At 38.7% G+C, this 113,926-nt stretch overlaps 4 protein-coding genes across 5 annotated transcripts; 3 read left to right on the top strand and 1 right to left on the bottom strand.

The window, feature by feature from the left end:
- Positions 1-22,055: 22,055 nt before the first annotated feature.
- hnf4a (hepatocyte nuclear factor 4, alpha) lies at positions 22,056-33,671 on the top strand. Its single transcript, XM_017694309.2, has 10 exons — positions 22,056-22,219; positions 24,951-25,125; positions 25,238-25,332; positions 26,631-26,737; positions 27,014-27,169; positions 29,071-29,158; positions 29,313-29,465; positions 29,603-29,839; positions 31,647-31,769; positions 32,131-33,671. The coding sequence occupies exons 1-10, from the start codon at positions 22,105-22,107 to the stop codon at positions 32,271-32,273; spliced, it is 1,392 nt and encodes a 463-aa protein (XP_017549798.2). The 5' UTR covers positions 22,056-22,104; the 3' UTR covers positions 32,274-33,671.
- Positions 33,672-36,465: 2,794 nt separating this feature from the next.
- On the top strand, positions 36,466-39,838 carry ttpal (tocopherol (alpha) transfer protein-like). Of its 2 annotated transcripts, none has more exons than XM_017694179.2 (5): positions 36,466-36,567; positions 36,959-37,415; positions 37,888-38,081; positions 38,203-38,313; positions 38,465-39,838. In XM_017694179.2, exons 1-5 carry the CDS (start codon positions 36,514-36,516, stop codon positions 38,729-38,731), a joined length of 1,083 nt encoding a protein of 360 aa, XP_017549668.1. In that variant the 5' UTR covers positions 36,466-36,513; the 3' UTR covers positions 38,732-39,838. The 2 variants fall into 2 exon arrangements, with proteins under 2 accessions (XP_017549668.1, XP_017549669.1); XM_017694180.2 differs by lacking the exon at positions 36,466-36,567 and adding an exon at positions 36,595-36,665.
- Positions 39,839-41,466: 1,628 nt separating this feature from the next.
- On the top strand, positions 41,467-64,917 carry pkig (protein kinase (cAMP-dependent, catalytic) inhibitor gamma). Its single transcript, XM_017694310.2, has 3 exons — positions 41,467-41,714; positions 58,733-58,911; positions 63,686-64,917. Exons 2-3 carry the CDS (start codon positions 58,761-58,763, stop codon positions 63,769-63,771), a joined length of 237 nt encoding a protein of 78 aa, XP_017549799.1. The 5' UTR covers positions 41,467-41,714; positions 58,733-58,760; the 3' UTR covers positions 63,772-64,917.
- Positions 64,918-66,796: 1,879 nt separating this feature from the next.
- ada (adenosine deaminase) lies at positions 66,797-108,897 on the bottom strand. Its single transcript, XM_017694312.2, has 11 exons — positions 108,461-108,897; positions 96,347-96,408; positions 94,489-94,611; positions 90,116-90,259; positions 89,497-89,612; positions 85,199-85,323; positions 79,017-79,088; positions 73,266-73,367; positions 71,081-71,148; positions 69,947-70,076; positions 66,797-68,836 (listed from the first exon to the last, which is right to left on the bottom strand). Exons 1-11 carry the CDS (start codon positions 108,506-108,508, stop codon positions 68,732-68,734), a joined length of 1,095 nt encoding a protein of 364 aa, XP_017549801.1. The 5' UTR covers positions 108,509-108,897; the 3' UTR covers positions 66,797-68,731.
- Positions 108,898-113,926: the final 5,029 nt, after the last annotated feature.

Here is a 113,926-nt window from a genome sequence, read left to right as displayed (position 1 = left end):
CATGGTATAAGTAACCTTAGTATTCTTCACAGGACATTTTCCCTAATCATACTAAACTCAATTGTTGGACAACAGTGAATCAATGTCAGCTTCTAATATTTTGCCAAATGTTTACTGCAATATTGTTTTTCATTCTGAAAAACACTGGAGCAAATGCCAGATGATGATAGATGTAAAGACCTACTTTGTCCACATGATGGAGCTGCTCTACATGAACAACAGATGGCAGATGCTTCCACCAATTCTGTGTGAGATGCTAACCAAGACAGAGTTACGTCAGTTTCCATTTTAATTAGCTGTATGTCCCATAGGATTTTTCCAAAAAATAACCTCCTTCTTTTCCATTGCTTGAAAAAATGACAAACAGCTGAAGTATATTTGTTACAGTCAGATTTAAGGATAAGTTAAGTAAGCTCTTTTTGATGAATATGCTACGTCAAACATTTGGAAAGCTCAGTAAAAAACTTAAGGTTACAGGTTATAATTAACCTTGCTAATCATTATCATTTTGGCTGTGTAAACACATTGTGGCTAACAATGAACATTTTGGATGACATATGTGGACAATTTGGATGACAAAGTATGCACAATTTGGCTGAGCAAAGTAGATTGTGGCTAAGTAAAAACATTATAAACATTTTAGTAAAGTATGAACAATTTGACTAAGACTATTTTGGATAAGTATACACATTTTAGCTAACTGAGGATATTTTGGCTATTGTGGCTACTATATTGTGTGCATTACCTTGTAGCTAAGTATGAACATTTTAGCTGAGTAAAAACATTGTGAGTAAGTATGTGTTACGGGACGGCGGGAAGGCAGACCCAAGTGCAGAACTGAAACCCAGTAAAAAGAGTGAGGAGACAATGGAGGATGCGCCTAACGCAGTAAAAAACATGGGGTAATCCTGAACCAGGTTCAAACCGCTGCTGTACGGATCAGTTACCGCTGTGCCACTGGGCCACACAGGCAGCTTCGGATGAAGCCTTTCAAGGAAAGGACAAAAAATAGTTGGGAACAAGCGACAAACAAAGGAATCGCCATAACTGGCGTGCTCAAACAAAGGCTTAGCTAGAAAAGGGCAAAATAAACGGAAAACTTGACACTTCCTCTGCGATTTTGAGAGGAAGGTCAACTTTAGGTTTTGCAGGTTTGCTTCTCAAGCAGCAAACACTTTACCATGGCTTGGAGCATTCTTTTGACCTCTTAGTAGTTTTGGGGCAGTTTCCCTCTTTTGTCTTTCCAACTCTATTATTTTCTTTTTCATGTCTTTTCACTGAGTACCGTACCAGTTAACCCTCTACAGTGGCGTTTGCTGCCACTTTAAATAGGGGAGTTCCCAGGTGTATCAGGTCAAGCATGATTAGTCCATGGCCCTTGCTGCCGCCACCCACTGCAAGCAGCAGGCAATGCAGGCTGGGCGCCTTGCTGCTGACGCCCTCTGCTGGCTGCAGGCAGTGCAGGCTGGGCGCCTTGCTGCTGACACCCTCTGCTGGCTGCAGGCAGTGCAGGCTGAACCCTTACAGTATGAACATTATGGCTGAGTAAAAACACAGTGGCTAAGTATGAATATTATGGTTGAGTAAAAACATTGTGTCAAGTATGAATATTATAGTTGAGTAAAAACATTGTGGCTAAGTATGAGAATTTTAGCTGAGTAAAAGGATTGTGGAAAAGCATGAACATTTTAGCTGAGTACAAACATTGTAGCTAAGTCTGAACATTTAGCTGAGTAAAAACATTGTGGCTAAGTCTGAACATTTTAGCTGAGTAAAAACATTGTGGCTAAGTCTGAACATTTAGCTGAGTAAAAACATTGTGGCTAAGTTTGAACATTTTAGCTGAGTAAAAACATTGTGGCTAAGTCTGAACATTTTAGCTGGGTAAAAACATTGTGGCTAAGTATGAACATTTTAGCTGAGTAAAAACATTGTGGCTAAGTCTGAACATTTTAGCTGAGTAAAAACATTGTGGCTAAGTCTGAACATTTTAGCTGGGTAAAAACATTGTGGCTAAGTTTGAGCATTTTAGCTGAGTAAAAACATTGTGGCTAAGTCTGAACATTTTAGCCAAGTAAAAACATTGTGGCTATGTATGAACGTTTAGCTGAGTAAAAACATTGTGGCTAAGTCTGAACATTTTAGCTGAGTAAAAACATTGTGGCTAAGTCTGAACATTTTAGCCAAGTAAAAACATTGTGGCTATGTATGAACATTTAGCTGAGTAAAAACATTGTGGCTAAGTCTGAACATTTAGCTGAGTAAAAACATTGTGGCTAAGTCTGAACATTTTAGCCGAGCAAAAACATTGTGGCTAAGTCTGAACATTTTAGCCAAGTAAAAACATTGTGGCTATGTATGAACATTTAGCTGAGTAAAAACATTGTGGCTAAGTCTGAACATTTTAGCTGAGTAAAAACATTGTGGCTAAGTCTGAACATTTTAGCTGAGTAAAAACATTGTGGCTAAGTCTGAACATTTTAGCCAAGTAAAAACATTGTGGCTATGTATGAACATTTAGCTGAGTAAAAACATTGTGGCTAAGTCTGAACATTTTAGCCAAGTAAAAACATTGTGGCTAAGTCTGAACATTTTAGCCGAGCAAAAACATTGTGGCTAAGTCTGAACATTTAGCTGAATAAAAACTTTGTGGCTAAGTCTGAACCTTTTAGCCAAGTAAAAATATTGTGGCTAAGTATGAACATTTTAGCTGGGTAAAAACATTATGGCTAAGTATGAACATTTTAAATGAGTAAAACACTGTAACTAACTATGAGCATTTTATCTGAGTAAAAACATTGTGGCTAAGTCTGAACATTTTAGCCAAGTAAAAACATTGTGGCTAAGTATGAACATTTAGCTGAGTAAAAACATTGTAGCTAAGTATGAACATTTTAGCTGAGTAAAAACATTGTGGCTAAGTTTGAACATTTTAGCTGAGTAAAAACATTATGGCTAAGTTTGAACATTTTAGCTGAGTAAAAACATTGTGGCTAAGTATGAACATTTTAGCTGAGTAAAAACATTGTGGCTAAGTATGAGCATTTTAGCTGGGTAAAAACATTGTGGCTAAGTTTGAACATTTTAGCTGAGTAAAAACATTGTGGCTAAGTCTGAACATTTTAGCTGGGTAAAAACATTGTGGCTAAGTATGAACATTATAGCTGAGTAAAAACATTGTGGCTAAGTCTGAACATTTTAGCCGAGTAAAAACATTGTGGCTAAATCTGAACATTTTAGCTGAGTAAAAACATTGTGGCTAATCATGAGCATTTTAGCTGAGTAAAAACATTGTAGCTAAGTATGAGCATTTTAGCTGAGTAAAAACATTGTGGAGAAGTTTGAACATTTTAAATGAGTAAAACACTGTAACTAACTATGAGCATTTTATCTGAGTAAAAACATTGTGGCTAAGTTTGAACATTTTAGCTGAGTAAAAACATTGTGGCTAAGTATGAACATTTTAGTTGAGTAAAAACATTGTAGCTAAGTATGAACATTTTAGTTGAGTAAAAACATTGTAGCTAAGTATGAACATTTTAGCTGAGTAAAAACATTGTGGCTAAGTTTGAACATTTTAGCTGAGTAAAAACATTGTGGTGAAGTATGAACATTTTAGCTGAGTAAAAACATTGTAGCTAAGTATGAACATTTTAGCTGAGTAAAAACATTGTGGCTAAGTTTGAACATTTTAGTTGAGTAAAAACATTGTAGCTAAGTATGAACATTTTAGTTGAGTAAAAACATTGTAGCTAAGTATGAACATTATAGCTGAGTAACAACTGAGTAACAACTCATTTTACCTGAGTAAACCTGGCTCTCAGACATCACGCCAGACTCAGCAATCCAGTTAGAAATGCACCCTGTCCACCATAGGGACCGCACGGCAGTGTGAACAAAGGTGGCCGTGTCTGCATCTACATGAACAACAGGTGATGTTCCAATGTAAAGACTATTGAAAAACATTGTTCAGCTGACTTAGAGCTGCTGGTGGTGAAGTGCATCCTTCTGTGTGCCCAGAGAATTCAGCGCTGTGTTTATTCCGGCTGTTTACATCCCGCCACATGCAAACTCGGCCATGGCGCTAGGGCTGCTGCATGACGCCATTAGTAAACAAGAGACCGCGCACCTGGATGCTGTGTTCATTGTTGCCGGCAACTTCAACCACTGCAACCTGAGGACTGTCCTCCCCAAGTATCATCAGCACGTGAGCTTTCCGATGAGGGAGAGTAACATATTTGACCAAGTCTACAGCAACATGAGGGGGGCCTACAGGGTTGTGCCTCGGCTGCGCTTTGGACAGTCTGACCACATCTCCGTTGTCCTCTACCCAGCATACAGGCAACTCCTCAAGCAAGCACTTCCAGTGAGTAAAACTATCAAAGTGTGGAATGAAGAAACTGACCTAGTGCTTCGGGACTGCTTTGACAGTACAGACTGGGATGCTTTCAGAACTGCTGCTGTGAGAGAGGACATTACTGTTGATCCAGAGGACTATGCTTCTGGGCTAATGGGCTACATCAGCAGCTGCATTGAAAGCATTGTTCCTACAAAGTGCTGCAGAAAATACCCCAACCAGAAACCCTGGATAAACGGTGAAGTTCGGTCCATGCTACATGCTCGCCATGCTGCATTTCTCTCAGGCAACACTGAAGATTACAAAAGGTCCAGATATGACGTGCGTCGATCTATCAGAGAGGCCAAGAGACAGTACAGGCTGAAGCTGGTGGACTGCTACATCACCGCAGACTCCCAGCACATGTACTGCAGCACATCACCAACTACCTGCAGATGAGCAGGGTGGTCACAACCAGCCACACTACACTACTTGATGAGCTGAATGAGTTCTATACTTGCTTCGAGGCCCTTAACCCTGGCTGACTGAGAGATATTATGTCCACACAGAACATATCACTCACTGTGACATCAATGGAAATGTGCAGGACCTTGAAGAGAATAAACCCATGGAGTGCAGTCGGCCCAGACAACATCCCCAGGTGTTCACTCAGGGTTTGCTCATCAGAAATGGCTGATGTGTGTGTGTGGACATATTCAGTCTGTCCCTCGCCCAAGCTTTTGTGCCAGCCTGCTTCAAGACCACCACCATCGTGCCCCTCCCAAAGAAAAGCATTGTGACTTGCCTAAATGACTATCGCCTTGTTGCACTCACCCCAATCATGATGAAGTGCTTCGAGAGAATAGTCATGACTCATATCCAGGAGACCATTCCAAACAGTATAGACCCACTCTAGTTTGCATACCATGGGAATCGGTCCACAGAAGACACAGTGAACACTGCCCTTCACACAGCCCTCACACACCTGGAGAGAAAGGACACATATTTCAGAATTCGTATTTTCGTCGTCACAATTCATATATTGAAGTCGTATTTTCATCGACTTCAGCTCAGCATTTAACACGGTCATCCCATATAAATCCTCAGAAAATCTCCTCACCCTCGGACTGACCCCCACCCTCTGCAACTGGGTGCTGAACTTTTTAACAGACAGACCTGAGTCAGTCAGAGTCTGCGGCCGCACATCCAGTACAAGAACAGTGAGAACAGGCATCCCACAGCCCCCTTGTGTATATGCACTTCACTTATGACTGCGTGGCCTCCCAGAACAACACCAGCGTCATCAAGTTTGCTGATGATACTACAGTCATTGGGTTTGGGTTGATCACTGGTGGGGACGACAGCATACAGGAAGGAGGTGGCTGAGCTGGTGACCTGGTGTCATGACAACAATCTTTCCTTGAATGCAGACAAGACCAAGGAAATGATTGTTGATCCGGGAAGCGGGAGCTGCACTACATAGGTGATACAGAGGTGGAGAGGGTGAAAATCTTCAAATTGCTTGGCATCCACAACAGTGACAATCTCACCTGGTCTCACAACACACACCACAGGAGTGTGAAGTCCAGGACTACAAGACTGATGAACAATTTCTATTCACAGGCAATCAGGCTGGTGAATACCTCACTCACTACCTCTTTCCCCCTCCCATTCTGAACTGGTATAACTTTGGCCAACGTTGCACTCAATAACTGCACCTTAAATACGCTGTACTGCTGCTGTCAGAACACTACTGTTTACATCTGTTACTTGCAACATGCACTTTATGAACAGCTGCTCTACATACTTGCACATATGCACATGTAACTTTAATTTTTCTTTAAACGTTGCACTTAAAACAAAAAAAAAATTACTGTTGTTTTAGTGTTATTCTTATATTGTTTATTTTTTCTATTTTCTTCTAAGATTATATTAAGATCACATTGGGTGAATGGAGGAACAGCAAAGTAAGAATTTTATTGTACAGTGTAACTGCCTGTTCTGCTGTGCACATGACAATAAAACTTGTGAATCTTGAATTTTGACTGAGTAAAGACATTGTGGCTAAGTATGAACATTTTAGCTGAGTAAAAACATTGTGGCTAAGCATGAACATTATGTATGAAATAAAAACATTGCAGCTTAGCATGAGCAATTTGACTGACTAAAAACATTGTAGTTACATATGAACATTATGGCTAAGACCGTTTTGGCTAAGCACAAACATTTTGGCTGGGGAAAAAAACATTGTAGGTAAGTATGAGCAATATGGCTGACTAAAAACATTGTAACTAAGTATGAACATTTTGGCTGCGTACAAACATTGTAACTCAGTATGAGCAATATAGCTGAGTACAAATATTGTAGCTAAGTATGAACGTTATGGCTAAGGAAAAATATTGTAGCTAAGTATGAACGTTATGGCTAAGGAAAAATATTGTAGCTAAGTATGAACGTTATGGCTAAGGAAAAATATTGTAGCTAGGTATGAACGTTATGGCGAAGGAAAAATATTGTAGCTAAGTATGAGCCATGTGGCTGAGTAAAAACATTACGGCTAAGTAAAAACATTGTAGCTAAGTATCAACATTATGGCTAAGACTATTTTGGCTAAGCACCAACATTTTGGCTGAATAAAAACTTTGTACCTTAGTATGTGCAATTGGACTGAGCTAAAACATTGAAGCTAAGTGTGAAAATTATGGCTAAGACCGTTTTGGCTCAGCACAAACATTATGGCTGAGTAAAAACATTGTGTCTGAGTATGAACCATCCAGCTGAGTAAAGACATTGTGGCTAAGTATGAACATTATGGCTGAGTAAAAAGATTGTTGCTAAGTATGAACATTATGGCAGAGTAAACACATTGTGTCTGAGTATGAACCATCCAGCTGAGTAAAGACATTGTGGCTAAGTATGAACCATCTGGCTGAGTAAAAACATTCTGGGTCAGCATGAACATTATGGCTGAGTAAAAGCATTGCGGCTAAGTACAACCCCAATTCTAATGAAGTTGGGACGTTGTGTAAAACCTAAATAAAAACAGAATACGATGATTTGCAAATCCTTTTCAACCTATATTCAATTGAATACACTACAAAAACTAGATATTTAATTTTGGATAAATGGATAAACTTTATTGTTTTTTGCAAATATTCACTCATTTTGAATTTGAAGCCTGCAACACATTCCAAAGAAGTTGGGACAGGGGCATGTTTACCACTGTGTTACATCACCTTTCCTTTTAACAACACTCAATAAGCGTTTGGGAACTGAGGACACTAATTGTTGAAGCTTTGTAGGTGGAATTCTTTCCCATTCTTGCTTGATGCACAACTTCAGTTGCTCAACAGTCCAGGGTCTCCTTTGTCGTATTTTGTGCTTGATAATGCGCCTCACATTTTCAATGGGAGACAGGTCTGGACTGCAGGCAGGCCAGTCTAGTACCCGCACTCTTTTACCATGAAGCCACGCTGTTGTAATATGTGCAGAATGTGGCTTGGCATTGTCTTGCTGAAATAAGCAGGACGTCCCTGAAAAAGACGTTGCTTGGATGGCAGCATATGTTGCTCCAAAACCTGTATGTACCTTTCAGCATTAATGGTGCCTTCACAGATGTGCAAGTTACCCATGTCATGGGCACTAACACACCCCCACACCATCAGAGATGCTGGCTTTTGAACTTTGCGCTGATAACAATCCAGACGGTCCTCCTTTGGCTCTTTGGCCCGGAGGACACGACGTCCATGATTTCCAAAAACAATTTGAAATGTGGACTCGTCAGACCACACTTTTCGACTTTGTGTCAGTCCATCTCAGATGAGCTCAGGCCCAGAGAAGCCAGCGGCATTTCTGGGTGTTGTTGATATATGGCTTTCGCTTTGCATGGAGCGACAAACTGTGTTCACTGACAGTGGTTTTCTGAAGTGTTCCTGACCCCATGTGGTAATATCCGTTACAGAATGATGTCAGTTTTTAATGCGGTGCTGCCTGAGGGATCGAAGGTCACGGGCATTCAATGTTGGTTTTCTGCCTTGCCACTTACTTGCAGAGATTTCTCCAGATTCTCTGAATCTTTTAAAGATATTATGGACTGTAGATGATGAAATCCCAAAATTCCTTGCAATTGCACATTGAGAAACGTTCTTAAAGTGTTGGACTATTTGCTTACACAGTTGGGTAACTGTGTGTGAACACTGCATGTGAATGACTGAGCCTTTCAGGGACGCTCTCTTTATATCCAATCATGGCACTCACCTGTTTCCAATTAACCTGTTCACCTGTGGAATGTTCCAAACAGGTGTTGTTTGAGCATTCCTCAACTTTCCCAGTTTTTGTTGCCCCTGTCCCAACTTCTTTGGAACATGTTGCAGGCAGCAAATTAAAAATGAGAGAATATTTGACAAAAACAATAAAGTTTATCCATTTCAACATTAAATATCTAGTTTTTGTAGTGTATTCAATTGAATATAGGTTGAAAAGGATTTGCAAATCATCGTATTCTGTTTTTATTTATGTTTTACACAATGTCCCAACTTCATTGGAATTGGGGTTGTATGAACATCATGGCTGGCGACCTGTCCAGGGTGTATCCTGCCTTCCACCCGATGACCGCTGGGATAGGCTCCAGCAACCCCCGTGACCCTGAGGAAGAAGCGGCTTCGAAAATGGATGGATGGATGGAAGAACATCATGGCTAAGACCATGTTGGCTAAGTATGAACATTTTGGCTGACTAAAAGCATTTTAGCAAAGTATAAACATTTTAGCTCAGTAAAAACATTGTGCAAAGTATGAATGATTTAGCTGAATAAAAATTTGTGGCAAACTATGAACATTTTGGCTGAGTAAAAACATCGTGTCTAAGTAGAAGCATTGTGGCTAAGTATGAACATTATGGCTGAATACAAACATTGTGGCTAAGTCTGAACATTTTAGCTGAGTAAAAACATTGTGGCTAAGTATGAACATTTTAGCTGAGTAAAAACATTGTGGCTAAGTCTGAACATTTTAGCTGAGTAAAAACATTGTGGCTAAATCTGAACATTTTAGCTGAGCAAAAACATTGTGGCTAAGTATGAACATTTTAGCTGAGTAAAAACATTGTGGCTAAGTCTGAACATTTTAGCTGAGTAAAAACATTGTGGCTAAATCTGAACATTTTAGCTGAGTAAAAACATTGTGGCTAAGTATGAACCTTTTAGTTGAGTAAAAACATTGCGGCTAAGTATGAACATTTTAGTTGAGTAAAAACATTGTGGCTAAATCTGAACATTTTAGCTGAGTAAAAACATTGTGGCTAAGTCTGAACATTTTAGCTGAGTAAAAACATTGTGGCTAAGTATGAACCTTTTAGTTGAGTAAAAACATTGCGGCTAAGTATGAACATTTTAGTTGAGTAAAAACATTGTGGCTAAATCTGAACATTTTAGCTGAGTAAAAACATTGTGGCTAAGTCTGAACATTATAGCTTAGTAAAAATGTTGTGACTAAGTATCAACATTTTAGCTGAGTAAAAACATTGTGGCTAAGTATGAACATTTTAGCTGAGTAAAAACTTTGTGGCTAAGTCTGAACATTTTAGCTGAATAAAAACATTGTGGCTAAGTCTGAACATTTTAGCTGAGCAAAAACATTGTGGCAGTGCATGAACATTTTGGCTAAAATAATTTTGGGTACATAAGAAGAATACTAAAATGTTGGCCATAAACATTTTGGCTAATTTGATTAAATAGTAATGTTTTGGCTAAGTAAGAACATCTTAACTATGCATGAACATATTGACTACGTAAGAAAGTTTTGCGTAAGATCATTTTATGTTATCTTCAGTATCTTCAGTCATTGCTATGTAAATGCAATAATTCATTTAATATCATTTGCATAACTTGATTTATTCTCTAAATCCAAAATGGCAAAGATACATTTTGAAATGACCAGTGGTTGAGTTAGCATAACCTAGCCTAGCCTTTCACATACAGAACTGTGAAGGATTTAGCCAACTTCAACACTCAGATAAATAAATAAGAATCACTCTTATTCATGTAAAACTAAAAAACATTACATTCAATACAATGAGCTAAGGTTGAATGAGTCTGTGTAGATTTTTCCTAAGCTTGCGTGTTTCTGATGTAAGGGTTATCATCTCATTAATGGCTGAAAGCAGTGATAAGTGTTCACTCAGTATCCCTGAGCCAGCAAACTGAACATTGTGGCTAAGTATGAACATTATGGCTGAGTAACAACATTGTGTCTGAGTAAAAACATTGCGGCTAAGTATGAACATTTTAGCTGAGTAAAAACATTGTGGTGAAGTCTGAACATTTTAGCTGAGTAAAAACATTGTGGCTAAGTTTGAACATTTTAGCTGAGCAAAAACATTGTGGCAGTGCATGAACATTTTGGCTAAAAAAATTTTGGGTACATAAGAAGAATATTAAAATGTTGGCCATAAACATTTTGGCTAATTTGATTAAATAGTAATGTTTTGGCTAAGTAAGAACATCTTAACTATGCATGAACATATTGACTAAGTAAGAAAGTTTTGCGTAAGATCATTTTATGTTATCTTCAGTATCTTCAGTCATTGCTATGTAAATGCAATAATTCATTTAATATCATTTGCATAACTTGATTTATTCTCTAAATCCAAAATGGCAAAGATACATTTTCAAATGAGTCTGTGTAGATTTTTCCTAAGCTTGCGTGTTTCTGATGTAAGGGTTATCATCTCATTAATGGCTGAAAGCAGTGATAAGTGTTCACTCAGTATCCCTGAGCCAGCAAATTGAACTGGGCCAGTAGTCAAGCCAGAACTCTCTGCAAAACAACAGTTAATGATTGAAAGAACCTTATCACAGACCATGATTGATTTACGCAGAGCATTGCGCTAGATGTTTATTGATGCAATTGTTTACTTATTTGATGTACAGACAACTTCTTTGGCTTTTATGATTTCATGACAAAAGTAAAAAAGATTCTTTTTTTTTCTTGCTCCTATTTCAGTGGCCGTTAAAACGCAGGAAAAGTTCAGCTCTCTGATTACTCTTGAGCCATCACGCGGAGTGAAGAGAACTTGACATTGGACATTCTTTATCATGGCTTAGATGTTAAAAAACGATCCGTGCTGAAATCAGCACACAGTTAACCTGGGAAGGGTGATCCTGACAATGCCTTCTGACCTCTTTTTCCCCCTCCTGAAAATGCCTTTACTACCCAATGATGTTGAGTTTTAAACAGAAATACTTTATGGGCACTGTGCAATATTAGGCCCTAGAAGTTTATGATTACCCAGACTCCAAATAGCGAGATGGGTGAGGACTTCACAGATAACTGTCCCTGTTAATCGTTATGGAAGGACCTGGCTCTGTCTTGGAATCTCCTTTGGGAAGAAGCATTGCAAAGTATTCTGTCACACTCTTAAACAGAAAGGTTCCTAAATGGTTTGTGGCTTGGGTGTTCAGTTCTATGGAAAAAAAAACTTTCACATTATGTGGCTATTCATTAAACTTTAAAATGGTTCTTCACACATGTGCATTTCATTGACAAACACAGATCTTCAAAGAAAACGAAAGGTCCTGTATAGAACTTGAATGCTGTTCTTAGAGGAAATTGCTTCAAAAAACTCAACTTTAAACTTAAAAATACATACTTCACACTGTATCAAGCAATTTCACTACTTTTATTCAACTCAAATCATGTGAAACAATGAAAAACAAAAAAAAATTTTGATGAATAGCATTGTTTTACATCAAATTAAGTCACAAAACACTTTTTATCTTTTTACAGTGTACTTACAATGTATTTGGTCATTGGTTTGGAGACCATGGATTTTAAACAAGGGCAACTAATATAAATTATGTATAAGCTGTAGTCAAAATACTAACATTATATAAAATGTTTGAATGTTACAATTTTCTTAGAACAAGCAACAGATGTCTTTCGTTCATGCTAATTTCAGCCAAATCAGCGTACAGTGAGTGTGTAAGAAGGCCCGAGTGGAATGAAACCCAGTATAAGACTTTGTTTGGTTATCCAGTCACAGAGAGCTGAGCTGTTCTAAAGTAAATCACACTTTAGACTGGTAATACATTTTTGCCCTGCTTAAATAATGGTTATTTAATGGGTCTTGGTTTCAATAGGAACCATCTTATTGAAAGGTTCTTTGGGCACAGTGGCTCTTCTATGACCCTTAGAACTCTTTGTTTTTAAGGGTGTTGGTCTTACAAACTTACAAAAGTGCAACAACACTGACTTACACTTGTCAGTGTTGTTGCAAAGTGATAATCTACTCCGTGGAGTCTTTGACAAGAATGCTTTGCGAGTCATCTTGTCTCTAGGAATCAGCTGACTAAGAGGCTTTTCTTTGAAACAGGGAATTCTGACATCCCTAATCAACATAGACAACCTAATCAAGCGAAGGGATGGGATTAGACACAAGAAGTCCATGCCTTTTGACTTATCTGTGACACCTATTCTGACGCAAATACTCAAAGTATTTTTTGCTTTCTTTTCATCCCAACAATCGATTTGGCTTCAGAAGGCCTCTCAAAAGAATGACTGCTTTAAAGAGCTCAAAACTAGTTATGATAGAAAGGAGGGGCATAGACCACGCTTATCAGTCTTTGTGAGCATACACAAAGATATGAAAGATATAAATATAAATAGATATAAATATCTGTTCAATTTTGTGTTTCTGCAAGTCTCATAAGATAACAGTAACATGTTAAAGCTAACTTAGGCTAATACAAAGCAGTTAAACTCTATCTTCCAAAAAAGTAGTGTTCTACCCCCACAGCCAGTTCAAGGGAAGCTTGCACAAGCTGTGTGGTTTGCAGATAGCAATCTGTTGACAAGGTCTTCGCCATGTCACTATACTTACGTACCTGTGCCATCTCCCCCCATCAGTCCATGCTGCCTTTTTCACTGGCCTCACAGATGTGCTACAGCATGCAAATGGCCACTCACCCTCTCTCATTTCTGGCCTGAGGTGCCAAGCATTGCAAAACGTTTCCCCGTTTTTTCCTGTGCCATTGTAGTCAGCACCAAAATAAACCAAACCATATATTCCCAATGTCGTTCCACAAGTATTCCAAGTGTGTGTTATTCCGCTTGAGCCCCGTTGTTCTTCGCTGCCGGCCGTCGGGCCCTTGGCATTACTGCCGTGTCCCATTTGGTCAGACGGTGGAAATGAAAAAGACTCATTCAAGAGAAGGTACAAATAGGCAGTGGTTACAAATGGAGTTTGGTCAGTGGTCGGAGATCCCTATTGTGAAGATAGACAGGACTTTGTTCACAAACTGGAGTTTGAAGTTTCAAAGGGGGAAATAGGCAGCAGAGTTACATCAGTTCGGAGCAGTCCTTTGACTTTTAGCCCCGGGCGGCACGGGTGACTGATTATAGGACACAGACATGACATGGCAGCCTCGTATCAGGCGTAGGAGACAATCAAGGAAGGACAGTAGATCCTCTCCCAGACATGCATAATTCGATTCAGAGTGCATGTCTCTGTGCTGCTGATGCATGTAAACGTCCTGTTTTATGTGCATCTCATAATTCTTTACTATATCAGTGGTGAAACTTGTTATAGTTGTGGTTATTTCTTGACTGAGTGACATGGTAGTTATGAAATAGTGACTCTAATCATGTACACTCTTAAAAATAAAGGTTCTTAAATGGTTCTTGGTGTGGATGTACAGCTCTCGAACAAACTATTCTGGTATAGAAACTTTATGTTATCTTAAGTTTGTTAAAACTTTTTCCTCACACTTTCTCATATCATAGACAAACATGGTTTAAAAGACCATCTATTGAAAGGTTCTTTTGGGAACTAAAAGTAATTCTTCTACACCCTTTAAAGGGGCGTTTCAAGGCTTTTTTAGGAAAGGCAATGGTTACATAGAGAACCATCCAGAACCAAAAGAACCATTTGAATGCTTAAATGGTTCTGTGCCTTGTTAAATAGTTGTTATTGTATATTGTGGGTGCCCAAAAAAACATAAACAAACCAAAAACAAAGGAAAAGACCCATTTTGGTACCCTCAAGGGTACATCTCAGTATCTTCCGTCAGGGAACATGACTGTACCATAATTCACTGAAATTATATTTTCTTGTTGTGTATGTATTGACTCCACACTCCCCTTCTTGTCTCAAGCCTTATTTTACTGTACTGTTTTATAACATTATGTTGTGAAAAGGTGCAAAAACATACTTTTCACCTGGGAAAAACTTAAGGCACAGAATTGGACCTTAAAACCACTGCTGTACCTTTGAGGTACATGTATATTGTTTGTAACTTGATGAACAAAAAATGTACCTGCACAGTACCTTTATTTCTGACAGTGTACTTCATTTGAGCGCAGCAGCTGTCCTTTAAATTGTGTGATCATTTTAGTATGAATAGACCAGTGAAAATGTTCCAGTATTACTTGGAATAATAAGATCAACTCTTAACGTTAAGGTTAATGTTAGTTAAGTTAAAATGGCTGGTTAGTAAAGTTAAGAGCATTCTCCTTAGAAATGACTTTTTTGGAGATACATGTTTTTTTGCCACAGCAATGTTGTAGTTCTTATAAAACTGGTTCTATATAGCACCAAAAAGGGGTTCACTGCTAGGTAAAAGAACCCTTTTTTAATACTACATAGAATCCTTACTGGTGACTTTATTATAAAGTGTAATTTTAGCACATTGTTGGAGGTTACTAATTCCATACATTTTGAGTTGTCTCATTGATATCTTTAAACTGATCATAAGGCCTTTGCAAGACTTTTTTAGATTAGATATGAGTCCATTTAGTGGAACCAGATGTTCACTCAGGTGACAGTGATGTGATCAGTGAAGAATAAAGCGACAGAGTTAAATCAGTTACAATCATTACAAAATCTTCACTGTTGATTAAAAAGCTACATGAGAATGAGAAAGGCATGATTGATTGATTGATTGTTTTATGAAAGAGTGGCTAATTCACCTGCTAACTGGGAGGCGTTAAATGGACCATTAATTAATGGCCCACATGCAACCAGTGTAGATCAGAATAAATACAGCAACAAAAAAAAATATTGTTTTCAAAAAAGTATCTTATATTCATATTTGACAGTGATCAAATGACATGTTTTGTTGATTTTCTAAGTGAAAATAAGATGGTGTATGTGCATATTTTAGTGCACTGGTTCTAATTATTTGTTTAAAATACTGGAAAAAAATATAAAATATGCAAAACTTTTCTGTAGGACTAAATGTTATGTTTTGTTATTTCCCTGAAATGTTAAATTCAAAGCAAATAAGCAGTAATTGTGTATTAACGTGCAGAAATGTGCTCTCTGTAGAGGATGTGTTAACTTATTTTCTTTTAGAACTCAACAAAGTGTGTCATTTGAGCAGGGCCAAAATTTAAAACTCCAGCATCACTGTTGTGTTTGATCCACTCATACCAGCACAACATACACACCACCAGCACATCAGTGTCACTGCAGTGTTGAGAACGATCCACCACCCAAATAATTCCTGACCCGTGGTGGTCCTATGGGGGTCCTGATTATTGAAGAACAGGGTAAAAGGGGGCTAACAGAGTATACAGAGAAACAGTCTGTAATTGTAGAACTGCAAAGTGCACCTAGTCCGTGTGTATCTGGCAAAAGGCTATATATTCCCATTCCTCTAGACTAACTACACTGATCTACAGGGCCATAATGAACTAATTAGGCAGTTTTCAGAAGCTGGAAATGAAAACCATAAGTATAAAAGGGTTAGCTTAGTTCACCAAGAGACTGTTCCCATGTGAGGTGTGCAGCTAATGATCACTCATAGTTATCTGGATCTGCCTGGGTTGAACACTTTGACTTTCCATGTGATGGGAAGAGCCATAACCTTGTGGATTAGACTTTATAGAGCAGTCCAGGGCCGTTGTGAGGAGATCACAGAGTCCTGGAGATTTAAGCTACAATAAAGACTTTAATGGTAAGCAAGATAAGATTTGCTGAGCGTGAGTCACCCCTCTCTCTCACAGATTCGCAGCGTTATTCATCCGCCTCAGCTTAATTGTTGCTAGGCCAAATCTCATGAGCAAATAAGGAGATGTGGAGGAGATTCCCAAAGACATGTTTAGTTTCACTCAGCACACAGAGACAAGAGAACCAGGCACACATGGGTGGATGGACATTTTGCAAAATTACGAAATAATGTTTAACTCTTAGTCTCGAAATATGTGCATGATTATTATTGCCATTTTTACATATACATTCGATATCCAATTTAATAATATACCCTCAAGGGAACATCTTCAGTATGTTCAGTTATGGAACATAATTGTACCATATGTTATTTCAGTTATATTTTTAAATTGTTTACATCTTAACTCCTTACACCCTGTCTTTACTCCAGGCTGTTCATATTATTTTACTAAAACGTACACACTTCTACCCTAAGACCTTAAAACTATTGTTGAGGACACGTTTATATCGGTCAAGAACAACAGGGTACGTAATTACATAGTAACTACATAGTTGCATAATGAGTTGTAGCTGTACTGATGTGTTTAGTGTCTTCATTTCCTGATTTTTTCAGTTTTTTTTTTTTTATGGTAAACTCTTTGTATTATCTGAAGGTTCTTTAAACTTTTTCCCTCACACTTTCCTATATAATTTACAAAAATGATTCTTTAAAAGATTTATCAGGGACTCCAAAGTGGTTTGTTGGCACCATTTAAAAGTTCTTTTCAAGGCTTCTTTAGTAAAAGCAGGTTTGGAGATATAGATTATTATTTGAATGCTTAAATGGTTCTTTGCTTAGATAAATGGTTGTTCTCTATTATGGAGAAATTTTGTATGTTGTTGATGCCCCCCCCGCACCCCCCAACCCTGCACCCCAAGAATATTTTGCCAGAATATTTTGCCATTCTTCTGTTATAAGTCACCTGCTCAACAGTCTTTGTTGTCGTATATTGTGCTTCATTATGCAGTTCATGTTTTCAGTGGAAGACAGCTCTAGACTGCAGGCAGACCACTCTAGAACCCACACTCTGCCATTATGCAGCAATGCTTGTCATACGGAAATAAGCATGGAAGTGCTTGAAAAAGACATCATCTTAAAGGCATCATATTGCTCCAAAATGTGTATATATCTTTCAGTGTTAATGGTGCATTCACAGATGTGTAGGTTACCCTCTAATACCATGCAGACCCTGGCTCTGTTTTAAAGATCTTGTGCACCATGTAGTATGACATGCATAAAATCTTTGTAATTGTTGTTTGAGGAATGTTGTTTTAAAACTGCTGGATTATTAACTGATGCATGTTTGCAAAGTAACAAGCCTTGACCTAACCTTGCTCATAAAGACCTCAGCCTTTCTGGATAAGCTTTTTATGCCCAAATATGATTGCACCACTTTACGTCACATTTAGAATGTTTTTGAGTATTTCACAATGTTAGTAGTCTTAAATTGCCCCTGTATCAACTTTTATAGAACATATTGGAGGAATCAGTTTCAGAATATTGAGCTATATTTAAGATAAAGTATTACAAATTTTGTAATTTCTTTGCTCTGTTTTGTTTAAATACAGGTCCAAGCAGATTTCTAAATCACTGCTTTTTTTTTTTTTGTCTGCGTTGCACATACTGTCCCAAATTTTCTGGACTTGAGGTTGAGATGTATATAATGGAGTACTTAGGTGGATTAAAATCTAAAAAGAACTGATGACAACCTAACAAAAAATTTATTAATGTCCTGTTGTCACTTGGCCCAAATCAATACTAAGAGTTCCAACAAACTCTACTGCTAACCTAAATACAAATCACTAATAGTATGATAAATAATTACACATGTTTCAGCCTATGTTGCTATATCAGCACATATATCACTATATATGTGGGTAGGAGTGTACTTCAGAATGTGTTCCTTGTCCATATCTAAATTACCTGTTATCCAGTGAGTAAGTTTAGGTGTTTTCCAGGCAATTACAAACAATACAGCAAATATAGTGTGGATAACGGCCAGGGGGATCTGCAGGGCCACGTAAACCATGATGTTATTGGGGTTGTCTTTGCAAGCTAACCAAAACTCCACAATTCATTATTATTCACCCTGTATAGCATTTAAATTTAATTCTCTCCAATAACCAGCTCGATTAAAAACAATACAGAGCTTCACTATACACCCCTTTCATTGGGACAGTAACCAAACAATGCGTCCTGTCTGTAATTGCCAGTTGAATGTGGCACGTAGTAAAATCAACACTCCTCCAGTGAGGTTTTGGCCTATGGGTGATGAAACGTTTACTGTATATTTGGGTAGCTTACTCGGTCACCATGTCAGCCAGCTCTTCACTGCGTGCATGCATGTGGGTGGATGCGTGGTTTGTGTGCTTTTACTGCCCTCATGGTTCTCTGAACTGGGGAACATTGACCCTTTGCTTTGTACTCTTACTTTCCCTTCTTCAAATATATCCTCTTGCATGTTTGTCTTGGCTCTTATACTGCTGTGCTTGTCGAGGTTGTTTATGCAAATGCACAACCTATGTTTTCCATAACAAATACACTTGCATGCCAGCATGTTAATGAATATGTGATGATGTGTACTGTGTTTCAAATGTATGAGTTCAATTATGGGCTGGGTTATGGATAATAAGGGAAATCTGAGGTGATTTTTGTGAGTGAGTTTCACTTTTTACACTCCGGTAACTGAAAACACATTTCAGACTTTTTAAGTTAAAAGTTAAAAATGTTAATGACAAAAACATTTACTGGAAGACAAAAATATGTGTTTCGGTAGTGAGAATATTTAATGTTACACACTGATTTTCAGATTTTAGGACACATTTACTTTAAAAGAATGGGATCTAACTGCTCACTATGTGGTCCAGAGGGACAGGGATGCAGTCTTACTTCCTGCAGGGTGTGGCTAAAATAAGGCTCCACCTATGGACCATAACTCTGTGTTTCAGTAGTGACATCAAAACAGGCGCATTCTTTATAAATGAAGCTTTTTTTCCTTTATTGTAAAAATTAAGCCATAAAAGAATGATAAATTGAAATCTTTCAACTTCACCTCAAAAAATCTAAAATCTCAAAAGAAAAAAAATAGATAGCCTCCAGCTCCCCCCACTACCCAGAAGGAGAAGCAACTTAGATGTGCATGTGTATGTGAGTGTATGTGTGTGTGTGTGTGTGTGTGTGTGTGTGTGGATAGCCATCTCCCAATATAACCCTTTAAATAATTATTCTTCTCTGTTAATGACTTCAGCTTAAATAGGTCTTAATATAATCCTTGTAAATATCTAAGGTGTGAATACTTCATTGTTTGGGGACTGCAGTTTAAACTAGTATGGTAGAATGGTCCATATAGTAAATAGCTATTTTATTTACAATGCAAGAAACATCAGTTAACCTACACGTGTCTTCTGAATGTTTATACACAATGTTGATGATAGTAAACAATAAATTGCAAAAAGTTTTCTTTGACTATTTCATCTAATAATTCCTTACATGTACATTTCCATAATGGATGTGCATATTATATATTTTTTCAACAAAGAGGACACTGGTGATGGGAGGATGGCACAGGGCAAGCTATAGAAAGCAAATGTCAACATAAAAGCAAAACCAAATCACAGACATTTTTGGGAACTTAGAAATCCTGACTGGGCATGTTTTAGGTCCAAAAAAGGCCAAACATTTTCTCAAAAATTGGGATGAATGATTCATTGTTTTCATGTGAAAAAATTTGACAGAGTGCAATTTTATCCTACATTAAATCAACATTGTCTAAACATTCAGCATTTAAACCTCAAACCCTCCCAAAATTTTCTCAGAGGAGGTTAATTTATCAAAAATAATTGCATTTAAATCACAATCACACTATTGGTTAGAAAAATCACAATTAAATATTTTCCCCAAATGGTTCAGCCCTACCCAGAACTATCATAGAACAATGGCTTGGGGCAGTAAAGGTGCCTTAACAATTTGAAGTGATTAATGTTTATGCAGAAGCTTTTAAAGTCATTAAACATTTTGGACACTCTGGTTCCTACCACCGCCACTGTGAACAATTCTGACTTGGTAAGTTTCTCTAGAATGGAGCACTTCTCATCAAATCACGATGAATGACTTTGTTTAGATGTGAACTCTTAATTATGCAGAAATTTTGAAAAATCGGTGGAATTCTCCTTTAAGACTTTAATGGTGCTTCATGAAAACTAGGTCTTGTCTATATTATGTTTTTACTAAAGCAGTTATTATAGGCTGTTTAAGCCTTTTGTACATTGCATGAAAAATGTTCATTAGTCACTTTCTTGTCTTCAAGCTTCCTTTGTCCTCTTTAATTCTCACTACCAGCACCGTGACTAGCAAACACATATACACTCCAGCACGTGCCGCCAGCGCTTTCCCATTGACTTGCTGCGGTTATTAGTTATGATAGAGTTTGGCATAAGGTAGATGTCAAGCATTCTGTTCTCTATAATTGGAACAGGAACTGTGCTGCACGTGCATATGAGTTTTCTGTAGAACAATGAGTTCTTTTACATAAAGGTCACAATTTCCTAGCTAGTGAGAGTCATTGCTGTTTATTGTTTATTGTGCAAGAATTAACAGAGACTTAGCAAACACATAATTTAAGCATGGAAATGAGCCTGGCTGCTTCTCAATCTGATTCCGTGAGTGCATAATATAATACAACCTGGGAAACATTTCTGTCACTCCCTCAATAAGAACATTAGTCATTAGACTAAGTAATTTAAAGGGGAATTCCGTTAATGTTTCTAATTATCAGCATAATCCAATGGATGTGTGAAATTGTACTTGATGATGTGAAATTGTACTTGCACTCAGATTGCTTTACAGTGATGGTGATGGGAACCAGGGGTCGCAATGTTTGCAGTGCAAATTCTCTGCTTCTGAGTATATATATATATATATATATATATATATATATATATATATATATATATATATATATATATATTATATGTAGTGTGATAATGTTAAGATAATGGTAAACCTGAAAAAAATATGTTTTCTTTGGAGATTATTATGCCTTATACCACCTTGCAAGGACCTCTCCACCATGAATATGTTTAAAGAACTGTTATAAAACAGTGTCTCAGGTATCAAGCAGCATATTCATAACAATATCATGTTATAACTTTCTGTGAAGAAGCTTTTAAAGGAATTAGTCTTTAGACGTCTGGTTTCTATCACCACCACTAAGAGCAATTCTGACCATTTCATCAAGCCACTCTGAATGACTGTGAACAACTATGCAGACATAACTATGCAGGCTTTTGATGAGGATCACAGAGAAGATATAAGATCAGCCAGCTAACAAACTAGCTTGGGCTGGTGTGACAGGCAGCAAAATCCAACTAGAGCAACATGGCAAGAACTCAATGTGTTTGCTCCAGTCATGAAGTTGCTGCAGCTTTACTGACAGATATTGAGAGAGAGAGAGAGAGAGAGAGAGAGAGACATTGAGAGATACATAGAGAGGGAGAGAGAGAGAGGGGCCTTCTTCTATATCTTAGAAACAATCCTGATTTAGCACTAAAAAATCCAGACAATGATTAACCCAAGGGCCACCCCACTCCAGAACTGAGCCGTGGCCTAGCGGGAGGGGCCAGCCTGTCAGTCAAAGTCAGCCTCATCTTTGCCCTAGAGGACATGTCCTGTGTCACTCTGAGGTGTCTACCTCTCTGAGGGGCGGGACTTGCTCTAAGAGAGGTGGGGGTCCGAACTCCACCAAGAGGACAAGTCTTTGCCCCCAGTGTCAGGTTAGCTGAGAATGCGTTTGTCCAAAGCCCTAGCAGACATGGAGATGGCAGACTATAGTGAGGCCCTGGACCCAGCCTACACCACCCTGGAGTTTGAGAACATGCAAGTGCTCGCCATGAGCACAGGTGAGTCATCCCTTACGTTCAGGCCCCGTGCTGAACTTTGAGTCCTCCAACTTTATATTGGCAACTGAATGTTTGGTCAAGTGTGGGATGATCAGGTTTAATAGGTTTTCGTGCTCTTTTATAGACTTTTGGGGCCATTCCTTTGGGATGCCTCTGTGTGATGCATGTTAGGTAACAGCTGGTCTTGAACCTACATGAGTTGTGACAATAGAGAAACACTTAGGATATGGATTTTAAGGTTTTGGGAAAGATGAACATTGCAAGCTCTGTCTTGTAGGATAGCGGGGGTCATGTTTCATTCCAAGACAAAGTTACGCCACTGAAAATCCCAGTGTGATTCCATCTAGCTCCTCTTACTTCATGTTTTCTGTGGTCGGTTGAGGATGAAATGTCTATTTGGAGTAGAGTTTCCAGTGTTGGCTGACAGCAAGATGAATGGATGTCAACCGTAGAATATGTCATGGAAATCTTTTGCTGTTTAGTCTCCCATGTCTGGGATTCATGAGAAATCAAATTGGTTCCATCAACAAAATCTGACAAATGTCAATACATTCTGAATCATTTTGTGGCCTTGCGGTGTTTGAACATCTCAGCTGTGGAATGGCTGCTTTGAAAATCACTTCAGTGCATTACATTACATTACAGTGCATTTGTGAGTGTCTTCACAGCTGGAGAATGGTGAACAGTTGGGTTACAGCATAGTGGTTGAATGGATTTGTTTGCTGATTAATTTTATTAGCCCACAAAACATCATCAGTTAGATGATGAGTGTGAGTTCCAATCCTGTCACATGTTCTGCCCAATTCAGCCCACTTAAAATCGGCCAATTGACACATCCATCACGTAACATGTACTTCCCTTTGATCAGCTTAAGCAATTGATTTGGTTTGAACGTAGTCCCGCCGTGCTCCAACACAAAGGCAACACCTTTTTTAAAAAGGATTCATTTAACTCATTAAAATTCTTTAAAAAAATCATAAAAAAACTTGTTTTGAATATGTTAATTTAATAGAGGTGCACAATTTCAGTTGCTTTCATTTTGTGTTCTAAGTTGTCAAGCTTTTAAAGTACTCATACTCACGTTTATGCACGCATTCTTGAGTAATGATTCATTCTGTTGGGGGCCTGCTGCTGGAGTTTTAGCTATAATCACCTCTGGATTACTTAGCAAACAGTCCTCTATTGCACATTTTCATTAGAATGATTCACAGCTAATTGATTGCAGTGCAAACTGGGCTTTTCAAACTATTTTACAGCCCTGCTGTGACCTTTTGCCCATTTCCTCTGAATCTGCTTGAGCTGACTCTGTTATCTGCGATCATCCTCCTTTCTTAGATGACTAAAAGCGTATAAGACACCAACAAACTTAAGAAATCGAGGCAGAAGAACCATGAATTAACTCAGAATAACTGTTTAATTCTTCTCATTCAGAGTGGCAAACATATTAAAGAGGAATTCCATCAATTCTTCAAAAGTTTGGCATTATGTACTGTTAACATTTTTTTACAATTTACAATAGTCGTTCAGAGTTTGGTGTGAAATGCTCTGTTGTTCTGTTTGGGAGAAACTTACCAAGTTGTTGACAGGAGCCAGGCATCTGAAGAGTTTTATGCCTCTTAAAGCTCCGTCACAGAAAGTTTTACATGGAGTGGTTATGAGTTAATGCCTGATGTCTGAGACAATGTTTTACAATAGTTTTGAGAAAAGATTTCAGCTTAATAATTTTATCATAATAAGCATTGCATATAAAATTCTACTAGTGGTTTTGGATAATAAATAAAATGGCTATATTTGCAGTAGCATCTGGTTTCTGTCAACATCACTGTAAAGAAATGTGGGTCTAACTTGGTCTTATGTACCTTGATTGCTATTCTTACTCTTTGCCTGTTCAGACACTTTTCACAGGATTCTGACTCTAGAAAAGTTCATCTTGCACATGCATTCAATTTATTGAGTGTCGCTCTGACAACATCATTTGATATCAGTAATTATACTGCCTTAAAACAAAGGGTGTCTTAATTCTATTCGATTCAATTCAGGTTTAATGTCATTCTACCAGTACAGGGTTGTACAGTATAATTAAAGACTTTCAGGCTACTTCTCCAGTTCAGTGATAAAAAATTGATAGTAAAAAAGACAGCAGCAGAATTTAGTGCTCTATAGTTATTATACTATAATTAATAAACTATGACAAATATGTAATCTTTGAGCCATTTACAGCTTATGTGTTTATAGTGTGTACTTAAGTGTTCTTTAGTGAAGGCAGTGGTTGTATATGCAGTTATAGGCAAAAGTTTGGTAAAATGACCCGTTTTGATGATTTTGTAAGTGAAAATGAGTGAACACATTCTCTACAGGGAACACATTTAAGTATGGCTTTTTTGCTCATTTAAGTACAAAACCTATTGTTTAAGTACACAACAAATGTATTTACTGGGTTTAACATATTATAAAAAAACAAATGCACAACATGCAAATTGACCAGGGGTGCTGAAACTTTTGCATATCCATGCAGAACCATGAATACTCAAACCACTTGACCACATAGATGGTTTTCTGTATGGTTCAATACTATGATGACTCTATCATATACCTATTGTATAAAGCTCTTGAAAAACATTTAAGTTCTGCGTTACACCAACTTTTTTTGGTACCATATGGAACCTGAAAGAAGTAAACTTGAGTGTCCCATCTACCTGATTATTTTCACTAAAAGTACCTCTCATTTCAGACTCCTCACCAGCTGAGAGTGCCAACATGAACACTGCCAACCACCTGGGTACAGGTACCCTGTGCGCCATTTGTGGGGACCGGGCAACTGGCAAACACTACGGAGCCTCCAGCTGTGATGGCTGCAAGGGCTTCTTCAGACGCAGCGTACGCAAAAACCACATGTACTCCTGCAGGTCAGAATCTCCATGACTGGCACTTCCAGTGCTGCCCCATGAGGCACAAACAACATCTGTTATATTTCTGAGTGGTGAGCTCTAAATTTGGTGGCATTTGTCTTTGTTACAGGTTCAATAGACAGTGCATAGTGGACAAAGACAAGAGGAACCAATGCAGATACTGTAGGCTAAAGAAATGTTTTCGAGCCGGGATGAAGAAAGAAGGTATATACCCATTCTGTATACCTGGAATAGTTTCAAATATTTTTTGTGATATGATTTTTGTTTTACCCCAAAGGCAGTTGATTTGCCAAGACATGTTTGGTGTCCAAATTTGCTTCTTTAGTTTAGAGCTGGAGCTACAAGGTAGCTAACAAACACTGGAAGTGAACAGTCTTACAAATCGTTTTCCAAAACAGTCTCTCAAACTGCATCCAGGTCTTAATTCAGGCCATGCAGACAAGTCAGTGTGGTTTAGAACAGAGTTTCTCAACCCTGGTCGTGGAGGCCCACTGCCCTGCTCTTTTTATTGTTTTACTCCCAACACAACCAATCCAACTAATCAGCTCATTAACAACACCTTGGTGAGTTGAAATGGTGCATTGAAGCAGAGAAATCATTCAAATGTGCTGGGCTTCCAGGACACATTATGTCTCATTATGAACTATAAAAATGAAAAAATAAAGACTGCAAATAGCTAAAAGAAAGGACAGCCATCTACGATAAATGGATTCTTTTCTTTTCTGAGCACAATTTGGTACCATTACCATTATAGACATTTTGCATGGTAACTCCTGAACGTCTTGTCGGCCATTGGCCATTGCCACAGTTTTCATGTGTGAAAATCAGTAGTAATGTACCAGACCAACCGTAGATTTCTTTGTTCTTTTTTTGCCAAATGGAACGTCACTTTCGTAGGCTTGTCATCATTCAGTAAGATACTTCTATCTCTCTTTTAATAAGTATTACTATGCTAACACTAATCTATGGAGCAAACATATGAACATGTTTTGTTTAAATGGTTTGGGTGACCACTGGCTTAAAGTATTTGTTAGCACTGATAGCCTAGCAGCATTTGGGGTAGAAATTCATGTAAGTTTAATTTTTTCGCAGAAGTATTTATGTTTATGTAGTTATGAGCTACAAATAAGACTGAAAGATCTGCTCGTGCCCTATGCTGGGTTGAAACAAGCCACTGCGTTGAGAGTCTGGAACATTGTGCAATATCAGAGTGAGACAGGCACTTTGTTAATGTTCACTCTGAAATGCATTGCACTTGTGCTGAGCAAACAGTTTGGAGGCATCATAACTGCACACTGATAAACAGCCCAACCTTGACCACCCCCCACCCCCCAGAGTCAGAGCTAATATTGCTGTCTGCATAAGTTGGCTGATAGCAGTGATTATGGTCTGTGATAAACTTCCTATAGCACTACAAAAAATATTTAGACTGAAAACCCTTGTGATTGACAAAAGTAAAAATGACTAATTCCACTCATCCATTCGTTCTCTTTCTGGTGCAGCTGTACAGAACGAAAGAGACAGAATCAGCACCAGGAGGTCCAGCTATGAAGACAGCAGCTTACCATCCATCAACGCACTCATCCAAGCAGACGTCCTCTCCAGACAGGTCTATAAAGGACATCTAAACTGAATAACCAAATATTCAGTATCCAGCTCTGGTCCTGGATGGCCTTTTCCAGCACACTTTGGCTATTTCCCTACTCTACCACATCTGACTCAACTGAGCAGTTAGTTAGTAATTAGTAGATGTGTTGAATAAGGGAAATCTAACTGTGCTGGACTCTGACACTCCCAGACCAGTACTGGAAACCCATGTAACAATATGTCTAAATGTATTGCATTAAAACATAGATTGTAAACAACACCTTTCGCTGTGCTGCAGATCTCCTCTCCAGGACCCATCATCAATGGTGACATCCGAACAAAGAAGATGGCCACTATCACAGATGTCTGCGAGTCTATGAAGCAGCAGTTGTTGGTGCTAGTAGAGTGGGCCAAATACATCCCAGCCTTTTGCGACCTCCCTCTGGATGACCAGGTAAGAGTTAGAGCAAATGTTTGAAAGTACGCCAGCTTCACTATTGGGCCAAGATGTTCTCCTATGTTAGGCTTCCTTTATTCTGTGAAACCTCTAAGTTGGGGAGGTGCACATATAGACCCTAGAGACTCTTCCCCTAAGACTGTAGAAGGGCCTCATGTATGGCAATTGTTTTATATGGCTGTCTTTCAAGACCTAGTTTAATAAAGTGAGGCACGGGTTCGCCCAGGTGTGAAGCCCAATCTGTCCCTGTCTTGATTTTAGTGCTGAAGGACCCTCGGGCAGAGTTAGAAAGTTAGAGCATTACAGTTAACTGTTAAAATTTTAATTCAGTTGTGTAATGTTTTGTTGTTTAATGCCTAAAAGGTTCCATATTCTATCATAGATCTGAAAAAAAGAAAAAATAATCTTAACTTTTAGAGTGGTGTGCACCATCAGTTTATTGTCCAGCACTCCATGTGATTTAGCATAGAGAAATATGTCTTGTGAGAAAAACAAGGTGGTAGAGATGGAAAGGAGGTGTGTAAGATCCTTTGCGCTAGTGGTTAATGTGTTTTGATGTCCCAGGTTAGAAAGTGATGAGCTGGTTTTAAAGTTACACCTCTCCTTAAGACCTCCGGAATCATTAACCGTTCTAGCACCAAGCCAGGGTAACTGATTTGTGGATGCTGGCCATGTATGACAGAGCATCTTCTCACACTCACACACACTTGTCTGTACAGAAAGACGTGCACAACCTCTCAATTCCTCCTCCACCATGCTTGAAATCTGTGGGAACCTCTGATGATTAGAACTCTGACCCTTTAAGTGGTGTAATCACTGCCCACTCCTACACTCAAGCGCACTCTTTCACAGCTACAAACCATTCCCATGAAAAGAGAGCTTAAGGCTAGCTTTGCACAGTGAAGCTTTCAGGCAACTAGTTGCATGTTGTGAATTGCCGGCAACATATTTTCTGTGCAACTTGACAGTTACATGGAGCAATTTAAAACCAATCAATAAAAACAATGAAAAAAACAATAAAAACAACCCCTCTGTAAAATATACTTGTAGCATTTTTATCATCTTCGTATATTTTTTCCAGTGTTTTGATTGGCTGTTTCATGAAACTTGTTCCAAAAAGTTGCTTGCAACTGTTATGGCACTGTGCCAAGTAAGTTGTAGTGCATTTTACATTATTCAAGTCATGTGAAATTTTGCTTCACATAGGTTTCAAGAAAGTTGCAAGAAAGTCGCAGTGTAAAGCTAGTCTTACTCCAGTAGTTAGTCAAATGAACAGCTCGTTTTTTTGTCATCCACAAGGCGTAATCTGAATATTTTTGCATCATTTTTTATCATGTTCCTATATTTTTTCCAGCAGTCATTGCTGTTCTTTTATCTGTCCATCTAGGATTCTTTTTTGTTCTTTTTTTATCTGTTGTGTGTATCTCTCAGTCTCCTCTTCTGTAATATTTTTTATCAATTGGGATTCCAAATGAAGTCGAAAAAATAGAGAAGAACTAAAGAGAGGAGAGAGGAGAACATTATGATGATACATGATAACAGCAGCTAACAAAAAAGAATTAACGCTGGAACAAGCAACCGATTAAGTAGCTGTTAGCATTGACAGGCTAGATAACACAGCTGATAACAGAATTACCTTTTATTATCTTTTGTATTATTTTCTTATCCATTGATCCAGTTCAATCAGTTGTTTGAAAGTATGTTATTTAATCTGATAATTTGATGTGTTGTCTGCATTTTAATTGGCTGTTTAATGATGTTCAGATGCAATTTTAATTTATTTGCACAATGCTTTACATTATATAACTTATGTGCAATTTAGTTTCATGTAGGTGCAACTCAAGTTGCATTAAAGTTTCTCTGTTTAAAGCAGGTGTATGTTTTTTTGTTTTCCCCAGGTTGCTTTGCTGCGAGCTCATGCAGGGGAACATCTCCTGCTTGGAGCTGCCAAACGCTCCATGCTGTATAAAGACCTGTTACTACTAGGTAAGAGTTTTAGGTTTGATTTTTAGAGTTTATATTGTTAAACTAAAAATAAACTGAACTTGCCCATAAAGTATATTACTACTTGGATTGGATTCAGCATATTTTACTTCATGTTCCATATGATTACATTTAAAGCTCTTCCTTCTCCACCCAGGTAATGACTACATAATTCCTCGGAACTGCCCAGAGCTGGAAGTGAGTCGGGTAACAGTGAGAATTCTCGATGAGTTGGTCCTTCCTTTCCAGGAGCTCCAAATAGATGACAACGAATATGCCTGCTTGAAGGCTATCGTATTCTTTGACCCAGGTTGGTATACCATCTCAGGAATGAGTGACCACACAATGTTTTTATATACCTGAATGAATATCAATGTACATTAAACACATTTGATTGGATTAAAAACAAATCATGAATCTCTGGTTGGGTTCTTTCTTCACTGCTAGATGCCAAAGGTCTAAGTGATCCAAGCAAGATCAAACGGATGCGATACCAGGTGCAGGTTAGCTTAGAGGACTACATCAATGACCGACAGTACGACTCAAGGGGACGATTCGGGGAACTTCTCCTTCTTCTGCCTACGCTGCAGAGCATCACCTGGCAGATGATTGAGCAAATCCAGTTCGTTAAGCTGTTTGGAATGGCCAAGATAGACAACCTCCTCCAGGAGATGCTTCTAGGAGGTAAGGATAACAATGTTTATAATAAGAATAGACCTAGTTAAGGATTTCACACAACCCCCCACCCTTGTAAAATGACCTCTCATTTTATCATTTTCCATCCCCGTCAGATGAATGTGATATCAATAAAGATCTCAATTAGCCATATTTTCTTTCGATCCATGTGCAAGATTTAAGCACTGTGGGGGTTCTTTGGGTAAAACAAGCAAATTGAGCTGGTTTAAATATGCAGTCAAAATTTGGGTTGGAGATATTTGCTGGACCTGGAAACTGTGCCCACCATACAGAATGCATAAAATGCATCTTTGTAAAGAAATACAGGTATGATAACTAGCATTAACCAGAGAACTTTGAAGTAAAAAAATGGATCTTGTAATATTATAAATGTTGTTTGTCATTGCTGTGGTCAGTTTTGTTAGTGGAGAATAACATATATTAAACAACTGTGTTAAAAGGCACCAATAAATTATTCAGCATGAATACTGAGAAACTTATGCCCTGTATTTTTATTAAGGATGGAAGATTTCTATGTTAGAGAGCTGAGCAATGTTCCAGAAACCACAAAATGGTCTGAAAGTGAGAGATGTGACTGACCCTCAAACTGACTGACAACAGCAGAACTAACAAAAGTGGTTTGATTTGAGATCTGAAGAGGTTGAAACACTTGGCAAGTCCCTTAGCATACAACAAAGACAATGCCACAAAAAGGAACACTCTATTAATATTATATATGAGGTTATAAGACGTGAATATATAGTTTCCTCTATATGAAGCATCTGTAAAGCCCATAGATCAGAGGCCGCTAATTAAAATTCAGTAAGGGCCAGTTAAAGAAAATTTCCTAAAGCAAAGGTCCAGAACATCATAATGTCTAACTTGAATTATGATTCAGTGCCATAAACTGAAGTTGCCTAGTAGGTGTATCAACATCTTATACAGTAAACAACTGAATGTCAAATGAAATCAAGTACAATTCAGTGATATTTCAACAATGTTTATTGTCAGTTTTCTCTTTTTAGAGCACATCATGTGAAGTAACTTCCCTTTGACTCACTTTCATCTCAGATTGCTGTGTCTTGCCTTGGCCATCCCCTGATTGGCTAACTGTCACGATTGGCCCCTCCCAGTCCTGTCCATGTGTTCATGCTGTGTTTTGGTTTTTAGTCCAGCCCCCTCATTTCGTGATTCCACCCCTGATTGTTTCCACCTGTGATCCCGCCTGTCTCTCATTTACCCTGTGATTATTTAAGCCCTGTGTTTGCCACTAGTTGTCGCTGGTCTTTGTTGTTTGTAATGTTTGATGTGCTTTTCTTGTACTGTTTTTTCTATTGGATCGGTTTGTCTGTTTTGAGATTTCGTCATGCCTGACTCTCGTGCACGTTGTGTTGGATCTCTGAACCTGGACTGTCTCGTCTACAACCCTGTATTTGCCCTTAATAAACATTGTTTATCTCAGCACATGCGTACACCTCCTCGCTCTCAACCGTTACATTAAGTAGCTTCATATGTAATATTTACAACGCATGATCTGTGAGTCTCCCGGGCTGCTAAAGCTACCGTAAAGGCTAGAAAAGTTAGGCCGATTAAAATACGACCACCCATCGAATAAAATAATTCTCCATAGTTTATCAGTTACGGGTCCAGGTCCGCATAGGACAGCATCTGGGTCTGGACTATTAGTGACCTCTGCCCTGGATTGATAGCTGGACCCACCATGCCCCCGAAATGTTTTTTTACAACCCAACCACTGCATGTAAAGTAATGGAAAAGCAATCCCCATTCTGAACTATTGATGACTTTTATATTTTAGGCTCTGCGAATGAGACCCCCCATGCTCCTCCATCTCTACACCCACACCTGGTCCAGGAGCACCTCAGCAACAACGTCATTGTGACTGCCAGCATGGCCACTCCAGTTCACAATGGACAGATGTGTAAGTTCCTGAACCCAAACCTTCAAGTTGAACACAGATTGTCTAGAGATGTGCTCCCTTCAGTGTACAAGCCCACTCTCTGAGGCAGAGTCAGGTAACTGAAGGGACAAACAAGCTTGCTGGAGTAATCCTTTTGTGAGTTAATCAGGCTTACTTGGTCAAAGAAAGCTACTGTTATTCTTTCCTACCATTCCTAATGCCTTCAGAAATTTCACAAGAGCTCTTATTGCATGTCAATCCAATGGTTTCTTTCTTTCCAACGTTATCCTGCTCTGACAAATACATTGGTTCGTGGAAGTTTAGATGTATTATTACATGCTCCTGTGTATTTATGGGATCTTCTCTCTTTCGGTGCCCACAGCCACTCCTGAAACTCCAATCCCTTCTCCTCCATCAGCCTCCAGCTCTGAGCACTACAAACTGGCCCAGGGGGTCATAGCGACGGTGCCCAAACAGCCAACGGCCATCCCTCAGCCCACAATCACCAAGCAAGAGACCATCTGAATGCCATCACGAAACAAAGAATATGGTGTATTGTGGATTAGCACTAGCGAACCACACTTCAACAAGAGGCTGCTTCATAGATTCTTGGACAAAAATTAGGTAGTTATAATTTGAAGTAGCCATCAGCAAAACATTTAGTAGCAGTTTGCATTGGTCTCTTTGTGAAGCATTTGCTCGCGGTACGAGCATCTGTAAAACGGCATAATGTGTAGTATGTTTCATTTTTCCTCCTCCTTTCTTGTAAAAACAAACGAAAACCCTTATTGAATATAATGGCATGTAGACCATTAAGAAGTCCAAAACCTCAGGAGTGAACAGTAACTATACTGTGGATGAAGCCTGATATTACAAATTCAACCTCATTTATAGACCAATGTCTTTCTAAACTAGTGGAACATATTTATACTCCCCTTGGAGACAGATTTCATTGAGTCGGAGAGGACGATTAGCAGAGTTTTTTTCAGTTGTTATTTTAAGAATAATAAATGTTACAACAAGGCCTTGGTAAGAGTTAGATGTTTATGTTGTACAGTATTTTAATGAGCAACATGACCTGACTGATTTCTACAGTACTTAAGAATAGGCTACATAACATTGTTTGTGCCTTGGAAATTTTATAATTTGTGTAAACTGCTCATTAGGTGTTCAGAGTTATATGCATCTTGTTTTTTTTTCCCCTCTAATGTATTATAGATGAATGTAAATCTCATGGCTTCTGCTTTTTCTTGTGAACAGAAAATATATATTGTGACAGACTTTATAAAATTATACATATGTTCCAGATATCCACTCTTTGTGTCTATTGGGATGGAAATGTTTAAATGTATTGCTTTACCCCAGGTCTCCATTACTAAGGAGGGATATCTATTTTCTGTGATAATAGCAAAGAGGGTGCGCAATACCGCTATGTTGCTTGTCACTGAAGTAGGTAGCCATTTGTTTGTATGTGTTAGGATAGGCATTGCTGTTTGGTGACTTCTGAATGAGCAAAAAAAGTGCCTTGCCATGCCTTCAGGGAGAAGGGTGATTTCAACCTTGCAATGTGAACTGATATTAAATGTCAGGGTTATATTTTTACATAAACATGTGCAGCCTATTTATTTTATATTATGTATAGTATTTTTATTAGGTGATTCTTAATTTGTTCACTAGGGCTGCCAAGATTCATGTTCTCCATGAATCAGCTTATAGATTAGTTTGCTATTTCAGTGATAAACAGGGTGTCCGCAGGTCATTATAACTGTTTGCAGATTCTTCACAAGCACCACTGAAAGAGAGGAAACCCACACCAGCAGGATCCCACAAATGCAAATATGTTTTTAGTTATAAAATTCATGTACAGGAAGTTAAATTTGTTGTTACAAATTGCATGTATGAGAAGTAAAAGGCTTTGTTTAATTAGGTCTGGACTGAACAACTTAGCAGTCAGCTAACAGGCTACTCAAATAATATTGGGGTTTTTCACTATATGCAACATTCAAATTCACAAATGTGCCACTTAAGCGCCAGTTATAAGCTTCAAACATCCATTTGTAAGTAATCTAAATAATATTAAACCTTGTGTTGGGAGTCAATGTACACTACCATTAGGTAGTGCTAGCATAACACTGAGATTAGCACTAATGGAAATTAGCAAGCAGTGGGACATGGGCCACAGGAGATCTCTGTAGTCAGCTGCTATGATATGCATGAACATGAAAAGAGCCAAACAAAACCTGTTCAGTTGAGTCTAGTTGCCTTTGCTGACCAGTTTAAGCAACAGCTGATTGTTAATGTTGTAATGTTTGCAGATGGTTAAACAAAAATAGCTAAACATAAAACCAAATGCAGACCATTCAGTCTTTCTTGTGGCTGTTTTTGGCAGCTGTTTGCAGATTATTATCAATCCATTCAATCTTAATAAAAGAGAACCAAGTCATGATGCGTCGAAAATATTAAAAGGTTAAAAGAGCGCCAAACACTGAACTTATGTGACATGGGAGGAGCTTCCTTATGTCCTAATCTTTGCTGGCGGTAAAAATGCTTTAAAACAAGATGATAAAAGTGGCAGCCTACGTGGCAGAGCATGGTCATGGATTTATTGCTAGGTGTGTATTGGACTGATAAATGTCATAAAACAATTCCAGATAACTTAAGAACAAGCCAGGCGCCTTCCTCCTGACACCTGTGGAGGTGGATCTGTGTAAGTGGATGTAGCTGTTCTTATTTGTCATACATTAATGAGCTTCCAATTTGTCAAGGCTAATAGTTCACCAGTCCTCAGCCACCATGACCACATAACATGCACATGAACGGTCAATAGGCCATGACCTGTGACTTTTTACCTGTATACTTTTTGCAAAAAGACCAGCACATCCCAGTCAACATGCCCATGTGGGCCCCACATGGGTTGACAGTGGGCTGCCAAATGGGCTCCCTATCTGCAAACCATTTCAGGGCCCAAAAGATATGTCTGTTGGCTCTATATGGGCCCCATGAGTGGCAACTGATGCAGTCAAACTGGGCTGCAAGTGGGGCCCATGTCAGCTATCATCCACTGGGACTCTTTGTGTCCTGTTATATGGACTAATGATGGAGCCAAGTTGGGCTACAAGTGGGGCCTATATGGGTAGTACTGACAGTAAACCTGGGCCTCAGCTGGGTTATCACATGAACTGTTTACCCTTACCATAGGTCAACATTCATTTATTAATTACATACTGTTTGATATGATATAAACCTACACAATTATATATATGTGTGTGTGTGTGTGTGTGTGAGACCCCCTTATGTTTCATGTTATGTTTCATGTTATGTTAGCACCTAACTTACAGTAGTTTACAGTCACTTTTATCACACTGGACTGAATGCTACTTATGACAGCTCCAGCTTCAAAACAGTGATTTAAAACTTAAAGGATGCATACAGGTCACATATTTTAGTTTATATGTTGCAATTTTCAGTGAATCATTCAGCAAATATTTCAACCTAAAGCTTATACAAGCATATACATCAAAAAGCCGACTACAGGGCCATGGCTGGGTAAAACCCACACAGCCCAGTTTAAAAAATACATTGCACCCACATGGACATGATAGCTGGGAAGTTGCTTCAAAATGTGTTTATGTCTTTTAGCATTAAGGATACCGTTACAGGGGCAGGTTACCCAAACCATGCACACTAATGCATCCCTATACCATGACAGGTCCTGGCTTTTCACCTTTACGCTGGTAACAAATTGGAGTTTATTGTGCATAGTACAGTCTTAAATTGCGTGCGTGGTTGCAGTGATGAGCGGTGTTTACTGACAATGATTTGTCCAAGTACTTCTGAGCCTATTATTATTTCTTTACTTGCGTGGTTTTGCTTTTGCTGAAGGTCGTACTGACTGATGACCGCTAGGGGGCAGACAAACTCTTTCTCCATGTGAGTCAGCCCTCAACGCTTTATCGTGCCTTTAGTGTGAGTTCCTGCTGTTTTCGCTCGATTAGGCTCTGATCACAGAGAATGACAGAGTAATTAACCTGTTACTCTTTACATGTAAATAACAAATAACCGCCTCCAGGTCTTCGTTTAGGTCGTGTAGACTTGTCGATGTGATTTAGTGCGCGATGTGACGAACTGTGAGCTTTAAAAATGAACAGAACTTCGCTGTGTGCCCGAACACTTTCATTAATCCCCGAAGAGAGGACAGCAGCGTTGTTACATGTGGCCATTTAGTAAGTCATTATAATGAGAAGGTTTTACATAATTATGACTTACTTTCTCATAATTATGAGAAATATCATTCTCACATTATGAGATGCTTTCCCATGATTATAATATACGACGTCATAATGATCTGATCTCATTACTATGAGATAGCAAGTCACAAGAATGAGATTATTTGTCATAATTCTGACATAGTAAGGCATTATTCTGCGATACTAAGTCATATTTAAGGGCAACTTACTCATTATGACTAACTAAATGACTGTATAGTTTGACTGTATAGAGAGAGAGAGAGAGAGAGAGAGAGAGAGAGAGAGAGAGAGAGAGAGAGAGAGAGGAAAAACGCATTGATATTTGGCCACACAAAACTGAAATAAACGTCACGCCACAGCAAATTATTAGATTTGTTTATATTTGCGTCCTATTTAGGCCATGATATTCTGATGTGGTGAGATTCAAATCCCTACGCAAACAGGAATTTCTTACAACATGGCAACCCTGACCTGAGGCATGAGCCTGATGTAATAGGTGACGTTACCAAGACTAGCCAATGGCAGGGCGCGCTGTTCCTGTACACGGAACTGATTGCGGTTGTGCCTGGCAGGTGGGTTATCACTGCGCTCGGTTTGTAACAGATTATGTTTAAAAATATGATGAGGAATAAAAAAATAATGACTCTCTGCTGCCGCCGTGGATGTCCAGGTTATTACGGTTTTCATTGGCCATGTGTTTGTGCGACCCTCTAAGCCACAGTGTCGCCACTGATGAGACTATTAGCCAGATCACTAGCCACTGTTATTAGCTTTTGGCTAATGTTTAGTTAGTTTGGCAGCTCTTTGGAGTGCTTGTTTTCATTCAGGACAGCTTATATAAAATGTGTATATTAATCTGCCTTGTCTTGATCAGCTTCTTAACTGTAGGTTGTGTTTGTAACCTGATAAATAAACTTGTAATGTTGGAGTGTGCACAGTGTTGTTGCCTTTACCTTCTGCCAGATACACAAGCAGCCCATGGCAGATCAGAATGGTCATATTGATGCCGGCCCTTCCCTGGAGCAGGTGGGAGGAATGGGCTTCCCTGCTCCTCCTCCACCCATCTATTGCTGCACTCTCACCCCAGAGCTTGTGGCCAAGGCTCGAGAGGAGCTGCAGGAGAAGCCGGAGTGGAGGCTTCGAGATGTGCAAGCGCTGCGAGACATGATTCTGAAAGAGCAGCCCAATCTGAGGACACGGCTGGACGATGCCTTTCTCCTGCGCTTCCTCAGAGCCAGGAAGTTTGATTATGACCGAGCTCTGCAGCTGCTGCTGAACTACCATGGCAGCAGGAGAGCCTGGCCTGAGGTGTTCCAGAACCTGAAGCCCTCCTCAGTGAAGCATGTGCTGGATCTGGGCTTCCTCATTGTCCTGCCCAGACCTGATCCTCAAGGCCGCTACATCCTGTGCTTACGGCCAGGTTGGTTGAATTAACAATTGATGTGTCAGTATTAGTAATTGCTCTTTGGTAGAGCTGCACAGTGTGCACTGAAGCAGGGTTGTAAATAGTACCAAAAATGTTTTAGGACTTATAATAGTGAAGTGCAGTGAAATAGATCCATTTTTAAGTGGTTCTTTCTTTAAAGAACCATGTACAACAGGTTTTCAGTCATATAGAAAAAAAATGTAACCATCCAAACATGTCTTCATGCTGTCATGGTTCTATATATAACCATTGCCTTTACTAAGGAACCCTAGAAAAAGCAGTACTTTGATATCATATAAGGCTGAGGTCATGGAGGTCGGTTTTATTCTTCGCTGTGAACGTCCTGACCAACCCCAGATGGACCTTTTATTTTGTCCATACTGTGCAGCTCTACTCTTATATCTTATACATCTTTTCGCACTGTAATAAGACCTCTCAAGGAACTCTTTTGCTCTGATTTGCATAGGGAAGTGGAAACCAAATGACTATCCATTTGTGGACAACATACGAGCCATTTATTTGACGCTAGAGAAGCTGATTCAACCTGAGGAGACCCAAGTGAATGGAATCGTCATTCTGGTGGATTACACTGGAGTTGGCTTATCTCAAGCATCCAACCCAGGCCCTCTTCTGGCAAAGAAAGTTGTTAGCATTCTTCAAGTGAGTCTGCTAATCGGCACAGACGCAAAAGTGACACACTGAGATGTTTTAATTAAAGAACATATTTTGAAATCATTACATTTTCTGTCATGAAGCATTAATCAGCTGACTTTCATTTCAGGATGGATTTCCAATCAGAATAAAGGCTGTAAACATCATCAATGAGCCGCGCATCTTCAAGGGCATATTTGCAATAATTAAGCCTTTTTTGAAAGAGAAGATGGCTGAAAGGGTAATTCATAGAGATTATTTATTTATTTGCAACTGTGTTGCTAAATTTAAGCATTATGTAATTATGACTTGTTTGGTCACCTTAAGTTACTTGTATGCGTCATCATGACCAGTAAAAAATGCATCACAAGCAGCTTTTCTCTTCCTTGCAGTATGTGTTACATGGCTCAGACCTTTCATCCCTGCACCGCGTCATCCCTCACTCTGTCCTGCCTGAGGAGTACGGTGGGGTGGCTGGGAGGCTGGACATGTCAGCCTGGGCACAAACCCTGCTTGAGGCTGAGGAGGAATTTGTGGTGGAGTTCTGCCAGCCGGACCCTCTGGATGGTGTAGTTCTGCCTGACTCCATGCTTTATGAAGGCGAGCAGGCTGAGGACTCTTACAGAAGCCTGCGCTCACAGCTCTACTACTGCTACTGACCTCCGGTCAGTCAGCCCACCTGTTTCTTTTGAAACGCATTTTTTTGTGACCATTAGGGTCAGTTTTACTTTTCTGAAATGTGTCATGTGTCAAGAGGTGATGGCTCTGGACTGGCCGTATCACCTTAAGGAGTACTAAGCTCGAAAAGTGAATGTTCATAAAGCATTAATCAATTACTGTCTGTCTGAATGTTGTGAGAGAATTTGATTTTATTCCATTCAAAACAAAAAAAAATCACCCATGCCTATTGTTGCCCTTTGGTACAAGTTACAGTTACTCTTTAATTGTGCAAACATTGTTCACACAAACCATTGGTATGGCTTGTTTTAACACTAATCCAATGTTACATTTCAACAAAGTATTGCCTTAATCTACAAAGAAGGGAAGAGAATGTGTGGGCTTGTGATACCAGGCCACACAGTGACTCTCCGGGCACAGTCGGGTATAGTGTGTGGCCCAGTTACATTAAACCCAAAGCAATACTGATGTGCATTCATTTTGTTGCCTAATTTTTTGTGTGTGCTTCCTATTGCACTGTATATCTAATTTAAAGAAGCAACAACATTTACTTTTTAGGATGAGAAGCTCTGTAACACTCCTTTACTGTATTTACGCCTTTCATTTTTCATTTATGCCTTGTTCAAACTCACTGTGTTATATTCATGTAGCCATTAGTCAGTTTCATGTTCACAAGGACCTACGAAGAAGCTGTAAACATTAGATAGAATAGTTTAGCTGGAAATCTTTAATAGGCCAAAATATGCACATACCATCCTAACGTTTATGTGGCCGATATAAAGTTCACATTTCGTTTTCACCATGCTGTTCTTTGCCAAATCTGACAGCATTAAAAGTAAGCACTTATGCTGTGTATAAATCAGTGTGTAGGTAAACTGCTCTTATGTATTTCTTCCGAGTATTCGGTGATATGGATTTATTTATTATCTTTTGGGGCACTTTTTTCATTTCAATTTTTCCAAATTTCACATTCATCCCAGATGTAGTAAGGTTCCTTATAGCTTTGCTAAGCTACCACAATATGTTCGTATAGTTCATTCTGAATAGTCAATGATATAAATAAACAGTGACCTAATTCGCAATATTAACTTGTGTGTGTTGTGTTTTTTGATGGTGCCAGTGGCCTCAAAATGCCCGGATTCAAATATTTTTCTCCAGTAGATGGAGACATATTGCACAGCACTTCACAGAGACTTTACAAACAGCTCAGCAGCTCACACTGTACTAAACTTCAACTTCCCCAAAAGTGAGAAAGTGGCTTTGGGTGGAGTTTCTGTGGGTTTCACTAGCAGTTTAATCAGTGTTGATCAGGGGAGGCTGAAACCCCAAATGCTTTCCAGAGTATTCGAGTTTCCCCAAAGGCTACTTCCATTGAAAAGTGTCGCTGTGCTCAGCAGATTTTTTTCTCTAAACTCTGTGACTTAAAAAAAAATGTTTCCCCACATGTTTTCCAGAGAAATAATTTGCCAGTTAACATGTAAGAGGCATTCTAGCCTTAAATGAGCTTTTAATATGCTATTTGTTGTGTTGAGTATTCTGTAACACAGCTTTGCACTATTCAGCCTAATTTAGCCTAATTAATTAAAATTCACGATTTTTAACTACAGAACTCAGCAAGTATTACACAAATACATCACATAATCATCACAGCCATAAAGCAATCCTGACTGCTAGCTTAGCCACTGATGTGATATTTGGTTTCCTAGTAATTCCTAGCTATTTAGCTATCAGCAGGCTGGGAAAAGACATATACTGAGGCCACCAAATCATAAATTGAGGCCACAAATAAATATATTGAGGCCACTATCCAATTACCGAGTCCACCAATTAGTATATTGAGGTCATGAGTTATTATACTGAGGCCATGAGTTAATAAACTGAGGCTGCGAATTAATATATTGAGGCCACCAATTAATACATTGTGGCCACAAATTAATAAATTGTGGCGAAACATTAAATTATTAAGGCCAATTAGTATATTGAGCTCACAGGCTAATATATTGAAGCCACAAATTACTATTTTCAGGCCACAAGTCTATATATTGAGGCTACCTATTAATATATAGAGGCCAATTGTTAATATATTGAGGCCACCAAATAATATATTAAGGCCACAAGTTAATATATTGAAGCCACCAACTAATATTTTGTGGCCACGAATATACTGAGGCCAGGTGGCTATGAGAAACTTAACTCGTGGTCACAATATATTAATTTGATTATTAAAAAAATTAAAAAATATTTAAAAATTATTTTAAAATATTCACCAAGTCACTCTTTCATCTTACCAAAACGCTTCAAAGATCTCGCTCTAGAGATAGTTCTTATCGCTTAGCAACAGTTCTTTTTTTCATTTGGGCCCTTTCAGGTTTTCACTTCTTGCCCTGCCCTTGCACTAAACACCCGTCAGCTGAGTGAAGCATTATGGGGCAAGATGTGAAAATTGCAATGTATGCAAAAACACGTCTCCTAGATTTACGCGACCAGTATAAAGTTTCTAGTTGTATTCGGCGTTGAGAGATATCAACCTCTGCGCTTGAGGTTTTACTCGAGCCTGAACTCGGGGATCTTCACAGAGGAAGCATCTGCTGCCTTGTTCGTTTGTTAGCGGCGTCCGCTTTTATACCGCGGCGAACATTATGCAGATGAGCGGCCCGCCCCTATTGGAGAGCGCGAGCTCGAGATCCCTGAAATCGGAGCGTGATTGGTTGCGACGGAAAAACTCCATTTTGGAAACAGCTGTTCGGGACGCCACCTCGCTCATTGTTTTCAGCGGCGCTGTCAAAGAAGCGGTCGGGCTCCGACATGGTGCTGTTTCTCCGCAGGAGCTGCTCGTCGAAAACATGCCACAGTAACGCAGAGAAATGATGGAAAGGACAGCTGAAATATAGCCAGAGAGAGCTTCAGCGACAGCGACGGTCGGAGTGCGGCGCTAACAAGTGGAGGAAATTCAGGCGAACGAAGGTTGGTCGTTGGTGGTGTTAACCGTCGCCTCGGCGCTGTGGTTAGCGGTAGCCGTTATGGATCAAATAATGAAACTACCGAATTCATTTCATTCAGAGACGAAGTTAGAAGGAAAATGGAAGTGAGTGGCTGCTCTTAAGGGCGTTTGAGCGGACAGGGAAAGAGAGAAAGGCAAGACAGGCTGCTGTGGTAACGCTGCGAAATGTGTTGTCTGTCTATGCCTTCGCATCCTGAGGAGGAGGAGGAGGAGGAGGAGGCGGCGAACAGCTCCAGCTCCAGCATGTAGACGCTCTGTTAAGTAAACCTCCATAGTGTCAACTTTACAGTGTGTAAAAACGCAGAACTGAGCGCTGATTCTAGTTTAATGTTAACGTTAGAAGTAACGAAACTGATATTTTACTCCGTTGTTTGTACTTTTAGCTCGGCTCTAAGTGACTACCAAGACTTTTTGATAAGTTTGCGACGTAATGTTTAGGAGACTTTATACGAATTAGTTATTTGACCCAAGCTGCTTGAAATGCAAGGCATTGTTTTCCGTCCTTTTGTGCCAGTGTCCTAAAATCTGTTCTCCTTGTTGGGAATTCCTCCATTTTCTCTACATTTCTGGTAGGAACAAGACGTCCAGAGCTTTTAATGCATCTAAACGTTCCCTCACAGAAAGTGGTCTGGCCCTGTGTGCTGTAGCTTTGAGTTAGGGTTTCAGTCTAAGATGTGCTCGTGGTGGACAGGCACGTTCAAGCATGCGTGAAAACACAGAACATGTGAGGATTAACGGCTTGTTTTGGATAGTAAGTAAAATGGCTTTATTTAAACTGTAGACCTTGCAGCCTCGTGGTTCCCATCACCACCACTCTGAATGACTTTACTCACATTGATTGAATCGTGCAGACGTTTTGAAACAATGAATGGAATTCCCTTTTAAGGACATTCAAAGGGTCTGTTTGTGGCTTGGACTGGCCATTTTTGGTCTGACGCAGCAGAGGTAAACAGAAAAGTGAAGTAGTCTTATTTGACTGAAAATGCCTTTTAGGTTAAATGTAATCAATCAGAAATGAAGTAACAGGCCTACATCAGTTTGCCAAAGTTATAACAGACCACATATTCTAAGTAAAAGAGATTTAATCCAAGCAAAGCTGGCTGTTGGCACAGATCACAGGACATGATCTATTACATTTTATATCATTCATAACTTTAAGAACACAGCAGTTGTAACTCAGTAGAAGTGTGAAATGAATGAAAGTTGCACAAAAACAGTAGCTGTTCTCTGAATCACATGTGATTAGAGGCAGTGATTTTCACTTGGGCAGCTTGTTTTAGTCCATACATCATTTCTTTAACAAATTCATGTGAACTTTTTAAAATGCAAAGCAAGGCCTCACCTTCATGAAAAGCACTTTCATGCTTTATTTCGTCTTACCTTTCAGAAACTGATTCTGAGAGTAGTGCTATGAATTCCTAAGTGCTGATGTGTCAGGATCATTTCCAGAGATTGGCAGGTGCTTACCTGCATGCACACGGTGGTTAACTGGAACGTGAATTTGAATGCTATGGGCAGGTAATGCCTGGCTAAGCTTGAAGAGAGTTTGCCGTCAGTGACAGCCTCAAATGAGGGGGAACGCTGTTCTTTTTCTCTTTTTTTGTGTTATAGTGTAGACATGCACAATAACATTCCAGTGAAATGGCATTAATTTTTCAGGATCAGGAGCAGAGGGTTTACATTTAACAGAAAATTCCATGGAAGCCTCCACAACGAAATATAATATCTCATTGTTCTGTACTTGCTGTGTTCACCATTTGAGTTTATTACAGCTTCCATTTTTTTCTAGAGGCTTGTTTTTAGTTTTTCAAAGAAATCTGCAGGGATCGTTTTTCCACACTTTCAAATTCAGTCTCACCATCCAAAAAATACTGATTATAAATTTGGACTCATCAGTGTATAAAGCCTTGCTCCATATCTCAGATGTCCAGTTTTGCTGCTCTGAAGAAATTTTATTCCTTTTTCCAGGAATGACACCTTGACAGCTCCACATAATTTCAGACTAAAAGTGTTGTTGTCTTTTCATTGTGGAAGGATGGACCTGTGGATTAAAAAAAAAAAAATCTGAAACAAAACTGGCACTTATTTTTTTTCCAGTTTGTCAGAGATCATGGCACGGTTGATAGGAATCCTATTTTACTTATATATTTTAATAATTTAATGAATTTTAAAATTTTATTTCATTTTTTAACTTATTTTCCTTTTACTTTTCCATGACCTTATGCAAGTGAAATATCTTATCTGATCCCTTCAAAAAAATCTCCAGAAAATGGTTCTTTTTTTTCTGTTTTGACAGAGTTAAATAGGGGTGCTTACTGACTTTTGTACAGTGCTGTGAAGACTTGACATCCACCTTTATCATCACTAAAACAATTTTTGAATGATGTGTCAGCAGAAGGGTCCATTTATGTGATTATTGGCCGCATATATTTAGTCACTTAGCTGATTTCTTTTGCCAAAAGATTTTGTGAGGGTCAGATGACTAGAACTATGGCTTTGGTTGTAGCATTAGCCATCAGCTGAAATCAAATACATTATTCAGTTATGGAAAAGGGTATGTGACCACTTCAAAATATCTGAACAAAAAAAGTAAAGTTACGCGTATAACATTTAAAATTGCACACATTTGAATATATGTACACACAGACGCACATCAGTTCATAAGTTTCAAAAATGTCACCAGCCATTGCCACAGTAATTAGGCTGCACGAGCCATACTATTCCTCAGCTATTGCTGATTTTGTTGATCTTTGTTACAAAGATCATTGTAAATGTATACAACTTATCTCGTAAGCAGCAAAACAAATCTATACAGCCCATCACCTGTGTTTTTCTAGCTCATTTGCCTTTGAGTTCAGTTTACGTTAAGTTATATTTGTGGCCTTTGGCCAGAGCTGCCAGGCAGGTTCAATGGAATGATCGTAGCTGTGTTTAAGGTTGTAATGCTCCTCTCAGGATGTGTTCGGCCTGTTGTCCTCCTCTCACAACTCGGAGCAAATCAAATCACTTTACGCCCACATCCTCCCTGATCAGTGGGAGAGAAGAGAGCTGCAGCTGTGTGGGATATGCACAAATTATAGAGAGAGAGAGAGAGAGAGAGAGAGAGAGAGAGAGAGAGAGAGAGAGAGATAGACAGACAGACAGACAGACAGACAGACAGAGACAGTGGTTAAAGGAGAGAGGGGAAGAAGCAATCTCTCCAGCTCCTCCAGCACAAACTGCTTTTTTTTGTGTGGACTTTATCGTTTTTGGATGTCTTTAGTCATCACTGTGTGGACAGGATTTGAAAAGAATTTGGTAAGTATTGAAAGCTGCACTTTAACCCAAGCTGAAAGAATGTTACTGATTGGCTGTGGACAGTGATACTGTAAGCGAGAACTGGGTTAGACTAAGGCCAAGGAAAGAGGAAATGTTCTGTGACAGGTGCTCTTAACAGGCAAGCAGCTGTCCAGCACCATTGTCTGCCCAGCGTTTCCAGTTTGGGTTGGGTTTGGTTAATGCAATGGCAGTTTTGCCTTTGTGCACTTTGATGTTCACTAATGATGATTATTTATGTGAAGGGATTCAAATGCCAGGTTGGTACAAAGATTTTCTAACAGAGGTCACCAATTCATGATTCATCAATACTAGGTATCGATATCGGCTGATGGGAGAAAATGCTAGATAAGATATTGGAGGGGGAAAAAGAATGAATTGTACCTTTTTAAGTGCTCATCTTAAGTGAAGTGCTTCAATTAAATTAGCTTATTGCTAAGTTTTAGTAGTTTCTGTAGAAGAAAAATCACACTGATATCGACATCAGCTGATATTTAAGACTTCAATAACTGTATCGGAAAAGAAAAAGTGATATTGTGCCATCTCTAGTGGTTACAAATCTTTGCTGTGCTTGTTTAAGCAAAAATGCTCTCTGTTTTGTGAATTGTTTGACTATAGGCAAGCATTTTTAGACAGATACTGATAGCCAATATTTTTTTGCATTTTAAAGGATTACAGTAATCTGTGAAGTACAGTGAGTGTAAGGCAGGCCAAACTCCAAAGACAAATCATTGATTAATTTTGCATAAACTTGACACAACTGCATCGCATATTACAATTATTGCAAACTTTGACATTATGTCATGTAGGTATTTTGCGTCATTTATGAGACAGTCTTATCCTGGGCAATTCACAAAAGTAGGTGTGTGTAGGAGTGAGTTAAAAAGAAGGGAAATGCCAGCCACTAGAGACTACATGTGCGTCAGTGTGTGCACAGGCTGAAAATAGGGCTCTAAATTATCAGCAATGATCAACAAATAATAAAGTTTTCCTGTTTACTGGAGAGTAATATGATACCATGCAAAAGTCAGAGACCACCATTGATTTATTTAATTTTCAGTCAGGATGGTCATTTGTATATAAAATATTCAAATTTGAGTCTCAGGAAAGAAACCAGGAAACATATATTAACAAAGAAATTACAAAGAAACCTCACCAACTAAATATAATATCAAAATATTCAGTATTTAAGTAAGTGTCCGTATTTCAGCTTTACTCCTGCTTTCATTCTTTTCTGTGGGCTTGTTTTCAGTTTTTCAAAGAACTCTGCAGGGATAATTTCCACACCCTTTTAAACCTCAGCTTTGGAAACTCCTACTTTTTTTTCCCTTATTTTCCAGCCCTGCAACTGGATTACCATAAATGAATAACTTATTTAGTGGCCATTTAGACTGGAAATGAAATAAATGAAGGATGATCTCTGACCTTTGCTCAGTACTGTATATTGGCAGCACCCTATTTAGATTTCACTGAATGGGCACAAAACCTTATTGTATTGGTTTAGCTTGCCTCTGCTTAATGCTGTACACCTGCTTTGTGAAAAGATTACATACATTCAGCACCTCCGGTCACTGACTTGAGCTTCAACACTCAGGAATTTAAAAGCTGATCTGAAGCTGATTTAAAAGCTGAACACTGACTATTCATGCCATTCCATGGTAATAGCTGGTCTTATTCAGTCACCATAATACACTGGCAAGCTTTTTTCCCCCGTTTTGTGCACCATTCTTTAGACGTGGCAGACGGTGGTCTTCCTCCTTTTCCTCTGTCATACTGCAGCGCAAACACTGCGGACAGGCGGCCCACCTGCTTCCTGTTAAGGCAGCGTGTCGTCTGTTGGAAGAGCAGAACCAGACGCGAGTAATGAGGTCCTGCTAGGCCAGACTCTGTCCTCCCCTATGTAGCAGCAAAGAAGTCCAGGAGACTTTTAAATATTTGCGGATGTCTCAGAGTAACTGTATTAAACAAACTCAAAGACTTCCAGAGACACTTTGCGTCTGGTATAAACTACAGGCCTGAATATATCGCTGGGTGATCGTAAACATATTTTAGCATTAATGTATTTCAGGTTTGTTCCCACCAGCTTGTGCATAGCTATTGCCTTGGTAAATTCCCTTTGTAAAGTCAGTGTCAGGTCAATAATGATTGCACGAGTTTGTTTTTAAAAGGCCTTTTGACATCCAGACCCATATATATATATATATATATATATTTAATCCACTGTGATAATTTTGGAGGTCACATGAATTACTCTTTTAAACTGTAATTCAGATAATCCTTTCAAGTGTGTGCTAAACCTGAGATTGATGTTTAGTAGTAAAATGCTTCATATATACCACGTTGTTTCACAAGCTGTTTAACAAGCTGTTTCAGAGATTCAGATTTTTCCTCACTGACGTTTCATAGCTCATTGAGTGTCTGGGTGGACAGTTTTTGTTTTTTTTTTTTTTTCTTTCCAGAAGGGTTGTTGTCTTTCTTCATAATTTCCTGTGGAATTTTTAGAACATCAAATGCTGTTAAAGGAACCTTTTTGTGCAGCTGGTTTATGTTTTATTCTAATTCATGGGGATTTTTTTATAGTTCCAGGTTTATTAATACAGATGTCTTTAATTGGCAAAATCAAGTTCTTGCAGAGTAGCATTTCATGTAAAAATATAGTCGTCATAATAACCGGCATGTCCAGTGAAGAAGAAATGAAAGCCGCTTTGTGTGTGTGTGTGTGTGTGTGTGTGTGTGTGTGTGTGTGTATATGTGTATATATATATATATATATATATATATATATATATAAATAAAAAAATGAAGAAGCTGGATTATTTTGTTTTCCCACTTAGTCAGTGTAACTGTGTTCAGTAAAACCAGACCACCTGTTCATGACTTAGTGTCAGTGATTCTGGTCCTTAGCCACTGTCTACTGCCCGACTCATGGGGAAACCCCAGATATTGGTTTAGCCCAAGCCTGCACAATCCCCCACTGTCATTCATTTCTTTTTTTTTTTTCCTGACCTGCTTTTATAAGTTATTAGCTGAAAGCCAATTGACAATGACCACCCCTAAAAAGTGAGTAAAACTGAAAAGCTATAATACCTCCTCCTAGCACTAAACATCTGATTGTCTATCAATTGACCATTCTAATAAATCACTCATTGTTAGAGCATGGCTTTTGTAAATTGCTTTTGTCACATACTCTGTTACAACAAACAGTCTTTTGTGTTTCTGCTTACTTATTTGTCATTGCATGGAAACCTAATGCAACAATTCTGAGATGGCAGTGGCTGCCTGATGTATTATAAATGATCTTTTGAATGTAGTTCCTTTCGATTTGTTTTCTTTGGACATGTGGTAGATGAGCATAGGACAACACCCTTTCTGTTTTCCCATTACCTCAGCACATATATATGTGGGGGGAACAACACACTCTTTTCATCTCTGTTTCTGTCTGAAGTCTATTTCTAGTAGTATACATTTCTGTGCTTTTCATGGGTTCACTGTGTTTGATATTTACATATTTGAAGGCAGCATGAAGCACAGACCTTTGCGTGCCAGACATTTGACATTTGACACTTCAAATTCTGATGAAATGAAATAATCATTCACAAAATCGTGGCCCTGCAATTGGGTTAAGCATGCTAAAACTGCTCAAGCATGGCTTGTGCTCCCTGTAGCATCCTCATTATAATTTAATATTTGATCTGATATCAAAAGGTCTGATGAGCTCCAGTTTTCCTGTGTGAACTATCAGCTCGTGCATTAGTAAAAGGGCGTCTGTTGTGGGCCTTGATCTCTGTCCGCTTTTTAAATTGTTGAGACTTTGTTGTATGAGGCACTGCCTTCATCCTGCTGTGTTAATGGCCTTATGAACTAAAAGGCTAATCAAGGCATCAGTTTAAGTGTCTGCAGAATTTGAGTTTTACAGTGCCATTCTTTATCAGTTGAAAGTATTGGTTAATTGCATTTGATGGCTTGGAAAAGCTTTTGGTTGTGCATAAGCAGCTTTTTCACTCGGGCCTTGGGGAGGCAAAAGCTCTCTTAGAAATTTGAAGCACTTCCGTTGAATCAAAATAAATTGGTTGTCTATCATCTGTAACACTGTGTAGTGTTTACATGCAGGTGCATGTCCCAGTCAGTCAAGTCCTCGGTACAATGGCCATTCCAAGTTGTATATCTTGTGCCACTGTAATAAAAGAAGTGCCAGTTCAGTGACTCAGTCTTACCCAGGGAAGACATTTACCCAGGTTAAAATCATCCACTTCTTGTTACCATGGTGCAGTCAAAGCTTAACATGAAGTAATGTGTGTGTTTTTTTTTTTTTTTTTTTTTTTTTTTTTTTTTTTTTTTTTTTTTGCACAGAAATATGTTTCTTTGAGTTTGAATGGAATGTTTTACTTAGTGGACCTTTTAAAGCACTTTAGTGGATGGCAAATGAGAGTGAGTCATGTGTGGGTGAAACCTCAGTAATCCCATCCTGCTCAAGGCGTGACCGTGAGTCTGGCAGCCACTGTCATCCATCTCGACTTACCGCACAATGCCGGTTTACCTATTACAAATGCACCAGGCACCTAAGAAAGCACTGTGTCTGCTGAAGCAGTATTTCTTAACTTGGAATCATCTGCTTGCCTAGCAATAGTCTAGTGTTTTGAAGCATCTTGTCAGGTGTAGTACCTGAAGACTAGTTGGTTTATTTTTATTATTTTAATTGAAAAATGTTCATTATTTTAACGTACCTAGCGGGGATGGGAAATATGGCAAAAAAACATAATGGTGATACCTAAAAGGATATCACTAAATCCAGTTATACAGGCCTAATCATACTCTCTTTGTAATGACACATACAGGTAGTCACTGACAATATCCACAATATGCTGAGGTAAGAACATTGTCATGTAATTTATCACAATAAAATATTGTCCATTTGCCCTCCCCTTATTCCAAGTCCTTGTGAGGATATGGTGAATGTGTTGATAGTTTCTGCAAGATAGAGTTACTGAGGTTTCTAAATTAAGTTTTAATTTAGAAAGGCTTCATGTAATACTCGAGAGACCACATGAAGTTGCCATTTAAAAAGTCTTGCCAGTAGCATGAAGGGAGTAGGGAGGTGTTGAATTCTGAAGCCTATGAAACTTTCCAGCTCTTAAACATAAAGGTAGGCTTGTCTTTCTCATGTGACATCTTATGTGCTGTGTGAGAAGTGCGTGTGAACGCCTTGAGACCGATCCCTCAAGAAGAGGAAGGATATACATGGGGCAGAAGCTTTGAACCATTGCTGTTGAACTTGCATGTTCAACGGAAAGCCAGTGCTGAACACCCGTTTTAGCTTAACCAAAGAAGGGTTACTCCCTGTCCAGTGAGCTAGCTTTCCCAAACAGGCTGCTTGCAAACATTGCGAGAGCTGAAAGTGTCATGTCTTTCAGATGAGCTGTTGCTTATGGAAGAGTGAATAGGGCAAAGCTGGGGCCTGTGCACTTATCTTGAGAGCAGCTAAATGGACTGCTGTCTTTAGACTGGCCGGAGTCCATTCAACTTGATTAGACGCAGCTCACCCATATCTTTCTTGATAAAGTGGGCAGTGTGAACATTATGTCTCCCTGCCTCTTGCTCTCTCTAGACCTTCAAGTCTTTATTCTTTTTCTCTAGCTGTGTTGTGGCATCATGCTTCCAGACAGTTCTAGAGCTACTTCAGAGCTTTTTGGAGCTCCTTTTTGAAGTTGTTTGTTTAAATGCCTTTAGTCACTTTAATGACTTTAAGTCACTTTAATGGGAACATTAAGAAAGAGTTGTGTCCTATTTTAGGTCATATGCTCTTTGCCTAAGTTTATGTTTCTGCTTGTATTTGCTTACAGTGAATGAAAGAGCTGCTGCAGCAAAAATACCAAAATGACTGCTTTATTCCTGCAAAAATAGGATATGGATTTGGTACTGAATCTCATCACCTGTTAAAGAGTGGTCTGGAAACACTCACTAAGAATAGATTGGTGGTCTAGCATCCAACAAGCACAGCTCTGTTTACACAAGAAACAAAAACAAATGCAAAGAAAGTTTGTGTTGTAAACCTCAGCCTTTGAAACAACTAGACTATGATGAAAATTTTGACATCCAGTGAAGAAAACCTTGTGCAACAGTTTAAATAGGAGAGCCTTGGGGTCTGATTTTAGAAGGACAGAAGCTTACCTTAATGAACCCCCTGTATGGAGCATCATTTGTGTGGCTAACTCTAGATGATGTTTTCATTACGTGCAAAAAAGCACTAAGTGTCCCAGTGGGACTGGAGCAGCAATAACCCTCCTCTACTTCTCTTCTAATGGCCCAATGAAAGCATAGCTGCTGACTCATATTCCTCCACCGAGTTATCTGGCTTTGTTCATAACATTGCTGAGAGCTCCTGTTAGGTATTGTTCAGAAGAACGTCCATTCACAAGCCAACAATGAGCATCAGGATGGAGAGTTATAATGGAGCCTATTTTCTCCACAGATGTACCGACCCTGCATTTGGTGTACTAATGAGCTATTGTTATGATGTTTTATGGTACGATTTAAACACCAGAGTCACATAACATTGATTTTCCCAGAGTGAGACAATTAGAGTTTCACAGAGACCACCTATTACAGCAGTTTTGACCAACTGAACATAGTTAATGACAAGGAAGGAATATTCATAGGTTGTCTCTGTCTGGCCTCAGGAGCTTTCAGTCTGAATGTGTGGAAATCCATGCATGTCTGACATACTAGTACAAGTCGCAGAGCTCCAAGGCCTCCGTCTCTTGGAATGAGTCAGCTTTCATGCCTTTACGATTCAATAAATCTCAAGTCTACTGGAAACTAAGGGAGTTCCTGTCTCAAGGGGCCTGTCCTTGTAGTCCAATTCTATGTGCTAGAGTAGAAAAGACTTTACAAGCAGTGTGTATAGGAGCGCTAGCTGGCAGTCACATGGTGTTAAATTTGAATCATTAAGATGCTAAACGGGAAGTACTTTTTGGTTGACTAAACTAAGGAGGAAGTTTTTATTAGCTGAATATGGGTAACACAACCATGTGATCTTGCCAGACATATACTGACACATTCATTGTTTCATCACAGGCCTAGCTGTGTTAAATATGTAGCCTATCCAGATTCTCTCTGGTCATGCCTTTGGCCCTTTTTTGTGGGTTTAATCTCACAAGCAGTGGGCCAAGATTGGATAGAAGTGGCCCTCTTTCAGTCTGATGACACTTAATTACAAGTCATTCTTGGAATGTTATTATGCAGTATCATCCAAAGGTCAGAGACAACCCTTCATTTATTTCAGTCAAAAAAGCAATTAAATACAAGCTGTTCATTCTTCAGGTGATGTTTTGGCGGAGTTTAGATATAACAGAATCAGCTTGCATAAGGAAGAGCAAAGTCAAAGGAAAACGAGACAAGAAACAGGAATTTCTAAAACTGCCATTCGAAATCAACCTCCACTTCTGCTTCAGATTTGATCCACAGGTGTTTCTATCCATCCTTCCACTGTGAGAAGACAGCACTGTGGGTTTGAAAGTAGGGATGCATGATATATTGGTGGATGATATAGTATTTGCTGATAAATGCAGTCATTATTATTGGTCTAATATTAAAATTATGGCTAATAATTACAACCAGTAACTTTGCATTCTGTTTTTAGCTCACGCATACACTGAAGCATGTGTAGTCACTCTGAGCGCTGCTTGATATCCCCCAAAAAAACCCACAAGCTCTTATATACATTTTTAATGATAATCTTGATCAATTTGAGTTGTTAGTTTGTCAGTTAATTCCATATTCCTGTTCTTTATTTTATGAATGATCACATGATAGTGAAAACATCTACATAAGTAATGTAAGGCTTTCAAATAATTAAATAAATTAACATTAGTTAACTTATAGTCTATACAATATTACTAATTGATAAGTTAATTATTGGTTGTTGTATAAGGCCCAGAAATTCTATGTTAGTGCGTGTCTGTCTGAAAGGATATATAAAGGATATAAGAAGTTAATGAGAAAAGGAAATAGACAAAAAAAGAAGAAAACAATTCTAAAGCAAATAAAGAAACTGCTGGTGTTGTGATGTTCTGAACAATGGTCTAGCCAGCCCAGAGCCCAGATCTGTGTTTGGGATTACTTGGGTTGTGAGAAGCAGAAACTGCCACAAACTTCTAAGACTGAACTTTCTTTTCTCCAGAAAAGAATACACAAATTCATGGAAGAAGCATCACTTCTTTAAAAAGCACTGCATCTCTAGTTTGATGTGTGTCTCTTTGAGTCCACTACAGTTATAAAAGCATGGATAGAGAATGGCTTTTCACAGAAAATGAATGGAGGCTGTGTTCCACAAACACAGAGCAGGCCCCTTAACCTGAGCAAGTCCACATTTAGGCCTCTATCTTTACTCTCATCAGACAGGTAGGATGAAAAGAGAACATTGGATTACTTCTTTTTGTGCCTCGTCTTGATTCTTTTTCTCCAGTGAAAATGAAAATTTATCTGTTGAGGTTTTGACTGAGTGGCGCCCCAGGGAGCTCGCTGAGCTGCTGTATTTCAGTCTGATGATGGAGGATCTCATTTGTCCTTTTATGGAGATAACTGATGGGTCTAAGTCTGCCATACATACTGCACTCACTGGGCTTGTCCAGTCTGTTTAGATGTGCTCCGTCCATATCCAAACTCTTTGTGACACTAAGGGAGATGAACTGAGGCACTTTCATGATGTTTAAAACTGCAGATTAATTTAATGTTTTCTGTAACATCATTCCAGGCCTTCTGGAGACTGCGGAGTGCTGGGCGTTATTAACAAGCATTTTGTGTATGTACTGAAATCAGTCCCTTGTGGGCAGGTATGGAACGCCTGACTCCCCGGTCTCCAGTGCTCTCCCTCTGGTGGGAGAGGTGTTATTGTCATCACAGAATGCACACCTGTGCCACTGCAGCTGCGCTACCTCCTGTTTCCTCAGACAGCCTGTAGCCCATGTTGCCTCAGCACATAGAGTGCTCCATTTCATTAAGTGGGATTGGCATTGGATTACCAAAGTGAGTTACTGTTGCTGCATTGAATTGAAATTTGGAGAGTAAACATGCAGAAGTCGAATGTTGGACATTTGAGCCAAACAAAACAGTTCTGCCCCCACTGCCTTGGGTAAACACTCATCTATATTTAGCTAGCCTGTTTGCTTGTTCGTGCTTAAGATTTCAGAAAACATAGGCCAAGTTATTTCACATGGAGCAAAAGCCACAAAATATATTTTAACGATTAAGTGATATCTTTTTCCACTGACACAGAATTATCAGAAAAAAACAAACAATATATGGCTTTCCCCTAAAGAGTGTTGCTGTGTAATATGCCTCCCTTAATTTTATTAAAAACAACAGGCCATCAGAGAATTTGTCTGGGAAGAAAACTCGCAAAGGGACAGAGCCATTTTTGTTCCTTTAGACTGCACATCTTCTTTTTGTCATAATCTTTTTCTTTTGATGCATTTCCAAGTTCCCTCTTCATTTAAATGTTAATGAATTGTATTTGCGAAGAAAGATTTGGTTCAGACAAAGCTTGATGCAAATCATTGTACACACATTGTGGTATTTGCATCAGGCATTTTTAGTCAAATTGTACTTGAGAATGTTTAGCCCTGCTGAGAATACAGATATATATAGCCACACATTCCTATATGTAGCCACAAAACAGAGCATTTTTTGGGGAGTTTGCTCTCAAAATGGGTCAGGGAGTCCTGCACTGCGCTTGACATTTCCCGAGGTTCATCTCTCCTTCAAGGAGCCTAGCTTTCTGCAGACCACAACATTCCCCACCGGCTAGTACTGTGCTTTCTGACTGACCTGCTCTGAACTGGGGTGTTTTTGCAAATCTTCTTGAAAATCGACATGAAATGCTTCCACTCCTTCAGTGTTGTCCCCGTGATGTTTCAGTTTGTCAGTGAGGCTGTTGGAATCCACTGAACACTTTTCAGGAGGTCTTCCGTAGAAATAGTAGTGGAAGCGTTCTGCGTGTTGAGTTTCTTGCTTGTGCTGTTCGGTGAGGCTGAGATCAGGGATATCAGATAACCAGCATGCTGATACTCCACTTAGCATTTGTAAAGGTAGAATCTGATAAAACAGGTGTTCAGCAGAGCAGTCAGCGGGTAGCGTTATGAGACTCCAAAAGCCGTCATGGGATCCATATAGACAGGTGGGGTGGGGATATTTGTGTAAAATGTGGTGGTTACTAATGCTGTGCAGTTTTTTCGAAATACTGTATTTTTTAAAACAAAATGACAGTATAGAGGTTGTGGTTGTTGTTGTGGTTGTGATTGTTGTTGTTGTTGTTGTTGTTGGCCTCATAAGTGAACAAACAAATTTGTCCTGTACTACTTATTTTGTCTGCTCTGATTTCTGAAACCTCAGAAAAACTAATATAGTGAAAAGAACTTGTGTCTGGGGTGGGCTTAGGACCCCTCACTTGGATGCCAGGCCTTACAGTGTGATGTGTTTTAAATTGTGTTTGTGTTCACAGAGACAAAGGCTAGTTGGTGGTTATCTAACTACTTAAATGACATAAAGCTTCCTAGCTGGCTCCCTCCATCTATGACTAATCTGATGGACTGTTTTGCTCTGTTTTCTTAAAATCAGTGCCCTACATAGTACTGTAATTAGTAATCAGACAGTATAGATAAGAGATAAAAAGATAGGATATAACAAAGGTAAAGTATAAAGGAGATGAAAGGTAAAGGAAACTTCAGAGGGATTTAGATTTCATGTCCTGTAAAGTCTTTAGCTTTTGAGATATAATATATAGCCTACATGTAGCCACATGCAGACTGTTTTAAAAACATACACCTCTCGCTGTGGCTAAGCCCGAACAAGCTCTTGACTGAATTAGTAGTTAGATACCACTCTACTCCAGAGACGAGCGTGGTGGCTGGGTTTTTATCTCTACAGATGTTTCTCTCTCTCACATGCACAGCGCCAGCAGTCCCAGGAAATTACTGAATCAGATAGTGGTTTACTTAATCAAATTGGATAGAATCAAGCCAGGCCAAACAAAGCAAAACTACCTTTTGAATCAGCACGCCAGCCATTGAATTATAATGCAGATTGAATTGCTATTAAACAAATGATTCACACCCATAATAATAATAATATTTTTGACTGATATTTTCATTGTGGTCCTTAACTGTGATGAACTGGTCAGCTTATTCGGCATATTCACCTGAGCTGAAAACGTTCTCAGTAGCACTGCTTAATTTCCTTTCATCAGACATACTTTGTAAGCAGATATTGTTTTTGGGCTTATATTATAACTAGCCAAATTGCAGTACAAATTAACACATGATTATCTGCATTTTGCAGATGGTGTGGTGTAAAGCAGTGACATGTAAAATCTGTTAGTTTATTAAATCAGTGGTATTGGGTCTCATGTTACTTTATTAGCTCAGCTACAATTAGTTTGGTCCTAATGGGGTAGAGAATGGAGGGGTAATTGCTATGAATGTGATCTATATCTTCAGCTTTAGATTCAGTAGCTTGTGTGCATCTTGTGTGTTCCTCTCCATTCTTGATTTTCTCTGGAACTACCCCTCTGTTGTCCTTCATCCCTTTATTTTCCTGCTCCCGCGGTTCCCTTCTCAGTGCAGCCCGCTCCACAGCGCTGTTCTGGCTGGCAGGATCCATGACCCACTTAAATATGGACTGAGAAGAGGAGGCACAAAGGGGGTTGAATAGCTAATGTGTGTGCGCTGTGCATTCTTCACCGGGAATGCGCTCTGACCCTCTCCACCCCCATACTCTCCCCCTCCCTTCGTTTTCTTGAAAGCAGTTGGATGCACTGTGCCAATACGAAGGGTGCTGTAAAGCACTCTAAAAGTGTGTTTCTGTCGATCGCTTAAGTTTTTATCTCTTGTTTGCCTGCCAGGAAAGCTGAAATTGCAAGCTGGCATACATACTTGTGAGAAGGCCTCAACAGAAGCCCAGTTAAATGGAGAAGAGAATGTTTGGTGAATGTTTCGTGACAGTAGATGGTCTCAGATGAATGCTTTTGCCTCCCTGTTATAATTAGGCCATGAAATGAGTTCAGGAGCTGAGTCTATTAACTTAAGTATAGAAATAGAACCGCCGGAGCAATAATTACTCTAATTCATCAGCTAACATGTTCTGTCACAGATATTGAAGAGCTGCAAGACTCACAGGCGAATATTCAATTAGCATAATGCAAATGTCTCAGCTTGCTGCTTCATTGAGCTTTGTATTCGTTGGGACCTTTTAATGTAGCATATTTGTACATAGTAATGCATAAATCAATCACTATACCTTCTAGGGCTGTACAATATATTGTTTGTTTGTTGTAATTAAAATTTGGCATTTACAGATAATATAGAAAGCTGCAATGTGCAGTGGGCCTCTAGCAACTCACTAATTATTGTGTTACATGCTGTGAACATCCAGCCCAAAACAAATTAATTGGTCAGGATGCTCACATAGATGAATCAAGGCTTTCTCATTATTCAAATAATATATAATTACTACTACTACTACTACTACTACTACTACTACTACTACTACTACTACTATTAACAATAATAAAACTAATACTAATAATACTAATGCTAATACTAATAATAATAACAAAAAATAATAATATATAAAAAGTAATTTTAATCAAAATAGCCCTAGCACAGTTATTTTTATGTTATGTCAAAAATAAAGTGTGGCTAGATTTCAGTCACCTGACATTTCCCAAAAAACTCCTTAATCTCCTTTTCTCTGATGACTTTTTTTTTTTTTTCCATTCCGCTGTATATAGGTGTGACCCCAAAGTGTTGCATATTCAGGATAATTTCTTCTTTGACAGCCACTGTCTCAAATGTAGTAGCCCAGTTCTTGGCTTCAGGTATGATGTAGGATGAAAATAGCATCATCACTCTGAAGAGAATACTGATTTAGAACATTAGCTGGTGATGTGTCATTTTTCACAATACTGATAAAACCCCTTTCTAAACGTACCCTGTATAAGATGTTGGTAACAACCAATAGTAGTTGTTAAACAGCTATGTTTGCTAAGGGATTTGCTGAAAACACTGTAATATACAAAGTAAAGAACATGTTAAATGCATATCTTACAAGGTTCAAAAGGCAGGTCTTAGATTATCTTTTAAGCTGTCATATTATATCCATGTGTAGGAAAGTGCATTATTAGCAGAATTTTCCCATGCAGGTGCTAATGGGAATTACCATTATTGTAGTGGTGGCTATTTACAAAGCAGTTTACAAAGGTTAAAGCATAAAATACTGCTATGTAAACAAATGTGCAACTTGTTCATGATTATATGACAAATATAATCTGTCAAATATAAAGCGGAGCGATACGGGATGGCGCCTGATAACACCTTCTTATACCTTAAAGGTGACAAAAGGCAGTGTAGAAATATTACTAGGTTAGGATTTAAGTAAAAAGTGAAAATATACTGCTAGGCCTTTAATCATGTCACACTGATATCTGTGTAAAAGTATGGCTTAGTACATTCCAAGGCATATCACAGTCTGAATATATAGAAAAAATAAATGTACTATGACATTTTGTTCATTCATGTAGCCCTAACACACTCACACCCCCTCTCCCCCTCTCCCCCTCTCCCTCTCTCTCTCTCTCTCTCTCTCTCTCTCTCTCTCTCTCTGACTCCTGCAGGTGGAATGATAAGACAGGTCATGGGCAGATGATGGATGTTGAGTCGTTATACTCAGATTTCATTAACTGTGATCGCACGGGCCGCAGGAATGCAGTGCCAGACATTAAGGGTGAAGGAACAGCGGGGGGCACCAGTGAACTGACCAAAGATATGGCTCAAATGGACCTGAAGGCAGGAGGTAGATCTGCTTCTGACACTGTGTGTGTGTGTGTGTGTGTGTGTGTGTGAGAGAGATACCCTCTGAGATGTAGCAAAGGGGGATGTTTCTCTCACTATTGAATGGGGCTTTCAGTAAATGGAGGCCCATACAATAGTTTTATGCCTGTTAATGAGATCTAACTTTAGCTAGTTTACCCTCACAACAATATCAATTAACAGTGCATGACGCATCTTAAAATGTGTGGCCGACTTTGACTAGCTTTCTGAACATTACACGATTATATTAAGGGTCATAGCTGGATTCTTTGGAAGAGCCATATATAATGTTTTTCCCCATAATGTATGATTTTTGCTGTGAAACCAGCTAATCCAGAAAAGTAATAAGATTAGAGTTGATTTATTATTAAGATTATTTAAAATAATCCAATTGCAATTCAAATGACTTGATAAGTATTCACAGACAAGGCTTGAGAAAACAAATAGGAATGGAAGTGTACACTACAAAATGTCTGATATCTATTGAAAGCTAAGCTGGCTAAACTATCGAGATTTTGTTGTAGTCTCCTCATATCAAGCTTAACAACAGTTTGTTGTTATTGATTTTGCATGTCAATCAGATGGCCCTTTCCTGCCACACTGTGCACAAGACTCTCTAATGATACACATGAGCCTGACTCAAACGCTGTTTAAGAGTAGCCCATCTTTGGTGAGTCCGTACGAACACAGCAGAAATGTATGTTATTTAAAAACAAATAGGCTGATTTGCAGTGACTGACCAAGTTAACTTTCCTTTTTTTGACGTGTGGGCATATCAGTATTTGCTCATCAGCCAAACAGTATACATATATAATTATTATGTAATAGAACAAAAATCTAAGGAAATTAGATAATTTCATCACAATAATTGATTTGAAAATGAATTTCCTGGGCTCCTGTCTAAGCATTGGCCCTATAATTAGAAGGTTGCAGGCTCGATCCCCGGTGTTGCTGCAGCATCTGTGGTAAAGAATCCAAGACAGCACAATTAGCCTCGCTCTCTTTGGGTGAGTAGGATGGGCTTCCCTCTTCCCCACCATCATTCAGCAAAATGCTAATCATTGAGGCATCTGTTACCTCATGTAACAGAGCTGGCAGTTAGCATTCTCCTCCAAGCATGTTCAGCCATCCAATGATATTGCATTAGAATCAGTTCGAAAAGATGTGGTCATGGCGTCACATGACTCTGAAAAAGTGATATTGTGCGAATGGAAGGAGTCCTAACTAGTGCGTGGAACTGGGTATGACTAAATTGGAAAAAATAAAACAGAGAAAATAAAATAAAGAAAATAACTACCAGAGATGCCAGTATACACCTGGCTTCAGTAACTGGTATTGCTCCTTTTGACAGATACTACTTCATGCGGCTGTTTCCTAAAACTGTCTGCCAGTTTTTGGCATCTACTAGAAGAAATTTTTGCCCACTTCTTCATTCAGAATTTCAGTTGTGCACAGTTTGAAGGGCTTCTTTGATGTACAGCTCTTGGCAGTTCAGTACATAAAATGGATTTTACATGCATATTGGTATAAACAAATGCTGCAACTATTCCATGTTACATTTATAAAGACATATTAACTTTATTTTATATTAATGACACCGCCCACAAAATAAACAATGCAAAATGCAGCTGGTGCAGAAGCATCTCATTCACTGCAATAATAATGCTATTTAAATGATGTTATAAGTTATGTAGTTATTTTAGGAAAATAATAACACTACACAATCACAACATTCTACTGCCATCAAAAACTATTGGCTCAAAAGCTACTGCATGCTGTTGTTTTTATTGGCTCCTCCCACCAGTTAACATGAATAAGGATGTGTTTCATGTAAATTATATACAAATGAAGTGCTGGTAGGCTGCTGCTTGATTTAATGCACTGAGGCCGATTCATCATTTGTGCTCAAATCTGTTTATTTCAAAGCAGGACGAGAGTTTTATGAATGAGACCCAAGCACTTTGTATGTCATTAAAATCTGTCAAATATTTTACACAACTTTGAAGAATAACTTTGAGCACTGTTCCTTGGATGTTGACATGTTGACATTACATAAAGATCACTGACCAACAATGTCACATTACAAGCCCTGTTCAGTTGGAGTTAGTGCAGTGCAGTGTGATAAATGTGGGATAAAAATCACTGCATTTTTAGCTTTTGATATTTTTCTTTAAATGTTGCATTGTAGGTTTTTTGTCTGTTCCAACTTAACAAACCTCTTGAAAGCTAAATAACAAAATACTTATGAAAATGTCTTGAAGTGTAGTGATGTTATGTTTTTGTCATAATGTTCATCAGAGAAAAGGCTCCAGCAAACCAGTAGAGGCACATTTAAAAGACAATGAAAAACATACAGTGGCTACAATACTGCTTTTATTTAAATGTTTAAAAAGAAACAGTAGGAAAAATCAGATATTGGATAATAAATAAATAAAATAAGATAGTGCCGTAATGGGCTGACATGCAGTCAGCTACCTGTTGCTATACAGTTAACATGCACTGTGTTGTAGTGATTGCAGGCTCTATGATTTATCCAAGTCTGTCATTTTTGTATAATACAGCTCTTCTGTGTAGGAGGATCAGTAAAAGTATAATAATACTCAGAAAAGTATATTGTAATGTAATTTATCATGATGGCAAAACATATTGCCATATTGCCTGTTTTTAATGCCACATTAACAATCTTGAACAGAGAACTACACTTGTTCACTACTAATAATTACAGGCCTGTCTTAAGAGTCCATTTCCCTCTTTAGAGCACAGCTTTCTTAAGGTCAAATGTGTTTGTCAGTGTGTCTTTAACACAAAGGGAGTTGAAGGAGAGGTTGAATAGATGCTGTCACCACAAGCACACATAGCTCTGTCATCAGTGCTCAGAACAATTCCCACTTCCTTAACCGTTTCCTACCCATTTGTGGGAACATTTCCAGTTGTTGTGAGTGATGAATAAGCTGAGCAAAAAAGCCCAAACGGCCCTGCTGGACTAAATTTATTGTTGGAGTTTTCATGAAACAACAGATAAACTTTGGCACAGTTTATTGCTCTGGAAAGCCCCCATGGCCAAGAAGTTTCAGAAAGAGGAATATGCAACACCCATATTAATCTTGCCAGGAACTAGTAGATATGAGGTGTGAAATGCTGATGTGAGCTGAAGGCTTCTCACTGGTGGATATTGCTGTGTGGCCAGATATTTGATAACAGCTTAGCCAGTAATTGGCACCCTACAAGTCAAAGTATTACTTGGCTTTTAAGTGTAACGTAACTGTCAAATGGGTGTTTCTAGTTTCGATGTTTTAGAACTGCACCAGTCAGTTCAACAGGAGATTCTTTTAGCACAGTTACTTTTTAAAAACATATTCTTAATGACCCATGAGAGATTGCTTGTATTTAGGTTTAATAAATAAATGTAATATATTGCATGAATTTCATGTGCATAGTTCTATTTAATTGTTTATTTAATTTGGCTGCATGTGGTGCCAGATGGTGTGGTAACATCCTTCATGTGTCTGCTTGTTGAGTCTAACTTGTTACAGGAATAAAGAAGTAATTAGGAGCTGTTGCAGTTTTTGATTGCTGTGTATCATTTTTCAGTACCAAATTCATTTTTCCAAACGCTTCACACTGCAGAAACATGCAGCTCAGCACAGGAGTTCATTTAGGCTCTAAATTCTCTACAGCGTGATCAGAGCATTATTGCTCACAATCCCAAGACCATAATGAACTGACCATTGTGAACAAAAGAACTCAAAGTTGACCTTTTTATAGATGATTGGTTTGTTTGGACAATATAGTACTTGTGACTTGGTATTGATATGCAGTTTATATTCATGTTATATTCAGGTTTTGGAATGTAAGTTTTGTAATCTTGTATGCTAGCATTTTGTAATTTGAGTTCTAGAAATACAGTTTTGCTGAAGTGAGAACAGATTGAAAGAATTTTGGGAGTTATGGTCACTGAACACAGGGTATTCAAGCAAGGAAAAAGCAGTGGTTTAGTCCAAACACAGTAGGGTTGATTGTGTTTTGAAAATGTGAGGAAAAAAAATCTTTTCTTTCTACACTTTCGTGGACACCCAATATACAAATAGAAACTATGTCCTGTCAGTAACTTTCCAGTGATTTAATATATCACATATATTTTGATATATCTGATATTTTGCCAACATTTTCTTCTCTTGGTGTAAACTGTACTGTCTTTACTCTCACCAGTCACAAGGCTGATGTGGGTTTTCCCACCCACACAACTTTACCAGATCCCCAACGGCCTCCTTTTCTGTCTTTAAATCGAAGAAACTCGCAGCGAGAAAGCTAAAAATGAACAAAAGCTAAACTAACAAGCAAGGACCAGCATTCATACGTTTCTTCGGTCAACTAGCCACGCCAGTGTTCTCTAGATGCACATCCAGTAGCACAGTGAATAAGAGCCACACCTTCTTTGAAACGTTGGCATGGATAATCTTTAGTGAACAATGAATGGCAGGCATGGTTGTCTACATCAGCACCTTTTATATGTAGAGCCCATTTCACTCATTTCTCCTCTCTCGCTGTGTGCAGTTCTGCTTTAGTCATGTAGCAGGCAGAACGCCGTAGACAGAGGGCTGTCAGTGCTTATCAGAACATCAGCAGGACAGTGTTTAAAGAAACAGTCTTGTATCATATAATCATTTGTAATAATTTACTGTGTTCCTTGGGACTTAAACTGTTAATATACTCTTCCTAAAATGTGAAGCTGAAGACTAAACCTCGTTCTGTTTCAGAGGCGGATGCTGCTGGGGCTCCGGCCCCTGAGGCGGAGGCATCAGGGAGCCAGGAGCCAGAGCAGAGCAAAGAGGGAGCCTCTTAAGAGGGAGCAGAGAAAGATAAAAGTCAGGATAAAAGAGGAGTGCACTGCCTTCTCCAACACCACCTGCTCTTTCGTCACTAGTTCTTCTCAGACTGCCTCCCAGGCAGCAGTCAGCAACAGCTCTCACAGACTCGGATCCTCCTTGGAGACACCACTAGACAGAATGGATTTGTCAAGCACTACCAGTCTCCTCTTTGCAGCCCTGACAAGTCTGCTGGAGCTGTATTTCTACCATTCCTGAGAGGAAGCAGACTTTTTGATACCTTTTCATCCTAAACTCTACAACTGTTCACGCTGAACAGGATTTTTGGGAAATATGAGACCGTGGGTTCAGAACTACTACAAAGTACCAAATACACTCATTCATGACACAACACATGCTGAGGACTGAGGTGTTTTTTTTTTTTTTTTTTTTTTTTACAGTAACAGGTATAGCTATACCAGAATGGATTGTAGGAAAATCTATTTATTTCCTAATATTCCCTGAGGTCAATAGAATTGTGTTTCTGTACTACATTATATTCTTTAAAGTGTATGTTACATAGTCAACAATATTTATATAGTATGAGTTACAGCTTTCTGCTCACGAAACACACTGCATTTGTTTTCTCTTTATATTGTAAGTTCCTCAGAATAAACGGGAATGATATTAATACAGTTCTTAATGTGTTGCATATAATGAGTTTACAGTGCAGGAATATTTGTTGCTGTCATAACAAAAAAAATTCTTAACTTTAATGAAAGTTACACAGAATTCACACCAGACACAACTTGTCAGCGTTACTTAAGAGCGTATGTGAAGCACGAGCTACCATGCATTCAGACCATGCTGCCTCCAGCTCAGCTCAGTCATGTAAACACTTAAGGTGGGAGTAGTAGCTTTTTTAAAGATAAAATTACACGTTTTGACCACTGTTTTTCAGATTAAGTAGCATCCGCATATGGTTAGTACAGCACAGGAGCTGCTCAGCAACTGCGACTACTAGGCCAACATCACGTTTTAGTAAATTATCATTTTAGAATGTACTTTGGAATATTTGACTAGCTTTCTATGAAGTTTATACTAGGCCTGTTACAATCATGAAATTTTAGTTGATGATTAATTGTTGTAAACATCAAATAAACATTACTCACTGCTGCCCTCTACCAGTGTTACAGCACCAGCATTAGAGCTTTGGTTGTTAAAATGTGTTTTCTGCTTCTTTTTATTTATTTATTTAGTTATGTTGCCTCAACCCAACGGATGAAAATGCACCCAATTCACATTTTGTTTTTTACCATGTAAACATGATTGTAAAAGCTAAGAACTGTGGAAATGATGTCAAGAATTCAGATAAAGCGATTAAGTAATAATTAAGACAAGCCCGGTTTATACTTCAATTGTGAAATAAATAAACAAAACGCGGCAGGTCAGGAGGGCTCACATTATGAAGAGCGTCTAGGGGAGCTGGTGTGGATTGAAATGCAGATTAGAAAGGTGTTCATCTGCTCTGTCAGACAGGCAACTAAAAATGCTTCAGAAATGTGTCCGATGTGAACCGACTGTGTGTGTGTGTGTGTGTGTGTGTGTGTGTGTGTGTGTGTGTGTGTGTGTGTGTGGCTTCTATTTCAAGTAATTTTCGACCATTCTGTTGATCATTGCATCATAAAAGAAAATCTGATGTTTTTAAATGGTGCATATAAAAAAAAAGAAAATTACAGAAAGTCTATGATGGTGGCAACACCTTTAACTCTTTAACTAGAGCTGACTGAGTATAGGAAAGTAAATAACAGTATAATTGAATATAGTAAAATGTATATGAAAGTATGTACTTGAAGTCCTCTGTGGCATTATTTTAACTTGGAATGCCATGCTGGATACAAATTGTTGTGGCCTTCCAGGCTAATTCCAGTCTAAAAGGCGCATCATTTAATTAGACTTATAATTAGACTTACAATGGCCTTTTGCTGTCAGTGTCTGGCATTGTCTTTGATTATAAGGTGATGAGTCTGCAACACCCTTTTCTGTCTGATCTGTGCTTTTGTGGCATTTAGAACGTGAAAACTCCTTCCGTTCTCATTCTGTTTCAGCATGCCACAGAACATGCAGGGGCTGAGCGTCTTGTGGGCATTAAACCGTCAAATCGCGATTCAAATTAAGGCCCCGGTCTCGACCCCAGTCTATGGGGGGTGTGTTTGTAGGAGGGATCTCTATGGAGACGAGATTCGGGAGGGAACTTTCAGAGGCATTTGGTTTCTGTCTTCTTGAATTCAGGGAAAGAGCACTAAGCAACCTTGCAATTATGCTGAAAACCACCATGTCAACCCACAGAATGCTTTCGAGAGTGCTGGGTATTTATCTTCCAGCCCAGTGCTAAAATAGTCATTAAAACAACATCTGTTTTTTTTCACCACCAGCAATACAAAATGAGTACACAAGAAAAAATGTAAGATGCAAAAACATTTGTATTGTAAGTCTGCCATAATGGCATGGCTCTTAGTGATGTTTTTAAAAGACCAGTCCTGAGTCCCTCCCTCCCAGCTCTCCCATTTACAGTTCATAAAGTTGCATATGCAAAACAAAATGTAAAAAGAAAAAAAATGACATTTTAAATAAAACGAATGTCCATTCACCATCCACTTCATTAGAAAACAGAACATTGTACTTCCATCCTCTGGTCCACCTACCTTCACTATACAGATGTGCAATTACAGACGGTGGTTCATGCATTTTGTCAGCCACCCTCGACCCCACTCATCATTGGCCACTTTCTGACCACAGGACCACTGTTGACCAAATATTGTTTGGGTAGAAGAGCATTATTAGCAACAGGAGTATATCTAACCAAGAGCAGCTCTGTGGGCAGAAACTGACCACCGATAAAGGGTTAGAGGACAGATAACACAAACTATGCATAAACAGATGAGCTACAGTCTCTAACTGTACACCAGCAATGTGGAGAAGGTAAGTGCCTCTAATAAAGTGGCTGGTGTGTGTAATTCAAAAATCTTAACTGTATGAGGCATCTTAAGCCACTCACAGCTGTAATATGTGTCAGTCCTTTAATTTGTCATCAAGTCCAGTCTGCCACCTGCTGTTGAGATAAGGAAGTACAACACAATTATGATGACATTATGGGGACAATGACCCCAAGTTATTACCCAGCAAAGGTCTTTATATATGACTGCAAAACAAGGTTACTAGCAGGAGGATACATAGGTTATATAGGTCAGGGGTCACCATTTGTTATTTGCAAAGGGCTGGTGTGGATGCAGGTTTTCAATCAAGCAGAAGCGCACCTCATTCCACTTGTTTAATCAGTTGATCTCAAGTCTTCCTACATTTAATTAGTTCTAGTACTGGGCAAAAGTCAAAGACCACCCCTCATTTATTTAATTTCCAGCCAAAATGGCCAGTACATGTTATTTGTTTTAGGAGATATTTCTGAGAATATTGGATATAATCCATTTATCTTGGTCAAAGTGAAAAAATGGATGTTTAAAAAAAAAACCAATACTACCGTCCAAGAGCTGGTAGAGAAAATCAAGCTCCACTCTTGCTTCTGATCTGAAAAATCCACAGGTGTTTCTCTCCATCCTTTCACTGTGAGATGACAACTCAACGCTGTGGATCTGAAATATGTAGTTGTCAAGAAGCCCTCACTGAGAAAAAGAAATAAAGAATAAACAAGGAAGCTGCTGGGCTTCTCAGAACAATGGACTGACCACTCTAGTGCCCAGACCTCAACATCACTGAATGTGTTTGTGATTACTTATATAAACAACTTCTAAGACCGAATGTTGGAGTTGTGAAAAATATCCCTGCAGATTTCTTCTTCTGAAAAGAATGGCAGCTGTAATACTAAAAGTATTTAGCTGTTAAGGCTTCTGTGTAATTTGCAGTGAAATATGTTTTCTTTTTGACTAGAAATGAAATAAAGGGTAGTCTCTGATGTTTGCACAGTACTATATTTGAGGGGGGCTCCTTCTTGGTTGGAATGTCCTAGGCCTTCGTGGCTCAGACTGGTGACCCCTGATATAGGCACTGTATATGTCACAGTTAGTTCATCAGTGTTCTGGGCACTGCTTAAGCCTTGTCTTGCACTAAAAAGCACTAGCAATAGAGGATCTCCACTGACAGTGGACTAGCCTTAATCCAAATTCAGAAAACAAGCATTCATGCTAAATCCAGCAGTCCATATTTTCCCTATATAGTTCTTGTTGTGAGTCAGGGTGCTGCAGTGTGCATATGCTGTTTTAAGATCAATAATATAATGCTTTACATACATGAATGAATTAAGAAAGACATACAATACATTGTGTCTATAAATGCTAGTACAATTCTCAGTCACAATGCCTGAGCTCTAAACCAGGGTATTCACAGTAAGTTAGTGTAAATGTAATACCATTTATCTCCAGCCTCTTTTATGGTAAACTAATGTGAACTACCCCAGTATTGTACCAATATGGAAAACATACCCAGCATGTTATGCTGAAAGAAATATTTCAACCAAGGACTGTTATGGATAATCTGAGTTAAAAACCAGTACCCACCAATTATCATTACTTAATGTGCACATTACTAATTGGTGATAACTGGATTTACTCTAATACAATTCATTTCTTCAATACTGTATTCCCTGGAACTGCACTTGCGTCTGCACTGCAGTCACAAGGCAGGAGGATAATGGTTAATTCAATGGGAACCATGTTGCTTACTTCTAGGCCAAGATGCTGAAGATGCCTCAGTAAGGCGTTCATATGTATACCTGTGTTATGCCTATTAAGGGCTGGCTCATCAAAATCGACCCATTATTTGGAATTCATTCCCTTAGACGTTGCAGTCTGTGATTCACAAATTGTTAAGGAAATGAAAAGTAGTATTCAAGTAGGGTAAACTTTGAAAGATGGGGCCTTTCCCATTATCTTAGCTCTGTCTGAGCTACTGGAAGTTTCTGCTGTGTATGTATTTGAGTTCCATCTAGAAGCTGGTGTTGTTCACCATGCCGTAAGCTTCATAGAGCTGGTTCAGGAGATCCTTTTTCTCTTTCTCGGGCAGGAAGCAGGACTTTGCTGCATTCAGGTTCTGTAAAACAGTCAAACTCATGTCACACATCCATCATGCTGTGATGAGGAACAATTTTTAACTTAAGGTTCACTGTAACTGAAGGCTAAAGACTTATTGTAACTTAAAACTAAAGGCCACTGCACACCGGACACTCCGAGCCATGCATCCATTGCATAGCGTCATGTAGGAGGTATAGTACGAAGCGCTGCTACACTACAATGTGCCGCAGTGTGTCGATAAACTAGAAGTTTAGGTTCATTTTTACACTTGTATCAGTGTTTACAAGCTTGCTGTTGTCGATCTAAAAGATATGATGTGAAAATGCAGATCCCCAAAAGGACATGGGGGGGTGGTGACATGGGCTTTTCTATAAAGGATTTAAAAAAAAATGTTCACCTGCAAAATTACTTTAGATTGTTTTTCTCAAATTAATTATTTCAAGATGATTATCTCAAGACAAATTTCCCAGGATAATTATTTCAACATTATTTTGAGAGAATTTTCTCTGGATAAGTGCATTACCCACCGTGCCCTGTAGAGCGACAGGTACCGACTATGGCCATGTGCATAAATTACACTGTGTTGTTGAAAAATTTCTCCTGAGTTAAGCTCTTGACGGTGCGTACTTGTGCCAATAGGAGACACAGAATTATAGGTTTGGGGCAGGGTGTCAGTCAGTCACACTGATATTGAACAAAACTGAGGAGACATGAATGACTGGTAGTGGCTTATATTCAGAGCTGTAAAACCCAGCTCTAAAAAGCTTTCACATTTGCATGAGCTTCCCACTTACATCGATCTCCGCCCACAACAAACCACTAATGCATATAAATGCATTTTTCTGATGGATATTGAAAAGTCTTTGTGAATACAGTGCAAGTCTCTGTACTAAATCAATTATTTATTTACCCAGTGAAGTGTCTACTGCGATGAACCAGCAGGCCTGAGCAATTCAACAACTTTATCATCACAATGTGAACGCTCCTAACCAATGGTATTTACACTGGGATAGAGATTGGCAACAGCCTCTTAAGTATTTTAGACCTAAACTGCTGACAGATGTACTACAGAATGCTTGTTCTGTCTGAAAAAGGAGAAAGCCTTTGTAGAAGAGTAACAGTCTCTCACCAGCTGAATAAACTCCTCCTCTGTAAAGCCCATGTATTTCTTCACAATCTGGTAATCACGATTCAAGGTGGAGTTGAAGATCATTGGGTCATCTGTGTTCAGAGAGAAATTTGCCTTGTCCTCCTTGAACCTGCACAGACCAAAGAAGCAGCAGCAAAAAAAGTCAAGCGAGTGGTCCACCGGATGCTTACAGTAGACCTAACCAACCCAATGAATGAGGAAATGGCATTAAAATTTAAAGACTCTTAATTAGACTCTTAGCTCAGACCTCATCCACACTTCATGTATTAGTTAGTAACTGCATGCTGTTGTTTGAACAATCTGAGGTCACCCCTAGTCAAATGAAATGTTCTGTTGATTTTGTAAGTGAAAACAAGTGAACACATTCTCTACAGAGAACTAATTTAAATATGAAAATTTTCTGCAATTTTAAGTGCACAGTTTCTATTTATTTGCTGAGTTTTAACATATTGGGAAAAACATGTAAAATGTGACATAGCTTTCACACAGGCCATATTGTATGTTTAATTCAGGACGGCATGGTGGTGCAGAGGGTAGTTGGGATAATTAAATAAAATAAAATAATTTTAGATCATTTTTAATCACTAGTAACACACTTGTATTTAAACTCAAGAGTAAACCAACTTGGATTAATAACCAGCATAATTAGCAAGTGACAAGAATCAGCCACTCAGGTTTTCCACAACTATACACTTAAACACAATTACAGAACTACTACAAAAGCCACTTTACTACCACTCCTGACAAAGCCTGCTGGTCTTTGTGAGTCCCAGTGCCAGTCTTCAGTGCAGAGTAGTGTAATATCCAGCAGCATGTAAAAGTTTAGCTTTCAAACTGTTGCATGTGACTGCATGTAGCAATATTAGTCTTTCATATGCTTTATGACAATGTTTCAGTGAACCTGGTGACATCTACACTTTTGTTTACTACAGGGTGCATTCATTTTTCCCATAAGTAAAAACAGCAGAGACCCCAGAGCTCTACTGGCTTCATTTTCTATTGACCACAAGTCAACAATTTGATGCTATATCATCGTAGTTGTTACAAAATTAGTTTTATGTAGGTCTAAGGCAGGTGCAGGAAGTGTAGAGTCACTGTGAGGCATATATTTACCTGATGAGTGGGTGCTTAGTAAAGTCTGGGTCACAAGCTCCTGTCAGTCTACTGGAGATTGGACAAATCTGAAACAGCACACAGACACACACGAACACTCACTAAAGAACTGTAATGTAAGCTAATTTGAGATCGCAGCTCACCACAAGAGGGCAGTATGACATCAGATCAGAGAGCCCCGCCTTTTCTGAGTGTGATTTGCTGAGGATGCTTAGCATATTGTGTCAAATATTAATGGCAGCATTTAAATTTACTAGCATTCATTTCACTTATTTGCCTATATAGTACAGTATACAGTAAGCCTGTACAGTAAGTGCACTGTAATGTTAGGCCCAATCCCATTTCACCCCTTGCCCCCAACACTTAACCCTTCCCCCCCGTTTTGCGCGTTCACGTCTAGGGGTAGGGTTGTCCCGATTGCTGTTGAGACGGAGGGGTAGGGTGAAGTGTTAGGGCTACATGGCCATTCAAACGGAGATAAGTGCACGGTAATGTTAGGCCCAATCCCATTTCACCCCTTGCCCCCAACACTTAACCCTTCCCCTCCGTTTTGCGCGTTCACGTCTAGGGGTAGGGTTGTCCCGATTGTTGTTGAGACGGAGGGATAGGGTGAAGTGTTAGGGCTACATGGCCATTCAAACGGAGATTTTTCAGAGGCTCACTACAAACGGAGTGTTATGAGAAAAATCCCAGAACGCTATGCGAATCATTGGCAAGAAGGCAGATGAATACTTTTGCCAATATAGTGTACTTTCCAAACTTTGATTTCACAAGACCAGCAGGCAAGAAAATGAAACATTTTGGTGAAGCTAACATTTCTGTAACCAGCTGTGTTAACTAGCCAGCATAATTGTAATGCCAACCTAAATATTAATTTTCAAAGGCTTTACCTACACAAAACCTTTAAAAACTCAAATATAGAGTAAAGAACCCTAGACTAATATATAAAATACAGATATAGATATGGGGGGAAAAGAACTTTTGGACACAAAAGATACTAAGATGCTAAAAATTCTGCAAATATGTAAAGCACATCTTGCAGAAAACTTTACAGAGAGAATGATATGGTGTATCAAAAACTGCAACTGGCTGTGGAGTAATATAATGTGATTTTATGTTTTAGAAATGCTTAGTATAACTGTCAATGCAAAATATGCTGTAGTCACCTCTCAACATACAACTAGTTGTATGAAAGATTCAGATGATAGAGGTGCTGTTTGATGCCAGCGATTCATATAAATAATGCAAGTACAACTGCCTGAAAGCAAGCTGTCCATTTTAAAACTCATTATAACAAGCCTTCATCATCTTGGCTTCCCTGTTCCCCCACAGGGGAATCCCTAATGCCATCTTAAAGACTGTTCCATTGTTTTATTAGCTCAATTAAGAGCTATTAGATAAGCCCTTGGAGGAATGAAGCAACGAGACAAGTGTCGATTTTGGCAGGAGAACTTTGTGTGTGGTCATAGTGCCCAAGGGGAGGTGCTAGGGAAGCCAGGACACTGGGAGTTCCAGTTTGATAGCCACGTCTTTTAATATTTTCTGAACCCACCAAAGAAGTGACAAGAGTCAACACAAAAGAGTAAACAAAAACTGAAATATATTTACGAAACATACAAGGCTCAATGCAGCCTTTATATATGTTATTTATCCCCACTACTTAGGGCTTGACAGCAATAACTTCTGACTTTAGTCCATGGATTCCGTCCTCTTGCAACTGGTGCTGTTTGTCTGCAGGACCCTTAAGGAAGTGTCCGCTCAGTCCACCTCTTTCCAGCCTCGAGCAAGCCCCCCCGCCCCTTGAGTTAAGCTCTATCACTTTTACACACACACACACACACACACACACACACACAAACACACAGATCTTCTAAGCTGCTTCTCCTTCTGAGCCACGGGGGGTGCTGGAGCCTATCCCAGCTGTCATTGGGCGAAAGGCAGGACACACCCTGGAGCAGGTCGCCAGTCCATCACAGGGCAGACAGACAGACACAATCACACACACACTCACACCTATTTCGCTTTTATAGATTCCTCTTCAATTATTCACAAATTTTGTCCTATGATTGGCAACTTATGCAATGTAGGTCTAACACACTTCCGAGTGGTGGGTTGAAACAAAGTCCTTTGGATCAAACTGGTGAGTATGTGTTCAAAAAAAACAAAACAAAAAAACACCTTTTACCTCAAAATGCATGTTCTGTTCGAGCAGCTGTTTGTACAGTGCTGGGTCTTCGATTGTGTGGTAGCCATGTCCAATGCGCTCAGCTTTCAGGACCTCCACAGCCTGTAGGAGAAACGCAGGTCAAAAACATGTTTTAAAGGGAAACATCTGGTAAACAGTTAATGTGGATAGGAATGCCCGTCCCTGTGGACCGTTATCTAAGTGGTTCTCAACTGGTGGGTTGTGACCCAAGCAGGCATAGAGTGGGTCATGGGTGTGTTCTATTTCTCCTTTCAACTATCATTATAAATTTTATTTTTGTAAGTTTACAGAACTTTAGACTTTTATTTTGAAATGCACCTGGCATTTACCTCTTACAGTCTGCATCTAAGAACTGTCATTGTAAGCCTCACAGAATAACACAGCTTGCAGTGAAAATTATAATACATTCATACATATTTCTCAGCATGGCCTCAAAATGAAAAATGACTATATTAAAGTCAAAAATCAAAATCAAAAATCTGAAATCAAAAATGGACATTTTTTAACCTTCTTCACTCACGTGCAATGTCGTATTATATATCATTATCTGTCACATTAAGCAAGATTCAACATATCATACCATTATGTAATCTTTGATCGAAGTGTAATGACTTTTTCCCACATCAAACATGTCTTGAGTTTTTGATTACATCATCGTGCACCAGCAGGTGGGGAAAATTATATTAACTAATAATATCATGTTTCATCTACCCTCCCACCACCCCACCTGTCATCAAGCAAAATGCTCAGAGACTCTCCCTGACATTTTGTATCATTATGAAATATATCACATTACAGAAGGAAACTGAATTGTGATTTCCAATTCAGACTCACTTTGAATATAAAGGACAGACAAGAAGTTTGAAAAAGCCTATTAATTTTGCATGCAGCATTCGACCAGCATGAACTTCAAATTCTGACGTACTACGCCGGACAAATTTTCCAGTATGTAGCCAACGCTATCTCTGTAGTATAATCCACTCCACACTGTAGCAGAGTCAGGATGTTTCAGGAGGACGTAACAATGGACAGAGCCGCCCAGTTGAAATGTGACCACTGCAGTACTGTATATTACTATGAGAAGCATTGTGCTGTATACAGAGGAGGGCAGATCAACCAAAAGTGATATTTAAATAACAGTAATGTTAATACTCCAAAAAATAAAGGTACCTTTCCAAAAAACAACATAAGCAGAAGTACAAAAGTATCAAGTCAAAAATCGACTTAAGAACTATTACAACCCCAATTTCAATGAAGTTGGGACATTGTGTAAAACATAAATAAAAACAGAATACGATGATTTGCAAATCCTTTTCAACCTACACTGCTCAAAAAAAATAAAGGGAACACTTAAACAACACAATATAACTCCAAGTAAATCAAACTTCTGTGAAATCAAACTGTCCACTTAGGAAGCAACACTGATTGACAATCAATTTCACAGCTGTTGTGCAAATGGAACAGACAACAGGTGGAAATTATTGGCAATTAGCAAGACACACTCAGTAAAGGAGTGGTTCTGCAGGTGGGGACCACAGACCACTTCTCAGTACCGATGCTTTCTGGCTGATGTTTTGGTCACTTTTGAATGTTGGTGGTGCTTTCACATTCGTGGTAGCATGAGACGGACTCTACAACCCACACAAGTGGCTCAGGTAGTGCAGCTCATCCAGGATGGCACATCAATGCGAGCTGTGGCAAGAAGGTTTGCTGTGTCTGTCAGCGTAGTTTCTAGAGGCTGGAGGCGCTACCAGGAGACAGGCCAGTTCACCAGGAGACGTGTAGGAGGCCGTAAGAAGGTAACAACCCAGCAGCAGGACCACTACCGCCGCCTTTGTGCAAGGAGGAACAGGAGGAGCACTGCCAGAGCCCTGCAAAATGACCTCCAGCAGGCTACAAATTTGCATGTGTCTGCACAAACGGTTAGAATCCGACTCCATGAGGTTGGTATGAGGGCCTGACGTCCACAGATGGGGGTTGTGCTCACAGCCCAACACCGTGCAGGACGCTTGGCATTTGCCAAAGAACACCAGGATTAGCAAATTCGCCACTGGTGCCCTGTGCTCTTCACAGATGAAAGCAGGTTCACACTGAGCACATGTGACAGACGTGACAGAGTCTGGAGATGCCATGGAGAGCGATCTGCTGCCTGCAACATCCTTCAGCATGACCGGTTTGGCAGTGGGTCAGTAATGGTGTGGGGTGGCATTTCTTTGGAGGGCCGCACAGCCCTCCATGTGCTCGCCAGAGGTAGCCTGACTGCCATTAGGTACCGAGATGAGATCCTCAGACCCCTTGTGAGACCATATGCTGGTGCAGTTGGCCCTGGGTTCCTCCTAATGCAGGACAATGCTAGACCTCATGTGGCTGGAGTGTGTCAGCAGTTCCTGCAAGATGAAGGCATTGAAGCTATGGACTGGCCCACCAGTTCCCCAGACCTGAATCCGATTGAGCACATCTGGGACATCATATCTCGCTCCATCCACCAACGCCATGTTGCACCACAGACTGTCCAGGAGTTGGTGGATGCTTTAGTCCAGGTCTGGGAAGAGACCCCTCAGGAGACCATCCGCCACCTCATCAGGAGCCTCCCAGGCCTTGTCGGGAGGTCATACAGGCACGTGGAGGCCACACACAATACTGAGCCTCATTTTGACTTGTTTTAAGGACATTACATCAAAGTTGGATCAGCCTGTCGTGTGTTTTTCCACTTTAATTTTGTGTGTGACTCCAAATCCAGGCCCCCATTGGTTAATAAATTTGATTTCCATTGATGATTTTGTGTGATTTTGTTGTCAGCACATTCAACTTTGTACAGAACAAAGTATTCAATGAGAATATTTCATTCATTCAGATCTAGGATGTGTTATTTGAATGTTCCCTTTATTTTTTTGAGCAGTGTATATTCAATTGAATACACTACAAAGACAAGATAATTAATGTTCAAACAGATACATTTTATTGTTTTTTGAAAATATTCACTCATTTTGAATTTGATGTCTGCAACACGTTCCAAAGAAGTTGGGACAGGGGCAACAAAAGCAAACACCTGTTTGGAACATTCCACAGGTGAACAGGTTAATTGGAAACAGGTGATTGTCATGACTGGGTATAAAGGCAGCATCACTGAAAGGCTCAGGCGTTCACAAGCAAGGATGTGAACAACTGTGTGAACAAATAGTCCAACAGTTTAAGAACAACGTTTCTCAACATGCAATTGCAAGGAATTTAGGGATTTCATCATCTACAGTCCATAATATTATCAAAAGATTCAGAGAATCTGGAGAAATCTGCAAGTAAGCGGCATACCAGAAAACCAACATTGAATGCCCGTGACCTTCAATCCCTCAGGCAGCACTGCATTAAAAACCGTCATCATTCTGTAACGGATATTACCACATGGGCTCAGGAACACTTCAGAAAACCACTGTCAGTGAACACAGTTCAAGTGCAAATTAAAACTCTGCCATGCAAAGCGAAAGCCATATATCAACAACACCCAAAAACGCCGCTGGCTTCTCTGGGCCCGAGCTCATCTGAGATGGACTGATGTAAAGTGGAAAAGTGTCCTGTGGTCTGACGAGTCCACATTTCAAATTGTTTTCGGAAATCATGGATGTCGTTTCCTCCGGGCCAAAGAGGCAAAGGACTGTCTGGATTGTTATCAGTGCAAAGTTCAAAAGCCAGCATCTCTGATGGTGTGGGGGTGTGTTAGTGCCCATGGCATGGGTAACTTGCACATCTGTGAAGGCACCATTAATGCTGAAAGGTACATACAGGTTTTGGAGCAACATATGCTGCCATCCAAGCAACGTCTTTTTCAGGGACGTCCTGCTTATTTCAGCAAGACAATGCCAAGCCACATTCTGCACGTGTTACAACAGTGTGACTTTGTAGTAAAAGAGTGCGGGTACTAGACTGGCCTGCCTGCAGTCCAGACCTGTGTCCCATTGAAAATGTGTGGCGCATTATGAAGCGCAAAATACGACAACGGAGACCCCGGACTGTTGAGCAACTGAAGTTATACATCAAGCAAGAATGGGAAAGAATTCCACCTACAAAGCTTCAACAATTAGTGTCCTCAGTTCCCAAACGCTTATTGAGTGTTGTTAAAAGGAAAGGTGGTGTAACACAGTGGTAAACATGCCCCTGTCCCAACTTCTTCGGAACGTGTTGCAGACATTAAATTCAAAATGAGTGAATATTTGCAAAAAACAATAAAGTTTATCCATTTGAACATTAAATATCTTGTCTTTGTAGTGTATTCAATTCAATATAGGTTAAAAAGGATTTGCAAATCATCGTGTTCTGTTTTTATTTATGTTTTACACAACGTCCCAACTTCATTGGAATTGGGGTTGTACTTGACTTAGAAGTCTGTTAGGCTCTATAAGTAATAAAGGCATTTAAGCAAGACCAGCTGAGAACCACTGATCTAATAGTCCTTTCAAGTGGTTTTGGTTTTAACAGAAAAAAACATGTTTCCAACAAAGACAGACCACACAAATAAACTTCAAAGTCAGATGATGAAGTGGGGTACATTGAAATTTTCAACACATTGTGAACTAGCTGAGTTGTGACGTAAATGCCCTTTTCATCATGGCTGAGCGTCACGAAAGAGGTGCTGAGATGATGCAAGTTCAAACTCTATTTTAATTAAATTAAACACTGACTACTTACACAAACACAACAAAATGCAGACGTGTAGACATTGAAGATGAGACAACATAACAGCTATATATACACACAAGAGATATCTGTAAACAAAGATTAACGAGAGGTGCTAACAAGACATAGGTGAACAGGGTAATGAGAGAAGGCGGGGCTATGGTAAACAGGAGACTTTGCAGAGAAACAAGAGGGTGGAGCCAGGACAGAGAAACTGGCACCAAAGGAAGATCACACTACACAAATGGTGAATTTCTGGCAATGGTAACTGTTATGTATGTAAAATTAACCATTTAATTTCTGCTACATAAAATATCTGTAAAATAGGCCATGTGGTGTGGGGTACAAAAAATGTACCCAAAAAACAAAAAATGATGACCTGTCACTGGGGTTTTATGCTCAGTACATTTTTAATACCTTTAGTTAGGGAACATAATTATATCTCATTTTATTAAAAAAAATTATATCTCATTTTATTATTAAAAAAAAGGTAAAAAATATGCCCTTTTAAATGTAATTTAGTCACGCTGAACAGGGAACTGAATGGATGGATAAAAGTCAGTTTTATTATAATCCACTTTGGAAAAGCAGTAAAAGATATTTTCTCTCTCTTTTATGCTGCTAAATTCACACATAACTACCACAGTATTCAGTACATTGCTGTCACCTACCATGTTTGTCTAGATCTAAATTTCTATTAAAGAATTTCTGTTTGTTTTGGGCAAATTTCAGTATAGTAGTGTGGGGGATGAGAAAAGACAAAAATCAACATAATCTGTCCTTATGTGTGCATCTCATCTTTAAACATTAGTTAAGATTTTAAAAATCGTGTATTATGGGGCAGACACAGGTTGGGTGAAAAACTGCCTCCTCTGAGAAAATTAGCAGCCGATCTGTCCTTAAATAGCATAATAATGGGTACTTAAGCTGTAGGAATACTCTGCATTGTTTTTTGCTGATCTTCCACATCCAGATAATGACGTTCTTATCTACACACTGGGTGTAGCTAAGATCTGGGGTAGTATCTCTTAATTACTGTTCCAGAGTTGAACAAACACTCACCTCTCTCACCACGGGAGCAGGGCCCACCTCTCCTGCGTGAACAGTTCTGTGGATCCCGCTTCGCAATGCTTCCTGTCAACAACATAACGAGTTACACACAATGCACAACAACATAATGAGTTTCACACAACAAGAGATCATTAACAGAGCTCCATTGTGGCTCTGATGTGTCTGAATATGAGCTTTTGCCTTGGGCTTTTACAATTAACAGAAGAAAAAAACAAACAAATTTAATGCAGATGTAGGTACATGTGCGCTGAAATATGCCCAGGAAGCTAACCCATGAAACTCGAAGGGTCTGTATGCAGACCCACATTTCCACAGTGGTGGACAGTAACGTAGTAAATGTAATTTGTTACTGTACTTAAGTAGTTTTTTTGTGTATCTGTACTTTACTGAGGTATTTCCATTTTTGGTGACTTTTTACTTTCACTCCACTTCAAAGTCAAATATCTTACTTTTTACTCCACTACATTTTCTAAAATCCGTTATTCCTTTTGGATTATGTGTGAATAACATGTCAAAATGAAGAAGCTCAATTCAAGAACATCAATCATAGTACAGCATGCACTTTGTTTTGAGTTTGTTTTGACTTGTTGGACATACCGACCCAGTGCAAGCATACAGTTCAAGGTCAGTGCAGCAGCCTGAAATTTTGGAAGCGTCTATTCCAACATAAATGATGGAACTAAGCTAACTTTGTGTAAATAGACCACAATATAGAAATATAGTGGTGTGAAAAAGTGTTTGCCCCCTTCCTTATTTCTTTTGCATGTTTGTCACACTTCAATGTTTCAGATCACCCAACAAATTTAAATATTAGACAAAGATAACACAATTAAACACAAAATGCAGTTTATAAATGAAGGTCTTTATTATTAAGGGAAAAAGAAATTCAAACCTACAGGGCCCTGTGTGAAAAAGCAATTTTTCACCACACCATCAAGTCCACCTCTGAATGGCTTAAGAAAAACAAAATTGAAAACAGAATCTATGACTTTGTCTTCTGTAAGCATGTCTACCTGCATCCTACAGTGGTGCTAGAGTAGTCCTTAGGGTGAGATTTTCTGGTTTAAAGCCTAGGGAAATCCCTCTCTGATGATGTGTCTCAAGGGTGCAAGGAACTTTAAAAAAAAGATATAAATAAAAAGATTAAAATTAAAAAATCTGAATTATTGAATTATTGTTTTATCCCCTGCTAATGCAGAAGGAAGCCAGACAGCTAATGATACTGGTAGGAAGCCAAAAATCTTGTCTGCATTTATTACCCTCTGTGTCAGTGGCCTAGCTAGTAGTCAGGATTTTGTTATCCCTCACAAGGCATCCCCAGTGGCTGTATGATGTATTTGCATAATGCTGAGTAAACATAAAAACGATGACGTTAATTCTGTAATTGGTCATTTCTGCACTACATAGTACTAATAGATTACAAATAACCAGTGGTGGACAGTAACACAGTAAATGTAATTAGTCTTTTGTGTGTCTGTACTTTACAGAAGTTTTTCCATTTTGGGAGACTTTTTACTTTCATTCCACTACATTTCAAAGTCAAATTATTACTTTTTACTTCATTTTGTTAAATCTGTTGTTCCTTTTGGTTTATATGTGTATAAAAATGTAACATGTCACACCCAAGCAAGTGTGAAACAAGAACACCAATCAGGGCACAGCGTGCACTTTGTTTTGAGCTTGTTTTGATCTGTTGAACATACCGACCCAGTGCAGCACACAGTTCAACGTCAGCACAGCAGCATAAAATTTTGGAAGTGTCTATTCCAACATAAATGATGGAACTAAGCTAAATTTGTATAAATAGACCACTGTATAGAAATATGTACACATATGCAGTTTTGACTGTCGTGTCTTTTTTAAAATTAATTTATACAAACACTAGCTAGTTTATGTTTATGAACAGAGACCTACAGATGAAACATAGTAAAGGAAAACTCATTTGTGAACCTCAGTTTAAAGCAAGTTTTATTAAACTTGTAACTAAGTTGCAAATGAATCTTAAACTGAATCTTTGCTTGTTCACAAAAGGTTATTTCACAGCCTCTTGGTTCTACCTAATGGACATTGTTTGCCTTCAGTGTTTTGTGCTTATGATAATTTTAATAGACATCAGTGACTAATTAATGATGTTCTATTAAAACATCGGTTTAGCAAGAGAGACACTGGAGTATTTTCACCTAAAATGAGGTAATGAGGCAATATGTGATAATAGCACATTAGAGTCATAATTAATCTTTTAGTACTTTTACTTTTGATAATTAAGTACATTTGAAGGCAAATATTTTAGTACTTTTATTCAAGTGGAGGTCTAAAGGGAGAAACTACTTTAACTCAAGTACATGATTTGTCCACCACTGCATTTCAGTTCCTTACTCTCATAACTACATAACATACATACTATTTTCATAGGAGTCACTGAGTAATGTGGTAGTTATTGAAAAATAAGTGGGTAAAACTAATAATTGAAGAAGAAGCACAATGTTAAATAAATAAACACAGTTAAACACCATATTCTGTCCCACAACATGCCTGCACATGTTATTAGATAAGCAGATGTTTTGTATGTTTTTTTCTGTTCCTAAGTTAAGGGAGTGAGGAATTCAAGTCTGGAACTGCTGGCATTTCCGTAGGGTTTAATAGGTTAAAGGGTGGTGCAGTGTTCCTGGTCTTCTCCCAAGATGATAATGATAAAGAAAACCAGTTTGTTTGCAGTGGTCTTCAGCCTGGCCCTCCTTACACTAATGACATAAACAGGTGTCACTCTGTTGGAGTGATCTAAACAACTTTCCTAAAGATGCTGCCACAGCTCCCAGATGTACTCCCTTTGACCAAAAATGGTCAAAAATTGTACTTTTGTTTTTTTGCCAAAGGAGAAAAACCGGCAAAAATTTTGACCAAGAATAAAAACATTTGACATGTCAAAACTTGAGATTTATAAATGCAATAGTAATGAAAACAAGAAAGTCGTTAAAAACACTGGCTCTTCCCTCTGGCAGCAGATGAACCATGAAAATGTCAGCCATGTGGGGTTCCTCTGAGGGATATTAGTTATTTATAATCTTTGCTCATGGTGAGTATAACAGGAGATACCACACCCAAGAACTTCTCAACTACAGGTTTCATACCACTTGAAAACAAGGCATCCTACTCGATACATAGAATACACCAAAACAACTTAATAATAAAAAGTCCCCGTTAGCCCACCAACACCAAAGACCGCCATAGTGCAAAGTATAACTAAAAATAACAAGACTGAAGTGAACTTATTCCCCAGCTTCTTATTTGAATTTCCTGTTCCATCTGAAACGGTGAAACAGTTACATTGTGGCATTACTTTATTCATCATCATTCTTTGCCAAGAGTGTGCTTGAGTTTTGGCTTTGGTTTCAGCCAAGAATTTTCTTTTTGTTGCATCACAAACATTAAAGCTACAAATTTACACTCTTTCCTCTTTACCTCAAATATAGTCAGTCAGCCAAAAAATTTGATATGTGTTTTCTTCAGTTTTGCACTAGAGCTATGAGGCTAAAAACAAGTAATGGGAGCTTATGTAATCATCATCTAGCAAACAGCTGTTCTATATTGTTATATTTTGTAAACATCATTGCTAAATCTTCACATCTTGCAAACAGCAATTTTGAAGTAAACGCATTTAAGCATTTTGCACAATGCAAATTAGCTGGTATAATAAGCTTTCTATATTGGCTTGCTGCATTTGCTTCAAATCTCTAATGTAAAACTAAAGAAGAAAACTTGAGACCCAAAATCATGTCTTCGCTTATCGACTAAATTTGAGGTAAGGGGGAAATTATGTGTATTTGATTTGCAACAAAGTTGTTTCTACCCTCATTGTCCATTTTATCAGCTCCACTTACTATATAGGTGCACTTTGTACCTCTACAATTACAGACTGTAGTCCACCTGTATCTCTGATATTTTGTTAGCTCCCTTTTACCCTGTTCTTCAGTAGTCAAAACCCCCATAGACCCTCACAGAGGTACTGAGGTACTATTTGGGTGGTGGATCATTCTCAGCACTGCAGTAACACTGACGTGGTGGTGGTGTGTTAGTGTGTGTTGTGCTGGTCTGAGTGGATCACTACATGTGTCCTGATAGCAGGTAAGAATGACTGTGCAGTCTAAGAGGAGACCTTGAATGGATCAGTGAGACCACAGATAAGGAATGCAATAATCATGTTATGTTTTCCTGAGCTGATAAAAGTCAGCAAATTCCCCTAAAGTGCTTTTATAATAGGCCTAATAAAGATTAATTTGTATCTTTCCTGGGTTATCTTCAATTAATAACACAACTAGCTAGGGTAGTCAAATGTGAAGAATGTCCTCACCCATGAAGAAAGTCCTCACCCATGAAGTGATTTCTAAGGAGGACCACCTTTTACAAAGCAAATCCAGGACTATTCCAGGGTTAGGCTTGATACTGAAAAGGGTATTCCGATATATAACTATAATTTAATATGTGTCGTGTTGTGCAGCATTCCGTAGTTCAGTGTTGTATTGACAGTGTTGAATTCACACTTTTGTTTTTCCTGATGTTTTAGCTCAGTGGGCCTCATTCATCAATAAGTTTTTTTTTCTTGAGAAAGCTCCTAAGAAAAATTCTACATCAGATTCATAGCATGTTCTTAACTTGCAGAAATGTTTGCACCTTTGTGCTCTTGGCTATGTGTAGATTAGGGATGCAACAAATGGCTAAATTCATTGTCGAATAATTGATTGATTACTGAAATGAATGATCAATTATTCGGATTATGAATCACTACATTACAAAATAACTTTTATGCAGGTTTTAGTTTTTAAATTTATCTTGAGCCTGTTTTATGCATTTACTAACAACGAATAGAATAAAGATGAATAACATTCAAGAATTCACTGTTTTAATGAACTTTCCAGCTAATATAAAAGATCAATAAAACTTCAATGTATTTTTCCTGTCAAAATTTATAACCAAAGATGTGCAAAGTAGAAACAAAAAAATATAACAATCATTTTTTTTATCAAGTAAATAAAAAAAACATTTAAATTGAAATGTTAATTTTAAACAGTACAGTTTGTGCTCTGTTTATTCTGCTGTCTGTCTAAACTCTGTTGCAACTAAATTTTACAGTCACAGGTCTTTAATGAAACTGAGGAAAGTCAGTATCTCTCAGTGCTCCTGTGAGAGTCTCACTGTCCTCAGAGGTCAGATAGTCCCCACTGCAGAGGAGATGCGTTCTGATGTTTCCTCACTACAATACCCAGCATGCATTATGCAATTCCACCATACAACCATTGGGAATCCCTGTGAACTGAGCTAAGAGCAAATGAATACAACCAAGCTAGCATTAGTGTAACTCTCACCTCATTTGTTGAACAAATAGCTTTTTTTTCTTTATCAACTGAGGAATGAAATAAATTCTCATAATTCGCCTGTTAATATTCGTTTTATTTCGATATAGTGGTTACAAGATATGAATGGTGAATCGAATACAGTGATGTTTCATGCTCCACAATCCATGATATTCCTAATGACAATCACAATCCAAAATTTAAAAATCTCCACTGCCAGCTCCCACAACTGAAAAGAAGACTGAACTATGTAAGTGTGCACACACTACTGAATTTAAGGATCATACACCTATGCTAATATCTTAACTATGCTTTTTACTAAAATCTGTAAAAAACAACTATTCAAAGAACTTTGTAAAAAAGTTAGGAAAGGCAGTACTTCAATCAGACTATTAGACAGATTTGAAAGCTGTATCATAGGCAGGCCCAACTAAGTAGATCATAACTGTGATTGCATCTTTATTCAGCACAAAATGGATGCCACAGATACGTATTTACTCTTTTATCCAAGGAAAATAAGTCAAACCGAGGTAAGAGTTCTACAGAGCCAGGCAGCTTCCTTGCTAACATTAGCCTTAGCTTCATGCCCTTCTCAATTCTGTTATTTAAGTAATCCATTTTCTGTATTGTAAAAAAAGTCCACCTCAAAGCAGTGGTAGCTTTTCAGAAGTTCCTTTCCACTTCATCCAAAGGGGGTTTTAAACTGAAAAATATTGCTCTTAAAACGACTGCAGCCCTGGACTTTCCGTTTTTCATTTTGTCTGGAGTGTTGCTTGACAACAGGTATCATGCATTGAAAATAGTGGAAAAAAGGGACGTTCGTACCTCATATGCCTTCAAGTGTCCTTCACATGCCTTGCAGTTTAGAGACTCATCTCCTGCTAAGTCTATGGCCACCACACCATCATTCCGATACTTTTTGCATAGCTCCACCACATCCATGGACCAGTCTGTGCAGAAAACATAAACACGATAGATTTGTTAGAGCTGCTGCTTCAGACAACTGACATAAAAGAACATAAACAGAAACCTGGATCACGATGTTAGTAAACTGAAGTGTCTCCTAATATTAATATTAATATTAGCATACAGAATCTGATACGATATTTGTAGTTGTTGATAATACAATCACATAGTACATACATCAGGTACACTAAAGTCAATAAAATCAATCCAAAGAAAGGATCCTGATGCCTTTTGGGTTTTATGGACTTCTTTTTTTATAAGACCATTTTATGGTGTCTTGAAATAAGATGAAATACTTCTGCATTTAAAGTTACTCTAATATGGCATGTGTGCATGTCCTCCTCTACATTCTATGGCCTATGTAAGCCCCCCTCTCTCTTCATTTTCCTCATAACAAAAACTTTATATGCCATGACCACCCCTTCTCTTCCCACTCTTTCATGACTGCTTTCTCTTGCTGAGGAATAGGGGGCTCTGGCTTCCTTGATTTCAGCAACCACCCCAGAACTCCTGCCCAAGCTTCTCAAAGTTCCCTCATTCTTCATTGTACAAACAATGTAAGTGTACCGTTTAAGGTACAACAGTGGTTTTAAGGTCCAATGATGTACCTTACATGAGTTTCCTAGTGGAAAAGTGCATATTTGTACCTTTTCATAACCAGATGGTTTAAATTAGAACATTAAAATAAAAAGCCTGGAGATGAGACGGGGTGTGTGGAGTCAATGCAACTTAGACAATATAATTTCAATGGATTATGGTACAGTTATGTTCCCTGACTAAAGGTACTGAGATGTACCCCTGAGGGTACCTCCACAGTGACAAGAGGGGTACTGCCCCAGTGACAGCATTGAATTGAGGTTTAGTATAAACAAAGACCTTTTAAGGTTTACTTTGTATGCCTTAGTTTTTAAGTAACTCTGAACAGAGCAGAGGTTGCATCATCATTGCTTTGAATTATGAAGTTATGGTAGTGGGGAAAAAGAGGGAGTAACGTAGTTCCCTTACTTAGTAGAATTTTTCCCAGTGTGTGGAAAAGCTGTCATCAGACAGACGGTGTTTAGAGGGAGGCAAACATTACTACACTTTAATCAAAGATTACTGAGAAACAAGAATTTTGTCTTTTGAACGATTTTCAATGCTTTTGTGTAACGTGACCAAGGACAGGAACTAACAGTTGTCTTTAACTCAATGACCTATTTCACTCACCCACTGGCATATCTAACTCAGGTTTCTGCCAAATGTCACTCAGCCAATGGCACATTTAACCAAAGAGGGTTCATATAATCTTTGATTTAACCTAGTTACTGGCATATTTCACTCATCCACTGGCACGTTTTACTCATTTACCTGCATATATCCCCCAGACCTTGGGCTTCAGATCACTCAAAATCAAGGAAAGTATTTAATTAAGATTCATTCACCTATCTTGCACCAGCCTTGACAGACTAACCCTGCCACAATAGCAGATCACCAATAAGACACTGGGTCTTGACATCACATTCCCTCTATAATTCTAGGCATGTAGGTTGGTGTTGTGCCGAATTTGGCACCCCTGTATAAAAACACACCCCAACCTAATCGGAGCCTGCAGGGTTAGCCAGCAGAACTTCAGTTTTAGTAGTCAAAAGGAAGTGAAAACAATGGTGCAATTGAATCAGCAGAAGAAGATCGCTACTTAACAACTTCTAGAATGATGACTCATATCAGACAGAAAGGTTGCCACAGGACTTTACTTAAAATTTGACATGAATTTTGGATGAATATTCTTTTACCAGACATTGTGTCAGACGTTTTAAATACTGTATGTATTTATATGTATTTTTGTATTTTTATGTATGTATATGTACAGATAAACAGAAATTGCTCTCAAAGGTGACTGTGAAGACACATAAGCCTCAATATGTCCAATATTATTAAAATATGTTGTATTAGGATAATGGTACACACTGTATATATATACAGCATTACAATATACAAGAGAAAAACATTTCTGACTGCCTTATTTTCCATAGGACTTTCCATGAAAATAGTCCACTGCAGTCATATCACATCACACAGCCACAATGTTGGCCTACTAGTAGGAGGATTTTTCTTGTTTGTCATATTATTTTAACATACACAAAACCTTTTCCCTTCTCTTTCGGTTTATAGATCATATATCAACAGTAGTGGATAAGTACACTATTTTAAAGAACACAAGTCTTCAGTTCCCATCATCCCCCTACATCAACTATATTGAGATGTCTATCTAATCTATTTATGCAATGTACATGACATTTACTTCATGACTAAATTTGTTCTCAGGAAAACATTAAGGGAAATATGCCACTTTCACTGTTGCAACCACATGAAAATGATGACACCAGGATGTCAATTCAGTCTGAAGAGTGAGAACATGCAGCAAAACATGTAGCTTAATGCAAACAAGGTGTGTTTGTGCTCCATTTGTGCAGTACCAATACAATGTATACTACTGTATACTAAGCGTTTTTATCTGCTCTGACAGAACAGATACACTTCCATTCAGTTCACACCAGGTGGGCTAGATGCGCGTCTAATGTTCTAAGCTATTTTTAAAATAATTCTTTACTAACATTTCCGCTGTTTTATCTACTCTTTTCCTTGAACAACACAATTTCTCAGTGCTGTTGTTGCATTTATTTCATATGTGAAGAATCTAACAAAGCCAAGCATTCTGAGATTTCTGTTCAGTACATTCAGCATCTTTTCTTGAACACAAAAAAAAGACCATGACTAAAGTGGGCTGAGATCAAGACGAGGTCCAGAGTGAAACCCAAAAAATCTTTGAAAGGACTTCTGGAAGTACAAAATTACTGGAAAGATGTAAAGGAATTTCTTTCTGCGAAACAAGACTGTATAAACAAAAATAATTCCATCAAATTCAAATCATAATAACATACCTGTCCCCAAATGTGCTACTGATTTAAAGTTTTTTGGCATTCAACACACGCTCTAAATGAATATATCCAGGGCCCGCTCCATGTGAATCCAACCAATACAAAGTCTAACTGGCTAAATGAAACACCAACAGATGCAACAAACTGGTTTGAAGCTGGGCTAAACTGGGATTTCAGACGTAAGGGAGCCCTAATTTTTCCATGGGTGTTACCAATATGGGAAGTTAATGTTGTTCAGTTTATGAGGCATTCTCACATTAATATCATGAAAATGTGATTCATTCTAATAGCCTGTCTGATTCTAATTACGTCAATTAATTTAATGGGCTGTTTTAAGTGTTGCAACATTTATTTACTGAGTTTGCACAGGCCACATTTTATGTTTATTTTTTCCCAATGTACTATTAGATTCAGTACATAAACAGTCATTTTTACTTAGAAATCAAGTATTTTGACCAGAGAATCAAATTTGGGGTGCTTGAGGCTTGGGGTTTGAGAATGTGTAAATGTTTAGGCTCTACAGTCTAAACTTTCTCAGCGTTTATCACCTCAAATTGTTAAAGTGATAAGACTGTATTCAAAACCATTTACATTTACATTAAATTATGGCACCGCAGCTCAGCTGTGTTTACCATTCGCATAAACCAATGCTGTGGTCGGTGTGGTAGTTGGACTTGTCCAGGAACAGAGAGGAATTTTGGCAAGACTGATGTCTGAGTAAAAGTACAAACATGATCTAGTCCAAGACAATAAAAATCAAGTACTACAGCATTAGGTTAACCATCACTGTAAAGCATGGCTTCTTGTGGTTTATCAAAAATTTAACCAGTGTTACAAAAGGAAACATATACAGTCTAAATTGAATCTTTAGTGTTTTGTGTCAGTGCACGTGTCTTATCAGTGAGTGGATCTGGGAGGGGAACTAGAGAGCACACTGAGCAAGCCCCCTAAAATTTCCTATGCACCTCCCCAACACACATACCACACCTCAGATAACAGCAAAAATAAATCAAGAGACCTTATGACATAGAATGCATGCTGATCTCCAACAGCCAGGCAATTACGAGTGAGGAGAGAGATTCCTCACAGGGACCAGCGGTGGATTAATGGCGCTTAACTCAAAGTCTGACAACAAGGAATGGCTTCCCTACCCTCTTACAGAGACCAGGACACGGTGTACACGTACAGTGGATGAGAAAGAGAGAGAGAGGGGGAGAGAGAGAGAGAGGATTACATTACTTGGCATGTGGCGTATGCAGCAGAGAATGGACCTGGCTTTGGTCTTGAAGTCCTTCTCACCCTCCTTTAGCCCCTGGTTCACAAGATTCACCACGTCATCTGGTGTCACGTCACCTCTGGAGAGACAGCCAAATGACAAGGTCAAAAACAGCTTTACTGCCTCTACTCAGGTAGGCCTAGAAATTCAAATGAAACTCCAATTGAAAACTCAAGCTAAAGCTAACACTGAAGGAAGGCATACATAAAGGTAGTACAAAACCCACTGATAATCATATATATATATATATATATATATATATATATATATATATATATATATATATATATATATATATATATAAAAAAAACAATTTTAACAATTCAGATAAACATAAGCGATTACGATTGCAAGAAGTGGAATTAAATAGCCAACTAGTACAGTCACTGATACATGTTTACATAAACAGTAGCACTGCTTGTGATAGTTTCAAATTTAAACCCTAGTTGTTCTTAGGAAGAAATACTACTGGGTGGACCGGCACTGGTAACAGTTCTTATTCGTTTCTTTTTAAACTATGGCAATAACTAATTTATAACTAATTAATAACTATTTATAACTAATAAAGCAGGGATTCCTCACTCTTTATGGTTCCATGGTATCGGCTCCACGTTGCTGTTGGCCAGAAAGTGGGGGCTGTACCTCACCTCCACGTACACCACTCCTTCTTTGGCTTTGGTCTCCACAAACTCATAGGCTATTCTCTTAATGGCCTCCCTGTCCCCTCTGGAGCCACAACATAAAGCAGATATTAAACATAAGACAAAGAGAAATAAATATAGTGTAAAATGCAACCATGCATGGAATAATGCAAACACAAGCAGGTGTTATCACAAGGAAGAACTAAAACAGTTCAAATTAGGGCTGCACAACATATGGTATGTTAATCATTAGTGCGAATATGGGCCTGTCTCAGTGGTGAACTGTGAGTATTAGTGCTAGGCCTTCAGTCTGGACCAAGAATGTAAAAATTCAATCAGAAACAAGGGGAAAAAGCACTCCATGGGATTCTAGTAGTATGTTAGCTAATGGTGATTGGCATGAACATTTTCTAGATGTTAAATACAGACATTTGAAGCTTGTGAAAGACACTCCATGTTTTATTTGAAGCTTATAAAAGTTTGTACCTTGTACCTTGTAGCAGTTTTACAATGAGTAATGAGTTCTGGCATCTAGCTGCTGCAGCTATTTTTCTTTCGAAAAACTTACTAAAACCTGGTTAGGCTATGGCTTGAATTCACAGTGAGCGATGCATCTAGAACTCTGAGAAGGCTGAGGGTGAGGTTTCTCTCTCAACTTTTGCTCCACCCATTTTAAATCAAAACATGGTTAGTTGATTCCTCCATCACTTTGAATTTTGTTGGTAGTTAATCTGTTGCAATGGGATCAAGGAGAGGGCTAGCTTGGCTATATCTACCAACAAAAAATCCAGGATTGAAATATTTTTCTATTGGGTGTTTTAATAATTTAACCCTTTTGTTTCCACTCAAAACTTAACAAAGAACTAAGAGTAGTACAATATTTGCAGTGAGTTTAAACACACAACGATGACATGTAGCCCTATTTCAAAATCCAAGACAGTTTCATGCTTTGAATCATGTTCCATATCTAGGTTAGCATGGCTGGATGAAGACTGGCTTCTCTGCTGGGCCTTGTTCTGAGCCGCTGGCCAAGGCCTGGTGTTTCAGTGAATGGGGCTAATCTGATTGAAGGGTTGCGCTGGCCAGAGCTATTACTGGCACTGAGTAATGGGCAGGACACTCCTGCTGACCTGCATTGAGCTGGCCCTGAGCCTGAGCTAGTCTAAACAATCTCCACTGCCACACAACTTCTAAGAAAGCAAATGATACTTAAGTCTTAACTTCTTTGAGCAAATGTCAACTGACAGCAGCACTTCAGAGACATAGTGATGTTGGTGCTTAGACTATTTCTAAGACATTAACAATACTTTGCTTAATTATCCCATTATTATTGAAAACTTTGAGCTAAACAAATTGCAAGCCAGTAATTAGAGCAATATCATTTCTCATATCAACTATTTCTATATAGACACTATGCTTATACTAAATTAGACTCATGTTTATCGAAGAAACAGAACATTCATGTAAACAAACAAAACTTTCAGGCCAAACAGAAGGATCATTCCCTTCACTGGAATTTGGAATTGTTTTTTTGTTTTGGAATTTGGGGTTATGCTTGGGAATTTTGGAACTTTTTTTTGTGTTGTTATTGTGTTTTGAAATTTGGGACCTTTTCTTGAAATCTGGGGTTGTCTCTTTGGAATTTGAGATCTTTTTTTGGAATCTGGGGTTGTCTCTTTGAAATTTGGGATCTTTTTTGGAATCTGATGTCTCTTTGGAATTTGGAATCTTATTTTTGGAATTTGGGGTTGTCTATTGGAATTTCACATGCAGTGTGACAAGTGTTTACAACCGTAAACTGCAGTGTAGTGATACAAAGATATGGAACCCAAAGTTTTAAAAACGATTTGAAGAATTAATGTGAAATTCCAAAATTATGATTCTCAGTATTAAAGGAGGGATTTTTTTTTTATCATTTTGGGTCATGCATAGGGTTTCTTTTAGAAGCAATCCCGAGCCTAGATCTGCGTTATGAAATCACAGGAGCACCATTTTCCAAAGAAGGTAGTGAATCTGTGACCACATGACATTTCCTGTCAGCTCGCTTATATTACTTCCCCCTTTGACTTCTTTTCCCGAAGCCTACCACATTTAAAAAACACCAGCTGAAAGTACAGGCTGTGGAAACAATGTCAGTGGCCAGTTCACACCACATGACATACAGGGAGACTGGCTCCGGGGCCAAAACAAAAGAAAGTCCAGCGCGGACCAATTGCGGCCATCGAGTTCCCCCACACTGTTGCGGCTTTTCAAGGTTCCACTGGCAAAACGCTTCATTCAGAATTACCCAATGTCAGCTGCCCCCGTGCATTTTCCCACTACATAAAAGCCCATTTATAGGCTCTTGTTGCTGAAGCAGCATGGCCTTGGCTAGAAAACACTTCATTATTTGAATCGGCTACGTAGAGAAAAATGTGCAGCATTATGGATAACCGGTAAACTGACTCTGCTTGAGCTGTGCAGCCTTTTATGGCCATCGCCATGGAGACACACGATGAAGGCGTGGCGTCCTGGCAAACGTGAACTGAATTTTAACAGCATTTTGACTCAGGACTGTGTGGGAGATGTTAGAGAATACACTGCCTTTCAAAAATGGAAACGTTTGCTTCCTTTCTTTTGTTAGACTTTCTAATCAATGTTTAATTTTCACTTTTCAGACATGAGCAGCGAGTGCAGTGCACACAACGTAAAAGAAGCTTAAGGCTGGCTTTATACAGTGGAACTTTAATGCATAGTTTCTGAGCAAACAGACAACAACACAAAGCAAGTAAACAAAAAAAGTTGCATGCAACATATTTAGCAGCTTGTATTTTTCATACATTGTATTGTTCTCGCTGTATAAAGCCATGTTCAGAATTATATTTAGGATTTTTCAGGATTTTGCATTTTTTATGTATCTTTCTATTTTTCTGTCTAGAGTTTTTAATATATATTTTTTTTCATATTATTTTGTTCTGTTTATGTTAAGCCTTTGAAAATTAATGTTTAAGGAACTATTACAGTTACTTGTCCAAGAAGCAAGTTCAGTAACAAGCACATCTCGGTCTTCTCTTCTGTAATACTTTTTATCCTTTGCATCCCAAAAGAATCTGTTTTCTGTGTAAAATTAAGGAGCGTCAAGAGAGGAGAAAATAATGTATGTCGATCATGACAACAGCAGGCTAAAGAGGAATAAAGCTGGAACAATAGCCATTTAAACAGTTTTTAGAAACTTTAACTTTGAGAAACACACGTTTGTTGCCATGACTGAGATTACTGACAAAATGAAGGTGAAATCAATCGCTTAAAATTAGGTCATTTAACATGATGCAGTTTTTTCATTGGCTGTTTCACGAAACTTGCCCCACGAAGATGAGAGGCTTGGTTTCCACTGCAACAGAGTTTCAAAGCATCAAATGACATTCTACATTATGCAACTCAAGTCCAATTTAATTCCATGTTTCAAGCAACTAAGGCTGCATTAAAGTTTCTCCTTTCCACCTTTACTGCAACGAATTGCATAATCTGCAACATATGTCCATGCAATGTCCATGCAACTCGACTGTTACATGAAGCAAATAAAAAAACTGGAGCTGTATGCAACAAAATTCAATTACTTCAATAGACCACCAAGATAACAGTTCATATTTTTAATGCACTGTATTGTTGGGGGTCTCCTTTTCAGCCGCCCAGTGAACTTTTATTATATTTCTTTGTTTTCTTATCTAATGATCCAGTGAAATCAGTTGTTTGAAAGTATGTAATTTGGTGTGATCATGTTAATGAGTTTCATGAAACTTATTACAGAAATTCTTCCAGAAGAAGAATGCTTGCAACTGTTGCGACTGAGTTTCAAGGTACCAAATGATGCACCAAATGATGGTCTACATTATGCCAAGTTTGAGGTTTTAGTGTCATGCAAGTTTCACATCATAAAGCTAGCCTAAGGTTTTATCTCACAGATATGCTATTGACAGATAGATGCTGCAGAAACCACATCTTGGCCCAGATATTGCACCCCTCACATTAATCTCTTTTTATAGTGACCAATTAAAACAATACTATTTATCTTCCTTTATTTTAGTTTATAGGTAGTTTATTATACCCCACTTATTTTTATCCCTGTTCTTCCTTCTTCTACCCAAATGACTGCAGTAACAGTAATAAAGACTCAACATTACATCACATTCTCCAGCCACATGCCAAGCTTCACTGTAAATACTCCATTGTCATTATAAAGCAGCTTAGAGTGCACGCACTGCACTTAGCATCCAAGTTTAGCTTTATTTGGAACCAAGAAACTTTTGTTTCTTCTCACTGTGTGGTAAAACTTACGCAATGACATGCATGAATTCATTGAACTTGTCCAGGAAATTGGTGAGTGTTGACGGTTCACATAACGTGCACAGCTGGGTCATCTCGGACACCGTGGCGGCGGGAAGGGGTATACCTCGCCTCCTGAAACACAGCCAGGGGAAGATTAAAGCAATTGTACCCTCTCACTCACCCCAATGGTTATACAATCTGCTAACATCATATACACTTCTGTTCAAAACTTTGGAATTGCTTGTTAACACATTAACAACTGCTATTTTATTCAATAATAACTTTTACTGAGTATGCACTGAAAGAGACACTAGATGGTATTTGAAATGCTTCATTCTGGAGAAACTTACCGAATCAGAATTGTTCACAGTGGTGGTGATAGGAACGAGATGTGTGAAGAGCTTAATGTTCCTAAAAGCTCCCTCACAGGATGTACATACACAAAATACTTCTAAATATGCTGCCAATGTCAGAGACATTGTTTTGCAATAGTTTTCAGAAAAGCTTTTGTAGCTTTACGAGTTGTTTTGAATAGTAAATAAAGTGGCTATATTATCCCAGGCTCTTATCACCAAAGAAATCTAAGTCAGTAAGCTTCTCCACAATGTACCATTTCATATCAAAACACCATGACTGTTTCATCTAAACGAGTGAATTATGTACAGGTTTTGCAGAATCATTGGCATTCCCCTTCAGTGTCACCACTTTTCACAGGCTTAGTATTGAGAACTAAGTTACAATAAAGTTAAATGTTATAAGGCTTTCTTAACACTTCTGAACTTTTTCACCACTTACAAATGATTTGAAAGCTGTTGTTATAAAACACTAGCATCATATTAGAATGCTTATCGCTACTGTTGGAATAAAAATTTTTTTGACAGAAGTCTGGTTCCATAGACTTGCATTAAAAGTAAAGTTATTAAAGTTCCCGTTTTGGAGATGCGAGGTTTTCTTCCGACAACAGTGACATGTAACATTACCAAATTTTGTTTCATATGAGCTAAAACATCAATTCTAAACATTTGAATGATGTTTTTTTTTTTTTTTTTAAAAAGGGTCAAACCAAACTTAGAGTAGAGTAAGTTTGAAATAAAACATAGATGCAATCTTTGCTCAGTAGGGGCACAAAAAAAGAAACTTAGAAACCATGGTTATAGGTTTTAAAGTTGATAAAATAAGTATAAAATGTTTCTGGGATTTTTTTAAAGAAACAGCCACATGTACAGTAGACATAGCAGGTTTTTTACATTTTCTTGTCACATGCGATAGCAAGAAATAAACTTGAAGTGACTTCTAATCGTGTTGTGGGGGCAGTCGTGGACTGGAGGTTAGGGAACTGGCCCTGAGACCAACAGTCCATGACTGAGGTGTCCTTGAGCAAGACACCTAACCCCCAACTGCTCCCCGGGTGCCGTGGATAGCGCTGCCCACCGCTCTGGGCAAGTGCGCTCACTGCCCCCTAGTGTGTGTGTATTCACTAATGTGTATGTGGTGTTTCACTTCACGGATGGGTTAAATGCGGAGGTGGAATTTCCCTGTTTGTGGGATTAAAAAAGTATCACTTAACTTAATGTTAGCATACATTAACATTTCATTTACACAACATAACATTACATAACATCAGAGCACATGAAGGCCTTTTCCGTTAATGAGTCAAATCAGACTGATTTAATGTCACAGAATGGTGAACTTTGCAGAGTTGTGACCCAGAATGAATTCCTGATCTAGATTGTTGCCATCTGTCATTCAAATGATCTAGTTTAACCTGTTCTTGTTCAACGTGTTTATTATTTTTTGTAATAAAGTGGAAATGAAGCGTTCTTTGCAGATGAGAAACAGTTGTAATAACAGGAGTATTGCTACTTACTTGGCTACATCCATGATGGTTTCTATCCGGATGGCGCCATCAAGATGCACATGTAGCTCGACCTGCAGGTTAAAACAAATATAACTGTAATGTGATTTATAATGATGTGGGTTCTGTAGGTGAAGACAAGGCAGGAAGATCTTATCATCTGACCCTTAAGGGCCAAATTTGACCCATAGACATGCACAGCTGTGTGAACGATGATGCCAGGCACTGCGTCTTCTTGCATGGCTTTCTTGCGCATGTGGAATGAAGAATGCAAAACTGGGTGCAACCCAGGGTGCTGAAAATGCCATGAATGCCAGTGGGGTGCAGAAGGGCGGAGATGCTCTGCTGTGCTCATTCAGACATGCTACATCTTCACCACTGAAGCTGAACAGCACTGCACGTATCCATAAAATAACTACATAAAACCACAGGGACATGAATGCACGCATAAAGGTGAATGATACCTCACTCTACTGTTTATGCAGATGTAAAAACAATGCAAGTTAGGCAAGTAAAGGTCTTATGGTACATTATAGACTTCCTTTTAAAGACTCGTGACCTGGCATCAACTTCCCTTCTATAAGTGATTCCATTCCCTCTGGGGTATAAACTGCAATCTAGTCAAAATCTGCTCTCGTTTTAAAAGACCTTCATGATTAGAAACGTTCCCAGAGAAGGAAGAGCAAGTTTATAGGGGTCATATCACAGCCCATCCTGCTTATTTTAAAATAAAATTTTAACGTAATATGTAAATACTGTGCAGGTTTAAAATGTACTGTTTACTCTGCTCCATATATGGAAACTAAGCTGCAAAAACAGCATATTTTAAATTCATCATGGCTATAATGTCACATATGACCACTTTTTAAGCCTACAATAGTACAGCTTACCCACTCACGATGAACAGTGGGAAACCCTCAGGGCCTTTTAAGCCTTGAGAGAATGATCTAATTAGGCTTTATTTTTCTCTGTGGTATCTGAGTAGATACAGTCAAGCTAAGTCTCCCATTGGTTAGGCTTTCAGGAGATGAACTGTAGGCCTAATATGTCAGATTAGCCACTAACATAATCAAGAACTGACTGTGGGATCAAACAATCCTGCTTAATTTCCAGTGGGTGGGACCAATGTCACAGGAATTAAAAGTGACTCTAGGCCTTCTGGAAATCCTAGATATGTCACTGACAGCAAATATGAGTGGTAGACTGACCCAAGTGTTTCAGTCAGTTAGTTAGTTTGTTAGAAATGGAAAACAGTGGAAGCTCTATAGGTTAATACGTCTGTTATAATGTTAAAATAAAACAGAAAATGACTTTCACAAGCTTCAAATGACCGTGTTTAATCTAGACTGGCCAAAAAAATGTTCATGTGAATTGCTGTTAGCTTTGCACCAAAAAAACTACTAGAATACCATAAGGGGAGTAGCAGAAATTAGAGTTATCATATATTTTTGACATTTATGACCTGAACTGATGGCCTAGTTCTATATTTATTTCATAATAAGATTTAGATTTTCGTTCAATAATTGTATTTAATGTAAAGGGTAAATTTTTGTTTGGAAGATCAAAAGAATAAGCAATAAAGAATTACCTGCTCAGCTTGGTTTGTTCATGTTTAACTGGGATGCCAATATGTGTAGAGGGCACTAGACTTTAGTGCAACAGGAAGATCTTATCTCCACTCCAATTACTCTGTAGACAGTGTAAATGGAGTGGAGCAAATAATTAAACGTTGTGCTGTTCCTGGCTGTCAGGAAACAAACACACATAATATATGCACACTATTTGTCCAAAAGTTTGTAGACACTTCCAAATCCAATGATATGTTTATCCCCCTTTGCTGCAGTAACCTCTACTCTTTACACTAGGCTTTACCTCAAGGCTTTACACTAGGTGCTGGAACATTGCTGTGAGGATTTGATTGCATTCATTCACAAGAGTGCGGTCAGGTACTGATGTTTGGTAGTTAGTTCTGGATCACAAATATTACTCCAACTCTTTCTAAAGGTATAGGATGGAGCTTACTGTTCCACCAACACTTGGGGGCTTTATACCCCACTAGCCTATACTTGGCATATAGAGCAACCTTACAAAGGATCCAGACATGGAAAGCACGCATTCTTTCCAATGTCCCTGAGGATTTCCGTAAAAGCTTATCAGTCTCTTTCCTACTGGACAGCTTTTCAAACGAAGTACAATATCGAGCAGAACAGAGGTAATTTGTGTGTAACAGTCCTAAAACACAATACCAAAACAGCCTGTTTAATTCTAAAGCCTAAACAGATGCTGGAAAGTGGAATTAGGATTTACATAAAACCACACAATGTAATTAGTGAACTTAAATGGAAAATACATAAAATACAAGAAAAATGCACAATATGCATTTTTAAAGGGCACAAAGAGATTAAGGATGAGCAATGGCTGTGGAGAACAAGCTGAAAGCAAACATTAGCCACACCACAGGGCCTCTACACAGGCCGAGTAAGGCTGTTTACACACAATCTGCTCCCTGCCTCACAGTATACAGTCAGCAGCATGCTTACAGCCCACACAGGCTCTTCTACACATGCATCAAATATTGATAAGCTAGCCTGATGTCCACCAACAAGAGATTAAGTGCACAAGTGAAACCTACATGATGAGCACTGATGATCTAAGGACCTCAGATAAACCTTGAAGGAAAGAGTTCACATCAATTCTTGAAATTCTCTGATGTGTACTTTATTAATGCCGGTGGGGCACTGAAGGTTCAACAGCCTGAGTGGTTTCTCCAAACACTGCAAGCATGAGGTAATGTTTTTCAGAAGAAAAGGATTAACTTAATTCAATTAGTAAGCACATCAGGGGTGATGTTTATCATTTCAGTTCAATGATGTCACTTAGGGCTAGGCAATAGGGAACAGTATGAATTACATTAACCACTGTTACACTCAGAAAACTTACATCAGTCTGCTGTTGGTTTTGATCAGTTTTCTCTCTGCGCCATTAGTTAACAAATACATGTGTGTGAGTGATAAAAAAGGTGCTAAACTGTAAGTGGGGCAATACCCATTTTGTTACCGGGGTGGTACCTTTAGTAGATCTCGGTACCTTTAGTCACATAATTGTACCGTAATCCTTATTTAAGGTGCACAGTTGGACCTTAAAACCACTGCTGTACCTTTGAGGGAACATTTACATTGTTTGTATCTTGATGATCGAAAAATGTACCAGCACAGAACCTTTATTTATAACAGTGTAGAGTCAGTTATCTGTCAGATTTGCTTAAAAAGTGTTTGTTCCATTAATGCAACCTTGTTGAGTAATATATTTTTCCCATTGACTCCTGGCATCTTTGCACATTGATATACTTATGTAAACAAGTTTTTCCCAGATGGAAAGTATGTATTTGTAGCATTTCATAAAGTTTTAAAACAGAACAATAAAACAAAAAAGTCTGGAGACCAGACAGGGTGTGCAGGGTTTCCCTGACTGAAGGTCCTGAGATGTACCCTTGAGGGTACCACTTCAGTGACAAGAGGGCTACTGCCCCAGTGACAGTTTACTACCTTTTTATCTGAGAATGTGTCAAACTTTTCTTTGTGTGGAAGTTTCCTTCCACTCGTTGGTTAACCACTCAGCCTGACTGTTGTTGTCAACTGGATGTACCCCACTGCTAAAATGATTATAGACTAGCTGAGCAGTACATTCACAACTATGATACTAACAATATTACATTTAACGTCTAGCATAGCTCAGCTTAAAAACATATGATCTGACCTACCTGAGAACTGTCTAGACGTGGCCTAATATTCTAATGAGCACACCTGACTCAGTTCAACACTCCCAGACTCCCAGCCTGCTATGCCACTGAAGTAGAACTAAATAAAACAGTAGAATCAGGTAGAAATGAGTTAGACGGGTTCATCATATATACATCATATACAGGTTGTGCTGCAGAATCCCACTGTGTCCACTCACTAAAACATCCGTCTTAAAGAAATTAAGGTTCTTATTTGCTTTACTGCTGCATGTGCATCCAGGTATAGCTGGAGTGGTGGCTTTAACAAATCAATAAATTAACTTATGAACAAATGGAAAAAAGACAGACCACAAGCAAAGATGAGCAAGCATGCCGGCTCAGTTATGCTTTCTAGACTAGCTTTTGCTACAGAGGGAACTCATGATGGAACTAGCTGTGTTAAGCTGTATGGGCAGGACAAGCCATATCAGCTTTGTGATTGCTGAGGATGCTGCTTAAGTAAGTGCTATCCAAGGTTAAGACTATTCGGTTTACAACGAAAGAGGAGAATTTGGGCAAAATACATCAGCCTTACTTTCTTTAGTTGGATTAAGATTAGATTAAGATTAAGTGACCCTTATTAGTCCCACAACGGGGAAATTTCACCTCCCCATTTAACCCATCCGTGAAGTGAAACACCACATACACACTAGTGTGTACACACACACTAGGGGGCAGTGAGCACACTTGCCCGGAGTGGTGGGCAGCCTAATCCGCAGCGCACGGGGAGCAGTTGGGGGTTAGGTGTCTTGCTCAAGGACACCTCAGTCATGTGCTGTCGGCTCTGGGGATCGAACCAGCGACCTTAATATGAATATACTCAAATCACTTCTGTGTGATTTACAGTGGTCCCAAAAGTATTTGGACACTTGTGCCATACTTTTAGTTACAGTTCCAATGTGTTAGGAAACAAAATGCAATACATTTTAAACAGACCATTCTGAACCTCTGCTTCTGATTACGTCTCATGAAAGTGGGAGAAACTTTTAAGAAACTACAACTTTTTAGGGTGGATACTTCAGGACAGGCTTTTTGAAAGGTTTTTAGCCACTAGTAGTTAGGATTTCTTTATTAATGGACAAAAACTAAATTGTGAACAGAATATTGCACACAGTGCTACGCAAAGGTTTGATCTTCCCTGTGAAATTGTGTGTTGTTGATTTTCTACATGAAAATAAGCACACATCCTCCTCTGAGAACCTACTGCTGTACATTTTAAAGCACAATTACTGTTATCTATTGAATTTATGGCAAATTTATTTTCTTTATATTGTATGTTTTACTTTTTGGATTTTTTACACTTAACAAACAAAAAGAAATTCTACATTAAAATGTACATAAAGTTTGTTCCCTGTAGAGGATGTGATTTTTTTAGGAGCAAGACATTTTGTCAAGAATGAACAGCATGTATAATTAATTTGGTCACGATGTGTTTGTGGTCATTTCACAAGACTGTGTCATATCACAAGACCTGTCAAGGCAGTTTAGCTGACCAAGCCAAGAATCAGACTAACATATGCTGTATACACAGCAGATAAACACAGCTGTCTCAGCTCTGAATCAGCATAAAAACATCCATCTCACGTGTGATGGTGAAAACTATGTGCTTTTGATGTATGCTGTGCAAAATGAATGCTTTCAGAAGACTGATTAGATCAAGGGCGTTGCTGTTTCTCTAGATAGTACATGCTTTTGGAGTTGGTGTCATGCAAAAAACACAAGCTGATCAGATCACTTGTTCAAAATGGTCTCAGGCACTTTGACAAAAAACTGTTCATTACATGTACAGTTTTCCATCTCATTTATGGACAGAGCTGCATGTTAATGCACCACATTTTTCCTGCAATTTATTTTTTCCCCTGAGCTCCATTTATGATGTTCATATGAGTTTATTTAGCAAAAGCAGTCATAATTCATTTTTATATAACCATGTTCCTCTCCCTTTTTAGTCCTATTTAGACTGGATTCATTTATCGGAGCATCTGGAAAAAAACAAAACAAAACACACATTTCCTTAGTGATAAAACTCACAAATGAACTACAGGAGGTGCAAGTTTGGTGCTGTAATTTCTACAAACCTCAATGCTTGTATGACAAATATAATCACACTTTGATTTGAGATTGTGCATTTAAAGTAATGCTTTCATGAGTTTTGTATCTATATGTGAACATAAAGTATAAAACTCTTTATGTGCTTTGAACTTTGATCCATTTCAGACTTTTCATGTGATTTGGATATTAGACTAAAATAATTTGTCTTTGAATGACTTTATACCTTCATTATATTTATTTTATTACAATAAACCATTGAACATTCATTTTTGTCATGAACAAAATCATTAAAACACTAGTCAAACTTTACCAAATGTTGCAGTAATGTCACGATTGGCCCCTCCCAGTCCTGTCCATGTGCTCATGTTGTGTTTCAGTCTTCCATGTGCTTCTTTGTGTGGGTTCCTTCCTAGTCCGGCCCCCTTGTTTTCTGACTCCGCCCCTGATTGTTCCCACCTGTTTTTCACCTGTGTCTTGTGAACCCTCGTTAGCCCTTGTGTATTTAAGCCCTGTGTTTGCCCCTTGTGTTTACTGGTCTTTGTTTGATCGTGTTTGATGTGTGGGCTGTATTGTATTCTTGTGGTGTTTGTTTCTTGTTTTGAGGTTTTGTGTTAATTTTGTCATGTCTGTCCCTCCTGCTCTCCGTATCGGCTATTTGAACCTGGACCATTTTGACCATGACCCTGGATTTGCCCATAATAAAAGTCGCTTATCTCATCGTATGCATCTGCCTTCTCACTCCACATTACAAGTAATGATTGTTTCGGAGGTGGCAATTTTTGCAAATTTTGAGCATAGCTCAAAAATGCTAGCACTACATGACTAGCAAACGCAGCTTTCAACAGCTGTACACATATAAAATCATATTTTTCATTAAAACACAAAAAAACTACTTAACTGCAGCCAATATTTGTTTCGCTAGAGAAAATTCTTAATGTTCGACACTGATTTTCAGACTTTAGGACACATTTACTTCAAGAAACAAAAATCAGTTCTAACTACTACAAATTACTACAAATTCCCAATAGATAGTACTCTATAAAGGATGATTATTTATATATTTAGCTTATTACTTTCTTAATTAAGGCCTTGGTTTTAAACAGTTTGTTTTGCTGTGGGACTGCAGTTTAAACTAATTCAGTAGAGTGGTCCATATACATGCATACATCTCGCTTCTCTAATAAACTTTACTTTGTTTGTCCTCCTTCTTATGTTCTCTTAGTGTCGAGAAAACAGAAAAAAGTTCTACCACCCATAGCAAGTAAATGGTTGGAAGACTTCCAAAGCATCCATTGTTTTGCTAATCAGAAAATGTTTAATATGGATATGCAAGCTAAAAGACTAAATATAACCGGTTGGTGATAAAATCAAGGGCGGCGCTAAACTGCCATAGGCTGAATAGACAGATACGTGTAAATGATCCGTGTAAATGACTGCTCTGTATTGTGCCTCACTCAAAAAACAGTCCAGGCTGAAATGTTCTGTATAACTTCAGTGAGAATGGGCACAGCTAAACTGCTGTAGATTAAATAGGGTGTCATAAGTAAACTTGCTCGTGTTTGTGACATAACAAAAACAATTAATTCAACACAGGTTGGTTTTGCAGCTCAGTTTTTATGTATGGACTGCATGGACTGGGCAGTGAATGGTACATTTTGAAACTTTACATGCTACATAAATGAAAACGACTACAAAAAAAAGAGAAAATTTTGGTTGTCCATTTTATGGACCCTTTAAGGAACACATTGTCTGATGGTTTATCTCAGACCCTCAGGAATGTACATTAAAATTCATCTCATGTCTTCCCTGGACTCAAGATGAAACCTGTCTTCATGCAGGGAAGTATGGAAAATCAATGTAGCTTCATGTTTAGGTTGCATCACTATCCCTGCCTCTCTGGAGGGTAATATAAGCAACCTGTTGTATACAGCACTGTGAACACAATCCAACATAGTAAAACATTTTTCAGGCTCCAACACTAAAGCTGTTTCGAGCATGTCAGCACATATTTTACACTTAAGCACAATCAGCAATTACTGCCTCTTTCACTTTATCCAAACATGTTTCAACCCTACAAACTAGTTATCAAACTGGAAGAGATCCCTATCAGGACTGATCAGTGCTGAAATAATTGTTTTAGTAGGAAAAAAACAACATATTTGTTACTCTTACATTTACACTTATACATATAACCTTATAAGGGTTCATAATATAATAGATTTTCAATATAGTTTTTTTTAGGGGTATACAACAGCTTTTAAAGTAGCTTTTATTACTATATGTTTTTTCATTTTTCTTGTTTGCGTTAGTTTTATTTTCTACACTTATTTGAGATAGCGTAGTATGTAAACACTGTGAAAAGGTTCAAAACCTACCATTCACACTTTCGTCCATACAGTCCATGATTGGGCATTAAGCTGCAAAAGCAGCCCATGTAGAATTCAATGTTTTTGTGATGTCACAAAACCAACATATTTACATACATATCTACATACATATTTATCCCACAGCATTCACAGTGAAGTCATAGAGAATGTTTGGGTAGCGAATGAGGAAAAATACAGGGCAGGCAATCATACAAGAGCTCATTTACACAGATCACAGTCCAAAAGAAAAAACAGTCTATTTCATTTTAAGGATTAAAGAGAGGTTCTATAATGAGCACAGAAGAGGAACTACAACTGTTCTGGCATATCAAACCACACAAGTAAATACAACAAAATTGTAGAACGAATTTTATTTCGAGTATTAGTAATCACACAGCTCATAGCCAGTGATATACAGGATCATAGCATCTCTTATTCATCATAAAACTAAAAGATCTCTAACATTTTAGTTAGTTTCAATTGTATTCTTCTGATTTATTATCAATTTGCTGTGACTTTGGTTTCTGTTTCTATTTCATTTGATAATGAAACACAGCTGACTTCAGCACTCTTGTTATCATCATTATCATCACTATGTAATTCCTGTCTTTCATTACTGTTACTTTACAAGACTTGTATTTCTCTACTGTTTCATGAACAAGATGTCAAGCATCAAGCTGATTAGATTGTAGACATATACTAGAGCTGAAAGGTTATTAATCATTTGTTAAATTGCAGTTTTGATATAAAGTACAATAGAGTACAGAGTATTTTCAAATAGATGCATTTTTAAATTACTGCCTGCATTACCAAAATGCTGTTTTATTTTTAAGTGGGGGAAATTAATTTTAACACAGAGCTATGAACTGCCTGTAGATAGTGACATCACAACCATAACTTACTGGCACTCTGGCACACTAGTCAGAAAAGTGGATATTCTTGGCCAAAAAAAAACATGCTGGAACCTTAATTTATAGAAAATTATCACAGTTTAAATTGTAATTGCAATGTTAGTCAGAAAAATTGCAATTAGAGATTTTTCCCAAATCACTCAGCCCTAACAGCCAGAGCTCACTATTGAGAAACCCAGGGTATATGACCCTGCGTTTCTCAATAATGAGCTCTGGCTGTAAAAAACACCCCATGTTGTTGTTACTCCACATCCTTCAGCAAAGCTCCAGCTCCCCAAAGTATCCATCTTCATTGTTTCCTTTTGAATGGCCAGCCTTACAATTTCACGTGTTCTTCCAATTCAAGCCTGTGGGGCAACATTTCTTTTGAGAAGTAAAGTGCAAACCCCAGAAATCATCTGACATTAAACAACTTGTTTCTATTACACAAGTGACCTCCTAGGAACTGTGTAAATGATGAGCTGAACCATTAACAGCACATTTGCTTTTTATTTTCACAAAACAACGCTAAGCATGTTCAAGCGTGAGAGAGTTGCTCAATTCTTCAATTCTTTCCTGGTTGGTGTAATAACATGTAGAGTGGAAAAAAGCATTGTCATGTCATTGGACTGTCCTGGGGGTAGGTGTGGGGGACTCCATGAAGCTGGCAGCTTAAGGCTTATGAGATCACTTTAATTACACAATCGTTACTCAGTTGGGATTAGGTTTCGTGCTGCCTGATGTCAGAATCTTGATGAGGCCAGTGTAATTTGATCAAGGGGAGCACAAAGGCTATGGACACCCTCACATTTCAGTTAGGGAGATAAATGCTTATCAGCCAAGCCCTTGTATCAGCCTGCTGCATTGCCCTCTGCATGCTGAGTCAGTTCAGTTCAATGACTCCAAAGGGCATGACAAGGCTCTCGGAGGGGGAAGGGTGGTTCTTGCAGTCCCCTTTTTGTCCTCTTGCTCCATGTGTGGTCCTCGGCATCCAGCTGCATGGCATCACTACTCTGATGAAGGTAGCACTAATGTTCTGGGTCAATACACATGTTTAACATTCTGGATCAATAGACGTAGTAGCTCTTGCTTCATGCATGCTTTCATGAATGTACCAGTAGACCAGAAAGGTCTGTACCTTCTAGATCTCATCCCCCATTTTCTAAAGTAACCCCTAAACAACAGGTCACGGAGTACTCTCTGCTCTGAAATGCCCACTTCAGCTCCCGAGTGGTGCAACTGTCTAAGCGTTGGATCTATCAGCAGGAGATCACGAGCTCGATCTCTGGTGATGCTACAGCCATCCGTAGCCAGGAGTCCAAGAGAGCACAATTGCCCTCGCTCTCTGGATGGGTAGAATGACCCCCCTTCTCCCCCATCACTCAACATGATACTAGTCAGCGCAGGCGTCTATTAGCTGATGTAACAGATCTGGCAGTTGGCGCTTTCCTCCTAGCACGTTCGGCTGTCCCGTGATGCTGCGTGAGTGGCAGTTTGAAAAGAAGCCGTGGTTGATTTCACAGGTCTCGGAGGTAGCCTGTGCTAGCCTTCACCCTCCTATCATTGGTAGTATCGTGTGATTGGGGGAGTCCTCACTAGCGGGTGAAATTGGAAACGTCTAAATTGGGGAGAAAATTGGGTAAAAAAAAAAAGAAAAGCCCACTTCAAGTCAGGAAGGGCTTGCTAAGTACTTGCTTAGTTGGATCAGGTGTGTTAGTAACACGAAACACACTGTCCTAAATGTATTCATTAATGTATCCCTTTACAATACATAAAAATACAACACATTCAACACAGCTATCACTGTATATGTTATATATTTAATGAAAATCACTTATCAGTTAAACAAAATTCAGAAAATTCTCCTGCTTCAAGAAAACTGCTCCCACAATCCCCAGAGCCAGAGTCCGGTACAACCCTGATGCTTATCACGTGCAAGCATGTCCACTACTAAGGAGATTACTTGTTTCATCATCCTTCAAAGCTCAGGAACACTGAGATTATATCACTGGCTCATCACCTTGATTTATCAGTCTACTCAGGCTTTAGTAAAAACCCAGGGTAAAGTCCCAGAGAACACATAGTACAATATTAAAATGTTTGTAGAATATTACACGTCAGTGTTATATTAAAGATCCAGCAAAGCCTGAATGAAAACATGATAAAAAAATATGATAAACCGCCGATCAGATCTGAGTGGGTGTGACTAATGAGCAGGTTGATTGACAGCACTCTGCCCACCACTCCTAGCCTGCTCTGCTGCTCGAACAGAGCTAAACTCATTATCCAGCTTTAATGTGATGCTAACTGGATGAAAAAGGTCACTAACAGATGTGAAAACGGACAAATTGACGAACAACATTTGTGTATGGATGAACAAATGCACACCCAAAGGGCAGCTACAGACAGGTAGCTTAGTTTGCTGTCTGGTTAGCTTTAGCTAGCTGAGGTTCTCCGACTCTATAACCATTGTGTGTGGGCGGGGCAAAGGACGTAAGCCCTGTGATTGGTCAGGGGAATGCTTAGTGAAGAGTTACCCGGATTAGAACCAGACATGTGGTGATATACCATTTATTAGTCACTGAGCATTATTTAAAGGGTTTACATGGTGCACGTTTACTGTTTGCCTGCAAGAACAATATTAGCCTTATTAAAAAGAAAATACAAGTTTAGGTTTCCTGGGTCTTTCAGTGCATGTAAAATGGTGTAAGACACTTTTACACTTAATGGGTATATATTTTTAAAGTATTCCGCTAAAAATGTAAAAGGCAACTGTATAGTGAAGACTGCCTTTACAGAATGTAACGAGAATCAAAACAGATACGAGAACACACTACAAAAGAGGCGGGCGCAGGGCACTCCACGGCCAGGACTGTCCCAAACCATCACTTTCCCCTTCAAAGTACACAGCCAGTATTGCACCGTCTCTAACACGTGGTTTGCAGCTCGCAAAGAACCGTTTCAATGAATGGAAACCCTTCTGCAGACCCAGCTCCTGTCGAGCGCCCCCCACCCCGCGAAGAAACCACACAGAACCCACCTTTGGCTTTCCAAATGCAGGCTCGTCGTCCACGGGGTGTGCAGCCATCGTCCTTCAAGTCCACCAGCGAACGTCCTCAGCAGAGCCCTCGAAAGGAAGAAATTTCCCAACTTACCAGCAGCAACCAAGTCACAAAGTTCAGCCCGACTCCGAGCGGTACCATTATATGGCCAGTTGTCAGTAAAGAGAAAACACGCCTTTAGCTCCGAGCGGCTGTGAGTGGCGCTCGAGCGCTCTAGGCCACGCCCCTCCTTGTGCAGCCCGCAAAGCTCGAGCTAATTCCGCTACTCTACAGGCGAACTAAAGTGGGTTATTTCGCTTTTTCGCTGCCGGGACGAGCGCTGGGTTGTCGGATATGGTCTCTTCGACAAGCAAGGAGATTAGAGTTTAATCTTCTTAAGATCTGAGAGACAAACGGCCGGGGAAGCGCCTCAGAGCCGCGCTGCTACTGAACCAGGAAACTGCGGGGCCGTTTGTCCAACAGCCTTCCTGAATCATTCATGCTTTAGGGCGATTTTGTAGCCGTAGCCTTCTCATTTGTGGTGTATAGAAGAGAGAGAGAGAGTGGAAATCTGAAACATCTCGTCCATGCTTTTTTTAAACACTACTTGGTTTCACAAGCAGGACCGGGATATTTAAACTGGGCTAAGGCTGGCAGCTACTTGCAACTTTGGCACTTTGTTGATAGGACAATCTATCATACCCAGGTGGTGGAGTTGGCAGAGAGATCATAAAGACACCTGAACTATTAAAGTAATCTTCTGAAACAGTAGTAGGAGAGAAAAGGCTATATATATATTGACGCTTTGGCAAATTTTAAGGTATAGCTTAAAGCTACGTTGAAACTGTGTTACTTAGTGGCTACGATTGAACTTTCTTTCAGCTGGTGCAGCTGGCTGCAGATTTCTCAATGTATGTATACTCTTACTGGATTTCTTTTGATTTTAGATTTCTCAGTCTGTGTATGTGATTTCTTAGGATTTGTATGACCATTTCATGAGCATTTCATCTAATAATTTTTGTGAGGAAGCTTTTAGGCTGTATTCACACTGCAGGTAAAAATGCCCAGGTGTTTATTTTTTTGAAGAGGAGAAAACATTCATTCCAATGTTTTCAATTTAGATTTCGGCCATCTCCATGTGTGGTACTGAAATCCGATACATGGCGATATGACCTCTGTCTGAAGAGTCAGATCTGAATTCAGGCTTTTACATCAGGCCATTTCAATCTTCATCACGGTATTAATCTCTTTAGATGACTGGTTTGTATCCCCACCACTGTGAACAATTCTGACCCTTAAAATGTCTGCAGAACTGACCATTTCACATCAAACCACTCAATCAGCCTGTTACATCTTAACCATTTATTTATGCAGAAGTTTTGATTCTGTTCTTCTTTTTGTGAGTTTTCTTTTAATCTAAAAGAAAACACTAAAATTTGAATTTGAAATTAAAAGTAAGTGAACTGAAACTAGAAGGAAATAGATTGGTTTCTTCTCACATTTACTTAGAAATACAGAAGTAAAAGTGTTAGTGATTGGAAAAACTAAAAAGCAGGTCAACTTGAAAGTGAAAATAATGAAGTAAAGGCAAGGAAAGAAAGAAACTTAGGATGGTAGAAATTAAAAACATGATTAAAACAATAATAAAAAGAAATTTTAATTAAATTAATAAAATCCTTGCCTTCCGCCCGAAGACTGCTGGGATAGACGTCTCTCCCCCCAATCTATGTGACAGCAGTTACACCACAAAAAGAAAAGATGCTAGGTGTCTGGTTTCATTCAAAGTGGTTTAATACTCATCTGTAGCAGTTTGTTTTTGCAGTTTTGGCATATTTTAAATAAACAATGGCTAGTGCAGGTCATAGCAAAATTAGATATTAATTTCCAAAATTTGAAATAAAATAAGACACAAGTGTTCTCTGGCCCACAGATTTGTTGAGATTTTTTAATATGGCCCTTCTAGTAGTTGAGTTTAACACCCCTACCATAGAGAAACCACTTTTATTTGCCTAAATAACCTTTTAATGGATAAAAAGAACCATTTTTGGAAATTAGCTGTCTAAGAACCATGTTCATGAAGTGTAATATCTCAGTACTTCGTTTTTCAGAACTAGAAATGTAAACAGTGTAAAAGTTTCATAACTGAACAGTCAATTTATGGAAACTTAAGTTGCAGAAACAGCTAGCTTTGAATTTACTGTTCTTGTGATGTCATGAAAACCAACAAATTTACATATAAAGGTGCGTCTCAATAAATTAGAATATCATCGAAAAGTGAATTTATTTCAGTAATTCAATTGAAAAAATGAAACTCGTATATTATATAGATATTATATAGATTCATTTCACACAGAGTGGTCTATTTCAAGCGTCTATTTCTTTTAATGTTGAAGATTATGGCCTACAGCCAATGAAAACCCAAACGTCAGTATCTCAGAAAATTAGAATACTGTAAAAAAGTTCAATATTTTAGACTCCTAAGCCTTTAAATGGTCCCTCAGTCTAGTTTAGTAGGCTACACAATCATGCTGCTGTATCCAGGCATATAAATGGAAAGTTGAGTGGAAGAAGAAAGTGTGGTAGAAAAAAGTGCACAGGTAACAGAGATAACATTTGAGATTTCATTTGGAAATCAAGGTCCCAGAGTCTGGAGGAAGAGTGGAGAGGCACACAATCCAAGCTACTTGAAGTCCAGTGTGAAGTTTTCACAATCAGTGATGGTTTGGGGAGCCATGTCATCCACTGGTGCTGGTCCATTGTGTAATATCAAGTCCAAAGTCAGCGCAGCCATCTACCAGGACAATTTAGAACACTTCATGCTTCCCTCTGCTGACAAGCTCTATGGACATGCAGATTTCATTTTACAGCAGGACTTGGCACCTGCCCACACTGCCAAAAGTACCAAAACCTGGTTTAATAACCACAGTATCACTGTGCTTGATTGGCCAGCAAACTCACCTGACCTAAACCCCATAGAGAATTGATGGGTATTGTCAAGAGGAAGATGAGAGACACCAGACCCAACAATGCAGACGAGCTGAAGGCCGCTATTAAAGCAACCTGGGCTTCCATAGCACCTTAACAGTGCCACAGGCTGATCGCCTCCATGCCACGTCGCATTGATGCAGTAATTCATGCAAAAGGTGCCCCGACCAAGTATTGAGTGCATATACTGTGCATACTTTCAGTAGGCCAACATTTTAATGTATTAAAAATCATTTTTTAAATTGGTCTTATATAATATTCAAATTTTCTGAGATATTGACTTTTGGGTTTTCATTGGCTGTAGGCCATAATGAATAACATTAAAAGAAATAAACGCTTGAAATAGATCACTGTGTGTAATGTATTATATAAAATATGAGTCTCACTTTTTGAATTGAATTACTGAAATAAATAAACCTTTTGATAATATTCTAATTCATTGAGATGCACCTGTATCTACCTATTCAGTCTACAGCAGTTTAGCCCCACCCATTCATGCTGACATTATAAGGAGTGTTGCAGTCTGGAACATTTTATAACTGGACTGAGGTAGAGGGCCGCAACTCAGATCAGATGTCAATTACATATATCAGTCTTAAAGATACAGTAAGAATGTTATAATGATTTAATTATTGCTATTTTTGGTACATAAAACCACACGCATTATGGCCCAGTCCCATTTCACACCATGCCTCTAACATTTAGCCCTAGGGTATCCTAGTTTCTGTTGAGTTAGAGGGGTAGGGCAAAGGCTGTTGAGGCTACATGACCCTTCAAACAAAGATTTTTCAGAGGCACGCTCCAAATGGACCAAGAAATCGAAATATTTTCTCCATTACAAAATACGATAACCATGTTGTTTCAGTGTATTATGGTCATTTCTTCATAACAAGCATAAAACATCACTAGTAGTTTGCCGATGTCTCGGTAGCTATTTAGCTAAATTTCCTGCTCCATCTTAAATAGTACAGCAGTCTGAATTAGAGGTGGCGATAATAAATAATTATTGCATATTCCCCACTTTGAAGGCATGTGATTCCCTAAATTTAATTAAAGACCAGCAGTGAGGAGTTGAACTTTACCCTCCTCTGTGTGTGTGTGTGTGTGTGTGTGTGTGTGTGTGTGTGTGTGTGTGTGTATGTGTGTATAAGCAGCTCTTCTCAGCACTTATAAGAGTCCATTGAACAGCAGAGGCTTCTTGGCTACTATAACTGCAGAGGAGGAAGAGGAAAGGAAGGCAGACGTAGGAAAGCACTTTTAGGTTGAGTGTGTTGGATAGCTCAGCAGTCGTTCCACAGAAATCTACAGCAACAGCTTTGTTGTGCAACATGGGAGTAATACCAGATGGCTTTTAGTTCCTGGTGTGAAACCCTTATCATCTTCTGCCACACCATAATGCAACACTTCAACATTTGTCTGGATAGATAAGCTTGTTGTATCAAGAAAAGGTTCTTAGTTTTTAGTAATTTAGTAATTAAGTGTACTTCACCACCCTAAATATAGTACCAATCTGAACACACCTATTTCCAGAACATTTCAGGTTTTTTTTTTTAACTGTCACGATTTAGAGTTAATAGTGCAGACATCAGAACTGTGAAATAACACATGGAAGTATTCTGTGTTATCTTGTTGGGAGTGACAAGGATGGACAAGATTAGAAATGAGCAGATCAGAGGGACAGTGAAGGTGGAGCAGTTTGGAGATAAAGCCAGAGAGGCCAGGTTGAGATGGTTTGGACATGTGTTGAGGAGGAATAGTGGATATATTGGGCAAAGAATGTTGGAGATGGAGCTGCCGGGTAGAAGGAGAAGAGGTAGACCTCAGAGAAGGTTTATGGATGTAGTGAAGGTGGACATGGAGATGGTTGGTGTGAAAGTAGAGGAGGCAGTGGATAGGGCAAGATGGAGGCAGATGAAGGGAGCAGCCGAAAGAAGAAGAAGATCTTGTATTTTACATTCTTTAAATGTAATTGTCATAAAGACGTTTTTTCTTTACCATCATGAATACCATTCACTATGTGATGGATGTTAGAGATGCTGGTGAAATGTTTTTATTAAAACACAAAGAAAACAAAAACTTTTTTTTTTTTTTCTTTTTTTTTTTGCAGTGGTGAAAGTTCAGCGTGGTGCTGCTGTGTGTGTGTTGTTTTTTTTTTGTAAAACTGCTTTTTGTGCAGGTTCAGAGAGACTGTATAATGCAATTTCACATAAAATATGTACCAATCTTATACCTTAGAACCAATTTGGACATGTAATGTAGAATAAACCACTTCTGAAGCGTCAGTGGCCAAAAAATGCTCTTTTTTTATTTTTATAGCAAAACTGTACAGTCTCATTAACAGTTCTAATAAGCAATAATTGCAGGAAATCAGCTATATACAGTTGCTGTCTTAGTTGTAAACATGATAAAGTTTTATTATTGACATAGATGGTCCCAGCACTCTTGATTCTCACTGTAAAGCTGTGTGAACAGTAAAGGAT

The sequence above is a fragment of the Pygocentrus nattereri genome, chromosome 9 (genome assembly GCF_015220715.1).
Source record: "Pygocentrus nattereri isolate fPygNat1 chromosome 9, fPygNat1.pri, whole genome shotgun sequence".
Lineage (NCBI taxonomy): Eukaryota > Metazoa > Chordata > Actinopteri > Characiformes > Serrasalmidae > Pygocentrus > Pygocentrus nattereri.
Note: the sequence above shows the minus strand (reverse complement) of the source record. Positions and strands in the feature narration are given on the sequence as shown.

Coding starts and splice junctions, on each gene's coding strand:
- hnf4a (XM_017694309.2), top strand. CDS start 22,105: ATGCGTTTGTCCAAAGCCCTAGCAGACATGGAGATGGCAGACTATAGT. Junction 25,333..26,630: donor AGCCGGGATGAAGAAAGAAG/GTATATACCCAT, acceptor TTTCTGGTGCAG/CTGTACAGAACGAAAGAGAC. Junction 31,770..32,130: donor AGTTCACAATGGACAGATGT/GTAAGTTCCTGA, acceptor CGGTGCCCACAG/CCACTCCTGAAACTCCAATC.
- ttpal (XM_017694179.2), top strand. CDS start 36,514: ATGGCAGGGCGCGCTGTTCCTGTACACGGAACTGATTGCGGTTGTGCC. Junction 37,416..37,887: donor CATCCTGTGCTTACGGCCAG/GTTGGTTGAATT, acceptor TGATTTGCATAG/GGAAGTGGAAACCAAATGAC. Junction 38,082..38,202: donor AAGTTGTTAGCATTCTTCAA/GTGAGTCTGCTA, acceptor CTTTCATTTCAG/GATGGATTTCCAATCAGAAT.
- pkig (XM_017694310.2), top strand. CDS start 58,761: ATGATGGATGTTGAGTCGTTATACTCAGATTTCATTAACTGTGATCGC. Junction 58,912..63,685: donor AATGGACCTGAAGGCAGGAG/GTAGATCTGCTT, acceptor GTTCTGTTTCAG/AGGCGGATGCTGCTGGGGCT.
- ada (XM_017694312.2), bottom strand. CDS start 108,508: ATGGCTGCACACCCCGTGGACGACGAGCCTGCATTTGGAAAGCCAAAG. Junction 96,409..108,460: donor CTGCATTTGGAAAGCCAAAG/GTGGGTTCTGTG, acceptor TTTAACCTGCAG/GTCGAGCTACATGTGCATCT. Junction 85,324..89,496: donor CTGCATACGCCACATGCCAA/GTAATGTAATCC, acceptor TTTTCTGCACAG/ACTGGTCCATGGATGTGGTG.